Source organism: Schistocerca piceifrons, chromosome 2 (assembly GCF_021461385.2).
Source record: "Schistocerca piceifrons isolate TAMUIC-IGC-003096 chromosome 2, iqSchPice1.1, whole genome shotgun sequence".
Taxonomy (NCBI): domain Eukaryota; kingdom Metazoa; phylum Arthropoda; class Insecta; order Orthoptera; family Acrididae; genus Schistocerca; species Schistocerca piceifrons.
In genome coordinates, this window is record NC_060139.1 from 852,912,520 (window position 1) to 853,056,698 (window position 144,179).

The 144,179-nt window shown below is 43.1% G+C and overlaps 1 protein-coding gene and 1 non-coding gene across 2 annotated transcripts; both read left to right on the forward strand.

Annotated features, from left to right (window-relative positions):
- Nucleotides 1-20,915: 20,915 nt before the first annotated feature.
- LOC124775933 (proline-rich protein 12-like) lies at nucleotides 20,916-104,566 on the forward strand. Its single transcript, XM_047250778.1, has 6 exons — nucleotides 20,916-20,981; nucleotides 55,520-55,761; nucleotides 57,708-57,913; nucleotides 67,620-67,851; nucleotides 78,436-78,665; nucleotides 104,250-104,566. Exons 1-6 carry the CDS (start codon nucleotides 20,916-20,918, stop codon nucleotides 104,564-104,566), a joined length of 1,293 nt encoding a protein of 430 aa, XP_047106734.1.
- On the forward strand, nucleotides 46,384-46,458 carry Trnat-ugu. Its single transcript has one exon. It is a non-coding gene; the product is annotated as a tRNA-Thr (tRNA).
- Nucleotides 104,567-144,179: the final 39,613 nt, after the last annotated feature.

Genomic DNA, 144,179 nt, shown 5'->3' on the forward strand with positions numbered 1-144,179 from the left:
TGTATACTCCAATTTTCCTTTCTTGGCTTCAGTACTCCATTTCCAGTTTTCTTTTCATATTCATGACACACTAACTTGCACGCTATTGGCAGACAGCACATGAGGAGCACTCCCGTGAGAAGCTGGGGCTTGTGGTAGGGTGAGGGGGTTGCAGAATTCCAGGAATGCTAATGTTGATCTCAGCGAAATATCAAAAGCACAACTGCCTAGCCGGCCTTTGGTGGTCGAGCGGTTCTAGGCGCTTCAGTCTGGAACCGCGCGACCGCTACGGTCGCAGGTTCGAATCCTGCCTCGGGCACAGATGTGTGTAATGTCCTTAGGTTAGTTAGGTTTAAGTAGTTCTAAGTTCTAGGGGACTGATGACCTGAGATGTTAAGTCCCATAATGCTCAGAGCCATTTGAACCATTTGAACAACTGCCTAAGTACTGTATGTTGGAGTCGGCGATTCAGAGAATGCTAATGCTGATGCTCATGCTGATGTCATCAATTCCAGGAATGCTAATGCCATCGTAATATAACAAGCAAAGCAGCAGATGCTGGCGTCAGCGATTCTGAGAACGCTGATGTCATCGATTTGCCCCAGAACTGGCAGTGAGCCTCTACTGCCGGAAATATTGTCAAACACATGGATGCAATTCGCAAGGACATACACATTCTCAATGGTCTGCATAAATGCACTTTTATGCAGCCGTTTCAGTGTAAGGGCGGACTGGATCGAAATCACCAAAGAATCATTGCTCTGTTGCGTCGTATCTGCCCATTCTTTGTACGTGATAATGATGTTTCTGTGTTTAGTATGGTGTGTTGACTTTGAAAGGTGGCTACACTGTACCACTGCGCCAAAGAGTACTATTAAGCCGCCTCCACAGTGCGTGTAGAGAGTTCATGGCAGAGTGCTTGTGGAGAGATCGGAGAGGACAGTGCTTGTTTAGAGCTCGTCGTAGTCAGTGTGTGTTATGAGATCGGAGAGGACTGTGCGTGTTAAGAGCTCGTGGCAGTCAGTGGTTGTTGAGAGTTCATAGTAGTCAGTGCTTGTTGTGACATCGGAGAGGACAGTGTGTGTTGAGAACTCATAGAGTCAGTTTTGTCGAGAGCTCGTAGCAGTGTGTGCGTGGGCAGAGCTCGTGGTTGTCGTGAAGTTGGAGCAAGATGTTGTAGTAAAGAGTGTTGTTCCATGTCTTATGCAGTTATTTGATGGGAGAGATAGCAGATGTTATTGTAATGAGTGCATTTCGTCAATATATATGAAGGTAAAATTTATAATGTTCCTTTATTAGTTGTGTATCTGAAATAATGTGTCACTACAGGTTCAGTCAACAAAGCATCTGGCTCGTGTTCTTGTATTAGAGTGAATTTTGGTTTTCTTGCGTAATTATAGTTTTTCTAAATTTCTTTTGTCACGTCAGTATAATTGGTATCAAAATTCTTGTCTTGTTGGAAAAGAACCGTGCCAGATGTGGACGTTGAGTCACACTCCCACATACAGAACAGTGACTCTTGTGCTTATTGGTTTTGTTGGTTTTTTTTTTAGTTGCTGGGGACTTAATTAATTAACTGTGTTTACGAAAATTTTCTTACATTGTTTGTTGTAGTCAGATAGCGTAATAATAATAGTCAGGGCCAGCCGATTACGAGACTTACGTAATCGGACATACAGCTACAAAAATTAAAAAGTATTTTCAAAAATTATTTAATTAAGCCCCCATGCACGTGGCGACCGCTGCTTCGGATCGTCCCTTGGATTCTTCTGATTGTGAAAATTGTAGACCGTAGTATTGTTGTAGTAATTTGTAGTCAGTAATTGTAATCTATTTTGCATGTGTAGATTTGGTAATTGGCATTCTTCTAATGGTATTTTTCAAAATTTAATTTCTATTGCCTTGTATACGCGTTTGACAAATTAGTGCAATTATTTCAATTGTTCGATTGATCGTGTCTGAGGGAGACATTTCATGTGAATAGTATTGTTGGAGATAAGGAGGCATTGTGTGATTTTCGAACAGTGACGAATTTTTTTTATGTTTTGTAAATGATTACGCGGTCGATGAAACAGGCAAAATTGATGAATAGTCAGAATAACGAAATTGTTGACATGGCGAACTCGCCAACAGAGGAAAACAGCATGATGGATAATGAAGTGGAAAACAATGTAATAAGTCGGGAAGACAGTCCGGAACCATTTCAAAATTTTTCTCAATCAGAAAATTCACAGAATCTGAGATTAACGACAGAAGATTCTGAAATAGTATCGAACACAGATAGCCTTACAGCTGTGACGAAGGAAGTTAGTTTTGCGGGAGATGTTAGGGGCGAAAAGAATTCTGAACAATTTAATATGGAGCAGTTGATGAGTGCAATATTAAATCTGGGATCACAAATGGGAACAATGGGAACAAAGTTAGACTCACTGGGATCACAAATGGAAACAATTAAAACTGAGATGGGAACAATTAAACCAGGTTTAGAAAGAATTAACTCGAAGATGGAAACAATGGAAACTCAGTTAGGCTCACGAACAGGGACATTTTTCAAATACACGAATGACGAATCAAATAAAGAAATTAGAGAAGAAGTACAACCGATTTTGAAGGCTCACAATAATAGCTTAATTTCAACAGAAATCAGACAAGAGGAACAGGACAGAGAACGGGAAGGAAAAGATCGCGTGATAGTACAGAAATTTTCAGAGTTAAATTTACAACGTGCAAAAGATAAGGAAGAAATAATTGAAAGAATCGAGGAATCCGTACCGAATGACAGAATAAATAACTTAACGCAACAGTGTGAACAGTTAACTACCAAATGTGACAATACCGAAACCCGAGTCGCGACACTTACAGAAGACGTAAATAAACAGAAAGAACAATTAAGTGACTCATCGGAAAGAGTCGAGGAGATCTCAGATAAATTGACAAGTGTTAGTTTAGCAGAAGGGTTTGAAGAAGATAATTTGTTTCATTTACGGGATGCAACAAGAGAGCGCGAGGCGCGTGAATTTAACAATAGTCGTCATTGTGACTGGGACAGACGCGGTAGGTCTTTGTCGCCACGAGGCGAAAACTTTGACTATAAACACTTTTTGACTGTTCGGAAATTTAAGATCTTCCGCAACTCTAAGAATGACATACATCCATGTGCATGGTTAGATCAAATTATGTACGCACTTCCGCCAAAGTTGCCATTAAGTCACAAACTTGAAATTATGTGCAGTTATTAATGTCCTCAGGGGATTCACTACTCTAAGTGAATATGTGCCGTAGCGAGCATAGGGCCCCGAGCTGTAGTGGTGCTATTTCTCTTTTAGTTTTCTGTACCGCTACCTACTCTTTTACTATTCTTTGCATCTGTCAAACCAACTCTTCGACTATCAATCTATCTAGTGAGTAAGTAAACAATAACCGGATTTGACTACTTACCTAAATGAGATTTCGAAAATTACTGTTCTAACCTATTAATGTCCTCAGGGGATTCACTACTCTAAAGTGAATATGTGCCGTAGCGAGCATAGGGCCCCGAGCTGTAGTGGTGCTATTTCTCTTTTAGTTTTCTGCACCGCTACCTACTCTTTTACTATTCTTTGCATCTGTCAAACCAACTCTTCGACTATCAATCTATCTAGAGAGTAAGTAAATAATAACCTGATATGACTATTTACCTAAATGAGATTTCGAAAATTACTGTTTGAACTTATTAATGTCCTCAGGGGATTCACTACTCTAAGTGAATATGTGCCGTAGCGAGCATAGGGCCCCGAGCTGTAGTGGTGCTATTTCCCTTTTAGTTTTCTGTACCGCTGCCTACTCTTTTTACTATTCTTTGCATCTGTCAAACCAACTCTTCGACTATCAATCTATCTAGTGAGTAAGAACAATAACCGGATATGACTGTTGTACCCAAAAGTGACTTCTGAAATTTACCGTTTGGACTTACTATATTTTCTGCAGCATTCATTCGTCGTCTAAATGAAATTTTACCTGTTTATATTCGTGACAATATTATTTCTTATGTTGACGACATTCTTATTGCTAAACATTCTTGGAGTGAGCACAACAAAATTTTGGACTCATTATTACGTATCTTTGCAAGAGTTGGTATTACAGTGAGCTTAGAAAAATCTGAATTTGATCGTTCTCAGGTGAAATTTCTCGGTCACATTATTGCTAGAGAAGGTATTCTTCGTGATCCAGAGAAACTAGATGCTATTCAGTTCGCAATGACATTCTTTTTAAACGAAAATCGGTCGACAACTCCGTTTGGTTAGTTTGTATTCCTGATGAGTGGGTCAATAAATTGATTTGGTATACGCATTTCAGTTATGCACACTTTGGTCCCCGAAAATGCTTTCATAAATTACGAGAAAATTGCTACTTCAGTAATATGGAAAAACGTATTCGATCTGTTCTTGCTAAATGCAAATTATGTCAAATGGCTAAGCCTCTAACGATTTCTCACAGAGCACCGTTGTTTCCCATCATTCCAGCGAAATTAAAGGAGATGGCTGCAGTCGATTTGTTTGGTCCAGTGGTTCGTTCTACTAATGGTTTTGCGTACATTTTCGTAGCAGTGGAGTTGACGTCAAAATATGTGTGTTTTACACCTTTACGCAAAGCAACAGCTCGTTCAGTATCGAATGCTTTCATCAAACATTTTCTTAAAGAAGTTGGTCATGTTGACAAGGTTATATCAGATAATGGATCACAGTTTCGTTCTAAAGTTTGGCTTCGTACTCTACAGCGTCGTAAAATTAAACCAATTTTCATTTCACTTTTTCACCCTCAATCTAACGCTTCAGAGAGATGGATGAAGGAAATCAATAAATTGTGCCGTCTTTATTGTCATCAGAATCACAGAACTTGGGATCAGTACCTTCATATTTTTCAAAACATTCTGAATGAACTTCCTAATGACTCAACTTCTTTACCGCCTCTATTAATATTATAAAATAAGGTACCGACAAATCGCATTTCTGAAATCGTTCCTTTTCCGCCTTCACGGAAACTGCGGCATTCTGAAGTTGTTAACCTGGCTCTACAAAATATTGCATCTGCGGCTGCTAGAAGAGAGAAATCAGCTAGACGTCCTGGTCGTTCAAAATTCTTGTCAGTTGGTCAGAAGGTGTTAATTAAGTCCCACCGTTTGTCTCACAAAGGAAAAGGCTTGTGTCGCAAATTTATTCTGCTTTATAACGGTCCATATAGAATTCGTAAAATTATTCATGATAACACTGTCGAAGTAGAAACTCATAAATCACGACGCTCTAAAGGAATACATCATATATCAAACGTTAAAATTTTTGTGGAATAACATACTTTAGAGAAAGTAACAGCTACATGTAAACATGCGGAGAGTACAAGAGTACCGCGCTGTGTTTTGGCGGCGGCACATACTCAAAGCAACAGTGAAGTCTGCGCGCCGCACAAGGCAGTCGTTGACCGCGAACAATTGCTTCCTACGTCACGCGCCTGCAGCTGATCGAGCGCTCAGTGCGAATGCACTGACAGCCGTAAACAAATACACAGTCTAATTTCTCCGACTAAATTCAGTATAAAGCTATAGTGACTTGATGAATTTTGTTATTAACATTCAGTATTTTTCAGGATACGGTTGTATAAAATATTTAAGACCTTCAGGTAAATTCTGTGCGTGTCCGACGTTAAGACGACCTGCTATCGAGAAAATTTCAGGAAGAATGCAATTTCGAAGAAGAAACTAATAAACTAAAAAAGGTAACTGTTAATTGAGTTCATTTTTCAGGTAACATATTTCCACTTAGGTACGTACTTTAGACGTAATTTGCTGCTCGCGATTACGTGATTCATACTTTGTGCTAATTTCATGTTCTATGAATTTACGTGTGAAGCGACGCGCTTGCGTACGTTAACTGAATTTGACAATGATTATTAATGAACAGGGTTGTTATTTGTATATATTATGCATCGCTTGGCTGCACTGCTATTTCACTGATGTCATATTTTTCTATTATGTGCCTGCTGAGCTTATTTATTTAAATTATAATTGTAACCTGATTAATTGTGCTGACTGTGATTATGTATGTAAGTTATACTTTGTCATTTATCTGCTTGCGCCTTCATGTTTACTTATTAAGATGACATATGAACATTTATTTGCTTATGCTGATATGATGCTAATGACCTGTTTATTACGTAAGATATATGTTTACTGCTATGCGTATGGATTACATATTTACACATTTCTGTTTTGTTGCCATAACTGCTCTTTAATTTAGAATATAGAAATGCTGATATACTGTGTATAAACATAGAGTTTAGGTCACACTACTGTATTAATTATAGATTGTTCGCTTGGCAGAGCCTCGTTGTAGGAATTGTGCTGCATACACTTGTTGACATTCTGTTCTCTACTGGTATATTTACTCGCTATTGCTTGTTTTGCTTACGCTCAGTGCCTTACATTTTAAAATAAGAAAATGAACTGCTATAATTCGACGAACGACATTAGTACAAGAAAGTCATAGAAGTCACATGAGCTGAGGTTTTATGGAAGCAGTATAAATTTATGCTAATAGGAAGGAAGCTAACGACATGACATACCATTACGAGGTTTAGACCATTAACGATTATTAGACTGCATTTTTCGTAAGCAATTGAAATAGGAAGTGACACTTGACACAAGAAATACTCCACATGTTTGCTTCTGTTTGCCATAATTCTTGAAGTGGTGTACACACTGTGAAATATTATGATCATTCACACTCCGTAATCGTACTTAATTACTGAGAGTTATTCGAACTAAGTCTGTTAGAGGTCAGGTATGCATTTCTTTTATTTAATGATGGACAAGGAACCAAAATGTATCTTATAATTTATAATGAGTAGAAAATTTGGGTCAGATGGATTACACAGAGGTTGTGTGTGGACACTGTGTCTTCGGATTGTATGGGATGCTGAATTGAAGTTGCATTAGGATTTTATCTGTACTTGTTCGAGGAGACTGACTAGAGGAAAGAGTTGTGATGGAAGTGAAATGATATTGGTGCTAAGGTTCACATTTATCGACGTATTATTGAGGTATAGAGATTATATGAAGTTGATGATTATTGGAGTTTTTGTGGACAAGAGGTAAGGTAAATGATATTGATGATAAGACGTATTGCAGAGGTATTATTGAGGTATTATTGAGATTGTGTGAAGCTGATGATTTTTGGAGTTTTGGTGGATAAGAGGTAAAGTAAGTGAGGAGCATATTTTTGTTGTTGGTCTTATGGAACAAGGAGGATGAAGATAGCAGACTAGAACATTAAAATAGAAGGAAGATGGTCTATACACACACTTTGTTAAATAACTAAGCAGTATATACTTTTTTTGGAGAGAGGAAGTAATTGCATATCTTGGCTCACTGACAGTTGTTCAGCAACAGTACATTTTGATCTGGCTTGGCAAACATTGGTCTTGACATGATGACTATGACGTTGACTAACTATTATTGACTGTTATACATTGCTGCCAGTACTACTTGATACACATGATGAACATCAGATTTAGACAGAATTTCATTTACACAATTAACACTATTCAGTTACACAGTAGTACTTAATGTGGATGAAAGATGAGTGAGTGTGTTCTGTGTGTTTTCCTTTACTAATCCTACCCACCTATCTCCTAAATATTATTTTATTTGTTTGTAGTGGCTTGCACTGACACCCATAAATATTATAGGTTTACTGGTATTTGAGTATTGTAATAGTTAATAGGACAATTATCTGATATCATTTGTGTGTTTGTTATGATTTGTATGTTACTGTAAAAGCATTTGTATGTGTATTCAAACTATTGTTCATACCTGAACTGTCTGATTAGTGAAGATAAATATTCTGAACTGTTACCTGCACTTTTCAACATGATGTGTGACATTTGGTCGTGTTTAATTTCTGCTGATGAACTGTGTGATCAGTGCTAGTGAATTTTATGGACTGCTTCTACTGAAATAATGTCACTTGTTGGTGTCTGCACCTGCTCTCAACATTGCTGGGTGCAACTGATGAACTGTTTCTACTGAAATGGTGTCACTTGTTGCTGTCTGCACCTGCTCAATATTGCTGGGTGCAACTGATGGACTACTTCTAATGAAATGGTGTCACTTGTTGGTGTCTGCACCTGCTCTCAACTTTGCTGATGCCACTAATGGACTGCTTCTACTGAAATAGTGCCACTTGTTGGTGTCTGCACCTGCTCAACATTGCTGGGTGCAACTGATGGATTGCTTCTACTGAACTAATGTGACTTGTTGCTGTGTGTACCTCTTGAACTTTACTGGGTGCCACAGATGGAACTGCTTCTACTGAAATAATGTCACTTGTTGCTGTCTGCACCTGCTCTCAACATTGCTGGGTGCAACTGATGGACTACTCCTACTGAAATGGTGTCACTGCTTGCTGTCTGCACCTGATCAACATTGCTGATGCCACTAATGGACTGCTTCTACTGAAATGGTGTCACTTGTTGGTGTCTGCACCTGCTCTCAACATTGCTGGGTGCAACTGATGGACTGCTTCTACTGAAATGATGTCACTTGTTGGTGTCTGCACCTGCTCAACATTGCTGGGTGCAACTGATGAACTGCTTCTACTGAAATAATGTCACTTGTTGCTGTCTGCACCTACTCAACATTGCTGGGTGCCTCTGATGGACTGCTTCTACTGAACTAATGTGACTTGTTGCTGTGTGTACCTCTTGAACTTTACTGGGTGCCACAGATGGAACTGCTTCTACTGAAATGATGTCACTTGTTGGTGTCTGCACCTACTCAACATTGCTGGGTGCCTCTGATGGATTGCTTCTACTGAATTAATGTGACTTGTTGCCGGGTGTACCTGCTAAACTTTACTGGGTGCAACTGATGGACTGCTTCTACGGAAAACATGTAACCTGTTGGTGTCTTTTTTTTTTTTGTATAAACTAATCATTGAAAGCATTTTATGTGAACATTTGTATAAACTGATTTTTTTTGTATATTGTGTAAACTATTATGTAAAGCCACATGCATGAAAAGAAGTTGTATTGCTTACTGTATTTCATATGTTAGGTTAGTGAAAGGTCAGTGCAAAGCCAAAATTTTAACTAATTATGTGATATTTAGATATTAATATTATCTTTTATTTTTGTCTGTATTTTTTTTGGACGAATTTGGTGGTATTTTCACCACCAATGCTGGCAAAAATACCATCAAATTCTGGCCTGTGGAGGAGGGGCATATGAAAGGTGGCTACACTGTACCACTGCGCCAAAGAGTACTATTAAGCCGCCTCCACAGTGCGTGTAGAGAGTTCATGGCAGAGTGCTTGTGGAGAGATCGGAGAGGACAGTGCTTGTTTAGAGCTCGTCGTAGTCAGTGTGTGTTATGAGATCGGAGAGGACTGTGCGTGTTAAGAGCTCGTGGCAGTCAGTGGTTGTTGAGAGTTCATAGTAGTCAGTGCTTGTTGTGACATCGGAGAGGACAGTGTGTGTTGAGAACTCATAGAGTCAGTTTTGTCGAGAGCTCGTAGTTGTCGTGAAGTTGGAGCAAGATGTTGTAGTAAAGAGTGTTGTTCCATGTCTTATGCAGTTATTTGATGGGAGAGATAGCAGATGTTATTGTAATGAGTGCATTTCGTCAATATATATGAAGGTAAAATTTATAATGTTCCTTTATTAGTTGTGTATCTGAAATAATGTGTCACTACAGGTTCAGTCAACAAAGCATCTGGCTCGTGTTCTTGTATTAGAGTGAATTTTGGTTTTCTTGCGTAATTATAGTTTTTCTAAATTTCTTTTGTCACGTCAGTATAATTGGTATCAAAATTCTTGTCTTGTTGGAAAAGAACCGTGCCAGATGTGGACGTTGAGTCACACTCCCACATACAGAACAGTGACTCTTGTGCTTATTGGTTTTGTTGGTTCTTTTTTTAGTTGCTGGGGACTTAATTAATTAACTGTGTTTACGGAAATTTTCTTACATTGTTCTTTGCAGTCAGATAGCGTAATAGTACTGGTCAGGGCCAACCGATTACGAGACACAGCGTAATCGGACATACAGTTACTAAAATTAAAAGCAATACCAAATTTATTTAATTAAGCCCCCATGCAACTTTCGTTTACATTTTGTGACACAGTTATCCTGCTGGAATTCCGTCGCCATCGAGAAAAACATCAAACACCGAAGGGATGTAGGTGGTTTGCAATAATGTTCACGTAGGCCACAACCGTCATGGTACCTTCGGGCGTATCTCCAACCTCTGCGTTGTATGATAAGGCGTGACTGCCCAACAGCTTGTCACCTAGTCCTTGTTTCATCGGGCCACACCAATCAGTCCTTTGTCAGAGTCCCTTATGTCAGTGGATTTCCCATTTGCGACCCGTACCACCTCTAGAATGATTGCGAGACTCGTCTCTGCACGTCTTATATGCTTTCCTTGTCGCTTCACGTGGCCTGCGACGCCTCCAGGTTACATTCATTCTCGCGGCGGTCAATGGTCGTAACATCTGGCCTCATCACTGCATATGTAGATGTAAATGGCATTTAGTTTCATAGGACAGAAATTCTCAAATAAGTATTGTAGTTTTTTAACCTTTGATGATTCATCAACAACAACAAATACACAGCGCTGTAATTATCTCACCTACACTAACCCAGTTACGCTTAAGAACCGCCATACAAATTTCAGGAAGAGAATGGATGCGAATAAAAGAAAACCTGCAGGATATCGCAAACAATAATGCCACATTTGCAGGGAAAAGTTTCCACTTGCAAGAGAATTACAAGTGTTTTCCGACAGTTCAGCCTCAACTTCTTCCATTTTTTTTTTTTTTTTTAACTTTTGACATCTCTCTATCAGTGAACACGCTGGCAGTGCTGAAAGAGTTACGTGTTCAGTTAAGCGTCAGCCGTGGAGTGCAGCTTTTGTCTTTTCCATCCATGGAGTGCGTTGTGCTAGCAGCGTGCCTGTGACGCCTATGTGTGTGCAGCAGGCGACAATAGCCGTGCGCGTGGGCAGTGTTGGTAAACAGCTGCCCACTAAATATACCTCGCTGCTCTGAAAAATCGTCCGCTGGCTAACTAACGCACCAGCAGCAGCAGCACCAGCAGGTATCTACTATAACAGCTCAGTTAATGGAGCACAGGCTTTTTTAAGAACGAAGGCAACTCTAAACACGTAAAGGAGAATCAGGGGGTGCCTCACGTATTTTGCGCAGCCACAGAGCAGCTGTACAACTAAGACTGTAATTTTCGTACGTTCGACATTCCCTTGCTAAAAAGACGCTACTCGTAAGGTGATGATGATGTTTCGGATTGTGGGGCGCTCAACTGCGCGGTTATCAGCGCCCGTACAAATTCCCAACCCTTACTCTGTCCAGTCTCACCACTTTCATGAATGACGATGAAACGATGAGGACAACACAAACACCCAATCTCGTAAGAGGTTGGTATGTAGCTTATATGGATTTTATTTGTACCTAGTGAAATATTTTTGGTCTCTCGAGTCCACACATATAAATATCCGTTTTAAAACTTCCTGGAATATTAAAAGTTTGTTGGACCGGGGCTCGAACCCGGGACTTATATCTTTCATCGGCAAGTGCTCTATCGACTGAACTTTCCAAGGACGACTTACAACCTACTCTCACCTCAACTCCTACCTTCCAAACTTGAACGTGAAAGGCAAAGGACCCACAGTTTTAATGTGGCAGGAAGTTTCAAATCATTCTTTCTATTCATTCTGGAAACAATGTTCCAGGCTGTGGCTAAGCCATGTCTCCACCAAATCCTTTGTTCCACGAGTGCAGTGCGCCAAAAGCTATGCAAGAGAACTTCAGTGAAGTTTGGAAGGTAGGAGATGAGGTACTGGCGGAAGTAAAGCTGTGAGTCGTGTCTTGATTCGTGCTTGGATAGCTCAATCGAGCGCAACTCCACTGCAGAATGAAAAATCATTCTGGGAACCATCTGTTCCGTTAATCACATACCGCATGTTTACTTTGCGACTTTCGTAAATGTTCTGTTTTCCAATGTATCACGAGAGACTAACGATCCCTAACGACAAACAAGGGAAGTGCCTTCTTTCGGAAAGCTAAATCCGAATAAAGATGATTTTAAAATATGGATCTGTCTCTGTTATACCACCCGTCAAGGTCTTTCATCTGTAAATATCAAACCGTAACGTTGGAAAGCGATGTGACACGGGACGAGCACGAGGGAAGGCGAATGGGCCGGCCAGGGTGGCCGAGAAGTTCTAGGCGCTACAGTCTGGTACCGCGCGACCGCTACGGTCGCAGGTTCGAATCCTGCCTCGGGCATGGATGTGTGTGATGTCATTAGGTTAGTTAGGTTTAAGTAGCTCTAAGTTCTAGGGGACTGATGACCTCAGCTGTTAAGTTCCATAGTGCTCAGAGCCATTTGAACAATTTGAAGGCGAATGGGCGATTTCGGTTTATTGGGAGAATTTTAGGAAAGTGTTGTTCATCCGTAAAGGAGACAGCTTTTAGAACACTAGTGCTATCCATTCTTCAGTACTGATCGAGCGTTTGCGATCCCCACCACGGCGGATTAAACGCGACATCGGAGCAATTAGAGGGGGGCTGCTAAATTTCTTACCGATAGGTTCCATCAGCACGTGGGTATTACGGAGATGCTTCGCGAATTAAGTGAGAATCCCTGGGGAAGAAACGATGTTCTTTGCGCGAAACGCTATTGAGAATGTGACTGCAGAACGATTCTACTGGCGTCAACGTACATTGCGCGTAAGGACCGCGAAGACGGAGAGCTTAGGGGTCGTATGGGGGGATACAGACAGTCGGTTTTCCCTCGCTCTATTTGTGGGAGGATCAGGAAAGGAAATGACTAGTAGTGGGGCAAGGCACCCTCCGCCACGCACCATAGGTGGCTTGCGGAGGGTAGATGTAGCTGCAGATCACTGAAGGTTAACGAATGTGAAGACTACAGAAGCACAAGTCGTCGTGTAACAGACAACTTCGACCAGGTAATTGACAATAGTCGTAAATGAAGTATTATGTGGCAAAAAGCTAAACATTTGCCTGAAAGACAATATACACTCCTGGAAATGGAAAAAAGAACACATTGACACCGGTGTGTCAGACCCATCATACTTGCTCCGGACACTGCGAGAGGGCTGTACAAGCAATGATCACACGCACGGCACAGCGGACACACCAGGAACCGCGGTGTTGGCCGTCGAATGGCGCTAGCTGCGCAGCATTTGTGCACCGCCGCCGTCAGTGTCAGCCAGTTTGCCGTGGCATACGGAGCTCCATCGCAGTCTTTAACACTGGTAGCATGCCGCGACAGCGTGGACGTGAACCGTATGTGCAGTTGACGGACTTTGAGCGAGGGCGTATGGTGGGCGTGCGGGAGGCCGGGTGGACGTACCGCCGAATTGCTCAACACATGGGGCGTGAGGTCTCCACAGTACATCGATGTTGTCCGCAGTGGTCGGCGGAAGGTGCACGTGCCCGTCGACCTGGGACCGGACCGCAGCGACGCACGGATGCACGCCAAGACCGTAGGATCCTACGCAGTGCCGTAGGGGACCGCACCGCCACTTCCCAGCAAATTAGGGACACTGTTGCTCCTGGGGTATCGGCGAGGACCATTCGCAACCGTCTCCATGAAGCTGGGCTACGGTCCCGCACACCGTTAGGCCGTCTTCCGCTCACGCCCCAACATCGTGCAGCCCACCTCCAGTGGTGTCGCGACAGGCGTGAATGGAGGGACGAATGGAGACGTGTCGTCTTCAGCGATGAGAGTCGCTTCGGCCTTGGTGCCAATGATGGTCGTATGCGCGTTTGGCGCCGTGCAGGTGAGCGCCACAATCAGGACTGCATACGACCGAGGCACACAGGGCCAACACCCGGCATCATGGTGTGGGGAGCGATCTCCTACACTGGCCGTACACCACTGGTGATCGTCGAGGGGACACTGAATAGTGCACGGTACATCCAAACCGTCTTCGAACCCATCGTTCTACCATTCCTAGACCGGCAAGGGAACTTGCTGTTCCAACAGGACAATGCACGTCCGCATGTATCCCGTGCCACCCAACGTGCTCTAGAAGGTGTAAGTCAACTACCCTGGCCAGCAAGATCTCCGGATCTGTCCCTCATTGAGCATGTTTGGGACTGGATGAAGCGTCGTCTCACGCGGTCTGCACGTCCAGCACGAACGCTGGTCCAACTGAGGCGCCAGGTGGAAATGGCATGGCAAGCCGTTCCACAGGACTACATCCAGCATCTCTACGATCGTCTCCATGGGAGAATAGCAGCCTGCATTGCTGCGAAAGGTGGATATACACTGTACTGGTGCCGACATTGTGCATGCTCTGTTGCCTGTGTCTATGTGCCTGTGGTTCTGTCAGTGTGATCATGTGATGTATCTGACCCCAGGAATGTGTCAATAAAGTTTCCCCTTCCTGGGACAATGAATTCACGGTGTTCTTATTTCAATTTCCAGGAGTGTATTAACAAGTACAGTACTTACAAAGTCATATTTACCAGGAAGAAGTTGCACTGTTGTCGTATGTTCTTTCCTCACTGGCCAACCATGTGGAAAATGGAGTCGTAATGAAGTGATTAAAACGCAGCAGAATGGAAGAGTTTGCACACTTGACAAGACGAACATGTGCACATGCTGCATCAGCTCTTCATTAGACCACTATCAAAATCCACAGTTATCGTAGTATCCAGGTTTTAGTTACGGGGGTGTTAATTTCGACTGTATTATAATAAAAAAATACCTGATTTGCACTTCGGTAACGCTTAAGGGACATGCAGTAGTATAATACAACTGCATGTAACCTAACTCATGAAGTCATTAATTTCACGCGCGAATCCGAACTACGATGCCGTTTGTCATTTGTGACATCTGAGGGAGAATGTCAAACAATTCGCTTAGCTCTTAGGAGACATGTCCGACATACGCAGCGAACGTGGTGACACCAGTTAAATGACTTCGAGAGCTCGACATGGTAACTTATGGCGCAGTTATGACTCACCACAAGAATAATGTGGTGTTCTAAAGGCGAAATAAATTCTACAAAGCATAATTTTATATGTAGCACTCGTACGTTGAACTCGAAGATAGTGGATTTGTGAAAAAGGAGAATTTAAAGAGAACAAAATTAATGGCAACATGAGATTGTCACAAAGTCCTAAGCATAAATGCTGTTCCTTCGTCAGTTAAGACGTGACGGACGTTACGTAATATATAGCATACGGTTGAACGTGAAGTTCCGTTCATTCAAGAAACTCTGACAAGATTCAGTTAATTCACATTGCAAACTGATTAAAACAAAGAGATCAAAGGGAAGCCGAATGAAGAGCAAGTACTTGCAGGAATTCCCATCTACTGTTCTAGCGATAGGTCATGTTTTATGTATTCGCTTTTTCTTTTTGCGCACTTCTGTGATCCCATCTTTCTAAAACTTAATTTTTAACATTAGTGACCTTACGCCGCACTCCCAAATTATCGTAAGAGCTGCTATTATTAATGTTGCGTTATTTTTTATTATATCCGCTGTTTTTTACACGTATTTCATACAACGTATCTGACAACCTGTCATCTGCAGTACATGATAGTTTTCAAACGTTCCCGAAAAAAAATTCTAAAACTGTTTGTTTGGTAATTTTTTGTTCGAAAAAGTTTTTTTCGTCGATATGACTGATTAAATAGTTATTATTAGGTTTCCAGCCGATTTACTGATTAGATTTTCTCCACAATATGTTCATGACTGGCAGATACACATACATTACGTGAAATATGGAAATGATAAAAAGACGTGGCACTTAGAATTTGCTCTTATCGATATTTGACAGATTCTTGTCTGATCTGGGTTGACATGCGAAAGGAATACTGGCTCAAATGCTTTTCTACCTGCAGGGCATAAAGCGTTCCATTTTTACAGCCCAATAATGAAATACTGAGCAGACGGAACAAACAAAAGTTGATGGTGTTATCCAGAAAGTTTAAAGTTGTTAAGAAAGGCAGTACCACTTTCTGCATTTTCCCTACCGTGAGAGCACAGCAAGCATCCTTAAATGAGGCAATAGGTACAGGAATGCGCAAATCTCCTTTATCACTTTTATCTACGGCGTGGCCGGAAGCCCACTAGAATCTCCCAAACCAATTACTGATTTGATAGTGTACGTTCTAGAATAGGAGGGAAATAGAGCATAGTGATCCTGGTAATACATGGTAGGGATTACAACTGTGGCGTTTGGTTCATTCTGGAAATTTAGCGAGGTTCAGTTAATTGACAAGGCAGACCGCTTACGGCTGAGATCAGACGGCAAGCGACAGCTCAGTCTGTTGAGGACAGAAGTAGTAAACACCTCTTGCTTATTTAAGGAACCATCCCGGAACTTGCCTCAGTATTTGAGGTTAGCCTCGGGTAAACTAAACGTGGATGTGCGGATCGGCTCTTAACCCAGTCAGTAAAAAACCATTCTCATAAACACTGCGACCTTTTCTTGAGTAACCATTGTCTGTGTGTAATCTGATCCATGCAGGTGCAACGGTAAAGACGTTAAACACCAGACCAATAATCTACTAAGCTCCATACAAACTCGCATTTGCACATACTGAGGCCGGCCGGGGTGGCCGAGCGGTTCTAGGCGCTACAGTCTGGAACCGCTCGACCGCTACGGCCGCAGGTTCGAGTCCTGCCTCGGACATGGATGTGTGTGATGTCCTTAGGTTAGTTAGGTTTAACTAGTTCTAAGTTCTACGGAACTGATGACCTCAGATGTTAAGTGCTGAAAGGGCTATCTGAAGAGCGCAGCAAGCCATCACCATTAACATAAACGGAGGATTATGCACACGAAACGAGCCATACGAAAACAGAATCCTCACAATAAATATATGAATCGTACCTACAATACATCGTATTGTTTCCGTCGTTACGTCGCCTCGTCGTTTCGTTCCCTCGAATAACGGAGGAGAGAAAATGTTTCAAGGATTTGGTGATGTTTCCGTAAGTCTTAACAAGAGGATTGAAATTTAGAAAAATTACAGCAGGCACAGTGCTCGATAACGGAACATGTAGCCATTTGCGATGGAATCAAAACAAGAGCAGAGAGACTGTGAAACAAGTGTTTCGGAGACAGGAATGAAATATCTCGTAGCGACGCCAGCGATCTTTAGTCTGCAATGCCTCCAGAAAGAGAGAGAGAGAGAGAGAGAGAGAGAGAGACTACGCTGCTATGATAGATTCTCTCGAGCAGTGGAACGATGCGTTCTGCGGCCGGTCACTGTGACGTCAGAAGCGGCGATCGACCAGCTGGCTCATGGCAGCGCAGCCGTCACGGGCGGCGGTAAATGCCGCTTCAGCTGGAGCATCACCTGTCACTGGTAGTGGCATCCTTAATCAGACCGTCCCATTAACTTTTAGCGCTGAGGAACCAGGCCTTGCTACGGCGATACGTTTTGCGCGTGTCGTTTCTGTAGGCTTCCAAACACAAATGTTTGTAGAGGCTTGCTGTTAGACATACTGTGTTCCATCTGACTTGCATATGCTCACTATTTGTATTTCACAAACTGTGCGCGGCACTGGAACCAAATCCTCGATAAGTTTACTTGACGAAAGCGAAGTAACTAAGTAAGCTGCAGAGTGGAAGATAGGTAGAATTATTAATTACGCTATTTCAAATCCGTCAACGCAGCTACTGAAAATGTGTACTGATTCCATCACATCGTCAGTGGCCTTATAATCAAATATACCGGGTAATCAAAAAGTCAGTATAAATTTGAAGACTGAATAAATGACAGAATAATGTAGATAGAAAGGTACAAATTGACACACATGCTTGGAATGACACGGGGTTTTATTAGAACCAAATAAATACGAAAGTTCAAAAAATGTCCGACAGATGGCGCTTCATGTGATCAGAATAGCAATAATTAGCATAACAAAGTAAGAAAAAGCAAAGATGCTATTCTTTACAGGAAATTCTCAATATGTCCACCATCATTCCTCAACAATAGCTGTAGTCGAGGAATAATGTTGTGAACAGCACTGGAAAGCATGTCCGGAATTATGGTGAGGCATTGGCGTCGGATGTTGTCTTTCAGCATCCCTAGAGATGTCGGTCGATCACGATACACTTACGACTTCAGGTAACCCCAAAGCCAATAATCGCACAGACTGAGGTCTGGGGACCTGAGAGGCGAAGCATGACGAAAGTGGCGGCTGAGCACACGATCATCACCAGATGACGCGTGCAAGAGATCTATCACGCGTCTAGCAATATGGGGTGGAGCACTATCCTGCATAAACATCGTACGTTCCAGCAGGTGTTTACCAGCCAGGCTGGGGATGATGCGATTCTGTAACATATCGGCGTCCCTCTCACCCGTCACGGTAGCAGTCACTGACGTTTTGCTGTCCAGTGCCATCTGTCGGACATTTTGTGAACTTTTTTTTTGTTCTAATAAAACCCCATGTCATTCCAAGCATGTTGTCAATTTTTACCTCTCTATCTACATTATTCCGTGGTTTATTAAGTCTTCAAATTTATACTGACTTTTTGATCACCCGGTACTATATTTCCAGGTGTTACGCTTCTTTGTTTACGATTTTAAATATTTAAATACTGGATTTTGCAAAACAATGTGTCTCATTCAAAGGCGCGTCAAATGTTTCTCTAATCTATTTTGGTCCTCACTGTTACGCACACGATTTCAAAAAACATTTGACTGTTTTTATCTAATTTTTTAATTGAATTATAATATTTTTTGGTAACTGCATTGTTCCAGTGCTTCAGTGTGTGTAAGGGAGGGGGTCGTGGAGACTATCTTCGACATGCTGAAAAAAGTATATATTTTACAATCGGGTCCACAGCGATGCAATGTCGGGCTCGGAAAACTAGTTGACTGGACTCATTATTATAATTATTATTATTATTATTATTATTATTATTATTATCAAAGAGTTGTTTATTTTGAAAGTAATGGGGTTTTAGTCAGTTGATGCTGAGTGCTCGTCTGATATGTGGTACGTCGAAGTAACCGTTTTGGGTGGAGAAGTTAGTATCTGCCGCTAAACAGACAAGTATCTGACGCATCATATTAGATGTTGGCACAGTTGCCGTGGGTTGAAAGTCGTGTTGGCGTAACTGGGTTCAGAGTTTTAAAATGGTGTAATGATCTTCATTACCAGACGAACTACTAACGATGCACCTGCATGTTTGACGTACGGGAGTTCAATTTAAGCGGGACATGATTACTAGCTGGCGTAAGACAGTTCACAAGTTATAGCTAAGGGACCATAAGGTTGAACAGCACTTTCGTCGTCCTTAATTACTGCTTAATGGAATCATAAAGTAACTGTAGAATGTAAGTTGGGAAGCCGATTAGTGAGAAAGTTAAAGCATGGTGTTTTTTGTTAAGTATGTACGTCTCAAAGAATAAAAATTAAAAGTATACTTAATAGGTGTGAGTATCAGCTGCAGTGAGAGTTTCCTAACAATTATGTCATTTCTAATTGCTGAAGTGATATATAATACCCTGAAGTAATTCTCGCTAGTCTAGTTATTGAATAATATTATGAAGTATTGGGTTTTAACGTAACACAGTAACATAACGCACGAGGATACTGAATAGTAGTGAGCTTTGTAACTATTATCATTCATTAGTATAGGCAGTGGCGCTCAGGGAACTGCGAGGGAGGGGGGGGGGGGGAAGCTGTGGTGGCCCAAGACTGGGTTGGAAGACGTAATAATGATTGTAATGAAAAAGAAATGGATGTTGTCGGTATATACAGTCAGGCGACGGAGCATGTTTAAGTACCTTTCATGGTTCCAAGAGATGAGAAAGTGCCGAGTCTACGACTTAATGTTAGTTGGGTACACGACATTGGAAGCGACCTGTGTGGATTCGTATGTCTCCAGATTATATTACATGGGGAGGCTTGGAAGAGGCCTCTCTCGTGCCTAGCTGACGGTGTTGTGTCGTCCAGTCAACAGAGCACCTGCTTCGCGTAGTCTGTGTGTGGTGCAGCAGTTCAACTCGGTCGTTAGTGGTCTCTATAAGTTGCGGCGCGGTACCAATAAGATCGGTTTATTATTTTCGTACGAAAAATTCATACAAATTTTAATAGATTTGCTTTTGGAAAAGGCACTGCAATCAATCAACTATGCGTGCGATTCTGTCACATCCAAAAAGCCAGCTATTTGTTTCTTTTCATTTACATATTCTAATTACGATATACACGCTCCAGTCACATTAATGTGACCACCGCCTATGGTCGACGTCAACGTGCAATAATCATTCATAGACAGCAAGTGATAGCAAAAAAATGGTTCAAATGGCTCTGAGCGCTATGGGGCTTAACATCTGAGGTCATCAGTCCCCTAGAACTTAAAATGGTTCAAATGGCTCTGAGCACTATGGGATTCAACTGCTGAGGTCATTAGTCCCCTAGAACTTAGAACTACTTAAACCTAACTAACCTAAGGACATCACACACATCCATTCCAGTGGCAGGATTCGAACCTGCGACCGTAGCGGTCGCGTGGTTCCAAACTGTAGCGCCTAGAACCGCTCGGCCACTCCGGCCGGCCGCGTGTATAATAAAATCCACAGTTGGCATCTGGCCTTTTATCAAAGTCGGAAACGTTGTGTACCCATTTCTCCTCCTTACACGAGGCATCACAACAACGTTTCACCAGGCAACGCCGGTCAACTGCTGTTTGTGTATGAGAAATCGGTTGAAAACTTTCCTCGTGTCAGCACGTTGTAGATGTCGCCACCGGCGCCAACCTTGTGTGAATGCTCAAAAGCTAATCATTTGCATATCACAGCATCTTCTTCCTGCCGGTTAAATTTCGCGTCTGTAGCACGTCATCTTCGTGGTGTAGCATTTTTAATGGCCAGTGGTGTATGTTTGTGAGCAATGAGAGCAGGTGAACTAGAATCGCAACAGCAGCACGTGGAGCCGGCAGAGGGAGGCCTCTCTAAGGTTGTGTTGTGTGAGGCCGTTTGTTGGCTGAGTCGGGCCCTCCTGGTCGGCGGGCGAGCTTCGAGGAAGTGTCTCCGCCACATCCGGCAGGGGGCCTTCCCGGTATCAGCAGCGTGTTGTCGCAGCTGTAACACAACGCCTCGAGCCCTTGTCCTAGGCCTGCGGGCCGCTGGGTCGCGGCCGCTAACACAAGAATGTGTCGAGTTTGGTGGTGGAAGAGTCTGTGGTTCGAATCTCCTTTACTGACGCTGGCGACTGGCTACCAGGTTGCTCTGAGCTGCAACTCGTAGCCTGTAGTTTCCCGTTTGTTGTCCTGCACTTCCCTACCAACCGCACTGCAGAATGGCAACTGCCTTCCTCACTTCACTCACGGGTGCAGTGGAAAACAAAACTGCATCGTTTCACAAAGTCAGTTTTTAACAATTTGTAAAAAAGAAAAACTGTTCCATTACCAAATTTCTCTCTGGCTTTCTTTACTGCTGTTCAGTGTACAAACTGAGTGACGTCGAGGATAAACTTCAATCCTGAGTTACTTGCTTCTCAACTACTACTTCTATTTCATGCCCTTCGATTCTCATAATTGCGGTCGCGTCTGTACAAATCGTAGAAAGTTTCCGGTGTCTGTATTTTGCCCCTGTGACCTTCAGACGTTCAGTGCCGTTAAGTCAACATTGTCAAATACTTCCTCTAAATCAACAAATGCTATAAACGTGTATCTTCTAAGCTAAGTCGTAGGGTCAGTAGGGCATTGCACTTTTCTACGTTTCTCCAGAACCCAAAGTGATCTTCCCCGGCTTCCTGTCTTCTACGAGGGGGAGTTCGAAAATAAGTTTCCCCTGTCGACTGTGGGCAGAGTTGTGTGATTGAGCGAAAGACGACATAGCAGATGAACGCGCACGTGCAAGACAACGATACACCAATGGGTAGAGGTCGACCTCGATCAAGCAGAGGGCGCTGTCGCAGTGCCTGCACAAAGCGGAGGCCAGCCGCTCGGTGTCTTCCTGGAGCTATGGAGAGAAGGTGCGTTTTGGAGTCGCGGTCAAAGGCGGAACTAAGAGCTGTTATTCGCTATGAATGGGCACGTGGAGTATCAGGCACAGAAATTCATAACCGCCTTGTTGAGGTGTAGGGGTCAAGTGTGATGTCGAGGCGAATGGTGCGGAGATGGTGCTAGCAATTCAGTGATGGACGTCGGCAAGTGTAGGACATATAGAGACCAGGACGGACACGCACGGCCACTGCAGATGCAAATCTCAGGAAGGTGGACGACATGATTAAAGCGAACCGGCGTATCACCAACGATGGGGTAGCGGCAGAACTTGGAATCGGACATGAGCGAGCTCAGATCATCCGCGACATTCTTCGATACAGGAAGGTGTCAGCCAACTGACCCCGACACACATGGAACAACGCATGGCGTTCAACCTGGAACAGCTCGTGCGTTTCCATGAATCTGGCAATGATCTTCTGTTTCGGATTGTGACGGGGGATGAAACGTGGGTCCGCCATTACACGTCCGAATCTAAGGCCGCATCCATGGAGTGGAAACATCCGTCATCACCTGTGCGAAAGAAGTTCAAAAGCACTTCGTCTGCAGGTAAAGTGCTACTCACCGTTTTCTGGGACGCCAAAGGAGTTTTGTTGCTGGACTTTCTGGAGGATACAACCATCAATGCTGCGTGGTACTGTGCCACTCTGTCGAAATTGAAAAAAGTGATTCTGAAAAAGCGGCCTCGCCTTCTCAAACCTGGCGTTCTGCCGTTGGATGACAATACGAGACCACACACGGCGACGGCAACGCAAAACCATATTGCAAAATGGTTCAAATGGCTCTGAGCACTATGCGACTTAACTTCTGAGGTCATCAGTCGCCTAGAACTTAGAACTAATTAAACCTAATTAACCTAAGGACATCACACACATCCATACCCGAGGCAGGGTTCGAACCTGCGACCGCAGCGGTCGCTCGGCTCCAGACTGTAGCGCCCAGAACCGCACGGCAACTCCGGCCGGCACCATATTGCAACTCTTGGTTGGGAGCGCCTACACCATTCGGCTTACAGTCCGGATCTCGCACCAAGTGACTTCCATCTGTTTCCTGCTTTGAAGAAGATCCTCGGTGGAAGGCGCTTTGGCAGCAATGCTGACGTCGGACAAGCCGTTCAACATTTCTTCCGTATTCGAAGCCCCGATTTTTTCCTGGAAGGCTTTTTGAAGCTCACAAAGCGGTATGACAAATCTCAATGTACTTGGAAATTATGTAGAAAAATAAAGATATCTTTAATGCCTCATTCTCTTTTTTTTTACTTTCGCCCACAACTCGGACCACACGGTAAATAATTCGTGTCCGTATTTCGCAAGAATGACTTAGTAAACTGGTAGTTAAGTAATATTCACTAACATTCACACATGTGAGAACCTGTCTTCATTGGAACAGGAATTATTACATTCTTCATACACTGAGTATTTCGCCTGTCTTAATACGTACCAAAAAAATTCTTTAAAAAATCCGACGCACCACAAAGGAATTATCCAAACGGTACGGAAGTCGGTACATATGATGTAAGTGCACAAGCAAACAAATAATTACATTTTCAGAATGTTGTTCGACTTCGCATTGATTGATAGAGTTGTTTGATGTTCTCGTGAGCGATACTGTCCCAAATTCTGTCCAAATGGCGCATTACATCGTCAGAATCCAAAGCCGGTTGGAGGGCTCTGGCCATAACGCTCCAAACGTTCACAATTGCAGAGAGATCCGACGACGTTACTGGCCAAGGCAGGGTTTGTCAAGCACGACGACAAGCAGCAGAAACTCTCGCCCTGTGCGGACGAGCATTAACTTGCTGAAATGTAAGTCCTGGATGGCTCGTCATGATGGGCAACAAAACGGGGCGTAGAATACTGTCGAAGTACCGTTGTGCTGTAAGGGTGCCGCGGATGACAAACAAAGGGCTCCTGCAATGAAATGGAAGGCGCCCCAGACCATCACTCTTGGGAGTCGGGCCGTATGGTGGGCGAAAGTCAGGCTGGTACCTCACAGCTGTCCGGGGCGTCTGCAGACACGTTTTCGCTGGTCATCGGGATTCAGTAGAAGCGGTACTCATCACTGAAGACAATGAGATTCCAGGCAGAATGTGTCCGACATCGCAGCAAACGGGCTTGCTGGTGTATAAAGGTCAATGGTAGTCGGCGCAGGGGAGCGCTGTGAGCTCAGCCCTCTTTCTATAAGCAGTCAATTAATGGTCCTTGTGGTCACTGAAGCACCACTGCACGTCGAATCGATAACGATGATGAATCGATGGCTCTGAGCGCGTCTCTGAAGATTACTCGTTCTTCACGTTCCGTCGCCTCTCTAGGTCGACCGCTTCCTTCTTGACGCTGTGTTCGGCCGTGGTTCACCCACTCCTGCCGACATCATCGAATAATAGCATAGTTCCTATTCAAAATGTCGATCGACTCGCCGACGATTGCAACTGGCTTCTTTGCGCCCAACTACACATTCTCTTGCAAATGTTGGCATTTGCGTATACTGCTCACGCGCCTGTGTGCAAGGCATAATTACTGTCCAATATGTAACGAAATTCGCAAAGATTTTGTGTCTTGCAATCGACATGCCCCCTATTTACTACGCTTGCGAGCTGCGCGAGTAAACTGCTCCGCAGCGTCACTAATACGTCCACCGGCCACCAAAGTTTGCAGTTTTGCATCGTCCATCGATACCTGTGTGAATATGTTTGTGACCAATATGCGTAACTCCTTCGTGGTGCGTTTTTTTAATTTTGCAATATATCCTGCAAACAAAACGGAACAGTTAGATCTTATAAGATGGAAAAATAGACGCCAGCCAATATTACAGTGATATGTTGGTACAGTTTCACATAAAAAAGGAAGGAAACACTACTCATTCTGTGAAGAAGAAAACGCTGTTTCAGCACGATAATGTGTCAGCAGAGTGTTCCCGCTACAAAACTGTGTTATATGCGTTATAAAATGCTACCGCATCCCGAGCATTCGCCCGACGTTTGCAAACAGGAAGAAATGGATTGCAGTTAAAAAATTCTCCTTAAATGGGATCGTCGTCGAAAGAAAGACCTATTTTTTAGAGCTTTACAATTCTTGCTCTTTGGGGTAGTCAGAAAAATAGCCGGCACTTTGAGAAAAATTAATATCCTAAATGGGATAATAAGCAACGCAAATCTCCGCTTTCTGGCCAAGACGGGTCAATCGCTGCCGACTGACCGCCTTGTAATCATCAGATGTGGTATGGAGGGGTCTGGAGTCAGCGCACCGTTCTCCCGCCCGTTGGCGGCTTTCCAGATGTTACAATCTGAGCCGCTACTTCAAAATGGTTCAAATGGCTCTGAGCACTATGGAACTTAACATCTATGGTCATCAGTCCCCTAGAACTTAGAACTACTTAAACCTAACTAACCTAAAGAGATCACACACATCCATGCCCGAGGCAGGATTCGAACCTGCGACCGTAGCAGTCGCGCGGTTCCGGACTGCGCGACTAGTGAGCCGCTACTTCTCACTGAAGTAGCTCTTCAATTGCTGAATACAACAAGCACCAGTCCTCCCACCAAGGAAAAATCCCTGGAAGTATCGGGAATCTAACTTGGTTCCTCCAAGCAGCAGACACCTAAACACTGAGGTACGGAGGGGGATCAAATGGGACAGTGCTGACAAATAAATAATTTGTTTTTGGAAAATAGCGTCTTTTCCTCTAACAGGGTACTTACTCTACCATCCCCGGACAAGCTGGCCACACTTGGCTTCATCACTGCTATGTAAGGGTCGCCTGTGAGATTTTCCTAAGACAATTGAATAAAACCATTTTATAGCACAAATTGTTTTCTTGTTTCCGTAAATACTCGTTCTTAAGATTTATAAACTTTAGCATGCATTCCATCCAATTCAATGCTTTCCCATCCTGAAGCTGGAAGCCCAAATATTGATTTATAGGATTCACTAACTTCCTCAGATGCTGAAAATGTGTCCACGTATTTTTTGTTTGACACGAGGGAATAACATGAAGTCTTAGGCGATAAGTTACGTGAGTATGGATGATGAATGTTTATTCCATGTGTTTTTGTCTGGTCAAATAGATTGTTTAACGTGTGATGTGACAGCTAGCATTGTAATGAAGACTGACGCGACATCTTCTGTTGTTTTTCCTAAATATATATGTCACTTGCGGCAAATTAATAGTTGTACACCATTCAGCATTAACCGTCCTTCGATCCTCCAAAGCAATGGTCGCGACATGAACGACCATTTTTTTGAAGGTACTTCGCAAACGTTCCACTTCTGAATGTTTCGCTTCTTGTTGCAACAAGTAAAAAGTTGATATCTATGTAGTTTCCGGCTAGTACGAACATGTTGAAATTTCATCTCTTGTTATGATGTTGTGTAAGGACTTTGGATTTCCGCGATAGAATATGTTGAGCAATTCCTTACTCCAAGCGACATGCACCGGTTCTTGAGCTTGAATGAAATTGTGCAGGATACATCGGCAACATATTTTTTTCACAGCTAAATATTCATCCAAGATCAAATTTACTGCAGTCTTCGGTGTGACCAAAATACAAGACAGTCGGATCATGTTCCGCGGAGCATCGAAGTATTTTTTTAAAATTTTTTTTTCTAGAAGTTTTGGTCGATCTGTGGCGTAGCGCCGTATAACGATCCTGTCTTGGAGGCGGTTAAGTGGGAGATGTGTCTCAGAGCTGGATAGTGACAGATGGTGATGCGAGACTGAATGCGCACTTAGTTTATGTATCAGACGATAGAGGACAATATTGGATAGGGGGACTGTGATTTTAGTTTCGATCGTGCCCACCAGAGTGCACTAAAGTAATAGAATGTTTTTCATAAACTGTTCTAGTATTTTCATAAAGTGTTATTATGTCTTTTTGTGTATGTAAAATGTTATAAATGTGTTTTAGCAGTATGAATGATGCATGAGTGTGGTTTAAGGTTAATATGAAGATAATTGTTTAACGAGTTATGTAATAGGATTTAATGTGGGAACATTTCGAAGGAGTATGGATATGGACAAAGGGGATTTTTGTAGAATATATTTGTAAAGTAAGTTTATGGTAAAGGGAAAGTTAATTCAGGTATAAATAACAATAGTAAATAACTTTATGCATAAGCAAAACTTTAGCATATTAGATAATTACGTCGGTAAAAAGTGAAGTCGTTAAGTTTACTATTTTGTGATTGGTTATTGATGAAAAGTGCAGATTGGCGCGGGAGAATGTTGTTTTGCTATTGGCTGTTGAGTAAACTGACCAATGGTGAAGCAATATTCTTCGCGCGCCTTTCTCTGCTGGTAGAGAAGACAGAGTGTTCTAGAGAAGTGTGGGAGCCTAGCCATGAAGCAGTTCGGACGTGTATAGTAGTAGTAGTTCCGATGGAAACGATAAGTTGCCGGATCTAGCAGTGTTTCATACATCAAAAGTGTGGTAAAGTGGCGGCATAATTATTCCGATGGGCGTGTAGAAATTTCGAAATTTTTAAGTGAATTTTGTGACGAGAAAAGACATACATTCCGCGTTGCGTATTGAGCAGGCCGGTGGCTAAAAACTGTGAGTGAATTTGGTACCGACAGACTTAATATTTGGCGAGCATTATCAATCAAAAACAATCAGTATTTTTGTAGCTATTACGTTTTCGGGAAATGCAACACAACAAACTTGCTAACGTGAGTGAAAGGGATTGTGAGTGACTGTTTTAAGACTAGCACGGGCTTGGCAGTGATATTTGTTCACCTAAGTTTCAGAATATATTAATTAAGGACAAAATTTCCAACCTTTCATTTCGTGTGAAAACTTTCTCCCGAAACGTAGATTAGTGACTTTAATTGCAGCCTGGTTCACGTCGAAGTACAGCAGGTTTCGCTCGGCTTCCCTACTGATGATATGCTGAGACAATGTTCACAGGTAGGTGCAGGTTCGTTGTAAAGGGACGGAAAGAACCGCGCCGCTGCAGACCTTTACGAAGTTCACCGCTGACGAAAGAACAATCATGACGACATTAGCAGATCAGTTGTAAAGAGTCTTCTCCGAAGTTGACTGGTTAGCAGAAGTTGAACGAAGCTATTCGACGCACTGTTGCTAAGTTAGACCTGTACGAAACTCTTAAAAATTCCTCCGACGCAAACTTTCACGTGAAATTTATGTCTTCTCACAAGTATGTTTCTTTAGACGCTCATCGTGAGCAAAATGATTGTTTGGTTTCTGAGTTTCCGTGGTTTTAACAACAAAATATAACAGTGACGTCACATCTCGATGGCGTCGTCTATCTGTATTGTAAGAAGGGTGGTAGACGTGACGTGGTGCTGCCACTGTACGCAGACTTTTCCCTGTGGAAGCAGTCGCCGCACACGAGTGTTGACAACTGAGTCGGCGCCCGTGTGTGTTGACGCGCGGCACCTGAAGAGCAGCCGGCGGGCTCCCGCGCGCGCTGCGGGCCAGACAACGACCCCGCCACCAGCGGGATCGATGCACCACGGCCGCTCTCGCCCCTGTCCGCCGACGCCGACGTCAAAATGCGACGCGACGCTACTACTCTCCCCTTCGCTGCGTGCAGGTCCGAGCACAAAGGCCGTGAAGCGAAACACAGGCCGCAACAGTAAAACCTGATTAGCAATAGACAAAAGCACCCGCGCAGAAGTTACTGGAGAAGGGGGCGTCTAATGTTGGGTGAATCAGACAGTCATCATCATAACCAAAGACTGCGTCTGGTGTCAAAGTAGTTCTGCTGTTCACAGAAATTTGTGGAAATGATGCCCTCAGTGGAAATGTAGCTCTGTATGGCTGTATAGGTCTACCCGGAGGCCAATAAAATCAGTGGCTGATGACGAAAAACTTCGTAATTTGAGCACGTATAGGACTTTATTTGTACTAATTCGAAATTTTCTGGCCATTCCGAGACTCGAAAACCTCGGGGAAGAAAATCTCCGATTAGAAAGGGTGTAAGACAGAGGTGTAGTTTTCCGCCCATACTGTTAACGCTACACATCGTAGAAGCAATGGCGGAGAAAAAGGAGGGTTCAGGAAAGGAATTAAAAATCACGGTGAAAACACATCTGTGATAGGATTCGCTGAAGACATTGCTATCCTCAGTGAAAATGTGGAAGAACTGTAGGACCTGTTGAATGGAATGAACAGCCTAATTAGTAAGAACTGAGAAAGAACGGAAGAAAGACGACGATGATGAGGAGTAGCAGAAATTAGATTAACGATAAACTCAACGTCAAAATTGGGACTACTAAGTAGACGAAGTGGAAGAATTCTGCTACCATGGAAGGAAAACTCGCACCACGACTAAGCAAGGACAACACAAAAAACCGACTACTACAGGTAAAGAGGGCCTTCCTGGTCAAAATAAGTCTACTAGTACCAGGGTAGACAATTTGAGGAATGTACCTTTTGGAGTACAGCCTTGTTTGGAAGTGAATCGCGAACTCTGCAAAAACCTGAAAACAAGAGAATCGAAGCGTTTGAGATATGGTGTTACAGAATAATGTTGGAAATTAGTTGGACATACGAAATGTGGAGGTTATCTGCTCACTCGGCGAAGGAAGGAACATACGGAAAACACTGACAAGAAGAACCTAAAGAAATTCTGATCGATGTAAAGGCTGTCGGTGGCACAAAATTTAGTGTACAGTCCCCAGCGAATGAGACAGGGACTGATACTGAGGGTAGGAGGGTAGCAAAACAAACACTGAAATGCTTAACTCAGTTTTAAAATGTTGCTTTACAACGGAAAACCCAGAAGAATTGCCCCAATTTAATCCTCGTACCACTGAAAAGATGAATGAAATAAGCATTACTGTCACTGGCTTTGAGAAACAGGTAAAGCCGTTATAACTGATCAAAGCTCCAGGCCTCCATGGAATCGAGAATGCAGATTCTATACTAAATTTGCGGCTGAGTTAGCCCCTCTTCCAACTATAATCTATCGTAGATTCCTCCAAGAAAAAACCGGTTCCTCCAACAAAAAAACCGGGCCCAGTTCTTGCAAAAAGGCACACGTCACACTCGACTACAATTAAGTGTAGTAAAAGTGATCCACAAAACTACGGTCCAATTCTTGACATCGATTTGTTGTAGAATCTTAGAACATATTCTGGGCTCAAACATAATGAGGTACCTCGAATCCAGCATGGATTTCGAAAACATCGATCATGTGAAACCCAACTTGCACTTTTGTCACATGACATACTGAAAGCTTTGAATAAGGCAACCACGTGGAAGCAGCAGTTCTTGATTTCCAAAAAGTGTTTGACTCAGTACCGCACCTACTCATATTGTCAAAAGTACAATCATAAACCGTACGAAGTGAAATTTGTGACTGGATTGAGGACTTTTTGGTAGGGAGACACAGCATGTTATCTTGGATGGAGAGATATCGTCAGATGTAGAAGTTACTTCGGGTGTGCCCCAGGGCAGTGTGTTGGGGCCCTGTTAACTATAACGAAGTACTATCGAAGCAAGCGGCATAAAGATTCAGTCAGATCTTGATGAGATTTCAACGTGGCGCAGAATTGGCAACTTGCTCTAAATGTTAAGAAACGTAAAATTTTGCATTTCACAGAGCAAAAAAAACCCTAGTTTACTCTGTCTATAATATCTGTGAGTCACTGATGGAATCGCTCAACTCATACAAATACCTGGGTGTACAACTTTGTAGGAATATGAAACGGAATGATCACTTAGATTCAGTGGTGGGTAAAGCAGGTGGCGGACATCGTTTTAATGGTAGAATATTGGTGATGTGCAATCAGTCTACAAAGGAGATTGCTTACAAATCACTCGTCTGACCCATCCTAGAATATTGCTCCAGGGTGTGGGGTCCGTACCAGATAGAACCAACAGGGTTTATTGAACGTATACAGAGAAGAGCAGCACAAATGCTCACAGGTTCGTTTAATCCGTGGGAGTGTGTCACAGAGATACTGAAGGAACTGAACTCGAAGACTCTCGAGGATAGACGTAAACTATGCAGAGAAAATCTATTAATAAAGTTTGAAGAACCACCTTTAAATGATTACTTCTGGAATTCGCTACAACTCCCTACGTGTCGCTCGCACAGATATCGTGACGATAAGATTAGAATAATTACTGCACGCACAGAGGCAATCAAACAATTATTCTTCCCGCGCTCCATACGTGAATGGAACAGGAAGAAACCCTAATAACTGGTACCATGCACCTCACGGTGGTTTGATGAGTACTGACGTAGTAGATGCAGAAGAAAGGACAGGATGACAGCACATGTACGTAGACGTCAGGGTGTCAGTGTGACGTTGATCTGCAATATGTGGTGACCCCACAAAACTTCACAAACGAAGATCGCTAAAAAAGCATTTTATTGGATGATCGGTCTCGACAGAGATATGCTGTTATCATCTGATCTTATGCTTTTAAATTTTTACGATATCTTTTCAATCAGTGTTACAAATCGATTAACACTGCATATGTACACCCCACACCTATCCACATGTTGACGAGTAGTGATCTTCATGGCAACGGGGTGTACATATGTAATGTGAAGCTACTTTCAACACATAGATAACACGTTGTAAAAATTCAAAAGCATAATATTCATTGATGACAGCATAGTTCTTTTGAAACAAATCCTTCAATTAAATGCTTTCTAAGCGATATGAGTTTGTGAAGTTTTCTTCAGTTACCATTCATCGGGGAATAACTTCCATGGTACTATAATAAAACAGCTTCGAACGCATTGATTTCTGACTACATCGTAACAGTTGAGCTTCAGACATCATTCGTGTAAATCAAATCATGATCGATATTTGATCGCGCTAGGAGAATCGATTGGTGCCCGACATGTCGGCTCGGCAGCGAGAAAATGTTTCCGAAATTTCGTTTCCGTCGTTTGAGGGTTGTGTTGCAAGTAAACGAAGTTAGTAAAGCTGTTCAGGAATGTCTAGCCATCGTTCATCCTTTGTTCACTTGCAACGTCGTTAAACTTCCTATTATGTGTCGCAAACTCTGATTACTCTAATAAGTGCCGCTTACTGAATCTTCCTCGCGTAAATTTGAAAAATTTTCTTAGATTCCTTTGAAAGTGTGTACTGTTGCTTACGACGAGCATCGCCACAGACGACTTGTTTAAATTACCGAGCCGAAACGTGTCTCTATCGTCATATCTCTTTAGAATGTACCAGTAGTCTCTATATGCCAGAAAGCAATTAGTAATGACGTAGTAAAACAAATCATCTCGTAAAAGACTTCGTTATCGGTGGTGTACAGCTCAGTTTACTGCCAGAGCTTAAAGAACAAGCTGTAATAAAAAAGCAGTTACGCACTTCTACTCCGAAGTGCCGTCGCGCAAGCTACTCAAACAAGCTGTCTAGAGGGGTGTGAAATACGTCTTCATTCTTGAAGACTCGTCGCTGTTTCCACAGCGCCTCGTTCGCGACAGATAGGGGCCAGATATAAGAGGCCTTGTTTTGATCGGCAGGACAGTAGGTATAAATCAGATAGAGTGGGTGGGCGCATAAGAGGGTGAGCCATTAATTAGGCTCTCGTTGAGGGAACGCGTGCTGACGGACGTGACTGCCCAATACTCGAGAGCCTGTTCTCGGAATAACCAACACCACTCTGCGACCGTCTACTCACGCCCGACCCGGTTCTGTTACGTCTCCAATTACTCATCGTTAGTCTTCTTCATTTATTTTGTTTCCGAGTGGCTTGGGGAGTTTTTATTGTTCCCTCTGACTGGAACAAGCTTCATGTTTCAGATATTTGTGAGTAGCACGGAAACGTCTATTACGAGTTTTCAGAGACTGCACTGTATCCCCCCCCCCCCCCCCACCCTCTGTATTCTCCTCTGAAATCTATATTGAGGTAACAAAAGTCACGGTGTCCCTTCTAATATCGTATCGGACCTCCTTTCTCCAGGCATAGTGCGGCAACTCTACTTGGCATGGACTCAACAAGTCGTTGGTAGTCCCTTGCAGAAATATTAAACAATGCTGCCTCTATAGGCGTCCATAATTTTGAAAGTGTTGCCGGTGTATAATTTTGTGCGTGAACTGACCTCTAGATTACGGCCCATATATGTTCGAGGGGATTTATGTCGGGAGATCTGGCTGACCAAATCATTTGCTTGAAGTGTCCAGAGTGTTCTTCAAACCAACTGCGAACAACTGTGGCCCGGTGAAATGGCGCATTATGATCCATAAAATTTCCATCTTTTTTGGGAACATGAAGTCCATGAATGGCTGCAAATGATCTCTAAGTAGCAGAACATAACCGTTCCAGTCAATGATCGGTTCAGTTGGAGCAGAGGACCCAGACCATTACATGTAAATACAGCCCACATCATTTGGAGCTACAACCAGCTTGCACAGTACCTTGTTGACACCTCGGCTCCATGGCTTCGTGGGGTCTGCGCCACACTCGAGCCGTACCATCAGCTCTTACCAACTGAAATCGTTTTCCCAGTGGTCTAGGGTCCAATCGCATTGGGCACGAGTCCAGGAGAGGCGCTGTGGGCGATGTCGTGCTCTTAGCAAAGGCACTCGTGTCGGACGTCTGCTGCTACAGCACATTAATACCACATTTCGCCGCACTGTCCTAATGGATGCGTTCGTTGTACGCCCCACACTGATTTCTGCGATTTCTTCACGCAGTGTTGTTGCCTGTTAGCACTGACAACGCTACGCAAACACCGCTGCTCTCGGACGTTAAGTGAAGCCCGTCGGTCACTGCGTTGTCCGTGATGAGAGGTAATGTCGGAAATTTTATATTTTCGGTACCTCCTTGACACTGTGGATCTCGGGATACTGAATTCCCTAACGATTTCCGAAAATGTCCCATACGTCTAGCTCCAACTACTCCTCCGCGTTCAAAGTCTGTTTCAATTTGTGGTAAGATCTTATGGTACGAAACTGCTTAGGTCATCGGTCCCTAAGCTTACACACTACTTAATCTAACTTACACTAACTTACGCTATGAACAACACAAATACCCATGCCCGAGGGAGGCACTCGAACCTCCGACTGGGGGAGCCGCACGTACCGTGACAAGACACCCTAGACCGCGCGGCTACCCCGCGCGGCCAAAGTCTGTTAATTCCCGTCGTACGGCCGTAATCAAGTCGGAAATCTTTGCACACGAATCCCCTGACAAATGACAGCTCCATCAACGGACTGCACTTTTAAACCTTGTGTGTGCGATACTACCGCCATCTATACATGTGTATATCGCTATCCGATGACTTGCTGCCACTTCAGTGTAGTGTTGTACCACATCGTTGACTGGAAATTTTTATGTGTTTTGCAACCAGCCACCAGCTCCAGATGATCCGGGTCCATCAGTACAAAGAAGCAGCTGTCACAAGGGAACTACTATGCGGCATCAACGTCTCGCTGGCCAACGGTGACCCAGAATATGAGGTCAGTAGTCATCTGACAACCGAAATACGCTATGTGATCAAAAGTATCCAGACACCGCCAAGAACATAAGTTTTTCATATTAGGTGAATTGTGCTGCCACCTACTGCCAGGTACTCCATATCAGCGACCTCAGTAGTCATTAGACATCGTGAGAGAGCAGAATAGGGCGCTCCGCGGAGCTCACGGACTTCGAACGTGGGCAGGTGATTAGGTGTCACTTGTGCCATACGTCTGTACGCGAGATTTCCACACTCCTAAACGTCCCTAGGTCCATTGTTTCCGATGTGATAGTGAAGTGGAAACGTGAAGAGACATGTACAGCACAAAAGCGTAAGGGCCGACCTCGTCTGTTGGCTGATAAGAGACCGCCAACACCTGAAGACGGTCGTAATTTGTAATAGGCAGACACCTATCCAGACCAACACAGAAGAATTCGAAACTGAATCACGATCTACTGCAAGTATTATGGTAGTTAGGTGGGAGGTGAAGGAGAAAAGAGACCCACTTGCAATGTCGGGAATATACCGCATACCATGCACATGCGGAAAAGTTTATGTCGGAATGACTGGACGATCCATTAACACCAGGATCAAAGAGCATAAGCGACATTGCAGGTTGGGGCAGGTGGAGAAATCGGCCGTGGTAGAGCACGCACTGAATGAGACCGACCACGTAATAAAATTCGCCGACACGGAAGTTCTGGCTGTAGAGAAGCACTATCACACGCGCTTGTTCAGAGAAGCTGTAGAAATACAAAAACACGCGAACAGTTTCAACAAGAAAGAGGAAAGCCTTAAGGTAAACGGATCCTGGCTTCCCGTACTGCAGCGAACTACCGTCGCAGGTAGGCAAGAGGAGAACCGCACCGGAAATGACCGCGGAGAAGCCCTCGGACGTTGGCGCGCCAGGTACATATAGTCTGCGGCCGCGAGCTCGGCTCCAGTTCACCACTGGCAATGGAGGGTGAAGCTTTGACAATGCCAGCCACTCGTGCTGGCGAAACGTCAGAAAAATCATTAGATGAACGTCGGCCGAAGAACCCGAGACAGAAGCCAATAGGCAGTTTGTCATGCGGATAAATGTCAGGTAATGTCCACAGCAAAGAACAATGACACACAAATGTACCCGATTACAATATGGTGCAAAAGTTCTAGAGGCTGTCAGATCGTTTTAATATCTAAGCGGGTAACATTACGAAGCGATAATAAATAGGACTTGCACAAAAAATGAGGTGCATAGAACGGCAATGAAATGATAGATTTGTCAGGAGTGAAAGTGGGTGTATAAGAGAAAATGCTTACAACTATTTCTAGCGTACTGGGTCACAATTTGGAGTCATCAAGCAGACATGACGACAGACATCGAACGACTTCGCACACTTGTTGCTAGGGCTGTAACAACTCCGTTCGTTCCGTAGGAAACTGTAGCAGAGATAAAAATGTGGAGCTGTCACAAGTCGCATACAACTTTCCCCCGCTGTATGAGACTTGTGGCTGCCCCGGAAATTTTATTTCGAACGGCCGGTGTTCTTCCCGCAGGCGAAGCCTACGGTCGCTACGTCGCTGTAACAGAGATGAACATTAAGGGGAAAGTCTGTAATAGGGTGACGTTGTTTGATAAATATAAAGAACAGGTAAACGGCAAATTGTTCTCCCTCCATCGCATCTCGAAGGATGGTGCGATTAAGATAAGAGAGACTGCGGCGCCTGTCGAGGCATAAATAAAGTCATTTCTCCCTTGCTTCATACGTGAATGGGATAAGTCAGAACGTCGCTGATACTGGTAAGAAGTAGCCTCGGCCTTGCACTGTACAGTAGCTTTTGTGTTACGTGTGTTGTGTGGAATACGTTACGGAGAGGACGATACCTGCGAATTTTCCACTTAATGCAATCACTTTTTGTGCAGAGAAAGAAACTTCGCGTGACAAAAGATGAATTACATATTTCCTGCGTGATTTCTTGTATGACGATTATCTCTTGAACGTCACTGATTCATCTTACACGCATTTTCTTTCTTGAGCCTCGGTTCTCTAGATGTATGGTAGTTTGAGGTCAACGAATCTTTCAGATTAACAGAATTAACTTTCATCATGGCACAGAAATCGGGGGAAAGCACACTAATTTAACATTATGACGGAATCTGATAGTCAGCTTTATTACGAAAATAATCAATAGTGAGCCTGAATAAACAGGGAAGATATAATTTTCTCACAAAATATGCAAGGAGACAATACTTTCAAGTATTGTTGTACATATTACTCACGTACATGGTCTTGTGACAGACCGTATGTAATTTACTCTCAACAGTTTACTACCCGCATTCCACTGTCAGAAACATTTTACAACCGCTACACGTTGTATGTTAACAGCCAACAAACACAGACTACAAGTAGCTAAGAATTTTTCTCTTTACAAAAACTTGTGTCGGGAGAGTGAAGTGGTCATCATATTTACATTACAGTATGTACATCATATTCCACAGATCCAACTGACAAGCGGAGGCCGCCAATTGTGAAATTCAGATTCGATTCATACTGCGCATAATAAAAGCTCATGGCCAGAGGTGTAATGTGGCAAAGCACCAAGATGCACTTTTCAGCCGTTGTCGAGTAAATCGACAGTTAAAAGAAACCGTTGCGGTGAAATACTCTCTACGATTAATAATTTTAACAATTAATAACATTTGTGAAATACAACTTTGTTTGCGGAAAACATAATAATGTTCGAAGTCGCCAGTTTTTCCACGACAACCGACTTTCAACAACTTATTACATGCATAATTGTTGCAACTGATTGCCGGGAATTAATTAATTATATATATATATATATATATATATATATATATATATATATTTGAATTAAAAAGCAAATACTAAACAAAAAGGTTGCATGGCGCGAGATTCGATCCGGCGACCTTCGGATTACGAACCCAAGCGCTTACCGCTGCGCCACGACGCTGTAGAAAATTATTAATCGTAGAGAGTATTTCACCGCAACGGTTTCTTTTAACTGTCGATTTTCTCGACAACGGCTGAAAAGTGCATCTTGGTGCTTTGCCACATTACTCCTCTGGCCATGAGCTTTTATTATGCGCAGTATGAATCGAATCTGAATTTCACAATTGGCGGCCTCCCCTCGTGAGATGAATTTCTAGGGATCGGAGAAAAAATGTATTGGTTCCCCCAGTGTTTACAAAGTGTGCTTGTATATATGTGACGTGTCACACCAGAGAATAGAGCTTATCACTACGGAGACAGTCCCACAGGCTACCCCAAAGTCGTAACACAATACACACAAGCCATTTGACGATGGAGGTTAAAGCTTTTGCAATGCGATGTGAAAATAAATAAACAGCGGTTTTAACAGTAAACCTGTTGTTTCATTCGACATTAAAAGGACTCTACCTTATTAAAGATTATAGCACAAACGCTCTAGAACGTAGTTCGTTATTATCAAAGATATTAGTTTTAAGATGTAGTAAAAGGAGCTGCTGGACAGAATCTTTTTTATAAACACTATCCAAAGCACAATTTTCTCTGACAAAGCTTTTCTAATCAGCAAGTTAACTCCTTTGTGCATTATGTCTAATGCTAAACCCTTGAAGTGGAGGAGGAGAGTAGTGTTTAACGTCCCATCGACAACGAGGTCATTAGAGACGGAGCGCAAGCTCGGGTGAGGGAAGGATGGGGAAGGAAATCAGCCGTGCCCTTTCAAAGGAACCATCCCGGCATTTGCCTGAAGCGATTTAGGGAAATCACGAAAAACCTAAATCAGGATGGCCGGAGACGGGATTGAACCGTCGTCCTCCCGAATGCGAGTCCAGTGAAACCCTTGAAGTCTTTTAATACAGCGTTTTTAATCCTGCCATTATAATCGTACTTCGTAGTATGTTGTAAGAAAAGATACATACCGATAATGACAAAGGACTACAAAAGGTATCCATATCATGAAAAAGATGCTACGACACCTAGCTTTTTCGAGTTCTCTGTATGATGCTTTTCTTCCTTATGGTTCTATATTCTGAAGAAAAAAAATAATGTTGTCTTTGTGTTCTCTCCACTCAAGAAAATGAATACGTAAGTCATTAGTAGTTAAAATTTTGCAGGACAAATTAGTTTCTTCATTTTTATATAACTTGGAAAAATAGCTGAACTAAAGCAATTCGTTAAACGTACTAGGTGGTTTTCCAACCGAAGTTGTGATCTATTTTTACTGTCTAAAAACTGACCAGGAATTTAATTCTCTAAGTAGAAAATACTCATTCTGTACTTAATGTGGTAAGCACCAAACTTACTTTTTCGAGTCTTGTCTAAATTTAGTGACAAACCGTTTGCCTCGAATCATTGATTGATATTTTTGAATATTACATTGGCTACCCTTTGAGAAACAGGGTTTGGTTTGTAAAATTAGGAGACTGAAGAATATATGCAAACACTTTTCATTGTGTGAAAAAGAGAAGGTACACATCGTTTCTTATTTTGTTTTCATACAAACTACACTTAAATGTGCACGCACACTTTACACTTTCTTCATTTTTCTGGAAATCGAAGCAACTGACGATGAGTAAAATTTGCAAAACACAGTTTCGTAAATTAATAAGTCCTTGACTTGCATCACAGCGACGCTTCTTATCCCATACTGTTTTCTGCTGACGTGACAGCGGCTGACGGACCATAACAGTCAGTTGCAAAGCCTGTAAAACGCAACCATTCGGTGTCTCCATGTTCTTCTCTCCCTCCTACCATAATTTTTCCATTCCCTCTGTTCACATTTGTTCGCTCAGGGCTGGGTTACACTGCGCACTCTCGCCCGGTGTTCCACATTCCGCAGGGTATCCTCACTGATGCAAAGTCATCCCAAGCAACGAAAAATTCCGACCCCGTTCCTCTTCGCTTTATCAGTATTTCGCCGGCCATAATGATGTGATCATCGACGGACCGTGAAGGCAGATAACCCGGCCTGCACCCGCTTGCTAGCTCATGGCCGTGGCCTCGTCGCCTCCATACTAACGTTTTGAAACGCGCGGTTTGGCTGGAGGGAGGATTTCAAAGGGGTTGTGGGACGAAGGAATGATTTCTCACACAGGATTCCCATGTAGCACAGAATTTCCGTGCCGCATACAAGAGACCAGGAGAATGTTTGTTGCTCTGTTTCTTCGCACGCAACCAATTGCTGAAAGCCACAATCATATTTCTCACCAACTCCACTTACGAGTCTCATCTAGTCGAATAAGATAAAGACAGTGGTAACTGGTATACACTATTAGAAATTCTGGGATAGCAGGGATGAAATAAAGATTAGCTGCAACTTGTCCAGGAACCAGAATTCAATTATAAGAAGAAACAGCAGTGCCTGTTTTGCTAAGAATTACGAAGCAATGTACCGTACTTCTTAATAACATAGGGACTGCTATTTCTTATTTTTTCGCCAATACCAGGCCCTCGACTCTCAAGAAATAGCTCCTTCCGGGAATATTCATAATTTAAGAGTGCAGATTGTGACACAAGGGCGACGAGGTATGGAAGATTGGGTATGGCCGCAATTCGTGCACGTATACCTGAAGCAATTAAGGCGACCGCTCGCGTAAAGCGGGAAACCCGGGTTCGAGTTCCGGTCCTGTACAAATTTTCATTGTCGTCATTATAATACAAAGCCGAAGGTGGTTCATATTCGCGACTGCGAATGCATTTGCTGTAGTCGTAAGAGTCGAAGGATATGAAGAGGATGCAGTACATATTGAAGTACTGAGATAGTGTCCATCTTCAGCGCGATGTTTCGATTGTATTCAAACGAAGAGCACTCATCAACTGTTTCGTTTGAATACAAAATTGTTTTACCAGGTTGTTGGAGGAGAGTATTTTCTCTTCCCCTTCTCCAATAAGAATTCAGACTCGTCCTGTGTGTTACAGGATAGTCTGCATTTAAAACTTGGAATACGAACCAAGGTAGACGCATGATGTTTTTTCATCTAAAAAAGGCATTGCCAGTGATGCTAGTCACTTAAGCCTTGTATGCCATTTCCCTCACAGATACTGTAGAGTTTCCCAGAACTCTTCCAACAAATCAAGGTCTTCCATTCGCATCCATAATACTGTTTATACGTTGTCGTCCTACCTCATATCGTCTGTTAGTGTCAACCACCTATAGTTCAAAGATGTGCAATGCTCCAGACGCTTCCACAGACCGTTACACGTGTGAGCGAGGCCAAAGCGCCGCCGGAAGTCTACTATCTATTGTACAAATTATAGGGTGTTTCAAAAAGATTACTCAGATTTCGTAAGACTACCCTTCTACATGAATGAAGATGAAAACGTGGAGTGCGTTTTAACCCACGCGTAGAATGTGACAGCTGAAAATGGGTGTTTCATGGATTTGTGGGTAGTCTCACTGACAATTAATAAAATGTTCCGGGCTATTACGCCGTGGTCAACTGGATTTCACATTAAAACCCAACGTTTCGTCCCCATCTGCGGAGGATATCTTCAACGGAGATCGTAGCTTCTCTGATCGTCCGATTCACAGCCAGGCTCGCAACTACGTCTCCTCAGCCAGCACTGGGTGAGCTACGACGCCAGCAATGAATGCAGTAACTCCAGATATGCGCACGTAAGTATGGGAAGAGTTCTTCTATCGTCCAGAGGTTTGTCGTGCGTCAGGTGGAGGGCACACTAAATATTTGTGATCTGTTCCTAAACGTAATTGTAAAAAGTATCCCAAGATTGTATGCGCAGGCATGTAAAAGATATACACTATCTGATCAAAAGTATCCGCACGCCCCCAAGTAATGCAGAAATAACCACAAGATGTCACGAGGGACCAGCATAATGGGAGGTAGGGAGTACTGTGCTGTCAGCAGAGAAGCAGTTAACAATAGACTGGGTCGTTGGGGAAAGCTCATTGACTTGGAAGGTATATTTGCCACTGGTTGTCACCTGAGTAACAAATGCATCGGGGACGTTGCAGTCCTTCTAAAACTCCCCAAGTTGACCATTCGTGGTATGATTATAAATTAGAAAGGAGAAGGAACAACCTTAGCTAAACCAAGTCCAGGCAGATGTCGTGTACACGGTCCGTCGAGTATTAGGTGGTTAGTTGAAAAAAAACGCATGCTGTCAATGGATGGAATCACTCTTGAGTTCCACAGTGCTACTAGCAGTCCAGCAAACACAACGACGGCGGGTAAGAAGTTAAGAAGAACGGAGTACAGTGGCCCAGAAGCTCCTCATAGGCCACAGTCGAAACTAAGCGACGCTTGAGGAGGTGTAAAGAGCGACGGCACAGGACAATGGATGACTGGAAACGAGTGACTTCAAGAGCTGAATCACGCTATACTCTGTGGCAATCCGGTGGACGGGTTTCGGTTTCGCAGATGTTTGGGAAACGTTACCTGTCATCGTGTGTAATGGTAACAGTCAAGTACCAAGGAGGTGGTGTTATGTGATCGGGGTGTTTTTCGTTGTTAGAGTGTAGTCACTTTATTGCGCTTAAGAGAACGCTAAATACGGAAAGATATCAACGTCTTTTAGAACATTACATACGGCATACAGTAGAGGAAAAGTTGGGAGGCGATTACTGTTTGTATCAGCATGACATGTATCAGCATGACAATGCAGTTATCATCAAGTAGTATCTGTGGGGCAATGGTTTGTGGACAACAAAATTCCTGAAATAGACTGGCTTGCCCGGAGTCCTGACCTGAACCCAACGGAACACCTTTGAGGTGAGACAGAACGCTCCAGATCCCAGCGTGCAGCATCACTACATTCTCTGGTTTCGTCTTTTGAGGAAGACTGGGCTGCCATTCTTCCACAGATATTCAGACACCTCACTGAAAGTGTCGCAAGCAGACTTCAGGCCGTTATAAAAGCGCAGGGTCGACACTCCCCACATTAACGTCTACTAATAAATATCGGCATACTTTTGATCAGATAGTGTACCTCTGTAAAATCGGATAGTCTTTTTGAAAATCACAACGTAGTAGTCCTATAGATAATTTAAAACCCACTCAAGGTTTTTAGGCCTCATTCACGAAGAAGACGTAGTCTTGAGAAATCGCGTGAATCTTATTGAAGCATTTACTAACTGATAGTGGAGATGGCACAACAACCAGTAATATAGGTCTACGATGGAGAAGCAAACAGTTTTAATTGCAGGGTTGAAATTAATATTTATTTACCAATGACCCGTTTCGCCAGATTCGGGACTTTTCGTATTGGCTGATATTAGATGGTGTTTGGCACACGGGATTACAAGCACACAAAATGTCCCAGCAAATAACTGCCCTCGTCAAATATTTGGAAACATCGTGCGGTGCCCTTGGTGAAGCATGCAACGTACTCCAATGAATACAAAACAGGATGAGGCCTACATATATCTGTCACTATACAAACAAGCTGGAGGTGTAGCTGCTCATATTCTGGATACGCAAATAGTATTATTTACGTATAGTAGGCCTAAAACAGGTGAAACGCGTTACTGGTAAAGAAATAATAACTACAACCCTGCAACTAAGACTGTATGTTACTCCATCTTTTTGAGGTACCCTGCATTTCTTTTAGGCGAGGAAGAGGAGGTGGAGGAGGAAGAGGAGGAGGAGGAAGAGATATAGTGTTTAAGGTCCCGTCGACTAGAGGTCATTAGAGACGGTTCACTTAGGTATTCCCACAGGGACAAGGGATTGAAGCTGGGTGAATGTAATCGCTGCTCCCCTACTTATCCGTCGGTCATTACAGTCAAGAATACACTCTGTCTAACATGGCAACTAATTCAATTGCTCACAGCTGCACATCCCTCAATATTAACGACTAGTTTCAGGCCGGTGTATATGCTTGTTATCTGCAGGTAGCAATCACAGCGAATCCTTTGACAGCAGTGCTTGACGAGGCTAGTGATTGAATCGAGCGTCAACCGCGAAATTTCTTGCCGCGCCAAATGTCAGAGTTGGTGCAGCGTAGGCTGTTGGCCGGGCCGGGGAACTGCTTTCTGACGAGCGGCCGCTGGTGCAGTTACGCGGCAGCCAATTACGAGAGTGAAGGGCTGACATTTAGAGACGTCGTGTTCCGTGACATAACATCCTCGTCCGTTGCGAGACATCTCGGTGTCTGGATCCGGGCGAGCGGCCGTTTGTCTGTCAAATATTGCCTGCAGCGAGCAGAATGGACAAATCGTGATCTACACCAAGTACACGAAAGGTTAAACAAGCTTTCTTTAGCCCACACTAGCGCAGTAGATGCAGACACACAGGCACCTAAACGAAATGAAAAAAAAAACTTTCCACGGCGCAAGCGTATAAATAACTGAGAGCCACCGATTAGTCACTATCTAGCAATGAAGTAATATGTCTGACATGTAAAAGGAAAGGAGCTGAAAATAGGGTTAGCTGCGCAGGGCGTTCAATACCTAATGTAACACTTTATTTTCTGAAAGTAGGTTGGTCTTATTCAGAATTCCAAAATACCATATTATTCCACAGTCTTATAGGTGCAAAACCTTGGACGCGCGGGATTAGGCGAGCGGTCTGCGGTGCTGCAGTCATGGACTGAGCGGCTGATCCCGGCGGAGGTTCGAGTCCTCCCTCGGGCATGGGTGTGGGTGTTTGTCCTTAGAATAATTTAGGTTAAGTAGTGTGTAAGCTTAGGGCCTGATGATCTTAGCAGTTAAGTTCCTTAACATTTCAAACACATTTGACCAAAACCTTGTTTTTCAATATAATCTCCGTTCAGTGCGATGGCCTTACGTCTCCTAACTGGCAGGGCCGGTATGCCCGCATGATACCTCTCTACTCGTCGACGCTGGAGTAAAGGTCTTGCTCCATGAATAACCTCGCCACAGTCCGAGTACTCCTTTCCACGGAGTGCCCCCTTCACTGGGGCAAACAGATGGAAGTCGGAGGGTGCGAGATCTGGGCTGAAGAGAGGATGAGGAAGATCAGTTCGATGTAATTTTGTAAGCTCCTCTCGGATTCGCAGACTTTGTGTGAGGCCTTGCGTTGTCATGGAGAAGGAGACGTCGTTTCTTCAACTTCCTAAAGGTAGCACAATACACTTCACAGCTGATCGTTGCACCATGAGGGAGGAAATCAAACAGAATAACCCCTTCAGAGTCCCAAATGACGTCATCATGACTTTATCAGCTGAGGGCGCAACTTTGAACTTTTCCTTCGGAGGAGAGATGGTGTGGCGCCACTCTATGGGTTGCCATTTTGTTTCCTGCCGGCCGGAGTGGCCGAGCGGTTCTAGGCGCTACAGTATGGAACCGCGCGACCGCTACGGTCGCAGGTTCGAATCCTGCCTCGGACATGGCTGTGTGTGATGTCCTTAGGTTAGTTAGGTTTAAGTAGTTCTAGGGGACTAATGACCTCAGCAGTTAAGTCCCATAGTGCTCAGAGCCATTTTATTTTTATTTTTTTGTTTCCTGTTCGAAGATGAACTTCGAAGTAATGAACCTATGTTTCATCGCCTGTGACGATGTTCAACAAACAAATTTTACGATCAGCCTCGTAACGCGCAAACAATTCCGCACAGATTGTTCTTAGCTGGTCTTATGATCTCGTTTTTGCCGGCGATGAACACAGCGGACACATCTTTCAGTACCCCCACTGGTGGATGTGTGTATCAGCACTCCTAACAGACACATCCAGCTGAGCAGCGACGTGTTTGATTGCGGTCCTTTGATCACTTGGAATGAGAGTGTCCGCACGTTCCAACACTGCAGAAGCCACAGCAGCGTGCGGCCGGTCGCCACGCGGGATATCGGGCACGTTTGGATGACCTTCTTGCGATGATGACAGATACTTCGCCCAACGACTCAACGTGCTTTTGTTCATTGCGAGGTCTCCGTAGACATTCAGTAAGCGCTTATGAACACCTGCGATGTTCTGCTTTTTCGCCAAAAGAAACTCAATGAAAGTTCTCCGCTTGGAAAGCATCTCCGTTAAACACGCCATTTTGAAGGCTGCGTTACAGCGGCGCCATCTATCAGAACTTCATGAAATTACAGGGGCTGAAGCGGGAATATTCCACAGTAACCCACAATAAATTCCACATATTTTCAACCGAAATCGGCCGAGAAAAGAAGTGTTGCATTACTTATTGAACACTACTTGTAATAAGGCACATCTGCAATGCCTGACAGGTAATTAAAACAACTTTGAAGTTTTGCAAGTATCGCAGCAAGGGTGATTGGCGGTGAATGGCACCATCTGTCTTGTCATAAACGGTTTGTTGCTTTTTAAAAGTTCCAGAAACATTACAGGCTGTTTCTAGAGGAACAATAAATACTCCCGAAAGTGAACGTTTAGACTAATACTAATCAAACATTCCATAAAACATGTCTACATTTTTTACTGGTTACGGAGATACAGTTCCTTATGGGGATACGTTTTTATTTCACGTGTTGGTATTCCAGTTGCTCCAGGTTTATTTATCGATTTTTGTTTTGAAGTTCGAGTAGTGAAGCTGTGACTGAGTTTACATAACTGAATTTTACAACTGTGATGAAGATTGTGATTTCTTGGCCAATTTCATCGTATCGTTGAAGCATGCCTCACATGTTTACAAAAGCTAAGTATGTGGGTGTGATATCAGTGTACGCTTGTTGTAATGGAAACACTGCTGGTGCATGTAGAGAGTATGGCGGATGATTTTCTAACCGCAGAGTACAAGATTCAAGGATCTTTTTATATGGATATGGTGTCTGTTCTTTCGGACATGTCCGAAAGAACAGACACCATATCCATATAAGTATATAGTTCTGGCAACACCGGCCATGACCTTCTTCTTCTGTGCGGATGCTCACATATTCCCCGAACTCTTACGGGACTTGGTAAGAATGTCTTCCACGAGTAATGAGTGTGTTGGGGTGGGACACTATGAATGTAGTGTGTGGACATACAAGGTGAGAATGTGGGTCTCGCGGGAGGCGTGCGCGAGATAGTCCCTGCAGTCGCGCTATCCTCCGTGCCCTCGGTGGCTCAGATGGATAGAGCGTCTGCCATGTAAGCAGGAGATCCCGGCTTCGAGTCCCGGTCGGGGCACACATTTTCACCTGTCCCCATTGATGTATATCAACGCCCGTCAGCAGCTGGAGGTATTAATATAATTCTAATTTCAAGGATCTTTAGTCGTGTTTTCACTGTATCCGTCTGTGCAGTGCCTAGTAGTCGTATCTCAATTGCACGTGCAAATGGACGGAGTATGGACGAAGCTGGCCTCATTATTCAGCTGGTAGAACGTACTCTTTCAACAAGGACATGCAGAATTTCTACACGTATCGTTGTTCCACATACAATAATATGGTAGACATTACTTGTGCACGGCCTCTGTCTTTACGATTTACGTCTCCGAGAAGGAGATGAAAGTAGGTGAGTGGAATTTTGTCTTTGTTTAAAGGAAAATCGCCGAGCAATCCAATGAACAGTATTTAATAATGAAATCGCTTTCACTCGTGACGGTATCAATAATAATCGTAACCCACACTGGAGATCCGAAGAAAACCAACTTGTCTTTGTGCAGACAAATTTTTTAGAACGCTTCTGTATAAATTCATGGAGTGATACAATAGAGAATCAGTTGATTTGCTCTGTTGCGTTGCCGTATAGACTTAGAAGCCTCAGTTATCTAGTCTTGTTTGAAAATGAGCTTCCAGCATTACTGGAAGAGGTTCCTTGATTACAAGGACGATTATGTTCTTCTCATATGACGCAGCCCCTGCACATGACAGTTATGTAAACATAACATTGCCCGGGCGATAATGCGACCTCTAAGGTTCCCGGAACTTGCATCTCTAGACAGCTTGGACTGTGAGTAGCACTGATCGCCAATATGACCTCAAAAGCGCTGCAGGTGGCGTTGCCAAGATAATTCAAAAGTACATAGACGTCGAAGGTGGAATTTACAAAACCTAACTTTGAAATTAATCATTTGGCTTTGCTTGACACCTTCTGCGAGTATCTGCTTGGGTCACATTTTAACAGCTGTATCTCTGTAACCAACAAGTCCTGGTTAAATTCCAAACCACGCCGCACTATCCCATGCGGTGAGGGTATGATGGTGATCCGTCCGTCGGATGGTACAGTGAAGCCACTAGTGCTATTTGCGAAGAGCAGGCTTTGTGCCGGCACGGGTGTTTCATACCCACAGTTCTCTTCATCCATTACGACACAAACCCAACAATACACCGTACAAGCACCGAGAAATCACTTCAACTTGCACTTTGTGAACAGTGCCAAAGCAGGAATCGTGCATTTGCCCCGAAGCTCTCATTTGCTTTGTATGGTATCACTTTGACTTCTGTATTGCAACTATTCAGAGGAACGCCTTCCAGTGTGAATGCATGCATTACAAGGGTGCGTAAAATTTCGCGGCACTCTCTTAAATGTTCCTATTTACTGACATGCAATGAAATAAGTACCTAAGTACGTACCAAAAAGATACTGTATATTTTACGCAGACACATGTTGGGTAGACTGTTGTCTTGACTGTTTTAAAACATAAACAACAAACCCACAACATAGTATAGTCACTACACTTTAAGCTTTTTTTTTTTAATTATTATCCATGCCTTTCGGGGGCAAACCAATGATGTCGAAATATCAGCAGTATTTCGTTTCTTCTTGGAAGGTACTGCGTGTGTGTTTCACACATTCATTGTTTACAATGTTTTCCAGGGATGTCAAAAGTAGTAACTCTTAGCTGAGCACCTGCTGATGGAGCATCGTAGATAAAAGTACATTAATGTTTCTACTGAATTTTCAAAGTCCAACGACCTCATGTCACCTATAGGAAATCATCAACAAATACTGCAACCATCTGGTCGTTGATTTCCCAGTGTTTTGACACGCTACCATTCACCAGAAGCCACAATCGATTAAATCTGGCATTCAGTTGAAGACGTAACCACATCTATCATCCAAACTCAATCCGATTCGACGCGGGTAAAGAACCTATTGAATATTTTTACTTGAAAGTTTCTTTATAACTTCTCAAACGCATACTTTTTTGAAGTTATGAGAGTCATATGACAAAACATAAAAATAAAAAATTCGAATACAGTAAAAATTGAAAAAATGTTACTTGTTTTTTAAAAAATTACCCGTGTTAAAATGGACCGTTTACCAATTGCGAAAAGGTCGATATCGTGTTGATGTATGGCTACTGTGATCAAAATGCCCAACGGGCGTATGCTGCTCGGTATCCTGGACATCATCCACGTGTCCGGACCCTTCGCCGGATAGTTACGTTAAATACGGAAACAGGAAGTGTTTACCCACATGTGAAACGTCAACCACGACCGGCAACAAATGATGACGCCCAAATAAGTGTTTTAGCTGCTGTCGCGGCTAATCCGCACATCAGTAGCAGGCAAATTGCGCGAGATTCGGGAATCTCAAAAACGTCTGTGTTGAGAATGCTACATCAACATCGATTGCACCTGTACCATTTTTCTATGCACCAGGAATCGCATGGCGACGACTTTGAACGTCGTGTACAGTTCTGCCACTGGACACAAGAGGAATTACGGGACAATGACAGATTTTTTGCACGCGTTGTATTTACCGACGAAGCGTCATTCACCAACAGCGGTAACGTAAACCGGCATAATATGCATTATTGGGCAACGGAAAATCCACGATGGCTGCGACAAGTGGAACATCAGCGACCTTGGCGGGTTAGTGTATGGTGCGGCATTATGGGAGGAAGGATAATTGGCCCCCATTTTATCGATGGCAATCTAAATGGTGCAATGTATGCTGATTTCCTACGTAATGTTCTACCGATGTTACTACAAGAAGTTTCACTGCATGACAGAGTGGCGATGTTCTTCCAGCATGATGGATGTCCGGCACATAATTCGCGTGCGGTTGAAGCGGTATTGAATAGCATATTTCATGAGAGGTGGATTGGTCGTCGAACCACACCATACCATGGCCCGCTCGTTCACCGGATCCGACGTCCCCGGATTTCTTTCTGTGGGGAAAGTTCAAGGATATTTGCTATCGTGATCCACCGACAACGCCTGACAATATGCGTCAGCGCATTGTCAATGCGTTTCCGAACATTACAGAAGGCGAACTACTCGCTGTTGAGAGGAATGTCGTTACACGTATTGCCAAATGGTGGTGGTTCTGAGCACTATGGGACTTAACAGCCATGGTCATCAGTCCCCTAGAACTTAGAACTACTTAAACCTAACTAACCTAAGGACAGCACACAACACCCAGTCATCACGAGGCAGGGAAAATCCCTGACCCCACCGGGAATCGAACCCGGGAACCCGGGCGTGGGAAGCGAGAACGCTACCGCACGACCACGAGCTGCGGACTATTGCCAAATGCATTGAGGTTGACGGACATCATTTTGAGCATTTATTGCATTAATGTGGTATTTACAGGTAATCACGCTGTAACAGCATGCGTTCTCTGAAATGATAAGTCCACAAAGGTACATGTATCACATTGGAACAACCGATATAAAATGTTCAAACGTACCTACGTTCTGCATTTTAATTTAAAAAACCTACCTGTTACCAACTGTTCGTCTAATATTGTGAGCCATATGTTTGTGACAATTAGAGTGCCATCTATCACAAAGCGAAAAAAGTGGCCCAACTAAAACATTCATATTTCTTTACGTACTACACGAATATGTAATAAAAAATGGGGGTTCCTATTTTAAAAAACGCAGATGATATCCGTTTGACCTATGGCAGCGCCATCTAGCGGGCCAATCATAGCGTCATCTGGTTTCCTCCTTCACGCTAGACAAGTTTCGTTCTTTGTGGTTTTTTCGTTTGATGCTTAGTTCGTGAGCTACTTGGCCCGGTCACGATCAAGGGACCATCGTGTGTGTGTTTTTTATTCCCCACTTAACACTGTCGATATGTAACGAACATAAATAAAATGGCAAGACAGCGAGAGAAATAAAGACAATTTCTGGTTATTGCTTATAGCATTGGCTGGGAGTTTCACATAAAACTTCTGACTCTGCTGGAAATACCCGCTGACAGCGTTCTGGTCAGCCCGGCTGCGAGACGCTGCAGCGGCGTCCGGAGTCGGACCTGAGACGGGAGTAATTTAAAGAGGAGGCGGGCGCGGCGGCGGCGGCCTTTGTTCTCAGCGTGGCGGGCCTCGCCGATAAATCCGACGGCCGCGCCACACCGCCTGCTTGCTGGCCGGCTCGTAAAGCACCCTCCGCCAGCTAACGGGTCTTCTGATGAGGCAGTCTCCCAGCCAGTCGTAGCGTGAGGGCCGACAGTGTCGTGGAACCAGGACAGAGGATGGCAAACTTACAGACACTATAACACTCTGAGGTGACAAAAATCACAGGACACCTCCTAATATCGCGTAGGGCCTCCTTTTGCCTGGCGTAGTGCAGCAGCTAGATGTGGCATGGAGTCAACAAGTCGGTGGAAGCCCCCTGCAGAAATATTCAGCCATGTTGCCTCTACAGCCATCCGTAATTGTGCACGTGTTATCGGTGCAGGATTTCGTGCACTAACTGACCTCTTGATTATGTCACGTGGGTGTTCGGTGGGATTCATATCGGGCGATCTGGGTGGCCAAATCATTCGCTCGAATTGTCCAGAATGTTCTTCAAACCAATCACGAACAACTGTGGGCCGGTGACATGGCGCATTGTCATAAAAAAAAAAAAAATCCATCGTTCTTTGGGAACATGAAATCTACGAATAGCTGCAAATGGTCTCCAAGTAGCCGAAAATCGGTTCAGCTGGACCAGAACCCAGCCCATTCCATATAAACACAGCCCACACCATTATGGGGCAACGGCCTTGCCGCAGTGGATACACCGGTTCCCGTCAGATCACCGAAGTTAAGCGCTGTCGGCTGTGGCCGGCACTTGGATGGGTGAGCATCCAGCCGCCATGCGCTGTTGCCCTTTTTCGGGGTGCACTCAGCGTCGTGATGCCAACTGAGTAGGTACTCGACCGAATAGTAGCGGCTCCGGTCACAGAAAATCATCATAACGACCGGGAGAGCGGTGTGCTGACCACACGCCCCTCCTATCCGCATCCTCAGCTGAGAATGACACGGCGGTCGGATGGCCCCGATGGGCCACTAGTGGCCTGAAGGAGAGCTAAACACCATTATGGAGCCGCCACCAACTTGCACAGTGCCTTGATGACAACTTGGCTCCATGGCTTCGTGTAGTCTGCGCCACATTCGAATCCTACCATCAGCTCTCATCAAGTGAAATCGGGACTCCTCTGACCAGACCAGGTTTTTCCAGTCGTCTAGGGTCCAATAGAAATAGTCACGAGCCCAGCAGAGGCGCCGCACGGGATGTTACGCTGTTAGCAAAGGCACTTACGACGGTTGTCTGCTCCATAGCCCATTAACGCCACTATCCTAACGGATACATCCTTCGTACGTCCCACACTGATTTCTGCAGCTATTTCACGCAGTGTTGTTTGTCTGTTAGCACTGACAACTCTACGACTCGACGCAAACGCCGCTGCTCTCGGTCGTTAAGTGAAGGCCGTCGGCCACTGCGTTGCCCATGCTGAGAGGTGAGGCCTGAACTGTGGTATTCTAGGCGCACTCTTGACACTATGAATATCAGAATATTGAATCACGCACGATTTCTGAAATGAATTGTCCCATGCGTCTAGCTCCAACCACCATTCCGCGTTCAAAGTCTGTTAATGCCGCTCGTGCGTCCATAATCACATCGGAATCCTTTTCACATGAATGACCTGTGTACAAAAGACAGCTCTGGCAATGCACTGCCCTTTTACATCTCGTGTACATGGTACTACCGCCATCTGTATACGTGCATATCGCTATCCGATGACTTCCGGTCACCTCAGTGTAGGCTGTTGCAACTGAGCTACAGCTGTTGAAACGGAAATCGGAAAACGCCTTTTGTTGCTGTGGTATCGCCATCTTGAATCGATGCGCACTGGATACTGAAAGAGGGAACGAGCTTGGGGCACCAGGGGAAACCCTGACGGCTACTACGTCAACTGGCAACTTAACGACTACCGCCAAGGTAAACTTACAAGATATAATTTAATGAAATCGGATGAACTGTTTTCAAGTGTGCTGTCTACCAGAGTAAGCTTCTTACAACACTTTTGGGAAATTCCGTGTAAATGCATGGAAACTTTGTACGGATTTGAGCATCCATGACCGCTCTTTCTCAGCTGTGCGTTCCAGACGCAATACATTCGTCTCGTAAACATGTGGGCAATAGAAAAAAAACATGGTATTGGAAGCAGAATATGAAATAGTAATTCTACTAATCTCAATATCAAATGTGCCTGTTCTTCAGCTCCATTCACTGGTTTCAAGCGGAGAAAACGTACGTCATTTGTTTACAGCGATGTATACCTCAGCTGTCGCTGTTAATCTGTCTCGTCACGGTCTTGCGCTCTTTGCCCGAAAGACATAAGCAACAGCTCATTCATCTTGCATTCCTTAAATTGTTCCTCCAGCCATCTCCACTAAACTCCTACATAACGGTAAATGGGCTCTACAGAATCGGGATGCGGGGCTTTTTATAGTTACTGGACTGCCGAATGCTAATGCAAATAAGAGCTCTAATATTTTCTTTTATAATAAATTATTTAGGGTCGCCACGCAACGAAGTTGGAAATAAACTAATTACAATTAATTAAAGAATTATTAACTTCTTGCACAGTAATCATTAAGATGTCAGTACTCTCATCAAATGAACACTGATATTAATTTACTCAAAAGCGTAATCATACTGAATGAAAGCAGTTAGTTAAATTAAAACATAATTCCTTAGAATCTAATTAATATTCAGAATTTGGGCCTGCAAGAATACTGTGCTTTGGTAACGACAGGCTGGATGTACTAAGATCGATTTCGGAAGGGGTGGCTGCGTTGATGGATACTATTTAACTATAAACACAATTTATTTAAGCAAAAACACAAGTAAAACACTATAAAATAAATAGAATGTAATAACGCTTGCCGTTGCCTTAGTTAACTTTAACACTGTTTCAAATGGTGGAATGGTGACGGACCACATGAAGGGGAAGGTATGAGAAAACACAAACATCAAAGTGGCAACACATGCTTTAGGAATGCTTGCAGAATGAATGCCACACTTCACCCATGCCTCTTATCAAGTCAGTGTAGAGCGTTACACACACTGATCTTAACCATGCGTATATTCTTTTGACCTTTTCCGCCTTACGAGATTAAGGAAATCATTTTGAATTGTCATTTATTTCATCTTATAAACATCACAGTCATGCTTTCTTGAAGAAACGTGAGTTCGAATTTTAAAAAAGATCCTTTTCTGCATGTTTGTTTCTTACCCGAGAACGACGATAATATTGTGAACAGATAAATTTATTGTTTCAAGTATTGGCGGGGAAGTCTCCAAGGTCGATGGGAAGAAATGAAAGGCAATGGAAATGGAGTTTTGGAGACTAAGTTGGGTAATGACAAGGGGACACAAAATAAGAAATGAAGAGCTACGAGAACAGATGGGAGACACAAAAGATATTGTAGACACAACTAAAAACAAACGGTTAACTTGATATGGACATCTTAGAAGAATGCCAGAGGAACCATGGCCCTCTAAAATATGGCACTAGAGACATGCATCAGTCAGAAAAACAGGAAGACCTCGATTACAATGGAACGATGGAGGAAGGCATGCGATGCAGGACGGGGCCATGCAAGAAGAGGACTGGCACACTGGAAGGAGATGGAAACTTGGGTGCGGGAGACGGTGCATAGCGTAGAAAACTCGAAGGAAGAAGAAGAAGCAGTAGTGTTGTTTCAACGTGTTTCCTGAGGTTGTATGTATATATTAAACCGGGGACCTAGAAACGACGGAGAGGCTTCGTCCCACCGTAGCCCTCAGTGGTTCATAACCCCACAACAGGCCACAGCAGTCCACCAACCCCACCGTCGCTCCACACCGAACCCAGGGTTATTGTGCGGTTCGGCCCCCAGTGGACCCCCCCCCCCCCCCTGGGAATGTCTCATGCCAGACGAGTGTGACCCCAGATGTTTGGCCGGCTCATATGGCAGAGCGGTTGTAGGTGCTTCAGTTTGGAACCGCGCGACCGCTACGGTCACAGGTTCTAGGGGACTGATGACCTCAGATGTTAGGTCCTATAGCGCTCAGAGCCATTTCAACCATTTGAACCCAAATGTTTGCGTGGTAGAGTAATTATGGTGCGAGCATATGTGGAAACGGTGTTTGTGGAGCAATCGGCGACGACACAGTGTAACTGAGGCAGAATAAAGGGAACCAGCCCGCATTCGCGCGAGGAAGATGGAAAAAACGCCTTAAACACCATCCACAGGCTGGCCGCACACCGGACCTCGACGACACTAATCCGCCGGGTGGAATGGTGCCTGGGACCGGCACGCCTTCCCGCTCGGAAAGCAGCGCGTTAAACTCGTAGTCGTTTCCGAACACAATGCTGTACCACAAATATCATTCTCTTCAGTTTTATTACATTCGTCTCTCAGACAAAAATATCATCACAAATAGATTTCTGTCTTTTATTCACTGCCCCCATCCACATGAAACTAGGCGCAATACTGAAGGTAAAACTAGCGTCCTTCACTTTCCTATAGTATACCACACATGTATAGCGCGCCGGTACAGGACTGCAGACAAGAACGTACCCCACCTCTTAGGGATACAAACGTGGCACGACCTCTGCGCTGGAAAAATAACATAAAGCGAAAAAAAATGAATGAGTCACTTGTTCTCCAAGACAATGTCATTTTCGTACGTGCTGACGCTTCACAGCAACGCTGTGGAATGGTTACCATGGAACGATAAGAAGGAACGAATACGTTGTTGGGACGCATAATTACACTCTAACCTCACGGAGCCATATGAACGTAGTATGTTCCGAGACAGACCTCTGAGGTTGCGTGTTACAAAGACAAGGCACGCATCGTACCGACTTGTTATAATTATTGGTATTTTAATAACAAGAAAATTAGCAACGTGATAAAAACTTCTGCCTATTATTTAAAAAAGTAATAACTGTCGAAATTTCCTTTTTTTGTTGGTGAAACTTAAACACTCGGTAACTGTCGTTTTAACAGCTGCGTTGAATCCGTGTGGTAACAGTCAAACAGTGCACTGTCGTACGGCGCAGAGCGGCTGGCAGCGCGTGCGCAGACCGGAGCAGCGCGCGTGCGCCACCCCCCTCCCGGTGGTGACTTGGCTGCTTCCGGCAGCGGTAGCGGCACGCGGTTCAGCCGAGCAGCAGAGATGCTGGCGCCACTAGCAACGGTCGATAGCGGAGCCGCCGCTGCACCGCCGCCCAGCCGTGTGGGCGTCGTGCTTCACCGCCACACACTGAGCACTAGGTGCAGCGGACAGGGGGCAATACAGGAAGACGCTCAACCAGCTGCGTCTTTACTCCGCAAGCAACCTCGTGTTGTGTGGCGGGAACTGCTTTGTGCAAACGGCTCGAAGCACTACGAGACTCAACATCTGAGGTCATCAGTCCCCTAGACTTAGAACTACTTAAACATAACTAACCTAAGGACATCACACACATCCATGCCCGAGATAGGATTCGAATCTGCGACCGCAGCAGTGTGGTTCCGAACTGAGGCGCCTAGAACCGCTCGACCACAGCGGCCGGCTGCTCTGTGCAGCAATGGCAATTCCCCCTTTGCTGTCCCAGTCGCGACTGGTCTGCGGGAAGAACCATTGTTCGTAAGGTTCGTAAGGTTCGTAAGCCTCCGCGTGAGCTCTAATCTCTCTAGTCTTGCCTTCATGGTATTTTCATGACATTCACAGAGAGGTGATAAAAGTCAAGATGTTCAAATGTATGTGAATTCCTAAGGGACCAAACTGCTGAGGTTATAGGTCCTTCTAGGCGCTCAGTCCGGAACCGTGGGACTGCTACGGTCGCAGGTTCGAATCCTGCCTCGGGCATGGATGCGTGTGATGTCCTTAGGTTAGTTAGGTTTAAGTAGTTCTAAGTTCTAGGGGACTGATGACCACAGATGTTAAGTCCCATAGTGCTCAGAGCCATTTGAACCATTATAGGTCCATAGACTTACACACTACTTAAACTAACTCAACCCTAAGGACAACATTCACACTTATGCCCGAGTGAGGACTCGAACCTCCGGCAGGAGGGGCCGCACGATTAGTGACATGGCACCTCTAACCGCGCGGCCACTCCGCGCGGCTGACAAAAGTCATGACATAGCGATATACACATATACATATGGCAGTAGTATCAGCGCTCGAGATAGACGAGGGTTGAAAACTGGTTCAAATGGCTCTGGGCACTATGGGACTCAACTGCTGAGGTCATTAGTCCCCTAGAACTTAGAACTAGTTAAACCTAACTAACCTAAGGACATCACAAACATCCATGTCCGAAGCAGGATTCGAACCTGCGACCGTAGCGGTCTTGCGATTCCAGACTGCAGCGCCTTTAACCGCACGGCCACCTCGGCCGGCACGAGGGTTGAAATTTTAATAGTTGCAGCTATCTCTTTTCAGCTCGTACACAATAGATAAGTGTTTCAAAGTTTTACTAACCTTCAAACAAGTCACCAGCATTGTGAATAACCCGTTGCCAGCGATGTGGAAGTCGTAGGACACTCTTAGCAGTGCCGGTTGTGTTGACAGTTAGAGCAGCGCGGTCTATTGCCTGATGAATTTTTAGCAATTCTGAAGCGAATGCCGTGAAGTGTTTCCTTCAGTTTAGAAATCGAGTTGAACTCACGAGGGGAGTGCAAGTACGTGGTGTAGCTCTTAGCAGCCCCATCAGTCAAACAAATCAGTAACAGCTTGCACTGTACGTGCTTGAGCATTGTCCTGCAAAATGATGCTCAGGTGCCGCAGAAAGTGTCATCACTTCTGTCTACGCTGGCCGTAGGTTGTGTTCCAAAAATGAACAGCACAGACACTGAAGTGATGGTGGCAAAGGGATTCGTGTCTGGGATGTTCTCTGCAACTAGTCAGTCCGCAAACAAATCCACTTGGGCTAAGCCTGAGGCAAGCAAATTGAATGTATCCTGTGTTTAACGGAGACTGTAGTTTTTTTTAAGAATTTTTTCAGCTTTCGACATCCTAATTTTTACCTCACTATGCTCTTAGCGAAGTCGGCTGAGAAATTTGTAAATTACTGTATTTAGATACCTAAATTACTGTATGTAGAAATCTAAATCCTTTTAATATAATGACTCTCCCCACCACCACCCCCATCCCCTGGCATCGCTGATGCTCCGTCAAAACTTCCAGCAGGGCTGAGCGTGTTCTACACACGGAGCTGGTGTGTCGCCCTCAGCTGCGGCGGTGACGCTCCCGCTGCCGCTGAGCGAGCCCAAGGCCGGCTGTCGGCCGCCGGCCGGCGGGACGCCCTTGGCATTTCCGAGGCTCTCATTCACGTCGCCGTAGACGCGGACGCTCCCAGCCCGGGGCCTTCCCCACACTCCGTCTCTGCCGCGCCGACAACAAAGCACGACCACGGCCTCAACTGGATGGCTACTCGCCGTGACCACTCTCTCTTCTGCAATTTCCCCTCCTCCAGGTGCCGTCACAGCAATCCGTGTAAAGAGTACAGATCAGTGTGCCAAATTAATGTTTTACGCCACGCCCCCCCATGAACCATGGACCTTGCCGCTGTTGGGGAGGCTTGCGTGCCTCAGCGATACAGATAGCCTTTTCAGTAGCTGCAGGTGCAGCAGTCGATTGACTGATCTGGTCTTGTAACATTAACCAAAACGGCCTTGCTGTGCTGGTACTGCGAACGGCTGAAAGCAAGGAGAAACTACAGCCGTTATTTTTCCCGAGTGCATGCAGCTTTACTGTATCGTTAAATGATGATGGCGTCCTCTTGCGTAAAATATTCCGCAAGTAAAATAGTCCCCCATTCGGATCTCCGGGCGGGGACTACTAAGGAGGACGTCGTTATCAGGAGAAAGAAAACTGGCTTTCTACGGATCGGAGCGTCGAATGTCAGATCTCTTAATCGGGCAGGTAGGTTATAAAATTTAAAAAGGGAAATAGATAGGTTAAAGTTAGATATAGTGGGAATTAGTGAAGTTCGGTGGCAGGAGGAACAAGACTTTTGGTCAGGTGAATATAGGGTTATAAATACAAAATCAAATACGGATAATGCAGCAGTAGGTTTAATAATGAGTAAAAAAAATAGGAATGCGGGTAAGCTACTACAAACAGCATAGTGAACGCATTATTGTGGCCAAGATAGATACGAAGTCCACGCCTACCACAGTAGTACACATTTATATGCCAACTAGTTCCGCAGATGACGAAGAGATTGATGAAATATATGATGAGATAAAAGAAATTATTCAGATAGTGAAGGGAGGTGAAAGTTTTAATAGTCATGGGTGACTGGAATTCGATAGTAGGAAAGGGAAGACAAGGAAAGGTAAGAGGTGAATATGGAATAGGGATAAGCGATGGAAGAGGAAGCCACCTGGTAGAATTTTGCAAGGAGAATAACTTAATCATAGCTAACACTTGGTTTAAGAATAATGAAAGAAGGTTGTGTACGTGGAAGAGGCCTGGAGACACTGGAAGGTTTTAGACATTGTACAATCGTAGCACAGAGATTTAGAAACCAGGTTTTAAATTGTAAGGCATTTCCAGGGGCAGACCTGGACTCTGACCACAATCTATTGGTTATTGAACTGTAGATTAAAACTGTAGAAACTGCGAAAAGGTGGGAATTTAAGGGCATGGGATCTTGATAAACTGAAAGAACCAGAGGTTTTACAGACTTTAAGAGAGATCATTATGAAACGATTGTCAAGAACGGGGGAAAGAAATAAAGTAGAAGAAGAATGGGTAGTTTTGAAAGATGAAATTGTAAACGCAGTAGAGGATCAATTAGGTAAAAAGACGAGGGCTAGTAGAAATACTTGGGTAACAGAAGAGATATTGAACATAACATAGTTGATGTAAGGAGAAAATATAAAAAAATGCAGTAAATTAAGTAGGCAAAAAGGAATACAAACGACCCAAAAATGAGATCGACAGGAAGTGCAAAATGGCTAAGCAGCAATGGCTAGAGGACAAGTGTAAGGATGTAGAAGCACATATCACTAGGGGTAAGATGGATAGTGCCTACAGGAAAATCAAACAGGACTCTGGAGAAAAGAGAACCATTTGCATGAATATCTTCAGAAGAGACTTCCCGACACTTAAAATCTATACTCGATGTTAACAAATTTCTCTTCTTCAAAAACCATTTTCCCCCCATTGCCAGTGTACATTTTACCTCTACTTCGGCCATCATCCGTTATTTTGCTGCCCAAATAGCAAAACTCATCTACTATTATAAGTGTATCCTTTCCTAATGTGATTCCCCCAGCATCACCTGCTTCAATTTGATTACATTCCATTATCCTCGTAAAAGTATAGTATAGCCTTGCACGGAAGTGAAACATGGATGATAAACAGTTTAGACAAAAAGAGAATAGAAGCTTCCGAAATGTAGTGCTACAGAAGGATGTTGAGGATAAGATGGGTAGCTCACGTAACTAAGGAGAAGATACTGGATAGAATTGGGGAGGCAAGATACTTGTGGCACAACTTAACGGATAGAAGGAATCGGTTGACAGGGCACGTTATGAGATATCAAGGAATCGCCAGTTTTGTATGGAGGGAAGTGTGGGGGTTAAAAATCGTGGAGGGAAACGAAGAGATGAATAAAGTAAGCAGATTCAGAAGGATGTAGATTACAGCAGTTATTCGGAGATGAAGAGGCTCGCACGGGATAGAGTAGCATGGAGAGCTGCATCAAACCAGTCTTCGGACTGAACTTTGCTCAACTTGAGGCGCGTGTGCATTAACGTTTCGAATGACGCTGTATAATACGTCCTATATGCACAAAGATGGAATCACGTTCTGTTTTCCAAATAAATAAATAAAGGCGATTTAACCTCTGAAGCGCATTAGCTCTATCGCTATAAACAGGGGGCTTTTAGAACCGAACGAGGCTCTTCTTATTTCTGGTTACAAGGCTAAATGTGTACAGTCGAAAACCCTACAGGTTCGGCGTCGAATCCTGAATCTGTCAGCTGTTGATTGTGTTAGTTCTGGCAGTAATTTGTTAACCGAAAAATGCCGCCGTTTTCGATTCTACAATAAACTCTAGGTGCTCCTATAACTGGCTGGGGGAAAGGCGACTCAAAGGACTCAAGAAGGCAAAGAGAACTAAGCTTGATAAAAGCTCTGTGGTGTTCAAGGCAACCTTAGCGTTGATGATGATGAAATAATTACTTGGACGTACGACACCGAGGTCTTTGGCGTCCATACTAAAGTCTGGGGGGCGAATGTGGTTAGAGAGAGTGAAAGTGATAAAGAATCTGTCCAATAAAAAAATAAAATTTTCTTATTACTTCTGTTCTGAAACACAAGAACAAACACAAAGAAACATGTTGTCACGTATCAGTTTTTAAAAGGAGGGTGACAAGAAAGGGAAGGTTCAAGGAAAAAGGTATTAAAAGACTATAATAAGCACGTGTGGCTGGCTGGTTGATTGGTAAACAAAAAAGGATGCAGCAGCCACTCTGCAAGACATTAAAATCGTCAACCTGCACTTTAAGCTGGAGACTGGATATTTTACAAAATTTTAAAATGCCTACCACACTCATCCCGTGATCGGCTAAAACAGAGGGCAGGTCGCGACTTAAATAAACTGCTGGTCTCTCGTCAGAATAGAAAACAAAGCTGTCCACTCCGTTCAACTGCTCTTCCGCGTCCTTTGCTGTCTCTGACAGAATTACAATGTCATCGGCAAACTTCAAAGTTTTTATTTCTTCTCCCTTAACCGTAATTCCTACTCCAAATTTTTCTTTGGTTTCCTTTACTGCTTGTTCAATGTACATACTGAATAATGTCAGGGATATGCTACAACCTTGTCTCTCTCGCTTCTCAACCACTGCTTCCCTTTCATGCCCCACGACTCTTATAATAGCCTTCTGGTTTCTGTACAATCATCCTTCGCTCTCTGTATTTTACCCTGCTACCTTCAGAACTTCAAAGAGTGTATTCCAATCAACATCGTCAAAGGCTTTCTCTAAGTCTACTAATGCTATAAACGTAGGTTTGCCTTTCCTTAACCTGTCTTCTAAGATAAGTCGTAGAGTCAGTATTGCCTCGCGTGTTCCAAAATTTTTACTGACAGTCCCCCAGATCGACTTCTACAAATTGTTCCATTCTTCTGTAAGGAAAGCGTGTTAGTCTTTTGCAACCATGACTTATTAAACTGATAGTTCCGTAATTTTCACGCCTGTCAGCAACTGCTTTCTTTGGAATTGGAATTATTGCATTCTTCTTGAATGTTTGACGATAAGAGTTTTGTCATGACTGGCTCTCCCAAGGCTATCATTAGGTCTCTGTAAAATTCTCCTCGCACTGCCGTATCTCCCATCTCATCTTCATCTACGTTAACCTCTCTTTCCATAGCATTGCCCTCTCCGTTGTATAGACTACTCCTTCCACCTTTCCCTTCTTGGATGAGGACTGGTTTTCTATCTGAGCTCTTGATATTCTCACAGCTGCTTCTCTATTCCGCAAAGGCCTTTTTAATATTTCAGTCGGTAGTAACCATAATTCCCCTAGTAACATAAGCTTCTAAATCCTTACATTAGTCTTCAAGCCATTCCTGCTTAGCTATTTGGCACTTTTTATCAATCTGATTTTTAAACGTTTGTATTACCCTCTGCCTACTTCATTTGCCGCTTTTTTTTATTTTCTCCTTTCGTTTACGTGACAATTTTATACAATTACAGAAGATACTCAAAATGGCAACCGCCAGTTTCAATACAGGCATAAGGTTTTCGCAGGCAATTCTGGAGCACTCTACCAAACACAGAGGTATCATCATATGTTGCAGGTATCTTGGCCAGAAGTGTTCCGTTGTCGGGCACTGGTATTTCGTATACCACCCTGTAAATGGATGGCCGGCCGTTGTGGCCGAGCGATTCTAGGCGCTTCAGTCCGGAACCGCGCTGCTGCTACGGTCGCAGGTTCGAGTCCTGCCTAAGTTCTAGGGGACTGATGACCTCAGAAGTTGAGTCCCATAATGCTCAGAGCCATTTGAACCATTTTGCAGTAAGTGAACGTGGACATAAAAGAAAAAAAAAACCAAAAAGAGCACAGCTTCATGAAAAAGTGCAGTTTCTTCCTATTACAAAATGTGTCGTTGATTATTTTTTGGGATTCGAGAGGATTAGCGAGAGGATAGCGGTTCAAATCCCCGTCTGTTACGCAATTTAAGTATTCCGTTATTTTCGTAAATCGCTTAAGGCAAATAGTAGAATGTTTCCTCTGTAAGGGACTGATCCGCCGTTCGCGCGCTTCCTCACTCGCCGCCCGCCTGCTATAAGGAGCGACAAATAGTTGCTGCCTTAGGGCGTTGCTACAGCATAACCCATGCGACTGCAATGCGAGGTTATAAGCACCGACATATCAGCAAGGGGTTAGTGTGCCCTCAGAACGGAAACTTTTTGATCGCCGTTTACAGTTGAAGGGCTATTCCCGACACTCTCCGTACAGAGTGAGTGTATACAAAAATAAATAGAACAGAAACGTCGTTCAAGAAACTTCTACTTTCATCTTAGGGCACTGTGGCTGAATGCCACATATACGAGTGTGAACGCTGCCACTGAGGCAGAAATCCACGTACTGCATCTTGTTGTAAGCGGCTCGTCGTGTATGAAGCACGCGAATGGAGAAAGCGAGAATTCCGCGAGAGGCATTTAAGTGCGGTATGGGGCAGAGGCTGAATACACTCCATTAGCTCGGCACTTCGACACTCGGAAGGCTTTCAGCGGGCCGGCAAGTACCACGAAACAGTGCACACTGAGCTGAATACGCTCTGTGCCGAAGAAATTACACCAACGGCGAAACTAGCATCCTGCGAAAGGGAAATCATGGGTTCGGTACGGAGTTAACACAATAAATAATAACACTGAAGCAGGTAAAGAAACCATCTTGCTGCAATACATGTTGCCACTATTCTTATTAACACAACCAGTTTCAAGCTTTGTGAGATATACCGTAAATAAGACGTGAGAAACCAAAACACCTGTTAGCGAAATATGCCACAAGACGGAAGTAAAGAACATACAGTCAGGCAATTACGGCAACATAAAACAAAATACCACGTCAAGTCGTCTACAAAGGAAACGGCTTACGCAACACTCGCGCGGCGCATTCTAAAACGTTGCTCGTTGCTCAACTACACATTTAGTTACAACTCGCGGTCATACTCGGTGTTTCTCTAGGGTAAAGTAACCAGTGACGGCTACATTGCTGATGCTGCTAACCCCGTGCTGCTACCATTTTCTGGACAGGATGGCGATGTGCTTTTTCAGCAAGACAATGCACGTCTGCGACTCAACGTTCTCTTCGTGGTGTACAACAACTGCCTTTGCCAACAAGATCGCCAGAACTCTTGCCAATTAAACATGTATGGGACATGATGCAGCGGGAACTTGTTCGTTCTCCAGGGCCTTCAATAACCGTGGACGAATTACAACAAAAGGTACAAGATGCTTGCAACAATCTATCGCGATTGCATTTGGCATATTTATGATCGGTTGCTTTCCAGGATACACGCCTGAGTTGCCGTCAGAGTGGGAAGGTGGGGTATATTATGTGATGATGCGATTGTTTGCGCTCCCTTGACTGAGACATGTGTGTTTCATTTGGTCTTAATTTGTCAGGATATACTCTTGCAATAAAATGACCTGGTGTTGAGGGCGTTGCATTTTTCCGGTGGTTTATTTGTATTTATTTGTACTATTCACTAGGCAGATTGCAAAGTTAGTTTTTTTCGTTCTCGGTTCTCTTCGAAAACTATTATCAGATCTTGTGGTTCGTGTTCGCTTGCAGTTTAACGCGGGTCACACGATCAGACGACTGTTTTTAAGAGGAACGGAAACTGAAAAAATGGTTCAAATGGCTCTGAGCACTATGGGACTTAACATCTATGGTCATCAGTCCCCTAGAACTTAGAACTACTTAAACCTAACTAACCTAAGGACAGCACACAACACCCTGTCATCACGAGGCAGAGAAAATCCCTGACCCCGCCGGGAATCGAACCCGGGAACCCGCGCGCGGGAAGCGAGAACGCTACCGCACGACCACGAGCTGCGGACGAACGGAAAGTGACCATGCTAAATAATAAGTACCTTTGTGATCCAGAAGGTGAAAAAACTGTTGTAAACTATAAGGGCTGCGGATCCCAGTACGGTATGTCACAGTTTAAGAATGACGATCGGGCTGTTACAGAGTTATATTTTTGGAGAATATCTCGGAAAGAATCAGCGTTAACAGTGTTAGGAGGTGATGCAGTTATCATCACAGCAAACAGAGTCTGAACCACTGTCCGGCCACACATTAACGACATATTTGTAGACCCCACCACCGCCCGTAGCGACCTGCTCTCTACGAACCGTTAACGTGCTACTGTAGCTGCTTCTAACTCCCTAGCCTTCCGATCGGTTACATCAGATTGGTCATATGACAGTACACCTCACCGTTCGCAAATAAGGCAACTGGTTGCAAAACAGAGCCGAAAAGATATGGGGAAAATACAACTACCGCCAAAGAAAAACGACGCGCCGGCGATGACCATCTTCGGGAATCCATGTACGTCACCTACTTCTAACACCGTTGCAATACCGTTGTATGCTCTTGTAAGTCTCAGTGTATACAGTATTTGCATACTGTATACACCGTATTTGCACATAACTAAATCTGAAATGCAGGGCTGCTCCCGAAATTCCGTCTCAGAGAATACCATACACAAGCAGTTGCTATACGATAACACGAAGTTAAATAAATACAATGTGCAAACTCATGAAAAAGCGATCCTGTACCAGAGGGGATAAACGCTGTGGGAAACTTGAATATATATGGAAAACTGTATGAACGGAACGGGAACAAGCTCGAATAACTGGCACAACGCGAAGTATTCTCTCTACTGCAGTGCACGGGGTTCGGAGAGTATGGATTTAGATGTAGAAGTTCATAGCCAGGTTCATAACACTCGTATACAGCATTTACTGTGAGACTGGTGGGTGCGGTGCTTCGTTTCAAGCTGCGTGACAAGTGTGCCAAGGCGACAGAGACGGCAGCGTTAAGATCCTTCTCCCCGGGCGAGGCTCTTCCCACGGATGAAAGGAAGCGCCAGATACAACGCCGAGAGGCATTAAACGCGCACTCGTCCCTCCGCTGGGAAAGCCAGAACTGGAGAGGGGAGTGGGAGCCGCCATCCGCCGGCTTGCCGGGCGCTATTAAAAGTTGTCGCTCGCGTACGGAAACTTTATAATTTGCTGTTGACATTTCTGGAATGGAGTTGCAGAGTCGCCGTCATTAGCTGTAGCTGGGCGTTCATTAAACGGCGCCATTGTTTGCTCGCTCCGAGGGGTAGGGAGAGGGGCAGGCGCTAAGCAGCCGCCTGTGCCTCGCAGTGGGGTTGCGTGGCTTGCAACTGTGCCTCATTGATTAACAGGTAGCAGCGGGCCTCCTGTCAAGTCCGCACTGACTACCGTCGTGTCCGCTGTAAGCTGTGCACTGAACAGGTTTCGAACCGGGATCTCTGGCTGCCATATTTGGCCACTGAAATTGAAGCGCCATGAAGACGACAAGCAAAAAATTGGTATGAGCTGTGCTACACGATTGCATATGATAATATTGGCACTTCAGACCAAACGAACAAAGCAGGTGAGCCTCGGGTGATTCAGCTGCGCCTACCTATGGGTTTTATGCAACCCGCAACGCCTTAAAAAACCACACGCGAGATTTTCATATTCTCTCGCTCGCTACGCGCAAACTATTAGTTCTATAGGGGATCTTATTGTAGGAAATTATATCTTGCACTGGGATACGTTTTCGTCGGAGGCCACGGTTTTCTAGTTTTTCCAGGAAAAATCGTCTGAAGATCACATTTGTACCTTTTTTTTTAAATACTTCGGAAATTATAGCCTCTAGCGAAACACATTCTAGTACAAAATTTTCTGCAAAAAGATCTTCATTTTCTCTGTAGGCTAACGTTTTACTCGCAGAGCGAGAGAATATGAAAATACTGCACTGCGGATGACATTTGAAGAAGTGCGCCAGAATTTTCTGCGAAAATCTTATGCCTGTATTGAAACTGGTGGTCGCCATTTTGAATATCTTCTGTAATAAATGGCTCTGAGTACTATGGGACTTAACAGCTGAGGTCATCAGTCGCCTAGAACTTAGAACTACTTAAGCCTAACTAACGTAAGGACATCACACACATCCATGCCCGAGGCAGGATTCGAACCTGCTACCGTAGCGGTCACTCGGTTGCAGACTGAAGCGCCTAGAACCGCACGGCCACAACGGCTGGCTCTTCCGGTGTTCCCACAGTCCATGTTTCACTACCATACAATGCTGTGCTCCAAACGTTTCTTGTCAGAAAACTTCTTTTCCAGGCATATTGTTTGCTCTGCCGTGAAGAACCGTACAGCGTCGCTATCTACTTGGAGTCAGCAAACGGGCTAACCAGCAACGACACAGTTGTACACATGGACAGTGCGACTCCATCTGCAGCACTGCATGCTGTCAACAGGAGAAACATTGTTGGGGCTACCTTGACGCGATAACAGTGAGCGGCGCTTCGACAGTGACGCGCCCAACTACAACAACTGACGCAGCAGTGGCTTCATACGGTCTTCCCAGGTAAGTAATGGTTGCGTCATCGCGATGGAAGTGTCCGTGTGTGAAGACTCTGAAGAGAATGAACATTGCCAGATTCGCCATCGTCATATGGGTGCAACGCCTGCCCTGACGATATGGGTGCGCCACTGCGTACACACAAGATCACGTCTGATTCACGTAGTCGCTAATTTGGACGGCAGCTGTTACATTTCTGAAGTGTCATCGGCGCCCTCGTTCTCGTGAACGACCTGAGCGAGCTATCCGACTTTCAGAAGATATCTGTTTTCGGAATCCATGTTAACTTTTTGTTGAGTAAATTTGCGCTCTCCAGGCGTATAGCCACGAGAACGACATCTCAGGCTCGAGCAGAAACGGGTATACGACTGAGCAGAAGTGCAGTTCACTACCCGACCAGCGCTGTCGCAGTAATTGCCGTGCACGTCGCTGCTCGGCCACTCGGGCCTGGATATTCGGTGAGAGCGCCCGGGGAGAGCGCTGCGGCCGCTGCCCCGTGCGGAAATTAAAGCGGCGGCGGCGAGGAACAAAGGCAGCGCGGCAGGGTGGGGCCGTGTTTGTAAACACGGGCCGCGCGCCCGCGGGGAGCGACCACGGCCCGGCTGCGGCTCGCGAGGCAGGCCGGCAGGGCCGCGATCAATAGCCTCCCGGTGCGCACGTGCCGCCGGCGACCTGCCGCCGCCACCGCCACTGGTGCCCGCCTCTCCAGCACGGCGCTTGAAGGCCGCCACACGCTGCCCACAGTGCGCGGCGTGTTGAAGCAAGCGCTGTGTCCGTTGCTAGGCGGCTGCAAGTACCGGGGAGGCAGGCTCCAATCGCCCTGTGCACTGTATTCCGTTTCCCGAGCTCTGCCTGGTAGTTTTAGTCTAACTAGACGAGACAGGAAGGGTCAAAATGGATCAAATGGCTCTGAGCACTATGCGACTTAACTTCTGAGGTCATCAGTCGCCTAGAACTTAGAACTAATTAAACCTAACTAACCTAAGGACATCACACACATCCATGCCCGAGACAGGATTCGAACCTGCGACCGTAGCGGTCACGAGGTTCCAGACTGAAGCGCCTTTAACCGCACGGCCACACCGGCCGGCAGACAGGAAGGGGCTTCGAAAGAAGGCACATATTACGCTCACAGAGCTGCGCTCAAATTCGTAGGATAACTAATTACTGCTGGAACTTCGTTTATGCACTGCTGAATTAGAATTTCTGATAAGCAATACATACTGTCACGGAAAAAAGCACACTGAAGAGCCAAGGAAACTCCCATTATCGTATATGGCCCGCGCAAGCACGCAGAAGTGCTGCAACACGACGTGCTGAAGCGAATTTACACGATGAATCCTGCAGTGTTCTCAGTAAATCCGTATGAGTACGACAGGGTGGAGGTCTCTTACGAACAGCGCGTTGTAAGGCATCCCACATATGCTCAATAATGTGCATGACTGGTGAGTCTGATGGCCAGCGGAAGTGTTTAAACTCAGAAGAGTGTTCCTGGAACCACGCTGTAGCAATTCTGGACGTGTGGGGTGTTGCATTGTCCTCCTGGAATTGCCCAAGTCCGTCGGAATGCACAACGGACTTGAATGAATGCGGTTGGTCAGACAGAATACTTATGTCAGCGTCGTATATAGACGTATCAGGGCTCCCATATCACTCCAACTGCACAAGCCCACGCCATTACAGAGTCTCCACCGGCTCGAACAGTCCCCTGCTGACATGCAGGGTCCGTGGATTCGTAAGGTTGTCTCCATACCCGTACACGTCCATCCGCTCGACAGAATTTGAAACAAGAATCGTCCGATCAGGCAACATGTTCCCAGTCATCAACAGTCCAGTGTCGATGCTGATGGGCCATGACGGGGCGTAAAACTTTGTGTCGTGCAGTCATCAAGGGTAGACGAGTGAAGCCCATATCGATGATGTTTCGTTGAATGGTTCACACGCTGACACTTGTTGATGGATCAGCATTGAAATCTGCAGAAATTTGCGGAAGGTTTACACTTCGGTCACTTCGAACGATTCTCTTCAGTCGTCGTTGGTTCCGTTCTTGAAGCGACTTTTTCCGGCGCAACGACGTCGTAGATATGTTTTACAGGATTCCTGATATTCACGGTACACACGTCAAATGCTCGTACGGGAAAATCTCCATTTCATCGGTACCTCGGAGATGCTCTGTTCCATCGCTCGTGCGCTGACTGTAGCACCATGTTCAAACGCACTAAAATCTACCTGCCTTTGTAGCAGCAGTAACCGGTCTAACAACTGCGCCCGACACTTGTTGTCTTACATAGTTGTTGCCGACCGCAGCGCCGTATTCTGCCTGTTTATAGATCTCTTGAATACGTCTGTATTTGAATACGCATGCCTATACCAATACCTCTGGTGCATCAGTTTATTGATAAATAGTTGTTCACGTAGAATAACGTTACTTATTAGAACTTAAGATAATAGCCAGAGACATTATTAGGTAAACCAACATTATGGTGCTTCTTTTCTAATCTGTGGATAAAAAGGGTTAACTAAACTAGTCTTCAGCAAGGAGTACATAAAAATTCTGTACCAGCTGGCATCATACAATGGGAAAAAAGGTATTCATACAAACAAAGAAAATTAAAATATACGTAAATGTAATGGCAGTTTTAATACTTTGTAGGCATTCATCTTCTCTCTCTCGCTTCTGTTAACCGTTTGCCATGCAATAAACCAGTTTTATGGTCGTCTCTGACGTTATATTTTGCCATTCTCGTTGCAGATAATGTTTCAGAGAAATCTTACTTCATATTTCATGGTGTCCAACCATTCTGTCAAGCCTACTCCAAACATGTTCAGCTGGACTAAGGTCTGCACAAATTGCTGGAAACTTAAGAACTTGAGTATGTACAACAAACACAGACGACCAATTTCCGCTGTATGCTTAGGGTCATTGTTTTTTTGAAAGTAGTCACCTGTGCCTATCTTTAGGATATTTAAATATTGAAATCTACCCATATTACCTTCAACAGAAACAGGTTGCTCGACACCAACTGTAGCCTCACATCCCCGTATCATAATTCCTCCACCATCGTGCTTCACTGTGCGTTGAATGTGCTTGGAATGAGCTAAGTATTTGCTCGTCTCCATTCCAAAATTATGCCATAATTTACAAATATGTTAAATTTACTTTCCTCCGTGAACTGTGCCTTGTCCCAGAAACTTGTGTTCTTGCTTATACGCTCTCGCGCAAATTCCAGTCTCAATTTCTTGTTCTTCTTGGTGATGTATGATTTTTTCTGAGCTCAGCTTCATTACCTGCACTACTTAAAATATAGCATACAGCCCTTGGTGTGATTTTCTTCCCTAACTGATCATTAACACGCGCGGACAATGCAGAAGCTGTCAACTTAGGATCTTTTTTTTTACCATTCTTTGCATTAGCTTCTGTCGTCGACTTCTTTTCTTTTGTATTAATAGGAGTATTTCTATACTATGAACTGCACAGTTGGCCGGTTTCTTCTAATAATATCACCTATTTCTGAAAATGATTGTCTGATTTCATTCTGGAAGATAACTATTCGCCTTTCCTCTACAGTTGTTTCCTCCCCTTGGCGGTCCATTTTGTTGTTACACGGCTGTTTCAGAACCAACATCCACGAGATGCAGTTTGCCACTGTAGGATGGCGTTCCTTGCTGCAAGTGATTTCTTAGTCGTTTCTATGTTTGCATTTCTAGCAGTGTACCAATACTTTTCTCCCTATTGCGTGAAGTCAGCTGGAACAGAAATTTTATTTACATTTTGCAGAAGGTAAATTTAGCTACTCCTTTAATACGTTCAGACAGGGAAAGAAACCCCGCACTGTTAGTTTAAGAAATAACGTCTCTGGTTGTGATCTTTACATCTAATAATTAATGTCATTCTACATGAACAACGCTGAATAGGTCGTAGTGAGTCCATGGTGTATCCTGATACGCAAATAATTCACCAAGTGTGAACAATGATTGAAATGAAGTGTACATGTACCCCTTCCGCCGTCCTTCCCCCGCCATTATACCAAGCACCTCCGCACTCACTTCTCAGAAGTAGCTGATCAGCAACGAGTAAAGCGAACTTCGTAGCTGGCAAGTGCATCGATGTCACCGAACACATATGGTTCACAATTTGCACATGTACCTGAAACTTTTTATACAGCGGAGCTATTGATCATAAGGGGGGAGGGGCATCTGTTATGTTATTCAGACATGTAAGCTCATATTGATACCCTCGGACTCACAATGCGTTACGCAGAAGTTATAAAATTAAAATTTCGGTAAGCAGACTACCAGATACATTTTGGGTATAATGGATATCATCGCAGAAGCAAGGAAAATGACATACAGTGCTACGGATAAAAGGACATCTCGGGAATTTTACATAACGAAATAGTCGAGCAGCTAATAAAGCGAAGCATTACTGAAGGGCAATACGTCACACTGATTTCAAACCTACGATCACGACAGCTGCTTACAATGACTGGAACCATGAACCCCGTGTATCTCAGCAACATAAGTGCAGACATCTCGCGGCCATACAAACATACATCTCTCCTCAATCATGGTCCGACTACTTGAAGCCAAGTAAACGTCACGTGACGTCCATCATTCGCAAGAGGTGGGCACACGGATACTCCTCAGGACATTTACATCGAATGAAACGTGTAGCTTCTGGACTTCGTGATGAGGATGAAACTGACGTGGGAGAGCTAAATCATGTAATATTGGCATTCACTAAGCACAAGTACGCACAAACAGTACTTTACGGGAAAGAGCTTTTCCCCTACCCACAAGCGTTACTTTCTCACGGTACAGATTCGACGCAAACAAGTATGTACACTTTAATAGCGGAATATTACAAAGAGGCTTACAAACAGATTTAAATTTGGTACTGTAAGTTCACGTGGCTGAAGGACTCTTATGGAGGATTAGAATAATGTGTTGTAACTTATTGTATGTGTATATACTTAACTAAGGACTTCTGTTTGTATATGAAGACTCAAATTATTGTTAGTTCCTCTAATTTTTAAATTACGATATGGTATGAATGTATGTATGTAGACTCAAATTATCTCCAGTAACATATTCCACTTAGAACTATTACCGTATAAGAATAGAGTGGCACGTAATGTAATCTTTTTAGTATATTGTACTATCCACAAAGCTAAGCCAACTCTGTGTTTTGCTTTACCCGAAGCGTTATTGACCTCTGCACAGTTATAACTATTGTTAGCTGTATGGTCAATGTAGCAAAAAAATATATATAAATAAAATAATTCAATCCTTACATGTAAAGTCCCACGATGCTAAGCCTGCAAGACAGTAGAGTGAAAGTTGTAAAAATCCTTAATGGCAATTAATGTCGAACTCTGATACGCAAGTACTCATTTTCTCACAATTACCTGACTTTGATCTTCTTCTTGAGATCTCGAGAAAGACAATAAAATGGATACAGCATCACAAACGCAAAAATAAATAAATAAATAAATAAAACAAAAAATAAAATCGAACAGCTGCACGGAGATGTGAATCCCACTTCTCACAAACGAGTCCATTGTGTTAACCGGTCACTACAACGCTTTTTAACAGAATTAGATAATTTTTCTGGGTAGAAATACGTATCTGGGTTTCGTTTAAAATTCATTATTTTGTACTGAATGTAAAATTTTTCTGCAAACATCTTAGTGAACTACGCCCCACTAAGGTACTACTTGTGTCACATCTGAAGTGAATCCGAAAATGAAAAAGACTCAATTGAAGACGGAGAGGAGGGAGGGGGTGGGGGGGGGGGGCTAGAGAGAAAGATGTCCGAAAACGTTGGCCTTCCCTGTATTTTGGTGTGAAATTTATAATAGTAAAATAATTGGAATTGCAAAAGGTATTTCTTCAACCGGGTGACCGATTAGAGAAACACGAGACAACGTGTTAGCAGAGGAACTTCAGCACCGAGCTAAAAATACGAGCGCTGCACCGCTCCGTGTAAAACGAACGATACGTAGGCGGAAAATAATTAATTCTGGAAAAAGGGAGGAGCGCCGTCTGTTTCAATTACTGTAAAACTATTGTGAGGCTGTGGTGCTGCATTTCGGAATTGCTTTTCGTAAAACAAGTGCGCAGATAAAAGTTATTAAATTTCACTATCTGCTTGCCCAAAAGAGACTCAAATAAATGAATCTTTCTATTCTACAAAGAAAAATCTACCGTTTCGTGTCAATCCGTGATTCACAAAATGTTTTCAGTTGTCAGAGCTGCGAAATTTGTGTCTGGCGAAAGTTTGTGCACACCACGTCCCCGCCGAACAACAAGTGGTATTTTTAATCTACTGAAATTACAGTGCCGAATGATATTGTTGGACAACGCGTCGTCGGCCATGGGAAATGTTTAAGTAGCAATAAGGCGCTCACAAGAGAAGGTGAGGCTGCTGGCCTTGTCGTCTTCTGAAACAAAACTGCCGTACCCACCGAATAACGATAAACTAACAGAGAAGTGGAAGTCTGAACTGATCTGTCATTAATCATCCAAAGACATTAACGTAAATCACGAGGGAAGTGGCCCGCTATTCTCCAAATGCGGTACAGTGACAGGATAGCAATCGTAAGCATGGCGAAAGGTTAATTATCTGCATTTTTCCCAGTTGGACATTGTGAAACGTGCCTTTCGTCCGTCCTTCGGAGCTTCCGTGCCGTCGCGCGAAATCGCATTCGCAGGTCGCGGTCAGAATCCATTTCCAACGTGTGCGAGACAGATCACGCGACATACTGCTCTACGGGTTTAACCACGAACGTTTACTGGCGGGCCCATATTTATTCTTTCCACTGCTACATATGTGAAATAATTCTAAATAAGGGTCGCCAGCCTCGCTTTGACCAGCGAGACAGGTCAAGTTTCACAATTCGAAACTCAATAATTAGAAGCCCTGCAGCTACCTACTTTCAACAAGGATCCCGAAATAAGACCACTGGTCTGGGAAGGTTCATCGCTAAAATTAACCTCTTCAACTTACTCTTAATACTTAGCATCTCGGGAATATGTTCTGTGTCAAAAGACTTGTTCGACCCTGAACACAGAACGTTTAAGAAAAGAACGTAGAACATTAAATTATTGTAATTCAAACTTCACAACGTTGTAATGTGAAGCAAGAAGGTGAGTGACGGTAAGTCAAGTGCTACATCACTGGCATAATAATAGTAATGATGATGATGATGATGATGATAATAACAATAGGTCTCCGGTATGTTCTGCCAGTCGTAAAAGACGACGAAAAGAACAGAACTAAAGAAGCCTCGGACAAGCGCCGTCATGGTCGGGGACGACGCTTGAACCCTATGCCCGTCCACAATGGTAACGACATTGATGGCCACACGGAAAATGATTTAAATCCAAATAGAGGTGTTTTGCAGGACACGCTTCCTGCACCCACCCTAGAAGGAAAACAAAGAAAGAGGATGAGATGGTCTGATGAAGTTAATCGACAACTCATGTTCTGTTATTACCAAGCAACAAACCTAGGAACCAACACAACTGGATACAGATCACAAGTATACACAACATTTATTACCAGATACCCAGAATTAAAATTTTTAACAGAACAACGACTAGCTGATCAGATCCGTGTAATAATCAAAAATAACAGGATACCCCAGTCAGAATTAGAAAACATCAAACAACAAGTACAACATATACTGGAACAAAATAATGTGCAATCAGAAGAAGAAGAAAATACAGTAATGGACTCAAACATCCCAGAGCAAACAAACAAAGAACAACACACATCAATTAAACAATCAGAGGAAAACGAAATCTTAAGACAGCCACCAGAACAAGCACAAATGGGACACGAAGTGACACACATGTTATATATAGAAGAAAAATTTCAGCTGACATATATAGAATACAAAGACACAAATACAGATATTAGACCATTCTTGCATAGACCGCCAAATAACCCACAAGTCGAAACAACAATAAAAACTATCAACACAATCATACACAACAAAATAAATCAAAACACAACTATGGAAGAGTTACAACTACTGGTTTATATAGGAGCACTCACTGCACTAAATATACACACTAGGCAGAGATCAGAACCAACCAACACACAGAAGAAACCCACAAAACCAGCATGGCAACACAGGCTACAGATCAGAATAGAAAAACTGAGAAAAGACATCGGACAGCTAACACAATTTATAAGAAATGAAATGTCAGAAAAAAAACGAAAAAGGTTAGGTAAAATCTCACAACAAGAAGTGATAGAGCAATTAGATGAAAAGAAGCAGAAATTACAAGCATTGGCCAAACGACTTAGAAGATACAAAAAAAGTGAAAATAGAAGGAAACAAAACCAAACATTCAACACAAACCTAAAGAAATTTTACCAGACAATAGATAACACACACATTAAAATAGACAATCCACCAAACATAACAGACATGGAACACTTCTGGAGCAACATATGGTCAAACCCAGTACAACATAACAGGCATGCACGGTGGATACAAGCAGAAACAGATACATACAAGATGATACCACAAATGCCTGAAGTGATAATTTTGCAACATGAAGTCACCCAAGCAATTAATTCTACTCACAATTGGAAAGCCCCTGGAAAAGATAAAATAGCAAATTTCTGGCTAAAGAAATTCACCTCAACACATTCACATCTAACTAAATTATTTAACAGTTACATTGCAGACCCATACACATTCCCTGATACACTTACACATGGAATAACTTACCTGAAACCTAAAGATCAAGCAGACACAGCAAACCCAGCTAAATATCGCCCCATAACATGCCTACCAACAATATACAAAATATTAACTTCAGTCATTACACAGAAATTAATGACACATACAACACAGAACAAAATTATAAATGAAGAACAAAAAGGCTGTTGCAAAGGAGCACGAGGATGTAAAGAGCAACTGATAATAGATGCAGAGGTGACATATCAAGCTAAAACTAAACAAAGGTCGCTACACTACGCATACATTGATTACCAAAAAGCTTTTGATAGTGTACCCCACTCATGGTTACTACAAATATTGGAAATATACAAAGTAGATCCTAAATTGATACAGTTCCTAAACATAGTAATGAAAAATTGGAAAACCACACTTAATATCCAAACAAATTCAAATAATATCACATCACAGCCGATACAGATTAAGCATGGAATATACCAAGGAGACTCATTAAGTCCTTTCTGGTTCTGCCTTGCTCTGAACCCACTATCCAACATGCTAAATAATACAAATTATGGATATAATATTACTGGAACATACTCACACAAAATCACACATCTGCTATACATGGATGATCTAAAACTACTGGCAGCAACAAATCAACAATTCAACCAATTACTAAAGATAACAGAAGTATTCAGCAATGATATAAATATGGCTTTTGGAACAGACAAATGTAAGAAAAATAGCATAGTCAAGGGAAAACACACTAAACAAGAAGATTACATATTGGATAACCACAGCGACTGCATAGAAGCGATGGAAAAAACAGATGCCTATAAATATCTAGGATACAGACAAAAAATAGGAATAGATAATACAAATATTAAAGAAGAACTAAAAGAAAAATATAGACAAAGACTAACAAAAATACTGAAAACAGAATTGACAGCAAGAAACAAGACAAAAGCTATAAATACCTATGCTATACCAATATTGACCTACTCATTTGGAGTAGTGAAATGGAGCAACACAGACCTAGAAGCACTCAATACACTTACACGATCACAATGCCACAAATATAGAATACATCACATACATTCAGCAACTGAAAGATTCACATTAAGCAGAAAGGAAGGAGGAAGGGGATTTATCGACATAAAAAACCTACATTATGGACAGGTAGACAATTTAAGAAAATTCTTTCTAGAACGAGCAGAAACTAGCAAAATACACAAAGCAATCACTCATGTAAATACATCGGCTACACCACTGCAATTTCATAACCACTTCTACAACCCTTTAGATCACATAACATCAACAGATACGAAGCGATCAAGACGCATCCAACACATGGCTAAGAAAAGGCAATATATACAGTGAGACGGAAGGATTCATGATTGCAATACAGGATCAAACAATAAACACCAGATATTACAGCAAGCATATTATTAAAGATCCCAATACCACAACAGATAAATGCAGACTTTGCAAACAACAAATAGAAACAGTAGATCACATCACAAGCGGATGTACAATACTAGCAAATACAGAATACCCCAGAAGACATGACAATGTAGCAAAAATAATACATCAACAGCTTGCCTTACAACATAAACTTATAAAACAACACATTCCCACATACAAGTATGCACCACAAAATGTACTGGAGAACGATGAATACAAATTATACTGGAACAGAACCATTATAACAGATAAAACAACACCACATAACAAACCTGACATCATACTCACCAATAAAAAGAAGAAATTAACACAACTAATCGAAATATCCATACCCAATACAACAAATATACAAAAGAAAACAGGAGAAAAAATTGAAAAATACATCCAACTGGCTGAGGAAGTCAAGGACATGTGGCATCAGGATAAAATTGACATTATACCAACTATACTATCAACTACAGGAGTCATACCACACAATATCCACCAGTACATGAATGCAATACAGCTACATCCAAACGTATATATACAACTACAGAAATCTGTAATTATTGATACGTGTTCAATTACCCGAAAGTTCCTAAATGCAATATAATATATACCGTACAGTTAAAAGGAAGTCACGCTTGATCAAGGTCCGCGTCACTTTCCATTTTTGACCAGACATAACGTCTGAGAAAAGAAAGAAATAATAATAAAACAAAAACAGTTTAAAACGAACAGGGAAGAAGCCACTCAAAAACATGACGCTAGGATTTGCACGGCAACAGAAGAAATTTATTGGCATAAATTAACCCTAGACAAGTCCGTCATGCTCCAGTTAGTTCACGGCGCCATGCAGTGCTCTGACACCTCTTTGCCCGAGCAAGTGCACGCTTACTAATCCACAAAACTTGCTGAGAAAAAGAAGAAATAAACTAAGCAGAATTCGACGCCGGCGCACGGGAAGGTACTTTCGAGCGCTTTGTAAGCTGTCCGTACCGGAAAGGTAATCTCGTAGATCACGGAGAATCACCAGCCGCAGAATTCGGAAATGACCACCACTTTATAACACAGACGCCGCCCCTGGGGGACAGGACCTGCCTCTTGGAACTCAACGAGGGTTGACGGTCGACTCTTCCGTTTCGAGAATTCCTAACCGCTCCACGATATTATTTTAACATCTAGGCGCGCTGACGTGACGTCACGGCTCGTCTGCGTGGGCGGGCGTCGCGCCGTGACGTGGCAACAGCGCGGCTGGCTGGCTGGCCGGCCGGCGTTTGAGGCCGCGGCCTCGTTCGTGACCAGCGCCGGGAATGCACCTCCACCTCCACCTCCGCCGCCACCGCCACCGCCAGCTACAGTGCGTCCGCCCGCCCACTGGCCTTCTGGAGATCGCGCTGGCCAAGGCGAGCAAAGTACGGTAGATCTGCGCCCTTTCCACTCAGAACTGGTCATAAGCAGGAAGATCAGCACATGTAGTGACCCGTCGACGAGAAGTTGATTAGAAACGAAGCACACGCTCGAGTTGGAGTACGGATGAGGAAGGCAGTTGACTGTGTCGTTTCCACAGGTACCACCCGGCATCCACCGTAATAGATTTACATGTTATTGTTGTTGTTGTCTTCAGTCCTGAGACTGGTTTGATGCAGCTCCCCATGCTACTCTATCCTCTGCAAGCTTCTTCATCTCCCAGTACTTACTGCAACCTACATCCTTCTGAATCTGCTTAGTGTATTCATCTCTTGGTCTCCCTATACGATTTTTACCCTCCACGCTGCCCTCCAATACTAAATTGGTGATCCCCTGATGCCTCAGAACTTGCCCTACCAACCGATCCCTTCTTCTTGTCAAGTTGTGCCACAAACTCCTCCCCAATACTATTCAATACCTCATCATTAGTTATGTGATCTACCCATCTAATCTTCAGCATTCTTCTGTAGCACCACATTTCGAAAGCTTCTATTCTCTTCTTGTCCAAACTATTTATCATCAATGTTTCACTTCCATACATGGCTACACTCCATACACACCCAACTTAATTCGACTACATTCCATTATCCTCGTTTTGCTTTTGTTGATGTTCATCTTATACCCTCCTTTCAAGACACTGTCCATTCCGTTCAACAGCTCTTCCAAGTCCTTTGCTGTCTCTGACAGAATTACAATGTCATCGCCGAACCTCAACGGTTTTATTTCTTCTCCATGGACTTTAATACCTACTCCGAATTTTTCTTTTGTTTCCTTTACTGCTTGCTCAATATACAGATTGAATAACATCGGGGAGAGGCTACAACCCTGTCTCACTCCCTTCCCAACCGCTGCTTCCCTTTCATGCCCCTCGACTCTTATAACTAACTGCCATCTGGTTCCTGTACAAATTGTAAATAGCCTCTCGCTCCCCGTATTTTACCCCTGCCACCTTTAGAATTTGAAAGAGAGTATTCCACTCAATATTGTCAAAAGCTTTCTCTATGTCTACAAATGCTAGAAAAGTAGGTTTGCCTTTCCTTAATCTATTTTCTAAGACAAGTCGTAGGGTCGTGTTGCCTCACGTGTTCCAACATTTCTGCGGAATCCAAACTGATCTTCGCCGAGGTCGGCTTCTACCAGTGTTTCCATTCGCCTGTAAAGGATTCGCGTTAGTATTTTACAGCTGTGACTTATTAAACTGATAGTTCGGTAATTTTCACATCTGTCAACACCTGCTTTCTTTGGGATTCGAATTATTATATTCTTCTTGAAGTCTGAGGGTATTTCGCCTGTCTCATACATCTTGCTCACCAGATGGTAGAGTTTTCTCAGGACTGGCTCTACCAAGGCCGTCAGTAGTTCTAACTGAATGCTGTCTACTCCCGGGGCCTTGTTTCGACTCAGGTCTTTCAGTGCTCTGTCAAACTCTTCACGCAGTATCATATCTCCCAGTTCATCTTCATCTACTTCCTCTTCCATTTCCATAATTTTGTCCTCAAGTACAACGCCCTAGTATAGACCCTCTATATACTCCTTCCACCTTTCCGCTTTCTCTTCTTTGCTTAGAACTGGGTTTCCATCTGAGCTCTTGATACATACATACGCCATCAATTTTTTTTTCTTTTTTGCTTACAACGCGTTTTGGAGGTCTCGCCTCATCATCTGGTGCCAGTTCCGGTGCACTGCTCTGGGAAAACGAACTATGCCAAAATATCTAGGATGTTTTAATTTTATCAGAAGAAATATTTCGAAATTGATGTGGCATACCTTCGTATCTTCGCGTGTACTTTTCTCTAAAGCTTTACATACACTACTGAACATTAAAATTGCTACACCATGACGATGACGTGCTACAGACGCGAAATTTAACCGACAGGAAGAAGATGCTGTGATATGCAAATGATTAGCTTTTCAGAGCATTCACACAAGGTTGGCGCCGGTGGCGACACCTACAACGTGCTGACATGGGGAAAGTTTCCAACTGATTTCTCATACACAAATAGCAGTTGACCGACGTTGCCTGGTGAAACGTTGTTGTAATACCTTGTGTAAGGAGGAGAAATGCGTACCATCACGTTTTCGACTTTGATAAAGGTCGGATTGTAGCCTATCGCGATTGCGGTTTATCGTATCGCGACACTGCTGCTCACGTTGGTCGAGATCCAATGACTGTCAGCAGAATATGGAATCGGTGGGTTCAGGAGGGTAATACGGAACGCCGCGCTGGATCACAACGGCCTCGTATCACTAGCAGTCGAGATGACAGGCATCTTATCCGCATGGCTGTAACGGATCGTGCAGCCAGAATATGGAATATGGAATCGGAGGGTTCAGGGGGGTAATACGGAACGTCGTGCTGGATCGCAACGGCCTCGTATCACTAGCAGTCGAGATGACAGGCATCTTATCCGCATGGCTGTAACGGATGGTGCAGCCATGTCTCGATACCTGAGTCAACAGATGGGGACGTTTGCAAGACGACAACCATCTGCACGAACAGTTCGACGACGTTTGCAGCCGCATGGACTATCAGCTCGGAGACCATGGCTGCGGTTACCCTTGACGCTGCAACACTGACAGAAGCGCCTGCGATGGTGTACTCAACGATGAACCTGTGTGCACAAATGGCAAAACGTCATTTTTTCGGATGAATCCAGGTTCTGTTTACAGCATCGTGATGGTCGCATCCGTGTTTGGCGACATCGCGGTGAACGCACATTGGAAGCGTGTATTCGTCATCGCCATACTGGTGTATCACCCGGCGTGATGGTATGGAGTACCATTGATTATACGTCTCGGGCACCTCTTGTTCTCATTGGCGGCACTTTGAACAGTGGACGTTACATTTCCAGATGTTTACGATCCGTGGCTCTACTCTTCATTCGATCCCTGCGAAACCCTACATTTCAGCAAGATAATGCACGACCGCATGTTGCAGGTTGAAACACGTATGTAACGCAGCAGCGATGGCGAGGCATTGTAGCATCTGTGACCAGAGAGTATGCGCTTGACCGCGCGAGTGTTGCGAGCGGTTCTTAGTCTGTCAGTCAGTCGTTGCGAGTCGGTCAGTAGTCGTTGCGAGTCTGTAGCTTTGGCCAGTTGAGAGCAGTACTCTGTCTGTAGTCGTGGCAGTCTGTAGCTCGATTTAGTTACGAGCGGTCGGTCAGTAGTAGTCGTGCAGTGCAGTACGCTAATAGTCGTCATGCAGAGCGGTCGGTCAGTGATAGCAGTCCAGTGCGGGTGATGTAGGCGGTCGGCAACACTGGTCAAGATGCTGAATAAGGTATACTGTTAATTAATATAATCATTAGATAATATAAAAATTTATTTATTGTAATTATTCTCTAACAAGTGCCCCAATAATAATTTTTATTTCAAAAGCATTTTTTTTCAAAAATTTAATTTTTATTGAACTAAAGATTTCGTTGCACTTCCCATTCCTCCAAGCCGTGCAGAAAGATAAGAGCAGAAATGTGACATCCATTTATTCTGAGGTAAGACTTTAACTCTGATTGTTTTACACAGGGCCAAAGACCGATGTTTCGGTTTAATTGAATTTCCTTATCACTGAATGGACTTTAATTTTTTTTGAAGGATTTACATTCGAGTCAGATTGCGTATTTCACAGTTTTATTGTCATTAGATTTATTTTGTGGGGAGGTTACACTCGGCTCCCATTTCTATTAAGTATTGTCATATTTTATTTCTTATTCAAATTACGGCAGGGAGGTTACACTAGGCGACACCCAGTCCAGGATCGTATTTCGTTGAGAATCTTTTGAAAAACAGTCAGATATCTGCTCTTGTTTGCTTAGATATAATTAGGATTTGGCGCAACGCTTTTACTAATTTTGTGACTTTCTTTCTACAGGTCAACGGCAATTCGTTGCTCTGTTGTATTTGTGTGTTGTTTTTGCATTGTGCTTATTTATTTTGTGAATAATTTTGACTATTGTTAAAATGCCGCGAAAGACTGTGAATAGTGTATCGCGAGGTATTATGAATGAAATTACCGACCCAAACAACTTTGCCGATAGGACATGCGACACGCAGTGTAATGATGACAATCCTGCGTTCACTAACAATCAGTGCATTCCAACCACTAATGATGACTTTCACCTTAATGATGAAAAAACGAACTCAATTGTCTCGTCTGTTAATTTGACGACAATTGATGACGCAGAACGCTCTATTGTAATGAGCGCTGCCCAGCTTAACACACCCGATTCGGGAAACTCAAGTAATGTACAGACAAATTTGTCTAATGAAAATGAACAGGATACTCAAAGTACGATGGATCTATTTAATTCCGAAATAATGTCTGACAGTGTACATCCGACTGACAAACCTTTTTGTAAATCTCAGAATAACCAAATGGTTACAGTAAGCGAGAGTTCCAGATCCACCACTAAACAGTACAGAGAGTATAAACGCTAACTTTGGCTTTGAACAAATTTTGGTAAGATTGCTACAACAACAGAGTGAAAATTTCAAACAACTTAGGGAAGATAACAAACACTTAAATGAAAAACTTGACAATAATGCCGAAGATCTCAAACAACTTAGGGAAGATAACAAACACTTAAATGAGAAACTTGACAATAGTGACGAAAATCTCAAACAACTTAGTGAACAGGTCAGACAACAGAATGAAAAATTAGACGACAATTCCAGACAGCTTAGTGAACAAATTAGAGCCGTTGCCGCGCAGTGCCATGACACTAAGGAACAGTTGCGCGTGGAAATTGAAGCTTGTTCAAAAAAAAATAGCGAAGAAATTAAGTCTGTTGCGCAGGAATTAAGAGAAATGCAAACAGCCGCAACAGACACACTCAGAGACGAAATTAGCGGAGTCGCTAAACAATGCTCTGAAAAAACTACACAATTACGGGATGAGTTTAAAGCAATGACGGTAGAACTTTCGCGCACAATGGACGCAAAGATAGACGCGAAATTTGAACAACAGAACACTCAGATGAACGAGCGCTTTAATCAGCACATACAAAACAGTGATACGCGTTTCCGCAGATTTATTCAAGATCAAAACAAAGTAAAACGACAAGTCATGGAAACAATCACTGCACAAAGACAAGAGGACAAACGTAAAATGTTCGCGAAAGCAAAAACGTATGTAGACAATAATATTACTACAGTGTCCGACAAAATTAATACCATAGAACAATTGAACGCGGAATTACGGGATGAAATTTCTGATCTTAAATCAAAAACAGATACACACACAGTAAATATTCAAACAGTGACAGACAGATTCGAACAATTAGATCTAACACAGGATTGCGATGTCATCAAAGCTGATGTTAAAAAACTGAGCGAAACTACGCGTGAGTTGCAAAAACAGATTAATGCGTCCGATTCTAAAACCGATGATCAGGCAAAAATACTGACTGAAAAATATGATGAATTGGCCAGTCGTATTGATGTTATCGAAAATACTAATGACAATAAATCAGACGATACTGCACCGGTTTCATTTATCCAAACACCTGAATTTCAAAATTTACAGCAGACAATTAATGAGATCGATTCATCTAATAACACGTTACGTAGGAAGTTGTCAAGTTTACAACAAGAAGTAACAGAGATGAAAAACATTTCAGTTAATAACATACCACAACAGACGCCACTTTATGAACATGTGTCAGACTCACGCAGCGCGTATAATTTGGGTAATCTGCAGAGAGTACGGGACTTAGATTCCGAACAACCACAGTTCAATAGGTACTCTTACGATCCTGAACCTGTTGCATCACACAGAGATGATAATTTCGATTACAAACATTTTCTGTCAGTAAGAAAGTTCAAAATATTTAAAAACGATAGAACGCAGATTCACCCACTGGATTGGATTCAACAGTTTAGCTTTGCTCTTCCACCGACTTGGCCTGTAACACATAAACTTGAATTTATTTGCAGTTTTTTGGAAGGCGAACCGGCAACTCGTATGAGACCGATCGCGAGACAGTGTTACTCGGTAGAGGAATTTCAGAATGCTTTTCTGTCAGCGTACTGGTCGAAGACGACACAGCGCGGAATTAAAGATCAACTAATTAGTTTGCCAAACTATGAAAACTCAAATTTTCCCAATGTAACGCAATTTTTTGAGCACATGGTACAACAAAACCAGTACCTAAGTGAACCGTACAGTGAATCCGCACTGATACAATTATGCATTTCCAAATTACCACGGTCATTACGAGTGTCACTCCTAACAGGTCAGCAAAAAGAAAATATTTCAGCGTTCAGAGATCTTTTACAGCTCTTGGAAGTACAGCAATCTGATTATTCTTTTGTAAACAAAAACTTTTCTTATAATAACCAAGGTCAACAAAAGTACAGCAATTATGATCAGACACGTAATTTTAATAGGAAAGATAACAGACGCTTTAGGAACGACAACTACCAAAATTCTAATAACAGCCAAAATTCTAATTATCAATATCGTCAAACTTTTCAGCTACAGGAACCGCACTTTAGTAACAATAGAGGTATTTCACAACAACAACATCAAAACCAGCCGGTTAGCATACCTAACCAACAATGGAATGCACAAGGTCAACCAGGCTTTAATGTTTCGCCGCGTGGACGTATAGTCCCTGGTCCAACAAATAGTAATGGACGGCAGCAAGGAAACAACTACGTACAAAGAAGACAGTATTTCAATTCCCATCGCAATGCACCGTATAGGAATGACTATTACGACAGACGTAAAAACGATGAGCACAATTACCAGCGTACATATAATAACAGTCGGTCTCACCAACAACAAAATCATACGCAAGAACATATTCGCATGAATGAACCCGACAGTAGGTACCATCCAGAGCGTAACACGTCTGGAAGAAGTAATAGGACAGTTCAAATAGTCGAAATGCCACAGAATCCGCCTAATAATAATAACACGTCAGATAGAATCTGACTAGATAATGTACAGGACGCATCTTCCAATAATACAAGCACTACTTTAGACACGCAAAATGTTGTTCACGAAAATGTAATTACTTTTGACGACATCAGAGACACTCTTTTACAGGAAAGACCAGTTATTCAGAAATCTATTTCACATCCTGTTATCGAAATCAAAATTGGTTCATCGAATTTCTCAGCAGTAATTGATTCCGGCTCACCGATATCAGTAATAAATGAAGAGACTTTTAATGAGTGCAACAAAGAGAATACCTATCCGACACTACATTTAGGCAAAACAAAAGTGAAAGGAGCAGTATCGAGTAAAGGTGTAGACGTTAAATTACAGACGCATTTATCATTTTGTATTGGAGGTCATACTTTCCACTCTAATTTTTGGATTGTTCCTTTATTGACAACAGACGTTATTTTAGGTACGAATTTTCTGGTACAACACGACGCAGTTATTGATTTTCAGAATTCTTATTTAATGTTAAAGGATGAAAATGTACAACTTACTTTAGAATTTCAGCACTCACTATCTGCGGAAGAGCAAACAATTAACCGCACAGAGGTCATTTCCGCAACACGTGACATAGACTGTAATCCCACATTGTTCACGGATACGTACGTGCACAACTATAATACTCCAGACGAAGTGGACTACGACGTAATACAAATGATTTCCGATAAAGTTAGACAAAGCAGTGCAACTACAGACGACGAACGAACGCAATTACATAAAATTCTTTTACAGCAAGCTCCAGTTTTTGACAACATTCCTGGTACTATGTCCGGCTTTATGTATGAATTTCAAGTCAAACCGCACGACACATTTAAAGCAAAGCATTATCCCATTCCGTATATTCACAGAGAACAAGTTAAAAAAGAATTGCAGGATATGCTCGATCAAGGAATTATTGAACCAGCAGTTAGTCCGTACATAAACCCACTACATATTGTTAAGAAAAAAGATGGCTCACTTCGCCTTGTACTTGATTCACGTCACATTAATGACATTATTATTAATGAAACAGATCGACCACAGACACTAGAGGAACTTTTACAGAAATTTCATGGTACTGCTATTTATTCTACATTAGATTTGAAATCGGGATTTTGGCAAATTCAACTTCATCCAAATTGCAGAAAATATACAGCTTTTCTCTGTTTCGGCGACTGTTATCAATTTTGCAAATTACCATTCGGCTTAACTATTTCTTCTGCAGCTTTTATTCGCGGTTTGAACACAATACTTCCGACAGAACTTAAGGACAGAATTACGACGTATGTAGACGACATTCTTATCGCAGAAGCTAACTGGTCTGAACACAATGTGATTTTAGAACGTCTGTTACAAACTTTGCATGCACAAGGACTTACAGTTAATCTTAGTAAGTCGCATTTTGGCAAAACTTCTATAAAATTTCTTGGACACGTGATTTCAGCAGAAGGCATTGCACCTGATCCGGAAAAACTTCAAGCTCTACGTGACATTACCGTTCCTACGACAAAGAAACAATTACGCAGTTTTTTGGGCTTAATTAACTTTTTTCGTAAATTTATTCATCACTCTGCTTTAGACACACCCAGATTATGCCAATTAACAGGTAAAAACACTATTTGGTCATGGGATAAGCAAGCACACTCTGAATTCATGAACCTGAAACATGCTTTGTTGAATGCTCCACTTTTATCGCACCCAGATCTTACCAGAAATTTTTCCATTGCCACCGACAGTTCCAACACCGCTCTAGGCGTACACATTTTTCAGGAAATAGAAGAAGATGGTTCAACAGTAATTAAAAACATCGCATTTGCGAGTCGCATTCTGTCACCTGCTGAGCGAAATTATTCCGTTACAGAACTGGAAACATTATGTGTTGTATGGGCTTTCACGAGATTTAGGCACTTTCTTTATGGCAGACATACCACCGTTTACACAGACCACAGAGCGATACAATTTTTACTTTCGGCTAAATTCACACACGACAGGTTAAGTAGATGGAAACTATATTTACAAGAATTTAATTTTACGATTGTTCACATTCCCGGCACACAAAATGTTATAGCAGACGCACTATCGCGTTCTCTCAGCAACAATCAGCAAGACGTAGCAACCAACTTCTGCAAAACAAATTTCAGTGTCATGTACATTCAACAAGTAGCATTTGAAAATTTTATTTCGTCGTCATTACAGGACATAGCAAAAGAGCAAAATAAAGACAACGTGTGGAAAGAAATTAAACACCTTTGGCAAGATAGGAATAATGTTACGATTAGAAACCATTACACTGTACGCAATGACATTCTGTTTCGCCGCTCTCATCCTGACAGCAACAGCTGGTTATTATGCATTCCTGACGAACTGGTTAACAAATTAATCTGGTACACTCATTTAAGTTACGCACATTACGGAGCAAGAAAATGTTTTCTTATACTGAGACAGAACTGTTATTTTACCAACATGGAGAAACGTATACGACGAGTTTTAGCGTCTTGTAAAATTTGCCAGAAAGCTAAATCAGACACCACTTCACATATTCCTCCATTATATCCCATTATACCTGTTAAGTTAAGACACATGGCCGCTGTAGATATTTTTGGTCCGATTCCGAGAACTAACAGAGGTTTTTGCTACATCTTTGTCGCTGTTGAGCTCACTTCAAAATTTGTTACTTTCACTCCATTACGCAAAGCTACTGCTAAAACTGTTTCGAAAGCATTTGTAAAACATTTTCTATCTCATGTAGGGCATGTGATGAAAGTAATTTCTGACAATGGATCTCAATTTCGTAGTACCATATGGACACGCATGTTACGAGCCAGAAACATTTCTCCGATCTATATATCCAAGTACCATGCTTCTTCGAACCCCTGTGAACGATTAATGAAAGAAATTGGTAAGCTGTGCCGAATATACTGCCACAAAAGACATATTGATTGGGATACACACATACTCTCATTCCAAGATGTAATTAATTCCATTCCAAATGAATCCACTATGCTATCTCCGTCTGTTATACTGAAAAATGCTGAACCACCTAACAAAATTAAAGAATTAATAACATTTCCTACATCTCGTCGATTACGACACCACGAAATAATTGACATTGCGCTGAACAACATCAAACGTGCCGCAGAGCGCCGGAGAAGACAGCAAAAACAGGTTTGTACACGCCGTGACTTTCACGTTGGACAGAAGATACTAGTACGTACACACTATTTATCCAGCAAATTAAAAGGTAAGTGCAGTAAATTTGAACTTCTATACGCAGGTCCATATCGGATTCGCAGCATCCCTCACCCCAATGTTGTACACGTCGAAACTTTGAGAACTAGAAAATCGAAAGGCAATCACCACATCTTAAACATTAAACCGTTTATTGAGTGAAACCACTGTATGATTCAACAGACTATGATGCCATTTACTAATGCAATTATATTCACCTGACTAATTACTGATGATTATCGTATTTTTTTCTTGGCAAGTGCCCGGCAAGGTAAGGTTAGCAGGTCGCTCTTCTTGTCGTTACACATCAGACCGTGCATATTTTTTCAGACACACTTACGTATTTTATGACTAATTATGCAATGTTAGCTAATGACATGTTAATTTCATTACATTTTTTTACTAAAGTCTTTAATTCTCGCCTTGATTAATTACACTACATACAAGCTGAACACAACGAACGTCACATTTTTGTCTTTTTATGTACGATTGTTTACATGTTTTGTTTATATGCACTGTGAAATAGCTAAGATATAACACACACCAGTTAACTTTGACATTTTTTGCTTTATGACATCTCAAGATCGTGACTGTTTTACATTTTTTGCTGCTGCATTGTATTATTCTGTGTACATTTTTGCATCTGAACACTGTCAATGTCTTTGACATATTACGTTTTCTGTCATGATATGCTGTATGCTTAAGTATGTTACCATAAACCAGTCATTATTTAGTGGGTATATGATTTAAATGCAAGACATTAATCTTTGTTCATGAATTTCAGAAAGGAATGATGATTCTAAGAAATAAATTTACCATAAATGGGAATTTCACCTAGGGAATAAACAAAAGAAGATGCAATAACTTTATGAGGAAGAGTAAATGGATCAGGATTGGCAGGCATTAACAAGAATATACAATACTCATCACAGAATAGCAGTCTTAACTAATTTTTTCTTTCAGAATACAAGGTAATTGATGCAGGCTGTCAGACTGAACTACACATCTTAGTTTTAGTGATGAAATATGCTAGAGATAAGGAATAGTTGTATAATGAGGAATGAAGTGATTTTTTTTTTTGCAGATGATAATGAATGCTGATGAATAATGATGAAGAATATGCTACTATGAATAATGAAGTTTTTCTTTACAGGTGATGATGATAATGGTGTTATGATGAGATGTATAATGAAGTTTTTTTCTTTACAGATGAGGATAATGTTGAAGTTATGTATTTATGCTATGTAGTTATTTAAGTATTTGTTGCAGTTTGTTTTGACAGCAGGTGTTATATTGCATAGTAGGATGACGGAAAGTTTTGGAAAGGACAGCTATGGAACACATTTTTATACACATTTCACTACCTGTTAATTCGAAGTTCACTACTTTTCAGCATAGTGTGCGTTTCTTCTTTCAGGTTAATAATCCATTTTGTATTTTTTGCAGGAGAAGCTTTTCATGATACTTACTAAACCTGTTAGTTATTATACCTGTTCTAGTACTTGCATTTTCATTTTTTACCCATTTGTGTTTATGATTTATAAATGTGATCACATATACTGCCTTGTTACACAATCTTGCTACAGCTGACTCATGACGAATGACGTTACCTATCCTCATTTGCAGCAATAAGTCAAAAGCAAATAGTGTTATGCCTCAGCAATTAATTATCGATCTCAACGCAATGCATTGCTAACAAAAAAAATGTATTACCAGTCCCAAATAGTGATACCAGTTTGAGAAAATTCTGAATAATACTGATTAGCTCTGAATAGTATGTCACTTGAGTAATGACTTCTTAATGAGACAAAAAAAAGTATATATTTAAGATAATGCTTTGTCACTAGCTAATAACTGCCACTGTTTATTGTAATGAGACTACTTATAATGCCTGTGATTATTAATGCTTTGACTAATTAACTGATTTTAATAATGACTTTGTAATGATCTGAATACTACTGAAGGAGAAACACTGTTTATTGTAATGAGACTACTTATAATGCCTGTGATTATTAATGCTATGACTGTAATTAACTGATTTTTAATAATGACTTCGTAATAATCTGAATAATACTGAATGATGATTCTATTCAATACTTGCTGGCCACTGAGTGCCAATAATTAATGTCACTTGAAGAATTGTTATTAATTATGCCATTAATTAGCCCTTTTTTTCCCATGTTGAGTTTTCATGTTTTGGTTAATGGCCAATGAGTGCCAATAATTTGTATCACTCAATGTATTATGTTAATGCTAGGCCAATAATTGACTCTCCTTTTCAACTAAGACTTATGATGAACATTATTCTGTCATACTAAATATACTTTGTAACTGGCCAAGGACCGCCACTGTTTATTGTAATACGATTACCCATGATGCCAGCTAGTGATTCTTAATAGATTGGAATGACACATAATTAATTAACTATGGTACTGTTTAATAATGCTTTGTAATTAGGAGAAGACTAATAATTCTTACTATTGGAATGACAAATGATTAATTAACGACAAATGATTAATTAACTGTAATTAGACAAATGATTAATTAACGACAAATGATTAATTAACTGTAATTAGGAAAAGGCTAATGATTATTATTGGAATGACAAATGATTAATTAACTGTAATTAGGAGAAGGTTAATGATTCTTAATTACACTCTGTAACTGAAAAGAATGCGATTATTTCATAATGCTTTGTAACTAGGAAAAGAAGGCTACTGATTCCATGTAAAACAATTAATGAACATTTTTCTGTAATACTACATACTTGGTACAGAAATGTTCAATAACTGGGCTATGAATGCCACAAACTAATTAAGTCTCTAATTGTTAATATTATGTGACTTGATGTCCTTCACCTCATAAGCTGACTACCCTGAATTATTGCAATGTCCATTTGTCCTGTTTATCCTAGTGATCATGGAGCACTATCTTTGGTTTTGCACTAATTCTACGTTGGTGTGCCTTGTAAGAGCGTGGTGTTGACACGACATGCTGTCCACCACCGTGAGCAATGAAGACGTTATTATGGTCCCACTGTTTGGTGTACCTAATGTACTGCCAAAATGAAAACATGGAACATTACTACGACAGTTCAGTGTCTTGGCTACACTGATAAATTCTGATGGGAAAAGAACTTCAAGTTGTGTCACTTGGTGTTGTACTTCTGTGGAAAGATATGGACTTTCAGAGCAGCTGTGTGCAATCTAAAGTGCTACAACCATGATGCAATCCTTCCCTTTCCTATCCTGATTCTTCGATTTGTTGAACTCCAGTGCGAGTACACTTATGGCACTGGTCGACATGATGTTTTGCCATTATGTTTATTTGTTGTGAAAATGCTAAAGACATTTTTTCAGTGCGTGTGCACTTTGTACATGATTTTTTGCCATTATGTTTATTTATTGCGAAAATGCTAAAGACATTTATTTTTTCGATTTGTTCTGAAGTACAGTATATGTACACTCTTGTCTTTTATATTGTATATACATTTTTATTGTAATGATATGTTCTGAACTACAGTGCATGTGCACTTATGTTAGGTGTTAATATGTTTTCTACTGAACTTCAGTGCCTGTACACTTTTCTCATTTTTCAATATGATTTGTACTCATTCTGTATATTCAATACTTCAATGCGTATGCACTTATGTAATTTGTTACTAATTGTATATACATTTCATCATTTACTGATATGTTCTGAACTCCAGTGCGAGTACACTCATGTCACTTGTCAACATAATATTTTTTGCCAGTCTGTTTATTTGTTCTGAATATGCTAATGAATTTTTTCAGTGCCTCTGCACTTTGTTATCTGTCAAATAATTTGTATATACATTTTTCTGATTTGTTACTATGTTTCGTACTCACATTTTGTCTTTGTCTGATATATCTTGTACTTAGTGCGTGTGCACAACATTTAAATATTCTGTAAGTTGTAGAATTTTATTAATTAATTAAAAAAATTTTGCCGCGATTGGCAAGTCCAAATGACTCACCATCGCTGCCAAATTTTTGCCCCCCCCAGTGGAGGGTTATGAAACACGTATGTAACGCAGCAGCGATGGCGAGGCATTGTAGCATCTGTGACCAGAGAGTATGCGCTTGACCGCGCGAGTGTTGCGAGCGGTTCTTAGTCTGTCAGTCAGTCGTTGCGAGTCGGTCAGTAGTCGTTGCGAGTCGGTCAGTAGTCGTTGCGAGTCTGTAGCTTTGGCTAGTTGAGAGCAGTACTCTGTCTGTACTCGTGGCAGTCTGTAGCTCGATTTAGTTACGAGCGGTCGGTCAGTAGTAGTCGTGCAGTGCAGTACGCTAATAGTCGTCATGCAGAGCGGTCGGTCAGTGATAGCAGTCCAGTGCGGGTGATGTAGGCGGTCGGCAACACTGGTCAAGATGCTGAATAAGGTATACTGTTAATTAATATAATCATTAGATAATGTAAAAATTTATTTATTGTAATTATTCTCTAACAAGTGCCCCAATAATAATTTTTATTTCAAAAGCATTTTTTTTCAAAAATTTAATTTTTATTGAACTAAAGATTTCGTTGCACTTCCCATTTCACTCCACTTCTTTTAAAGAAAATTTTCAGTAAAATCACACAAAAAAGGAATATTATCATTTGCAATGCAGTTCCTCCAAGCCGTGCAGAAAGATAAGAGCAGAAATGTGACATCCATTTATTCTGAGGTAAGACTTTAACTCTGATTGTTTTACACAGGGCCAAAGACCGATGTTTCGGTTTAATTGAATTTCCTTATCACTGAATGGACTTTAATTTTTTTTGAAGGATTTACATTCGAGTCAGATTGCGTATTTCACAGTTTTATTGTCATTAGATTTATTTTGTGGGGAGGTTACACTCGGCTCCCATTTCTATTAAGTATTGTCATATTTTATTTCTTTTTCAAATTACGGCAGGGAGGTTACAAGGTCTTGTACGGACCTTTCTGGATACAGAAAATGTTCGACTGCTGCCCTGGTCAGCACGTTCTCCAGATGTCTCACCAATTGAAAACGTCTGGTCAATGGTGGCCGAGCAACTGGCTCGTCACAATACGCCAGTCACTACTCTTGATGAACTGTGGTATCGTGTTGAAGCTGCATGGGCAGCTGTATCTGTACACGCCATCCAAGCTCCGTTTGACTCAATGCCCAGGCGTATCAAGGCCGTTATTACGGCGAGAGGAGGTTGTTCTGGGCACTGTTTTCTCAGGATCTATGCACCCAAACTGCGTGAAAATGTAATCACATGTCAGTTATAGTATAATATATTTGTCCAATGAATACCCTTTTATCATCTGCATTTCTTTTTGGTGTAGCAGTTTTAATGGCCAGCAGTGTATTTGAGCTTCACACACAAATTGAGCTTATCCATTACGGCCGCTACAGAGGCCACGACTGCGAATTCATTACAAATACAGAATAATGCAGTCAGTCATTGTCTTTTTAAATATTCGATTATTTCATCAAGTAGTTTTCGACATCTTCCAGGGTCATTTTCAGACGGCGCACATCTAAGTTAAATGTTTAATCCCATAGCGTGATGCTAGCTTCTGGCTCTGTGGGAAGAAGACATAAAAATACTTTAATGTATCGCCATGTCTAACGTTTATAGGGCTAGTTGTATCGAAAACTGAGTTCTGTCACTCATTGCGACAATACGCGACGTAATGTGGCCCCTGGAACCGGCGTTGTCGTTATGCACATCCGCCTCTCACAGCCATCGCGTTAAGTCGAATCGCGACAACGGTCGAGGTGCTGACTATACGTGGTGCTCCAGACACCGTCGTATTGTGCGTCTGGATACTTGTGTTGCTGCAAACGAAGCTAGTTCCTCACGCAAGGTACTGGGGCCGATGCGATCCTGCATGGCACTGAGTACGGTTTTCCTGAACCCCTCGAATAAATACGCGCTTCCCGACCAACGCGAGCAGCAATATCACGGAGCGATAAACTGCGGCCTTGTTAGGGCGCCATCCTGCCATTATCGAATTCCAACAAGCGCTGCTAAACGTCTTACACGAGGCATAGACAATTCAAATAACTGACATTGAAGTATGATTTCTGAATGAGAAACCCGCCGAGTATTAAGCAGAAGGCTGATGACTCTACTACTATGACCCAATTTGTGCGGTTGCGTTGAAATACTAATTATTTGAATTTCCAAGCATTTTGTATACTTCATGGTAATTTGACGTTTGTCTCATTCCTTCGTTATGGTGCTTCATATTTAATGGCCAGGTGTGCAAAAGGATTACTTGCTGTATTTCCATAGTTATGAAGCGAACCACTGTTTCCGAATTGGTCGCATACACAGGGTGTTCGGAACTTCCCGTTACACACTTCTAGGACTTGAAGAGGGGACTGAGTCGACATTATTTTGAATTGGAAACCATGTCCAGAAACGTACTGTACAGCCGTTTGCTAGGTAGGTTTGCAACAGGGTAGTCATAGTGACAGGTGCTTACTTCGTATCAGCCGATGTCATTTGACGTCTGTCCTACTTCTTTCACCTGGTTCGAGCCTCATTCACGTGTCCGCAGGTGTTAGAGCAACTTGGGTGAGTACACGTTTTCAGAATACATCGACATGAACCTTCTGTTTGGCGTAGCTCACGGCAATGAAAGAGCTGCTCGTCCCCTTCAGCAGGATCGTTCTCCACAACGTCGGACATCATCGCATACCGTTTTCGCCACTATTACGCAATGTCAGCACGCGTGACTGTGCTGCTCCAAGGAGACGCTAAGCTCCCGAAGTGGCAGACGCTGTACTGCATCACGTTGAACAAATGATGATGATGATGATGATTAGTTTGGGGGGCGCTCAACTGCGCGGCCGTCAGCGCCCGTACACAGTCCCAATTTTCACACAGTCCAATTTTTAAGTCAATTCAATATAGCAACTGTCACAAACGATGAGGACAACACAAACACCCAGTCCCCGGGCAGAGAAAATCTCCAACCCGGCCGGGAATCGAACCCAGGACCCCGTGATCCAGAGGCAGCAACGCTAGCCACTAGACCACGAGTTGCGGACCACGTCGACCAGAACCCGCCAACGACGACACGAGTGATTTCTTTGGTTATTACTGGACATAGGTTGCTATTCAAAATGATTGTGTACTAACTCCCCTTTACAAGTCCTAGAAGTTTGTAATGAGAATTTCCGAATACCCTGTAGACCCATTTCCCTAATGTACTGACGCTTACTTCACAGCAATCAGTGCTTTCGTTTCGCAGTGATGTTGGTAACCCCGCATACACATACAGCATGTCAGTCAGTGACAGGCTTCCCTGTGGAGTCCCCCAGAACTCGAAGGGGAAAAGACAAGAAGAAGAATTAAATGGAGGGTGGTGTCCCGTACCTCAGCCATTACGCCCTCAGGCGCGCTCCTTGCTGAATGTTCTTCCATGCTGAGGCGAGTGAGAGCGCCATGAGGCACAAAGCAGCCGCCACCACAATAGCGCCGTCAACTAACGACACAGAACTCACCACTGCTATAGTCCGTCTGGCACACATGTAACTGAATGCCGTAGGTACGCTACTATAACAGTATCTGCGAACGCAGCTGATTTCTCCATACATGCTAAAGGGAAAGGTGTCCTCATTAAACGGCGCAGACTAATTCTCTTTCACACTTGCACTATCTAACACGGGTAAAACCGACGCATCAGCGTCGCGGAATTGGCTTAGACTGAGCTGGCACATTCTACTTTGATTCTCTCACTTTATGTGTAGCGTGGTTGTGGCATTCTGTGTATGGCTTGGTCGGCCTACGAAGAAAAACACAGGTTGGTATATCAATCCATCCTTACTATACATCTTATGCCTCATTATACCAATTCCTCGCGTTTAGGTGATTAGCAACGAACGGGTCACAATTGTGCATTCTCACTTCAGTGCTAAAAATTCTGAAAAAAGCTGAACAGGTTGGACAGCATATTTCCGGCCTGCAGCGCTAATAAGCTATGGGGGCCTTACTCAGCAACATTCTTTAACCGCATTATGTTAGTTCTGTATAACATTTGAACGGAACGTCACATAAAACTTCATTTCACTGACATACACACTATTCTGAGTCATCAGTCTTCTCACTGGTTTGCTGCAGGCCACCACGAATTCCTCTCCTGTGCTAACCCTTTCATCTCATACATTCCAATCTATGTCTTCGTCTACAGCTCGCTCTAGTACCATGACAGATATTTCCTGATGTTTTAACAGATGTCCTATCATCCTGCCTCTTCTTTCCTGTGAGTGTTTTCCATACATTCCTTTCCTCGCGGATTCTGTGGAGAACCACCTCATTCCTACACTAGAAGATGCAGTGTAACTTGATTTTTGAACCTTTACCTGAACAACGTAATCAAGTTACTCAGGACACCAAAATTACCCGTCACAGATGATTCTCTAGTTCTTCCATTCACATGGTATAAAGCAAAAATTAACGTTTAAGAAATGATAAGTCTGCTGATCATAGAAACAGAGCGAGGTGGCGCAGTGGCTAGGAAATTGGACTCGCATCCGGGAGGGCGACGGTTCAAACCAGCGTCCGGCCGTCCTGATTTAGGTATTCCGTGATTTCCCTAAACCGCTTCAGACAAATGCCGGGATAGTTCCTTTGGAAGGACATGTACAAGTTCCTTCCCCATCCTTCCCTAATACGAGCTTGTGTTCCGTCTCTTAACACTTCGTTGCGGACGAGATGTTAAACATAATCTCCTCCTCCCATCATAGAACTGAAATAAACATTTCTGAACCACGACACATTTAGAGCGTGTTTTCACCGAAACTGACGAACCGACGACGGAGCTTTTACATATGTTTTTACTAAGTTGAAGGCTGACGTAACCACTGTTCCATGTTTTCACAATCTCCCAATTTACCGACAAGAAGAACAGAGAGTTGCACGCCATTGTAGGGGTTGACTGGGATACGCTGGTATCAAACTGATTGTAAAATAATGTAGTGAAAAAGCAAAATGCATCTTCCTGTAAGTTTGTATCTCGGGACAGAGCAGAATTTTACGGCACACCCCATGCTTTTGTGCCACACAGTAAAACTTCGTAACCCCCCAGTTCGGAAAACCTGATCTACTTTGGCATAGTGATTTCCCTAAATCGCTCCAGGCAAATGCCGGGATGGTTCCTTTCAAACGGCACGGCCGACTTCCTTCCCCGTCCTTCCCTAATCCGATGAGACCGATGACCTCGCTGTCTGGTCTCCTTCCCCAAAACAACCAATCAACCAACTTTGGCATAGTGGTGTAACTTCGAAACCTAACACTACAACATTAAGGCCCCTGTAACGATCAAACTTGTTTCTGAAATTCGCTGTTTCCCGTCTACGAGAGCAAGCGAGAAGACGTGCCAACATAGATTATCAAATTTAATTTCAATTTTGAAGCAACTGTCACGCCGCGCATGTCGTATAGTAGAGTATTTTGATACTACAGTCGGCAATGTACGCAGTGAAATGCAGGATACACACTTTATGTCTTCGAAATCTGCTCCAGTTGTCAGATGTCTAAATGAATTGATCGTATTGCATTGAGGGCCGGAGTCTCCACCTGGCGAAGTTCGGCCGCCGAGTTGCAAGTCTTTTCAGTTGACGCCACTCTGCGCGACTTCCGTGTCGACGATGATGACGTGATGATCAGGAAAACACAACACCCAATTCTCGAGCGGAGAAAATCTCCGACCCGGGCGGGAATCGAAACCGGGCCGCTGCATGGCAGACGAGCCGACCATTTAGCTGCGAGGACGGACACAGTTATAGGTAACAGCCCAGCAAGCAGCTGCCTACTGTTTGACAAAAACACGAATAACCTTGTTTATCAACTCGGTTGTCAATCGAAATTCCTTTCAAAGATGTCAAACACGAACTACATTTGAGAAACACGATATATAAAGCAACACACCGTCAAACAATTTGACACATGGTGAAGTCTGACAAATTGTCGGAGCTTTTACACAGGGGAGAGAGAGAATACTGAATGCGCTCAACATTAAAACATGCATAAAACCTTCATAGAAATGATTTGAAATTTGGGAGAGAAATATCCTGTAAACCGATGATTAGTTAACGGAACAGAAAAAACACGATTGTAAAATCACGATTGTAAAATCACGATCATCACTAAGGTTAATTCAAACGAACAGGTGTCAGACGTTCGGAGTTTCACGGTTGTCCGACAGTTTCGCTGAGCGGAATGGTGCCAGTATATATCAGTAAATGATTTTTAGGCGAGCTAGGTTATAAAGTAAAGTACACATCCTCTGTCAATAATTTTGTGACACTTAGTAATAATGCACAGCAGGACATACTGGAAAAGAAAATAAAGGGACAAGTTTTGTGCCAATTTGTAAAACGTGGTTTAATAAATGGGAATTATGTCGAATCTCTTATGTATTCTTCAAACATACAACAAGATACACAATTTTATGTTTCGTTTTGTTTTATTCCAGTGCACAGTTATTTTCAATTCAAGACTGCTGGCAGTTAATTTTCCCCCAGAAAAAAGGCTTGCGTTGTGGGGCCCCTGATAGTGTGGGGCCCGTAGCATGTGACACATGTGCTATTTCGGTAAATCGCCAGTGAGTAAACAGAGGCAATGCGCGGAAACTGCGTGAGTCACGAGATGCCCGTACTAGCGCGCGTGGCGCCGCCTATCGGGGAGTCCTTGAACTTGGCAGCGCGCCGCGCCGCGCCGTGTCGCTTTCTATTATCATCTCTGGTGCGCCGCAGATCACGCTACGCCACGCCGCTGGCCTGGAATAAAACGGCGCGCAGTTGCAGCGCAGGCCTGCCATCGATCGCGGCAACGCGTACCCTCCAGCGCGCCGTCAGCTGATGGCCGGTGCATCCCTGTCCGCGCCGTTGACAGCTGAGGGCCAGTCTGCCGCGGGGCACAATCCCAACACGTACGAACTTGCCGCGCTTCGAAGAAACTGTATATACAATGATTGCGATGTGTGTTGCTTCGCAGTACCATCTTTTGCCCGACAAGGCAAACTGTACTCCCGCAGGCAGAGGCAGTGCCGTCCTATTTACATACTATAGGGCAGGAGTATCTCTGGAGAGAGAGCATTCAGATGCGGAGAACAGAATTTTTGTTGCCAACATAGACCGCCTCCAAAGTGACGCGAGAGTTACCTTACGACGCTATTATTAGACTTGGTCTCCAGTGACCTTTACCAGAAACACACGATGACACTACAGTAATCAAGTACAATGACGACTACGTCAAGCGCATCGCACTGTGAATTTTAAAGACAACTGTACATATACTATCAAGTGGTTCAGCACGTCCTCATGAAATATCACGATAAAAAAGAAAAAAAAAACACTATAAGACGACCGAAGCACCATCACTCATAGGTGCAACAATATGGAGATTGGCTAATATCGTGCAGCGTTATTTGTGGCCGTAAGGTCAAGGGATATAAGATATAAGAAAGGCGCTGAGTGAGTAACGCAACCCATTTTTTTCTCGGCCAGATTTACTTGAGAAAACGCGGAATTTGTTGTGGGGCATGGTGAAGTAATCCCGTTTCAGCCCCTATAGTTTCATGAAGTTCCGATAGGTGGCGGCGCTATACGTACCATTCAAAATGGCATCTGTACAAGAGGTGCGTTCCAAGCAGAGAGCTGACACTGAGTCTCTTTTGGCGGTGAATCAGAGCATCGCAGATATTGTCAGGCGCTTGCAGAATGCCTACGGAGAATTGGCTGTGAACAAAAGCACGGTGAGTCGTTGGGCGAAGTCTCTGTCATCATCGCAACAAAGTCGCGCAAACGTGTCCGATCTCCCGCGTGCCGGCCGGTCGCACACAGCTGTGAGTCCTGCAGAGTTGGAACGTGCGGACACTCTCATTCCGGGTGATCGACGGATCCCAATCAAACATCTCGCTGCTCTATTGGATGTCTCTGTTGGTAGTGCAGACACACTCGACCACCAGTTAGGGTACTAAGAGGTGTGTGACCGTTGGGTTCCTCGCCGCATAACAGAAAACTTCCATATGTTTGGCCCAATGAAGGACGCACTCTGCAGGAAGCAGTATATGGACGATGCAGTTAGACAATGGCGCCGACTTCGAAGAGTATAGTGGTACAATGCGGGCATTCAGCCTGACCAGTAAGGTGCCCTAAGGTCGTCGCATTAAACGAAGATTGTGTTGAACAACAGGGTTTTGTAACCAAAAGCGTGAGGAATCATATGATGTATTGGAGGCCTGAAAAAGACCAACTTGCTTCGAGAAGAAAAATTGTTGCATTACTTATTGAACACGCATTGTGTATACAGCATCCATCCAAAAAATTCCGAGACTGATTTTAGTACGAGCGACATCAGCGCAGTAACTACGATGGCAGCTTGAAGTAACACATGTAAACAACAGATCAGCATTCTACCAGTTGTGAGAAGGCACTGTTATGTAGCGTACGTGCGGCCGTAGTGTGTTAAACGCTGTTGTGCCACAAATCGCAATGGAACAACACCTCTAAAAACGCAGGTCATGAAGATTTTACTAAATATTTATGGTTTCCAGTACTGCTTCATTAGAGTACTAGATCAACTTTTATATATAAGATCTTTATAACAACTGTTCAAAAATGGCTCTACAATAATAGAAAAAATATTTACAAGTATTTTAAGAAAATTATATACAATTATATTTACACCAATGATGAACGTTAATTAAATGTAACTGAAAACAAAGGCATATACAGCTCAGTTACCAAATTTCTGTAAGATAATTATAGTTTTCCTCGGGTAAGTACGTTAAAAACATCGACCTTATATAAATGAGATTTGCAACAACTGCTCAAAAATAATGTGCTCCTTAAATAGCAAAAATCTGTTTCTAATTTATGCTGTGACAGTTACATGGAGTCATAGGAGGAATGACGTACATGGCATAATATACAATTAAAGAAACGTCCATAAAGTTAAGTTATAATACTCCTAGTATATTTTGGGATGTGATGCGTACCTAAGTGAAATTCATAAATAATACTAACGCAGCCAATGTATAAGATCCCGTTTCAGATACTTGAAAATGGACTAATGCCGAAATTGTAAAATCTTACACCAAATAAAGAGAATGGCAGCTGAAGGACATCACGAAATCGTTCTAAATCATGTGTTCAAGACATTCTCCAAGCTGTTTTGAAGAAGCGAAAAAGTGTGCAAAGTTTGTCCCGCACACCTTGACTCCCGAACAAAAACAACGACGCGTGGACGCCTGCCGCGACTTCACAGGAATGCGAAACGGCGATGGTTCTTTTCTGAATAAAATCATCTTGTGTGATGAGACTTGGTTTTATCAATACGACCCACCTCAAACGACGACGTGCAGAAGTTCACATACAGGGTCAACGCTTTGACGATATAACCGCCATTTAAGTCAATGTAACGGGCGAGTTGAACAACGGCCCGAAGAACTTTTCCGAGTGTTTCACCTGGTTGTATCAACGTTATGTGTGCTGTTCCAGGGAAGGGACACAACACATGAAGCATTAAAATCCCTCATCTTAAGCTTTTTCCATTTTTTGGATGGATAGAAACTGTTATCTGTAAGTAGGCTGTTTAGGTTTTTATATTGGTAACGCCACGTAGCGCTCTGTATGAAAATCACTGGCTGTGCTGTGCGCAGTCTGAGGCTGGTCGGCATTGTTGCAATATTTGCCATTGTAGTGTTGGGCAATTGGCTGTTAACAGCGCGTAGCGTTGCGCAGTTGGAGGTGATCCGCCAGAAGTGGTTGATGTGGGAAGTGAGATGGCGGAGTTTTGAGAGCGGATGATCTGGACGTGTGTCCATCAGAGAGAGTAAATTTGTAAGACTGGATGTCATGAACTGATATATGTATATAAAATGACTTTTGAACACTATTAAGGTAAATACATTATTTGTTCTCTATCAAAACCTTTCATTTGCTAACTAGGCCTATCAGTAGTTAGTGCCTTCAGTAGTTTGAATCTTTATTTAGCTGCCAGTAGTGGCGCTCGCTGTATTGAAGTAGTTCGACTAACGAAGATTTTTGTGAGGTAAGTGATTTGTGAAAGGTATAGGTTAATGTTAGTCAGGGCCATTCTTTTGTAGGGATTATTGAAAGTCAGATTCCGTTGCGCTAAAAATATTGTGTGTCCGTTTAAAGACAGTCATGTATAATTTTTTTAAGGAGACATTTCATATCTTTTTGATAAGCACAGGTCGCCTGACAGGTACGAGGGTTACCCAGAAAGTAATGTACCGCTTTTTTTCTTCAACAATTCTTTATTGAGCATAATGAGAATTACACACACGAAAGAATGGTGTTTCATCTATACAGCCTATTTTTTCACGCAGTCTCCATCTCGTGCTATGGCCTTCCTCCGTGGATGCCCTGTTGGTGGCAATCCTTGTCCCGGTGGCGGAGCCAGTGCTTCACTGTGTGAATCACCTCCTCATCGTCCTCAAAATGTCTTCCCCGAATGGCATCCTTTAATGGCGAACGACAACATCAGCTCGCTGCAACATGTTAGGTGTGGCAGCCGTGGATGGTCTCCCCGAGCGCTACAAATCGCGGAGCTATGCCGAACCGCCTTCTGATCACCTCACCCACCGTGCCCAGCGGTTAACTGTACTTCTGTCGACAGCAGACGCTCCATAGACTTTGCACGAGCGTTTTTCAATATTCCCCACAGTTTCTTTCTCTGTAGTGAGAAATCCAATGACGGCACGTTGCTTGTAATGTACATCACCTACAGATGCCATTTTGAAACTGTCCTGCAGCTACGCTATCTGTCGGAAGTGACTGAAACTTGGCGCGCTCACTCAGGGGACTTCAAATAATACGGACGTAACGTTTCGCATTCGTACGATTGCTTTCGACTAAGGAAACGAAAAAATACGGTGCATTACTTTTTGGGCATCCATCGTATGCTGACTGTCTGTATAAAGCAAATACAGTACTTAACACTCATAGTTGGTACAAGCAAATTAGTTAAACATCTAAAAAAATCTAATATATACTGCGATGAAATTATTAAAGAAATTGCTTGATTTGCTTTTGGAATGGTCACTGAGTAAATTTTGGCCTGAATGAAATTTTCACTCTACAGCCTAGTACGCGGTGATATGAAACTTGATGGCAGATTAAAACTGTATGCCGGACCGAGATTCGAACTCGAAACCTTTGCCTTTTGCTGTCAAGTGCGTTTTGGAGGTAGGAGACGAGGCACTAACGGAGGTAAAGCTGTGAGGATGGTTCGTAAGTCGTGCTCGGGTAGCTCAGAGCACTTGCCAAACGTCTCGAGTTCGAGTCTCGGTCCGTCACACAGTTTCAATCTGCCAGGAAGTTGCAAGTTTTGGCCTGTTCTCTTTGTGTGTTCATAGACCTAAATCACAAGTTACTTCCACAACGTTTTGGGAACTCGGAGAGGGCGCAGCCCGCCAGAGGCGCGCTCCCGCCTGTCCGGCGCGGCGGGCGTCGTGTTCCACGAGGGCTGCATCGATCTGCAGCCGCGCCGTGGCCTGGCCTAGCGCTTAATGGCTGCTCACCCGTGTCCGTGCCCTTCAGCTCGAGTTATACTGCCGCCGCCGCCGTCACAAGAGCTGCTTGCAAACAGACGCGGAGGGGGAAACAGCGCAACAGTAATGCCAACCTCTACTCTCCTTCACTCACTCACAAACTCAACGGAACAGCAGTTTGAGTCCGGGAGACTTGTAGGAATACGACAGCCAATAGCCGCCCTACTACGTATGTTAAGCGTCCACACAAGGGTTGTGTTCCCCATCGCGAAGGCACGCCAGGCGTGCTCTCTGCTGTGGTTGCTGCGCACTCTGAAACGGGTCTGCTACATCTCTCGGAACGTGCTCCTCAGCAATTTTGCGATCGCAGCACTCCCCAGCGGCAGTTGCGGCTGCGCCTAGCGCGTAAACCATAACAGTTTCTTTGTGATAATGGACGAGCGTAAAATAGCTGCGCTAACTCTGTTAGCGATTGTCGAAGAAGAGCGGAGAAAATCGCGAAAAATTCTGGACTCGGTGGTGTCTGATGCTGATAGAGGAACACTACATAATGATCTGAGATACATACTAATAGAAATTATTCGTTAACTGAACTGAATCTCCGTCACATTTTCGGTTTTAAATTGAAGCATAGTGTTTAATGTAAGTCTGCGCATATATAATAACCATTCTCGTTGTAGCATAGACAAACGGTCACTCTGAAGTAGCAATTTTATTCGACTGGAGAAGTAGAGTTTTTCGAAGCTCCTCACTACCAATGAAACAGATGTTTACTGGCAAGATACAAGTATGAGGCAGTCCGTAAAACCAGGAGATGGGTATATACAAGGTGATTCCGCTGCACCTACGGATGTTGTATTATGGAACACACACTACATCTGTATCAGGAACGGTATCCAGACAGGCGACAGCCACATAATCGACGCAGTAGATCTCAGAGATTGGGCACCTGTTAGCAAATAGACTCATACTGTAAAAAATATAAGTGAGAATTGGCCATCAGTTACACGGTACTTCTGGACCAAGGTATACCTTAGTTCTGATATACTTACCCAAGTGTCTCGAGATTTTCTTTGTGTAACTAGCGGTGTAGTCTTTGTAAGTTTCAAAAAATCGTTCAAATGGCTCTGAGCACTATGGGACTTAACATCTGTGGTCATCAGTCCCCTAGAACTTAGAACTACTTAAACCTAACTAACCTAAGGACATCACACACATCCATGACCGAGGCAGGATTCGAACCTGCGACCGTAGCGGTCACGCGGTTCCAGACTGAAGCCCCTAGAACCACACGGCCACACCGGCCGGCCTTTGTAAGTTTATTCCGTTTATAGTACTTGACCTTTCATACGTGGTTCAGGAACGTTGCCTTATACAGTGTGATCGACCATCGGAAGCAACGGTATCAGGAAGAGAGATGAAACTGGGAACCATGTAAGTAACAACTTTCCTGTACATAACTCACTGAAAAGATTACTATATGACTCGTCGTGTTACTATACTACAGCAGTTCCATAAACAAGATTTGTATAATAGGTCTAAGATGTCTTCGTATATTTCACCCGTTACTGTGCGACATTTTGACAGTGTGCTTTACATGTCCAAAGCAAACTGACCAACATTGATCTATCATGTAGGGTTGCATAAAACAACATCGGTAGGGTCAACTGAATCATACCATATACCGTGTTTTACACTAAGTTTCATTATAACAAAAACTTTCAATGTGCAACTTCTGTTTATTTTCTCACATAGACTGGCAGACATTTTAAGATTTCTATCCACTGGGGAAACATTCCAGTGGTTGTCCTATGCGACAAGAATTACAGAAAATACATTACATAAATAAAAAATGTCGGCTATTGAAGATAATACTTCTATTAAATCAAGAAAAAAACTCAGAATCTATTAGAAAAAAGGTGAAAAAATGGACAAAACTGGACGCGAACTAGCTATCCCTCTCTTTACACCTCTCAATGCTACTAACTACGCTATGGATTGAATACGCTCCTCCTTATATGGTATACACTGTGTAAAGACTGTCTACCAATGTCGTTATCTGATATTTAACTATGACAAATTTCCTCAAAACGACGCATTTTTGACAGATCATCATTGCATCAAACCGACGCGCTTTTGATAGATTATCACTGTGCTTTAGTATTGAAACGGTATACTTTCTTACCACACCAGTTATAAGCCTAAAAGCATTACATACAGGAAGCCTTTAACGACCAATGTATAGTTTCTTGTCATTCTATTATTACAAATCATACCTAAACGACGCGTTTTAGAGATATCCTCAATTTGTTTTTGCTTTAAAACGGCTTATAATCACACAACGTACTATATAATAATTAAAGAGCACAAATACGGAGTTTATCTTCATAGAATATAGCGGCTCCTAAGTTCTGCTTCTGACGTAAAAGCGATGTCAGATCTCATTGCGCACGTTCCTTTCCATAAGACAAAAATCTGTCACGCCAGATTCTTTATTCGCAGTGTAGTGGAACGTGGAATTCCACGCCTTGACATCACCAGGCCCTTGTCCACCTACATTTTCACCTCTCAAGAGAGAACGGCTTAAATGTGAAGAAGGGCAACACGACGTTTTATGGCATTCGTAGATATAGAGAAAACTTTTGACAATGTCAACTGGAATTAACTATTTGACATTCCGAAGGACCGGGGATAAAATACAGGGAAGGAAAGGTTACTGCCAACTGTTACAGGACCCAGCTGCAGTTACGAGCGTAGACTGACAGAAGGGTAAGTACTTTTGTGAAAGGAGTGTTACAGGGCTGTAGCTTATCCCTGACGTTAAGCAGGCAGTAAAGAAATACAAAGACAAATCAGAAAATGGAATTAAACTTCTGGCAGTTTGCCGATGGCTCCTCCCTGCTGTATCAGGTTCCAGCAATCTCTGCGTAATGCAATCTGCTGTTGGACGGTATTTCAACCTTCTTGGAAGATCAAATCAGCGGAATAGATTCACTCCCAAAATGGCGCAATAGGAGGAACATCAACGAAAGGGTGGTGGTGTGTATTCGAATGAAATCATGGGGTGCCGGGGTGGGAAGGGAGGGGAAATGTAGTAGGTAATGAGACACTAGAGTAAGTAGATGAGTTATGCTATTTGGGCAGCAAAGTAACTGACCATGCCCGAGGTAGAGGGGGCATGTTTGAAATGCGGGCTGGCAACAACAAGAAAAGTGCTTCTGGAAAAAAGAAATTTATTAACATCGCATATGACTTTACGTGTTAGGAAGCACTTTCTGAAAGTATTTATGTGTATGTAGCTTTGTACGGGAATGACGCGAGGATGATAAGCAGTACAAAAAAGAAAAAATAGAAGTTTTTGATATGTGGTGCTACTGCTTAAAGAAGAGCAGATCGTTTTGTATTGTCGCGAAACTGGGGAGAGAGTGTTACGGATCTGATACGCGAGTTGGGGTGCCAATCATTTAAAGAAGGCATTTTTAATTGCGTTGAAATCTTTTTATGAAGTTTCAATCACCAACTTTCTGCTCTAAATGCGAAAATATTTTGTTGACGCCCACCTACAGAGGGAGAAATGATCAACGCAATAAAATAACAGAAATCAGAGCTCGCACGGAAGGTTTTAAGTGTTCGGCTTTCGCGCGCGCTGTTCTGAGTGGGAGGTAAAGAATTAGGCCGAAAGTGTTTCGATGAATCCCTGGCAGACACTTAAGTGCGAACTACATAGTAGTCAGGTAGATGAAAAGGAACAGAAGAATGCCGGAGACTGTTTAGGTAGATCGGATGAATAATGAAGAGGTACTGAATCGATTCGGGGAGGAAAGAAAGTAACGGAACAAGTGGACAAACAGAAGAAATAAGTTGTCAGGACGCATCCTCAGGCATCAAGGTGTGCCTGTCCTGTCCGCCATCGACAGGCGAAGATCTGCGATCGCGCTCGGGTCTATGCTGCACTGGCGCCTCGCTAGATGGCGCGTGAATCAGGATAAAGGAGTCGCGGGGACAGGCTGAGAGGAAGAGTCGTGCAGAGTGTCCTGTTCGCCCTTGTCTTGCGTACGAGGGGCTTACCTAGCAGTGAGCGAGTGGTCGTTGACTGGGTTCGGGGCAAGAGCTACCACCTCCGTGAGGCTAAGCGGTATGGCTCTAGCTGATGTGCGGCTCTGCAGTATGTCTCTAGCTGTGGGACACGTAGTTGTCTTTTGTTGGTCGAGACGTTGCACCTAGGAGTGGATCGGTCTTAGTAGCAGAGGTGTACGGTTGGCGAATACGGTCCGTTAATGAAGGTGTAACTGGTACGTTAATAGAAGTGTAATTTGGTTGCCGATCGGTGCAACAGACGGAGCTACAGGCCATGTTTCCAGATACTTAACAGATTGATTTTAATGGTGAAAAATTACCGACACTTCAGCGCATGAAATGGTGAGCGTTATGTCTCCATATAAAGACAGGTGTTGGTTAAAAATCCAGCGTCAAGATCGCAAATTATCTTTACTGTTTACAGGCTGCGGCTCATTACCGAACCATCCTCAGATCAATCTAAAATTTTGTTCAGTATATGACACTCATTACACATCGTCGTATTTTTTACAGCTAAGTCGCCCCAGTTAAATAAAAGCCTAAAATGGGCACTGTAACATTTGATTAGAGATTAACATCGTCAATTTACATAACCAACAAAAATTTTCAATTTAGGAATCTTAATTTCACCAGGGCGGTTTAGCTCTAAAAATACGACTATGTGTAATGAGTGTCACACACTGAACATGTTAGACTGATTAGACTGACCTGTAGATGGTTCGGTAATGAGCCGAACCCTGTAATCTGTAAGGAATATTTGCGACCTTGACGTAGGATTTTTAGCCACACATTTTAAATCAGCAGATCGGATGTCCTCCCCCCGCCCCCCCCCCCCCCAACCCCCAACCAACTGACAATGTCAAAGAATAACATACATATGAAGAGTTTTGACTTGCTTTGGGACACGTGCCTCACTTATGTGACTGAAACTGTGGTGAATGACTTTGCCGTCAAGTTTTCTAGATTTCGAGGGCTCAAGGCAATCCGTGTGTTTAGCAATTTGTCTATGTACTGGTTTGGTTCGGCCAGTGTAATATTTTAAATTGTACATGTGTTGGTTCACTTATTCGTGCTAACATTAATTTTTTCCTATAAACGCCGCTAAAGGGCGATAAGAGTTAAACTATTTCGATTGATTTGCATCGAGTGACTGTGGTGAACCGGGAATGAGAGCCATTACGTTTTGAATTTGCTTAACCTTAGTTTTTTTAGGGTTGTTTGAAGGAAGCTTCGTTAGAATTTTCCTAGTTAAAGAATTCCAGTTTTTTTTAAACGTTCCCAACTCTTCTGACCGCAGTTCTTTTAGCAACATTAGTGGTTCTTTCAATCATCCCTGAGTTTTATTAACTTTAATTGTTCTTAATTATGACAACATTGGACTGATCTTAAAAAACAGTTTTCTGGTATTAAATTGGGGCGCTATTTACCGCTTCGTTTCTTGGTGCTATATTAGTAATTGTTTATATGTATGTTTTAGATTTTCCCTGTACATTGTATTTGTCGGTGTAGTTGTGAAAGGCAATAGCCAGGTAGGCTTAACGGCCATTTGGTTGGGAAGGCTACGCCTTTCGTTGTATCTGCAATACAGTGTAATCTGAATTTGTATGTAATTGTGCAAACCAGCACATGGTGCAAGTTGTTGCAACTTACAGATTTATTGCAATTTATAGTAGAATAAACATGTGCAATCTATTGTGTGCCTCTAGGTTTGTGTTCACGACCCTTCCACCTCAAAACTGAGCATAGGTTGCAAGTTTTAATTCAGTGTTTTAAAAGTAGATCAACTCACAAGGAATCGTCAATTGATAATCAAGGGAGATGTGGGAGGCAAAAAATCGTAGAGATACCTCAACGAGTGACCACAGTAAGCTAATTAGGTGGATGTAAGGTCTACCAGTTATGCAGACAAGATACCTTGCACAGGGCAGACCAGTGTTGAGAGTTACACCAAACCAGTCTTCGGAGTGAAGGCCCGCCACAAGACCTACATTGCAGAATTAGCCCCTTCTCTTGGTAATATTAACCAGAAATTAATTGCGTTGTGAATAGTTACGCTTGAACGAAAAAGAGCGCACGACTGGGCTGTTCACAAAGAAATTGAAGGGATGCGTACAATTAAAGACCAAAATCGATAACGTCCGTTTAATGCAGCATCTTGGAGCTTATTTGATGATCGTTCTCGAAGACGGTACTGGAGGATCGAGAAGCTTCTCTCATATGACGAGCACGAGAAGAGGGGGAAAAAAATCATTAGCGTGTAACACAACTTTCTTTATTCACACCCGATCTCTCAAAGGAGCACATGCAGTAACTTGTTGTGCGACTTGGTCTACTGATCAACTAAAGGGGAAAGGTACTGAGCAATTTCACGAATCACTCATTGACTTACAGTAGGCTGTGATCAAAAGTATCCGGATATTAATAAGGGGTCTGTCCATTCTTCGCCTTTATGATGGGTTGAACTCTGCTTGCGACGCATTCAATGAGGCGTCTGAATGCCTGTGGAGGAATGTGAACCCATTATTCGTCAAGAGCCGAAACAACAATAGGTAATGATGTGGATATGGAGTGAAGTCACCTAAATGGCGTTCCATTGGATTCAGGTCGGGATTCTGGACAGGCCAGTCCACTTCAGGAATGTTATTGTCCAAAAACCATTGCCTCAGAGACGCTCTTTATGACGAAATTCACCGGCATGCTGGTACAGACCCATCGTCCCCGAATAGTTTTTCTACTGTACGCAGTACACAATGTTGTAAAAGGTTTGATATCCTTCCGCTTTCTTAAGCGGAATAAGAGACCACACCTTAACCACGAAAAAACACCGCCATTCCTTAAAACACTTCCCCCGCTCTTCACTGTTGACAGTACACATTATAGCAGGTACGTTCTACAGACATTTACCAAATAAAAACCGTTCCATCGGATTGCCACAAGGCGTATCATGATTCACCATTCCAGATTACTCATTTTCAGTTGCCCACTGTCTGCTGGCGTCGTTCTTCATACCGTCTCAAGCGGTGCTTAGCGTAGACTGCAGAAATATGTGGCTATGAGGAGCTGCTCCATCACTGGACCCCATTCTTTTCAACTTCCTACACACAGTCACTGTGCTAACTGGTTTGCTGGTGGAAATTTTGAACTCATGAGTGATTTCTTCCGCTGATTTCATGTGACTGTTTCATAACCACCCTCCGTAGTGCTCAAATGTCCCTGTTCGTCAGTACAGAAGGTCTGTATGCTCTTGGTTTAGCTACGGTTGTTCATTCGCGTTTTCACTTCACAATCACATCACAAACAGTCGACTTGGATAGTTTTAGAAGGGTTGAAATGTCTCGGATGGATTCTTTACTCAAGTGAAATCCAAAGAAAATTATACGTTCGAAATGATTGAGCTCTCCTCGCTTACCCATTCAGCTGTTACTGCGTCTCTACTAACAGACGGGCTGCTTCTCGTTACATCTAGTGGTCAACGCCACATCGCATAGGGCTGTCCGATGCTTTTGATCAAATACTCTACTTTCACTAAAGTAATCCAGTACGTTGCAGTGGATTGCAAAAATTTACAATACCGATATTCGAGAAGGAATGTGCAACACTTTTGCTGCCTACGGGGTATTTATCTTAACTCACATAAGAATGAATAGGAAGCATTCATTTTCCGTCGCTTCATAAAGGAGACAATATGACATTGTTAATACTGTTTCACTCCACCATGATATGTGCAGGGACTTAAGGAACTTACATGTAGGAGTAATATCAGTCACAAATAGCACAGTGAAGTGTCACATACTGATGTTGAAAGAGGAGAAGGAGAGTGTTGATATAACGTCTAATATTTAACTGTAGTGTTGTCAAACAAATTCAGTACATAACTGACTAAGCGATAACCCAAACATCCCGTAATTCTGACTGATATACTCATCCCTTACAAAATTATCATCGATGGAGGTCGCGCCCAAGGCATGTGAAGCAGAAGCAGGAAAACGCCCTCTACAGAACTCAAACATTTCAGTTGGTACGTATTGCTTGCTCGGGTTATGAAATAAAGAAAAATTTCCGAAAATGCGAAAATTTGAGGAAACTGAAGAAAAAGTTAAGACTCGAATCCAAAAATTCCTGGGGGCAAAGATCAGTGTCAGTGCGGGAGAAGGAGTTAACAGAAGTTGGCTTATTTTGAAATTTTCACCGAGGGAGTGTCAAGTACGCCGTGAAGTCACTAGTGAAAATAGACAACGCCCATAAGCAGGCAAAATTAATTACGTACTTATACTTTGTTTGGTGTAAGTTAGTTTTCTTACGACGCCATGTGCTCCATTATTATGCACTGTGCGATTATGGTTTGATTTGCTTCTTGCATGTGCTTCTTTTATGTACAGTTGTGATGTGTATATATGAAATGTGTCATTAGGAACTGACTAATGAAATAATCTGCTATCTACACAATTTACCGGAGACCCATGTCGCTGCTGCTCGACCAGCTTCTGGCTTCGAATTCTCATGTTGACGTTTAGGGAATTGTAATATTTTAACAGTTTGTCGATTCGAAAGCTTTACTGAAATGCTCGAGACAGTTGACTGGGAATTGCTGGAAGATCAACAAGGATCTTCTCGCAAATGCCATCGCGAAAAAGAGTACCAATATGGTTGACAGACAGTGAAACAGTTACTTTGTCTGAACCACCTGTTTCTCGTCACTTTTTCTCACGCACGATATGACAGTGAAACAGGCTCTGAATGGTAGTTTGCGGAATATGAATGCGGACGTGGGTGCGTTGCGAGAAACTGACTACCTATCTGCAGCTTCTATCTATACCTGCGTTGTAGAATCCCGTTTGCTCCCACTGCATTTTCCCCGGCAGCACACGGGCGTGACTCTGCATGCTTCATGAGCTCACGTGCGGTCCGGCGAGTGTACGCAGAGAGTACTAATGAGGCATAAAGCGTGTCCCCGGGTTTAATTCCTTCCGCTCCAGTTTCACAACCAATCGTGGATAGCTAGTTATTTACGAGATTTCCCCTTATTAGATCATTAACTGCTTTCGGGAATTTAGTTTCTGTCGACAGTCACGGATACGAAATACTGCGCAAGTGGCAATTTAGGGGCGCACTAATGTTTTGTGCGTCAAGAACAAACCCACGGAAGAGCTTACTTTTTGTAGTCTCGGCGCCACCAGATATGTTTCAAGTTCAACTCGCAGCTAGTGCTTGATATTGCCGTTCTTTTTTCTCTGTGTACGACCTGTGATTAATGTAACGCTACATTATTTGTTTACACAGGGTGAGGTACACCAACCAAAACATCAGAGCTGATTTTCTGGTGTACGCATGTAATTTTTAACGTTTATTGCTGCTGAATTATTTCGCAGAGTTTTATAAAAAAACAAGCAACATGCTTCTTCTGTGGCATTGGAAAGAACCTTCGAATGAATTTCAACGACCTGATACGTTTGGAATTTGATCAGTCACTAAAGAGAGAACAGCGCTGCAAACGATTATCATGCCGCAGGAGGCAAGTTTCACAAACGTCGCAGCGCACGCCTATGTTATGCTTCATGTCTTTGAGAGACGATTTTTTTAGTTTTCCCCACAAATAAAAAATCCAGAGGTGTTAAGTCTGATGGGCGCGCAGGCTGTTTTATGTTTTCCCGCACTACCGACATGTTAAGATAGTCTGTAATATCTAGTAAAATTGGCGGGACACCGGACATGTACGTATCACAGGGATGACGATATTTACAGTGAACATTGTGAAACTGTGCATAGTACGTATAAAACGTTCTCGAACTTCTAGTCATGTCAGTTAAGGGTACAACCTCGAGCTTTCGAAGAATTCCTCCATCGTCTTCGTCAAGAGCAATTCACTGTCAAAATTGGTGGCCTTATGTAGCCCAAAGACGGCTTTCGAGTGGTCGAAAAGTATGTCATGCTGTCGCAGATGATGTCAACGTCTGCGCTGGTGGCGTCACCACTCCTGCCGTAGCATAAACATTGCCAGGAATATCTCTGGCTCTTCTCTGCATCGGAAGCTCGCTTCCACGCACCGCTAAGATTATATCCGCCATCGCAGTAGGAGATTTTCTAACACATTATTATTTCTAAGGCTTCTTTAATTATAGTCCCAGTATGTGGAAGCCTGGGACAAAACATTTGTTTCGTCAAACAGTATTTTAGTCTGTGAAGTTGTGCTCAGCAACTGTAGATTTCTCTAGTTCCCGATTTTTAACCCTTTGTGCGTCACATTTAGAAAAAAAATTAGGGAAATTTTTTTTGTGATGAATATTTACTGTATAGGTTGCACATATGCCATATCCATTGCAAACGTTCTTTTGAAGCTATTTGTTAATAAATAAAATAATTATTTCAAATGGCATCATTAGAAATTACATGTCCGCCCCCGGTTACTGAGTGGTCAGCGCGACAGACTGTCAATCCTTAGGGCCCGGGTTCGATTCCCGGCTGAGTCGGAGATTTTCTCCGCTCAGGGACTGGGTATTGTGTTGTCCTAATCATCATTATTTCATCCCCATCGACGCGCAAGTCGCCGAAGTGGCGTCAAATCGAAAGACTTGCAACCGGCGAACGGTCTACCCGACGGGAGGCCCTAGCCACACGACATTTATTTATTAGAAATTACATAATAATTAGTCAAAAAAACGCATACATAACTGTATTGTAAACTTACCGTATTTCTTTCCCTTGCCCTTGAGGGACTACGTAAAGTTGGTTTCATAACCAAGAATTTGAGTACACACAGAATAAAACTAAACACAACAGTTATTGTTCTCTCACAAATGCAGTAGCACAACTCACGACACTTCTCTGCTCTGCATGACATCGGCGAGTCATAAAAGCAAACGCCACTGTGATCTGTTGGCCAAACTTGGAATTACGTGAAGCGATGCCAAACGGTATCATTGAAGCATTGGGAAGCTCAAAAAAGCCAGGAATACTTAATGATGCCATTTGGAATCGCAGACGCAGAAAGGGTTACTAAGCCGTTGAAATCTGCACAGTAGTCGGTAACGGTACGGATGTACTGACCGAGGTAACTGCTTCCGCTCTCACTTAGGATGTTGTAAGTCCCAATAATACTGAGGCTCAGGCTGTCCTTACCAGTGCGAGGCGTCTCCTTTATCTGCGTAGGAGGTCGGAAAACAGATCTGATATCTCTATGTGCATAGTATCGCGAACAAGTTGTCTGTTCGGTAGAAGAGATGAGCACAGGTAATCACATGAAACGTACCTGAGTTTCATGTTTTCTTACATTTTACGCAGTAGGGCAGACTTCCGTGACACTTTTTTTCAAGGCTGAGCTGTGGTCTGTGCCGCTATTACTGTTTTACTACTCGATCAAGTACCATTCATGTTGTGTCGTTGACGTCCTCTTCAAAACAATAATTTGGGTATCATAATTCGTTAAACATACGGTGCAGCAAAAAATTTGCCGTTTTGTGCGCTATAAGTTCTCCTCCGCATATTTACTCGTTATGTATGTACTTGGCACCCTGTACAGTTCAGACTGTTAACTGTTCAGCCTAAGCCACCATCAAATAAGTACTAGAGACAGGCTACGAGCACTCTACATGCATACGAGCTATCGCCGCTAGAGAGATCCACAATCCGCTGATGAGATACAACTATAGAATAATAAAAGTACCTTAATTTATAATAATTACACAACGACATTCATTCTCATTCTTTCAAATCGTTTTAACGTAGACTGAAATGTGTGTCGAACAACAATATTAGATCAAGCACAATATATCAATAAAATGCCTATCTAAAAACAGAATAAAGATGACTGAAATTCCTGTAACAGTTACAGTAATCCATTTACTCGTGACAGATACAAAAGTTGTCAACAGTGCCTATTCCATTAAGAATCTCGATAGCTGAGAGCCTATTTCGTGAGTAGTCCAGGTGGCACCGCAATAACAAAATAAAGTTAAAAATTATTACGGACTCTTAACATGGGCTTTACCTCTTCAACTACTAAGCCGATATGTAAGTGACAGTACCTTTTTTGTGCAAGTCACGAACTATTTCTACTGTATTATGAACAAATAAAGTAGTTCAACACAAACACAAAGTTTATGAGGTACTGCGCAATTAATCTGGGTGTCCGGAATTGCTGGCACAGTATTAGTTTACGACTACAACGTAACCCGCTACTGTTCACGAGGAGGCGTGCACTGAATGGCGGCAGAAGGAGCGTGGTCGCCATTGTTCCCGGAAACAATAGGGAATTACTTGCCGTCACCAAGTGCATCTCGCCAGCGCCGTCAGGAGCCGCCTGCCTACAGAGTGACTAATGGCTCCCTAATGAGCGCAGCACGCCGTCTTAGCAGGAAAGAAGTGAGGAACAGCAGGGCTTAACGCACAGGCCAGGCCAGGCCAGCCACGCTGGGGAGAAGCGCTACACGCGTGGTTCATCTGCGACCCTTCCCTTAATTCCTCTTCCGTCTCACTGAATCACAGTTGTTTTCTTTCTGTCCAACAGGGAACCAGCTCTGTCTCAATGTTCACTGTGTTTTTCTAATCCCTTCCTATATGTCTTTTATTCCTTCCATCTCATCTGCTAATCCTAACCTATCATTTCTCGTTGTTACTCTTATTCTCACCAGTAAACTTCTTGTCGCACTTTGACAAGAAGTAATGGCAGCATTGCTTAATACGATGTTAAGACTGATAATTCTTAAATTCCATTTATTCATTACTATGTATACCGTTATTATTATTATTGTACATTGCTCCTGTACTACACAGATTGCAATGCTGACTCAACAAGAATGTCTGGTTAGAAGTAAGGGAGAGCCTAAAAGCTATAATCTCGCCAAGTGAAAAAATTACACAAATAAATATCTTTTATGTCTCTTTATCCATGGGTGTACCTGGAAATCCAGGCAGGTGCAGAAAAGTACTCGGAGCGACCAAGAATTCAATGCCGAACTTCCTGATTTGTGGTCAGACAACTGGCCATTTACGAGGATGAGCTGAAAAGTTCTCGTCCTGATTGTGAAATTGAGAACTAAAGTTTTGAGAAAAAATTTAAACATAACATCCATTAACATTAATACAATTGATCCAGCGGTGTTCCAGTAACATTGTGTCCCGGGAGTGTTCCTGTGGAAGTGCTGCGAATACTCGTCTACAGCTGGAACCGCTTCTTAGTTGCACGAAAAACGCTGACCAGTAAGAAACATTAACAGTTCGAGCTTTGGGAATAGCGAGAATAACCTCAATTTTGTCATTGCCAAGTTAGTGTAGGGGGCAGGTGCACTGTCTTCATGAAAGACGGCTTTTTCTTTTGCAAATGTCTCTTTTCTTGTACTTTCGCAAACATATACGTTAGAATGTTAGAATAACATTCCCCAGTTATTTCGTTCTTTTGAATATCTTTCACACCCCGAAACACCAGTGCCACAACCTTTCCCATTGATGACATCGTCCTCGCCTTCTTCAGAGCCGAAGAAAAGGCTTTTGGCAACTGTTTTCGTCAGTATTCTGATTCTGGTAGGTAGTGGTGAATCCATGTTTCATCCACTGCCATATACCGACTTGAAAATCACATTCGTGTCCTCAGAATTTTTCGCCGCGACATTGTGAGGGGTCCACTAGAACGTGGAACCCGATTTTGTAATATAATTCATGAAAAATGACCTAAAACGATTGTCATATGTGAAAGAGATTGCATTTTTGATACCACTGAACCAAAGTTGTTGCCTGTGTGGCAGACTCGATTATAAGTAGGGCCGCGCAGAGCGCAGTAGCCGTTGCCGTTGCCCATTGTCATAGGTAGGATGTAAGACTTAAAGGTAGCGGATAGCTGGGAGAATTTAATTGTTAGTCTATGGGCGAATGATATTGTTTATACTCGCACAGAGTCAGTAAATGTTAGGTCGTAGTTATTTCTATAAAAGTGTAAAGTGTGCTGCCTCGGGCATGGATGTGCGTGATGTCCTTAGGTTAGTTAGGTTTAAGTAGTTCTAAGTTCTAGGGGACTGATGACCACAGATGTTAAGTCCCATAGTGCTCAGTGCCATTTGAACCATTTTGTAAAGTGTGTTATTAATTTGTGAGGCTGTAAGATTATCAGGAATTGAAGTGATACTGAGTATTGCCCATGGCAATTATAGAAGAGTAATGAATTTATGCTGTAACTCAAACGTAAAGCAACTGGAACCAATTTGTAAGGTAATGAAATTTTGTATATTTAGTTTTAAGTATGCAGCAACGCAATGTGGCTTTCGCTAATTTTTGCAGTGCTGAATGTAGGAACAAAGTGTTTTCCATCAGATTTAATGTATAGGTTGATTAGGTATAAACGATTTGTAATATTTTGCGTGTTTTGTAATCCTTATGCCGAGAAGTTAAATTTTGGAATCTATTTTGTCAAACGACGTCAGACTTATTGTCATGTAACAATACAAGTGTTTTTACTTAACGACAGTAAGTGAGAAATGTAGAACAGTTGAGAAGTTCTCAGATTTTGAAGTTAATGTAAAATGTTTAATATCAGATTTTATGAAGGAGAAACTCTATTTGGAATAAAATTTTCAAACTGAAGCATTTGGTATTAGGATATCCATTTACCAGTACCTCATCCTCTTCCATGTGTTTATTGGAACCCAATGAATATTTTTTTAAAAGAAATAATTTTTCAATCAGAGTCAGAAAAATATTAATATGCCAGAATAAGAAAAGTGTTAATGTTTGTAACACCTTCAATGCGGACAGCATTGCAAAGCGCTGAGCCAATATCCAGTACTTTCACTGAACATTTGCAAGCTTATTCATTTATCAACCAATCTACTGATATTATTTGTATGAAGCTATTTTAGGGCCGGCATTGCACTTCGCTGTGCCAAGACTGAATATTTTCTATGCCTACTGTGGAGAGAACAGAATACCAAGATTGCATCCGTTGCGACTCTAGAGCCAAGGAAAATTTTTTTCATTGTTTATTTGCAAAGGGAATTTTAAGAGTTTATTGCACAGGGCCATAGAAGTCGGTGCTCACGAGACTGGGTAAATTTCAGCGGGATTGATTTCATTATGAAAATTGCGTATTCGTTTTGCGGATTAAGTCATTTACTCAACAACACGTAACACAGTAAATTTGCAAGACACAAACATTACGCATTTCATATTCATTGGCAAACAAAAACACACAATTATTTTTATAAAGAACGTTACAACATGTCTGAATGAAATCTTCTCGATTGTCAAGCCGCGTCAATTCGAATAAAATTCTCGAGCTTTCGACGGCTATCTCGTCGGCAGGATTAAAATCACTGACATCCGGGGCTGGCACGGTTCTCCGCTTATATAGCCACGATTGCGGCTTGTACGGGAAACCGACGCTCACTGATCGATAGTTGAACGCCGATAGTTTTCACCACCTTGTACACAAAAAAGCGGCCCTGAACACAAAAATAATATAGAGAGCAAAAATTATTTCTGACGACGATCACTTACAGTCTGAATTGCAGCACTTGAGACACCTGTTCAGAGACATTGATTACAGCAAGAGAGACACTGCAAACGCTTTCAGGTACCACCGAAGAAGGGCGCAGAAGAGGCCAAATTGGCTGCTTTCCTGTCATACTGTGGGGCAACGAGCAGTAAGTCAAAACGTGTGCTATAGAGGCATGGACTGAGACCAGTGTTCTGGCTTAAAGATACGAGATATGCTGCGCTCTGTTAAAGACGACGTAGCTCTTCGAATGTTCGGTGTGTATGGCGTCCCTTCCGGATGCGGCAGCATCTGTATAGGTCAGACAATTCGCAGACCGCACAGCGTTGTACCGAGCACGAGCGACATGCTAAATAAAGGGAGCTTGACAAGTTTGCCATAGCTGAGCATTGCCTGGAAAACGGACACAAAATACAATTGGAAAACACGACTGTCCTGGGTCATGTGTCAACGTATGGGATTCCGTTATAAAATAGGCTGCTGGGATTGGTATGAACAGCAACAATTTTAACAGAGACCAGGGGTACACACTTAGTAGCGCGTGGGGGTGGGCTTTGGATGGCGAAAGGAAGCAACGGCGAGTGCCTGACGCTTGTAGGGAGGCGGGAGCGGCCACCTGACGTCACTCGATCCCGCAGCGGGCCGGAGCTGCTACGAGCTGACCAACTCGCCTTCCGCGCACGCGTCCTTTCGGCCCCCTCTGAATTGTGCCAAAGGCCGTAATCCTGGTTATACAGGGTGTTACAAAAAGGTACGGCCAAACTTTCAGCAAACATTCCTCACACACAAAGAAAGAAAATGTTATGTGGACATGTGTCCGGAAACGCTTACTATCCATGCTAGAGCTCATTTTATTACTTCTCTTCAAATCACATTAATCATGGAATGGAACACACAGCAACAGAACGTACCAGCGTGACTTCACTTTGTTACAGGAAATGTTCAAAATGTCCTCCGTTAGTGAGGATACATGCATCCACCCTCCGTAGCATGGGATCCCTGATGCGCTGATGCAGCCCTGGAGAAAGGCGTATTGTATCACAGCCGTCCACAATGCGAGCACGAAGAGTCTCTACATTTGATACCGGGGTTGCTTTCAAATGCCCCTATAAATGAAAGTCAAGAGAGTTGAGGTCAGGAGAGCGTGGAGGCCATGGAATTGGTCCGTCTCTACCAATCCATCGGTCACCGAATCTGTTGTTGAGAAGCGTACGAACACTTCGACTGAAATGTGCAGGAGCTCCATCGTCCATGAACCACATGTTGTGTCGTACTTGTAAAGGCACATGTTCTAACAGCACAGGTAGAGTATCCCGTATGAAATCATGATAACGTGCTCCATTGAGCGTAGGTGGAAGAACATGGGGCCCAATCAAGACATCACCAACAATGCCTGCCCAAACGTTCACAGAAAATCTGTCTTGATGACGTGATTGCACAATTGCGTGCGGATTCTCGTCAGCCCAAACATGTTGATTGTGAAAATTTACAATTTGATCACGTTGGAATGAAGCCTCATCCGTAAAGAGAACATCTGCACTCAAATGAGGATTGACACATTGTTGGATGAACCAGTCGCAGAAGTGTACCCGTGGAGGCCAATCAGCTGCTGATAGTGCCTGCACACGCTGTACATATTACGGAAACAACTGGTTCTCCCGTAGCACTCTCCATACAGTGACGTGGCCAACGTTACCTTGTACAGCAGCAACTTCTCTGACGCTGACATTAGGGTTATCGTCAACTGCACGAAGAATTGCCTCGTCCATTGCAGGTGTCCTCGTCGTTCTAGGTCTTCCCCAGTTGCGAGTCATAGGCTGGAATATTCCTTGCTCCCTAAGACGCCGATCAATTGCTTCGAACGTCTTCCTGTCGGGACACCTTCGTTCTGGAAATCTGTCTCGATACAAACGTACCACGCCACGGCTATTGCCCCGTGCTAATCCATACATCAAATGGGCATCTGCTAACTCCGCATTTGTAAACATTGCACTGACTGCAAAACCACGTTCGTGGTGAACAAAAATGGTTCAAATGGCTCTGAGCACTATGGGACTCAACTGCTGAGGTCATTAGTCCCCTAGAACTTAGAACTAGTTAAACCTAACTAACCTAAGGACATCACAAACATCCATGCCCGAGGCAGGATTCGAACCTGCGACCGTAGCCGTGGTGAACACTAACCTGGTGATGCTACGTACTGATGTGCTTGATGCTAGTACTGAAGAGCAATGAGTCGCATGTCAACACAAGCACCGAAGTCAACATTACCTTCCTTCAATTGGGCCAACTGGCGGTGAATCGAGGAAGTACAGTACATACTGATGAAACTAAAATGAGCTCTAACATGGAAATTAAGCGTTTCCGGACACATGTCCACACAACATCTTTTCTTTATTTGTGTGTGAGGAATGTTTCCTGAAAGTTTGGAGGCACCTTTTCGTAACACCCTGTATAAGCGGAAAACCGTTCCAGCCCCGGCAGTCAGTCGTTTTACTCCTGACGACAATGGCGGAAATAGCCATCGAAAGCTCGAGAATTTTATTTGAATTGACGCAGCTTGATAACTGAGAAGATTTTATTCAAAGTCAGATTCGTTTATACGAAAATGTGCCAAGCACTGTTCTCAAATTGTTGTGTGAATTCGACACATTCTTTTTTAACATCCCAGATACGTAAAATCTTGGCAATTTCTTGTACGTTCGTACCCCGACCTTCCTAGATCATGTAGTACACTCGATTTTATTTTATTTCTTTGCGATTTCTAATGTGGCTGCAATTTTCGGACACATGGATCATCTTGAACACACTCACAGCTTCGTTTAAATTCGGCAGCCTATTTCTTCACGGTGTAAACTGAAGCAGAAGAGTCACCATACACATTTATGAACCTCGAATAAATTTAATCTGGCGTCAAACCTTCCATAAAAAAACACCTTTATCACAATACGTGATTTTCTCCGTTTCTGAGTATACACGCACCGCGTCTTCTTCAGATAATTACCTACAGCCATCTAATAGACGGCATGATTTGCAATTTCAGCCGGTGGTTGTGGCCGAGCAGTTCTAGGCGCTTCAGTCCGGAACCGCGCTGCTGCTACGGTCGCAGGTTCGAATCCTGCCTCGGGCATGGATGTGTGTGATGTCCTTAGGTTAGTTAGGTTTAAGTAGTTCTAAGTTCTGGGGGACTGGTGACCTCAGATGATAAGTCCCATAGTGCTTAGAGCCATTTAAACCATTTTTGCAATTTCACACGGATCCTGTTGAAAGTTATTAACCTCTGCGAAAAAAAATCTTGAAGATGGCTTTCCAAACATCCCCCTATTTCACTCCCTCAACCCCCTCCCCGTCAACGTATGTAATCCTCTGAGCTATATCCATTAATGAAACAAACTAAGTGTCCGAAAGAAAATGACAAAGTTGTTAACAGATTGTTGTTACAGCCTACACATACGTGATTGCTCAAGAATACACAATTACGTGTCCGGCAGGGGGTTCACCGAACCACATACAAGCTACTTTTCTACAGTATCACTCTCAACAAGCGCGCGGGAAAAACCTACACTTTCATCTTTCCGTGAAAGCTCGGATTTCTCTTATTTTATTGTGATGGTCATTCCTCAATATTTAGGTGGGCGCCAACAAAATGCTTTCACACTCTGAGGAGAATGTTCGTGATTGAAATATCATGAAAAGATCCTGCTGCAACGAAAAACGCCTTTGCTTTAATGATTGCCCCCCCCCCCCCCTCCTACGCATATCATATCCGTGGCACTCTCTCCCCTATTTCGCGATAGTACAGAACGAGCTGCCCTTCTTTGAACTTTCTCTGTGCTCTCCTTCGATCCTGTCTGATGCTGAACCCACAGTTCACAGCAATACTCCAGAAGAGGGCGGACAGGCGTAGAGTAAGCACTCTCTTTAGTAGCCCTGACGCATTTTCTGTAAGTTCTGCCAAAAAATCGCAATCTTTGGTTTGCTTTATACACAAAATTATCTACGTTCGTATTTAGTTGAGTTCACAGCTTTTGGATTTGGGTGATTTATCGTGTAATTGAAATTCAGAGGATTCCTTTTAGTTCTCATGGGGATGACTTTACACTTTTCATTATGTAGGGTCAACTGCCCTTTTCGCGCCATACTGGTGTCTCGTCTAAATAGTTTTACAATTTGTTTTGGTCATCTGATGACTTCTGAAGACGCTGAACACAGCACCATCTGCAAACATTCTAAGAGGGCTACTTAGATTATCTTCCAAATCGTTCATGCAGATCAGGATCAGCAGACGACCTATAATACATCCCTGAGGAATGCCAGATATTACATCTGTATTACTCGCTGATTTTCCATGAATTACTAAGAACTCTGTCCTCTTTGACAGGAAATAAGGAATTCAGTCGTACAACTGAGGCGATACACCATAGGCACGCAACTTGTGAGGAAGATGAGGTTAAATCATTATATCAACAACCAGTCAGAGAACGATGTAACTTTCTGTTATGAATACCGTTAGCATACCGCTGTGCTCCCTTGAGCGCCGGTTGCCATAATTAATCGGTTGCGGAACACAATATTGTGGGAACTAATGTAGCCTGTGTGGTTCGTTTTCACGAAGTGTTTTGTTTCTCTTCGCTGACTTTTTTAAACGTCAGGGACTATCAGCAGCCGTGAGCAGAAAAAAATTAAGACTATTTCAATCGTACGAGGAGTACTTACTAGAGCACGTTAATGGGGAACATGCGCACTGATTCAGCACTGAATCACACAGTTGATATTGTTGCAGCACACGGGAGTTGCCACTAACATTTTTACAAAAAAGAAAGATAAAATAAAACTTTTTAGGTAAGATTGTTTTATTGTTTCTCAAAACAAATCTGCTTTAAAATCAGCACACTTTTGCATGCATTCAAACCAGCTCTGAAATCATTTTTTTCAGTCTTGTTTTGGTACATCAAAAAACATGTTTTTCGAAGACTATTCGTATGTACAAACAGCACAATAACAATAAACAATAAAAGTGGAGTCATTTGTGTACGGAGTCAGTTCTTCAAAGTACATAGAGTTTCAAGAGCTGAACAATAAAACACACTAACTCGACTGAAACTACAGTAAAACACAACTAGAACCACGTAACTAACTGCAGACCACCTTGTCCTCAGATTATTGTGTATCTAAAGTGCTGTGAGAAAGAAAAACTCAAAACACTTGCTTGAAGTTCCAATGCAACGACTGTACTGTCATCGGCAACCAAACGGCTTTCAGCTTATCAAATGGTTCAAATGGCTCTGAGCACTATGGGACTCAACTGCTGAGGTCATTAGTCCCCTAGAACTTAGAACTAGTTAAACCTAACTAACCTAAGGACATCACACACATCCATGCCCGAGGCAGGATTCGAACCTGCGACCGTAGCGGTCTCGCGGTTCCAGACTGCAGCGCCTATAACCGCACGGCCACTTCGGCCGGCTTTCAGCTTATCCCGTGAACAAGTGTTCGGATCTCACAAGTATTTGTTTCCATGTTTATAAGACTTGTTTTTCTTATTTCGATGAGTGCTACCACCTCTCAAAATATTTCTAATTTTTTTTTTCAATGGTTCAAATGGCTCTGAGTACTATGCGATTTAACATCTGAGGTCATGAGTCCCCTAGAACTTAGAGCTACTTAAACCTAACTAACCTAAGGACATCACACACATCCATGCTCGAGGCAGGATTCGAACCTGCGACCGTAGCGGTCGCGCGGTTCCAGACTGAAACGCCTAGAACCGCTCGGCCACACCGGCCGGCTGTCATTTTTTAACGTGCGTGTGTATGTGTGTGTGTAATGAGTATAATAAAAGGCGTCCGCTGTACATGTCCCATCAGTAAAATGCCACGTACACTTCAAGAAAAGAAAATATCTGTTTTATCACATATTTACGGCTCATAACGTTGGTAATGTGGGCCATCGCTTTGCGTTGTAATACTTCCGTTTCACAGTTTCACTATTATAACACATTAATTACAATGTCAATTTTTTGCTAATTGTTCCTAGCAACAATAACTCCACTTGTACTGGTAGAAATGACGTAATACATAAGGAGAGCTTCAGACTAAATTTGAAACCGCTTGTGTGGTGACTCCAGCGTACTGTTTTCGTTGCCTGCGGATAGTAATTGAGTTCTTGAGGCTGTTGTTTTTCTCCGCGAGCTACTTCCTCCTGCGCGGTTGTTACGTTTCTTTATGACTTGTTAAGTTTATTGCTGTATTCTTACCCATGATTCACTTAGTCCTTGGTTCTAGATTCAACGCGAACTTTATGGTACTGTTAGACCTGACTGTAATAGACCGCATACTGAATATGACAAAGTCGCTGACTATCATATGAAGCCAAAATTTGATTCGTTATTCGCCTAGTTACCTACTGACGCCAAAAGAGACATCTCCTTAAAAACTGTAAACGATCGAACGTTTTGTGCTTGACTACAGTTGTTTTTTGCACAAAATTTCACAGCCTTTAAATGCATTAGAAGTCAAATCAAGCAATGCAACTTCCACGTTGTCTTCTAGTGTTATTAGAATTAATTTGTGGAACAAGTTGGATTAGCCGTCAAAATTGTTTCAGGCCCTGTGAACCACGGATGACGGACAACAGGCGAATTTCATATTCCTAGATTTCCGTATAGCATTTGAGACGGTGCCACACTGCCGACTGTTAACGAAGGTACACGCATAGAAAAGGGTCTCAGGTTTGTGAGTGTCTCGAAGATTTCTTAAGTAACGGAACGCAGTATGTTGTCCTCGACGACGAGTGTTCAACAGGCACAAGGGTATCGCCAGCTGTGCCCCAGGGAAGTGTGATAGAAGCGCTACTATTTTCTATATACATTAATGAGGCGGACAGGGTAAGGAGCAGTCTGAGACTGTTTGGTGATGATGCTGTGGTGTACGGTGGGGTGTCGTCTTTGAATGACTGTAGGAACATACAAGATGACTTAGACAAAATTTCCAGTTGGTTTGATGAATGGCAGCTAGCTTTACACGCAGAGAAATGGAGGGTAATGCCGGTGAGTAGGAAAACCAAACCCATAATGTCGTGTACAGCATTAGTAGCGTGGTGCTTGACACAATCGAGTACATTAAATATCGAGGCGTAACGTTGCAAAGCATTGTGAAACGGAATGAGCATGTAAGGATTGTACTAGGGAAGGAGAATGGTCGACTTAGGCTTATTGGAGAATTTTAGGGAAGTGTGCTTCATCTGCCTACGTCTACGTCTACGTGATTACTCTGCTATTCATAATAAAGTCTCTCTCTACCGTTCCACTCTCGAACGGCGAGCGGGAAAAACGAGAACTTAAATTTTTCTATGCGAGACCTGATTTCTCTTATTTTATCGTAATGATCATTGTTCTCTTTGTAGGTGGGACCCAACAAAATGTTTTCGCAATCGTAGGAGAAAACTGGTGATTGAAATTTCATGAGAACATCCCGTCACAACGGAAAACGCCTTTGTTTTAATGATTGTTACTCCAATTCACGTATCATGTCTGTGGCACCATCTACCCTATTTCGCGATAGTACAAAATGAGTCACCCTTCTTTGAACTTTTTTGATGTCATCCGTCAGTCCCACCTGATGCATATCCCACACTGCAAAACAATACTCCAGAATAGGGCGGACAAGCGTGGTGTAAGCAGTCTCTAGACCTGTTGCACCTTCTAAGTGTTCCGCCATGAATTGCAGTCTTTGGTTTGCTCTACCCACAATATTATCTATATGATCGTTCCAATTTAGGTTATTTGTAATTGTAATTCCTAAGTGTTTAGTTGAATTTACAGCCTTCAGATTTGTGTGCCTTATCGCGTAATGAAAATTTAGCGGATTTCTTTTAGTACTCATGTGAATAACTTCACACTTTTCTTTATTCAGGGTTAATTGCCACTTTTCGCACCACACAGATAGCTTATCTAAATAATTTTGCAATTCGTTTTGGTCATCTGTACAGAACACCGCATATAGGACACTGGTGCGACCCAGTGGTGAGTACTGGACGAGTGTTTGGGGTCCGCATCAGATCCGATTCAAAAATGGTTCAAATGGCTCTGAACACTATGCGACTTAACTTCTGAGGTCATCAGTCGCCTAGAACTTAGAACTAATTAAACCAAACTAACCTAAGGACATCACACACATCCATGCCCGAAGCAGGATTCGAACCTGCGACCGTAGCGGTCGCTCGGTTCGAGACTGAAGCGCCTAGAACCGCACGGCCACTCCGGCCGGCTCAGATCCGATTAAAGAAATACATCAACACAATTCAGAGGCGGCCTCTTACAAGGGGACCCTTCATACTGTAAATCACGGATTTTGATGTGCTTCAAATATGTTGTAGAGGCACTTACCCTGAGTACCTGGCTATCCGGTTTTTTAGCGACGGGCCTTGGTTTTTGAGAAAATCGATTTTGAAGTTCATTGCGCGCTTTGTAAATCCGTAACATTTCGTATATTTCGAGCAAGTCAGCGTAGTGCAGCGGTTAAGGTTCACGGCTACCGAGCAGGAGGTACCGTATTCGAATCCTGTTCATGTACCTTTTTTTTTTTAAATCGACCGAGTTTTTCAGTTTTATTTCAAAGAATATCAACAGACAGTGTGTGTGAGAATTATAAAGATATATTCAGTTATTAATTTTGTTAAATATTCATTCCGTTACGGTTCGCGTCAATACTCCCAATTCATCTTCTTCGTTGAAATCTATCAATTCATCATCAATAATTATCTGTCTTTCGACCAAGAGATCCTGTATTGCGATACATATCCCATCGCCAATTGTAACGGAATTGGCAGCAAATACGCTAGTCGGTGTATTCATTACGAAATCAAATCGCGGAGTAGACTTTCGGCGTGTTTAATGCCATTTGTGGTTTCGCCTTTCGATTCTTCGTTCAACTCCTCTACTTGTGGATCTTCTTCTGTCTGCACTACTGCAGAAACACTTGGTTTTTTCATTTCACAGAATTTTTCTAACACACGGCACTAGAAACGCTTCGCGTGCAACTTACGCTGTAGTTAGATTCGAACGTAAAGGAATGCAACTCGCATCCTCATTCGCCTAGGAGCTGGGGTTCCCGTTACGGTTAACGGTATTCAAGGGAGAGGGGACGATAATGGGCCGAGATCGATTTCAGGTAATACGAGAAGCGACCGTTGTACGAACTTTTGGAACTCCAACTGCGAACCACGAACGGAATGAATATTTGAAAAAATTAATAACTGATTACATCTTTATAATTTTGCAAACCTTACACTTTTTTTCAACATTCTTTCAAATAAAGTTGGAAAATTCGATCGATTTTGGAAAAAAAATGTATACGGACAGGATTCGAACACGTTACCTTCAGGGCGGAAGCCATGAACTTTTACCGCTGCGCTATGCTGACTTCCCCGAAGAGTAAGTAATGTTACGGATATACAAATCGCGTAATGAACTTCAAAAATCGATTTTCTCAAAAACCAAGGCCCGTCGCTAAAAAAACCGGATAGCTAGGTACTCAGGGTAAGTGCCTCTACAACATGTTTGAAGCGCATCAAAATCCGTGATTTACCTTATGGAGGGTCTCCTTTTTAGATTCGTCAATGGTACGTTCGAACAACACGCATGTGTTACGGAGATGCTTCGGGAACTCAAATGGGGTTCCCTGGAGGGAAGGTGACGTTATTTTCGAAAAACACTACTGAGAAAATTTAGGGGACCGGAATTTGAGGCTGACTGCAGAACGATTCGATTTCCGCCAACATGCATTGCGCGTAAGAACCACTAGGTAAGATTTAGGGCTCGTACGGAGGGATATACAGATATACACTCCTGGAAATTGAAATAAGAACACCGTGAATTCATTGTCCCAGGAAGGGGAAACTTTATTGACACATTCCTGGGGTCAGATACATCACATGATCACACTGACAGAACCGCAGGCACATAGACACAGGCAACAGAGCATGCACAATGTCGGCACTAGTACAGTGTATATCCACCTTTCGCAGCAATGCAGGCTGCTATTCTCCCATGGAGACGATCGTAGAGATGCTGGATGTAGTCCTGTGGAACGACTTGCCATGCCATTTCCACCTGGCGCCTCAGTTGGACCAGCGTTCGTGCTGGACGTGCAGACCGCGTGAGACGACGCTTCATCCAGCCCCAAACATGCTCAATGGGGGACAGATCCGGAGATCTTGCTGGCCAGGGTAGTTGACTTACACTTTCTAGAGCACGTTGGGTGGCACGGGATACATGCGGACGTGCATTGTCCTGTTGGAACAGCAAGTTCCCTTGCCGGTCTAGGAATGGTAGAACGATGGGTTCGATGACGGTTTGGATGTACCGTGCACTATTCAGTGTCCCCTCGACGATCACCAGTGGTGTACGGCCAGTGTAGGAGATCGCTCCCCACACCATGATGCCGGGTGTTGGCCCTGTTTGCCTCGGTCGTATGCAGTCCTGATTGTGGCGCTCACCTGCACGGCGCCAAACACGCATACGACCATCATTGGCACCAAGGCAGAAGCGACTCTCATCTCTGAAGACGACACGTCTCCATTCGTCCCTCCATCCACGCCTGTCGCGACACCACTGGAGGCGGGCTGCACGATGTTGGGGCGTGAGCGGAAGACGGCCTAACGGTGTGCGGGACCGTAGCCCAGCTTCATGGAGACGGTTGCGAATGGTCCTCGCCGATACCCCAGGAGCAACAGTGTCCCTAATTTGCTGGGAAGTGGCGGTGCGGTCCCCTACGGCACTGCGTAGGATCCTACGGTCTTGGCGTGCATCCGTGCGTCGCTGCGGTCCGGTCCCAGGTCGACGGGCACGTGCACCTTCCGCCGACCACTGGCGACAACATCGATGTACTGTGGAGACCTCACGCCCCACGTGTTGAGCAATTCGGCGGTACGTCCACCCGGCCTCCCGCATGCCCACTATACGCCCTCGCTCAAAGTCCGTCAACTGCACATACGGTTCACGTCCACGCTGTCGCGGCATGCTACCAGTGTTAAAGACTGCGATGGAGCTCCGTATGCCACGGCAAACTGGCTGACACTGACGGCGGCGGTGCACAAATGCTGCGCAGCTAGCGCCTTTCGACGGCCAACACCGCGGTTCCTGGTGTGTCCGCTGTGCCGTGCGTGTGATCATTGCATGTACAGCCCTCTCGCAGTGTCCGGAGCAAGTATGGTGGGTCTGACACACCGGTGTCAATGTGTTCTTTTTTCCATTACCAGGAGTATAGATAGTCGTTATTCCCTCGTTTGCGAGTGGGACAGGAAATGACTAGTAGTGGTACAGGTACCCTCCGGCACGTACTATAAGCTGGTTTGGGGAGTATGTGTGTTGACGTAGAGGTAGGTCGCTATATAACAAGAACCTAATTGTTAGAAATACTTTTTAACGCGTTTTGGGCATAGCTCATCACAAAAAATCACATAAAAACTTGACAGAAAGTAAAGGGTTATTCGTAAGTACCTCCGCGGTTCCAGAAGAACACTAATCGAAAATTACGTACATCAGTGAACAAACTATCTCTCCAAGTTTCTATTCGTAATACGCTCCGCGGCATAGTTGCACTCCGACGCAGACATGTTAGAACGTGTAAACAAATCATCCGCTCCGTGTAGCAGCATCGAATTAGCCCGCGCCTGCAGATAGGTAACACAATGAATGGATTTGCAAAGCGGGCTGCTGTCGCGCTTTACGATTCGTGTCAGTGAATTTGCACACATGTTTCACAATACTTGTTCAAAGTGGCGAGCCACAGTTTGTTTGCAGTCATGCCGCTGTGTTCTTCGTACAATGTCGGGAGAATACTGTGTCGCTTTCGTGAAGTATGTGGGTTACATTTCGTCTAAAATAACCAATAATTCCAAGCTCAACTTGTTTTTCGACTTCCAGTATGACTGGGATTTGCTTATAAATTACGTTTTCAGTGTGGTATGGTTTATATAGGACAGACCGCCTGACGTCTGACGATGTTCCCTTGTTATAGTCAAGTTGTGACAAAAATTTCTATTGACCTATTGCCTGTCGGATTCTTCGGCCGACGTTTGTTTGACGATTTTTCTGACGTTTCACCAGCACGAGTGGCTGGCATTGTCAAAGCTTCATCTTTCATTGCTTGTGGCTTTTCTGCTCAGTTCCGTTCAGCATCTCCTCGTTAGTTATACGATATAGACGTGTAATCTTCAGCATTCTTCTGCAGCACAACATCTCAATAGCTATTCTCTTCTTGGCGAACTGATTATCATTCACGTTTCAATTCCGCACAAGGTTACATGCCAGACGAACTCCTTCAGAAAAGTCTTAACACTTAAATTTTGACATCGGATTCCATTGGGAGCCACGTAATCAAAGACCTCAATATTAGTATTCTAAATTAGAAAATTGGCAGCCTCGGTCGTAAGAGGTTTCAAATCATTTATCACAACAAATCGATTTCAGTCATTCTGTGACTGTCTTCAGTGCAAATATTTAAGTCTTGAAGACTCATGTAATAAATGCACATATTACAACTTCAGCATGGCGTCAGTACAGAAGAAAATAGTAGCTAACGAACAAATTTTGAACTCTAAAAATTTGTTCGTCAGTTGCTGTCCTCCTGTATTGACGTCATGCTGAAGTTGTAATAAGCGCTTTTATTACATGAATCTTTAGAGTCTACAGATGGCCATACAGTGACCGAAATAGATTTGCTGTAATAAATGGTTTCAGGCCTCTTACAGCTGATGCTACCAGTTTTGTTATTTATAATACTTAAACGCTTTGTAGATGTAAACAAATTTCCCTGTTTCAGGAACGGTTTTCAGGCTATTGCCCGTCTGCATCTATATCCTCTCTACTTCTGTTACGAGTTATTTTGCTGCCCCAATAGCAACACTCATTTACAAGTTTTAGTGTCTCATTTCCTAATCTAATTCTATCGCCATTACCTGATTTACTTCCAGTACATTCCCTCACCGATGTTTTACTTCTGTTAATATTAACCTTTAACATATCTTTAAGACACTATCCATTTCCTTCAACTGCTCTTCCATGTACTTCGCAGATCGTGACAGAATTACGTTGTCAGACAACATCAAAGTATTATTTCTTCTGTCAAAAGTTGAATTTGCTGTGTAATACTGTTCTTGGTTTTCTGCACTGCTTGCTCGGTGTGTATACAATAAATGGGGATAGCCTCAAACCGCGATTCACTACTTTCTGAGCTACGCCTTTCCTTTCATATCCTCCTGCTTGTAACTGTACGAGTTGTGAATAACCTCTCGCTCCCTCTATTTTGTCCCTCCTACCCTCAAATTTTCAACGAGTGCCACCGTTGTAAAAAGTTTCCCCCAGGATCTCCAAATACTGTAAATGCAGGGTTGCCTTTCTTCAGCGCACACGGAAACCCGTCATTTTCATTACCTCCTCTTAGCGCACAGTAACCCACAAGAGAGCTGAGTTTCGCACTTGAAATTTCGATGGCTCTGCTTGTGAACTACGTATGAATACAGCGCGATACTACGTAAAGGAACACAGGAAGCTTGTATCAGTCTTCGCAGTCTAACTCGACGATTACTGGGAGGTGCCCGTTCCAAGTGACGTGCCATGGAGGAAACGACGATCTACTGCAATCCCGATACCTCATGGATTAATGATAATGGTTCCGTATTTAACACAGAGAGCAAGTACTGAAATGAAATGACTGGATCGATGGGAATGAGAATAAATAATAGCAGCGGCTGGTTATTGTTTTGATCTCACGACAAGCATGCTAGCAACCAGTGTAGCGGCACATTTCCGATACACACATAATTTCGCACTTTTTACGAGGAACTTGCACAGGAGGCGGACGTGTAAGACTGTTGAAGCATCATATTGGAGCCCACATTTTTTTCATTTCTCTCGGATCCGACAGAGTCCTGGTGACAGTATGCGCAGCCCCTCCCCGCACGAGCGTCGAAACAGATGCAAAGCAGCCCCTCCTCCAACGAGTATTTAAATGGTGTTCGCTTTATCACAGTCGTTCAACCCTCGCGCAATGTCAAAGCTGCTCATTTTTGCTTCCGTTGTGTAAACGTACACGCGGTTTATTTACAGGCGGTCGCTCAATTACCCATGTCCAATGGTATTTGTGCTACGCACCGGCGACCGTTTTCATCGCGGGCCAAGTGCACATAACTCCACAAATTGCAGCGACGTATTACCTCTTTTTTTTTGAAAACTTTCAGCGTCAATCAATTTTCGTTTCTCTCGATGAAAAAATTTAAAAAAAAGCATCATTGAGGTCGTGCATTTGTAGTTAACACGAGATTATGATGACAAATGTTCAACCACGGCGTCTCAGTACTTGAGGAATTTAACATTCGGTACTTCATTAGCAGCGCTGCTTTTTGCAGATACGACGAAGGGGCGCAGTGTTGTAATACGGCAGATGACAGTTGCTATTACATAGTGCGTACCAAAAAGATCCATCTGATTTGTCAAGGCCATCATCTTCTACACGACTCAAGTCAAAAGCAGACGACATTTCCGGATGTGGCCGTTACCTCAATAAAGCGAAACGCGTCTGGTGGAAAAAAACACGCATTTTCTTGTAGTTGTAACGACAGAACGAAAATACCCTCGGCAATTGTAAAGCAACTACGGACAATATGACCGCAAAAATCTAACCATAAATTTAATGAAATCAAAAGCGAGAAGTACATCTTTCTTTACGCACAGGGTCACAAGCCAACATCGCTTTTCCTCAACACATACTACTCGTACAAGGATGAATGAGGTTTCGTTGGAAAAGTTTTTTAACCAGCTTCTGCCATTTTGCATATCAATTTTGCGCTAAAACTTACTATTTGTGGAAAATTTTAACATAAAAGAGATTTTTTAACTGTTATAAGAAAAGGGCATTATGGACACGGAGCTTTATGCCTTTATTTTAAGAAGCTAAGTCATTAACCACGAATAAGAGACTCCCCTTTTCATATTATCTTATTACAAATACCATTTTGTTTTAAAGTACTTATTAATAGGATAATCTGTATACAGAATTGACTTATATAATAACCGTGATCACTGCAGTAGTTCCGGGTTCGATTCCCGGCAGGGTCAGGGATTTTCTTTGCCTCGTGATGACTGGGTGTTGTGTGCTGTCCTTAGGTTAGTTAGGTTTAAGTAGTTCTAAGTTCTAGGGGACTGATGACTAAAGATGGTAAGTCCCATTCTGCTCAGAGCCATTTGAACCATTTGAACTGCAGTAGTTCATTATCTCTGTCCGTCGTACAATTTGACTTTTCTAAACGAATATATAAGTACTTTCCGAAACGACTAACACATTTGTCATTGTCGCCTTGAATTTTCATTTACCTACTGCTACGACGACCTAACGTGCTTACTGTAACTGAAAATGCTTGTCATTTTAAAGTTGTAGGTTATGCGGCGCTACTCATAGCTCCTGATGTCTGCGCATCGTATAAGTAGGGGCAAACAATGCGAATGCAAAACACATTTTTGGACACATGGAAACGTATATACAAGGATATATCATAAATTCATGATCATTAGTTCACGCCGTTTTCTCTTCGTTCCAACAAATACCCTTATCCCAGTGACTTACTCTCGTTATTTAAAACTATAAACACGCGTAAGTTTCGCACAGGTCCCCTGGTTCATTATAAAAAAAAAAAAAAAAAACCTACAGATTTTGCGGGAACACTTCTTACAGTTAGATTCAGAATCAAAAAATTTTCCTTTACTTTTCGCAATGTTCAGTGTGCTCCCCATCAGATCCACGACAAACAACCGGACGATAGCCAAACTCGCCCCATACTTCTGCAACAGGTCTGGAGGTACCGCATTCATTGCCGCGTGACAGCCCAGCCAGTCTTGCTGGATGGGGAGACTCTTAAAAAGATCACATGCCGTTATATAAGGCTGTCTTGGACGTCACTGGAGCAAAGCAAGATCCGTACGCCCCTCACGCTGTTCAGTTTCGTACTTTAGGCCCCACTCACGCCGCACGGTAGTGAGAAAACAGAGACCGTGAAACGCCTTTTGTTGCTGTATTATCGCTGTTTCGACTCGACTCACACTGGATAATGAACGAGCGAGCGACCTAGTTGCACCAGGAACGTCCTCATCGGCGAACACACGAACTCCCAGTTTCCACGCGTAAGTTAAAATTCCCATCATGTTTGTTTCCCAATCATGCAGACGATATAGTCCTGTGAAAGCAGATTAATCGTTCTCAAACACAGTGTATTTTCCAGCTGCAAATGTTACCGGACTAAAAAAACAAATGCCATGTGGTGTCCAGCGTGCCACAAGCCTTTCGGCTTGTTAGGTTTTTGGAAACTAGGCAAATAAGTGTATTGAAATTGTTTCATGACACTATTTTCAAATGTAGTAAATTAATATATTTGCTAGGAAAATATCAGGAATTGTTCTGAAACTGGTAACATTCGGACGTTCCACGATCAGCTGGCCCCACGGAAAAGACAACGAAGTTCCTTGTCAGTGTCACGCTATTCCATGGCAAAATATTTTATTTAAAAATTCTGATTACTAAGCTTATTCAGTAATTTATTATTACTACATGCGAACTAACCACTTAGAATCACTCAACAACTCATTTCTTTCTTTTCTTTTGTCTTTAGTTTCACCCGTCTTCAGTAATCTTTCATGCTTCACGTGTTCTTCTGTGCAAGTTCGTCCCCTTACCGTACGTCTTCCTTCATCTTCAAATCCTTCCAAGTTTTGCACCTTCCTCGTACACGTACCACTTTCTAACAACGGGACCCCGTGACGTTGAATTTTTCTATAACTTTCTTAACTTTCAGAAATAGTTGATTATCTCTTTTTAATCTAATGTCGTTCATTCAGAGCACATGTCGAAAGGAGTATCAACCCATCTCCCACACAGTCTCCGAAATTAATTATAGGTTCTGGTACGTTTCTTGGAAGTTTCCTTCAGTCTTCAGAGCGAACCGCGCCCTTGATTCTCCTTATAATGATCAAGAACTTTAGGTTCTCCAGGCTAGATCGCATAACATTAGTGACGTAAATAATTTTTCATTTAACAGTCAGACGTTTCGTATACCTATACCAACCATTAATTATTTTCGCACGATTGTAAATAAAATTAATATATGTTATTTTTATTTAAAAACTAGAATTTTTTCCCGCGGCTTCGCCCACGTAGACACGTAATATATATTCCATACATACGTATTTCACATACATTTAACATATTTCACATATATTTAAACACATTTCATCCGTATTGCTAGTGAATTTCACCCTACAGTTTCATCTGAGTTCTGTGGAAACTTAATTCTAGCAATAACTGATTGTCGTTTGGAGGAAAAGTACTGTCTCTGGCAATTGTCTTATTCTCCGCTATTTTACATCCTGCGTCGCTATAGAGGACGTTAAATCTATCTGTGGTACTGACCCGTGTGGCGTGATCTCTTGTCCTGAAACAAGCTGGTAAAATTTTTGCTAGCTGCAGTGTCCATTTTCAAGATGTGGTTGATGCACTCAAGAACGCAAATGAAAGACTGCGTTTCATACTTTCTCAGTATTCAAAGTCAGCTAATTACAGAAAAAAAGCTGAAGAGCCAAAGAAAAGGTTACATCTGCCTAATACCGTGTACGGTTCCCGTGAGCACGCAGAAGTGCAACAACACGACGTGGCATTGCCTCGACTAATATCTGAAGTAGTGCTGGAGGGAACTGACACCACGAATACTACAGGGCTGTCCATAAATCAGTAAGATAACGTGGGGGTAGAGATCACTTCTGAACAGCACGTTGCAAGGCATCCCAGATATGCTCAATAACGTTCGTGTCTGCGAAGTCTGGTGGTCAGAGGAAGTGTTTAAACTCAGAAGAGTGTTCCTGGAGCCACTGTGTAGCAATTCGGGATGTTTGGGGTGTCGTATTGTCCTGCTGGAATTGCCCAAGTCCGTCGGAATGCACAATCGACATGAATGGATGAAGGTGAGCAGACAGGGTGTTTACGTACGTGTCATCTGTCGGAGTCGTATCTAGACGTATCATGGGTCCCATATCACTCCAACTACACACGCCCCACACCATTACAGGGCCTCCACCAGCTTGAACAGTCCCCTGCTGACATGCAGGGTCCATGGATTCTAGAGGTTATCTCCATAAGCAAACAAATCCATCCGCTCAATACAATTTGAAACGAGACTCGTCCGACCAGACGACATGTTTCCAGTCATCAACAGTCCAATGCCGGTGTTGACGGGCCAAGGCGAGGCACAAAGCTTCATATCGTGCAGTCATCAAGGGTACATGAGTGGGCCTTCGGCTCCGAAAGCCCATATCGATGATTTTCGTTGAATGGCTCGCACGCTGAGACTTCTTGATGGCCCAGCACTGCTATCTGCAGCAATTTGCGTAAGGGTTGCATTTCTGTCACGTTGAACGACTGTCTTCATTCGTCGTTGGTACCGTTCTTGAAGGATCTTTTCCCGGCCGCAGTGATGCCGGAGGTTTGATGTTTTTACCGGATTCCTGATATCCACGGTTTACTCGTGAAATAGTCGTAGGGGAAAATCCCCACTTCATCGGTACCTCGGAGAGGCTGTGACCCGTCGCTCGTGCGCCGACTGTAACTCCACGTTCAACTCAAATCTTGGTAACTTGCCATCGTAGCAGCAATAACCGCTCTAACAACTACGCCAGATCTTTGTTGTCTTATACAGGCGTAGCCGTCCGCAGCTCCGTGTTCTGCCTGTTTACATATATCTGTATTTGAATACGCATGCCTACACCAGCTTCTTTGGCGCTTCAGTATAAACGCCAAGAGATCGTTTTCAGACATTTCTCGATGCCACCCTTCCTCACTTTCACATGCACCGCTAGTGGCAGCAGTGTACCTTACTCTCACCGTGATTTCACACATTATTGAGTCATTTATATACCAAATTTTGTTGAAACTGCTCCAAGCTTTCCTTAGTTATGCATTTATGTCACTCCCTCTCAATCCAAACATTCAGTAATAGGGCTGCTAGGGGTACCTTCAAAGTTACAGTGATTTTTTTCCAGATAGCAAGTCATACGTGTGCCAACTTTGATGAAAATTCCTCCAGGTGTTATAGCGATATGCTGATACGTCACTCTCTTTGCAACCCCTACGGCTACCCTTGTCCCAAAGTTTAGGGGTGAAACGTCATCGGGAATGTCACCAGGATGCCTAGTGATCCCGAAAACCATGGATTCAATGCTTCTATCAGTCGACAGCGAATATTTTTACGTCACGTCGCCTCACACTCATCCCCATCCCTACGGGAGGTTGGGGTATATTACCCCTGCAATAATGAGTCATATATATGCAAAATTTGACTCAAATTGTTGCAGATGTCCTGAGTTAAGCTTCCTGTAACCCACTTTTCACCGCCCCCCCCCTCTCCCCCTTCCCACCCATATGGGTGGTAAGTGATTTTTACCCCCACAGAAACATTCGCGGGCATGCAAACAACACACCGAAGATTCATAGCAATCGCACGAATTGTATAGGGCCAACGGCTTTGCCGCAGTGGTAACACCGGTTTCCGTCAGCTCACCGAAGTTAAGCGCTGTCGGACTGGGCTAGCACTTGGATGGGTCACCATCCGGTCTGCTGAGCGCTGTTGGCAAGCGGGGTGCACTCAGCCCTTGTGAGGCAAACTGAGGAGCTACTTGATTGAGAAGTAGCGGCTCCGGTCTCGGAAACTGTCATACGGCCAGGAGAGCGGTGTTATGACCACATGCCCCTCCGTATCCGCATCCAGTGATGCCTGTGTGCTGAGGAAGACATGGCGACCAGTCGGTACCTTTGGGCCTTCGTGGCCTGTGCGGGAGGAGTTTTTTAAAAATTATATAGGAGGACATAAAGGCGGACAAAAAAATATTCAGTTTTATAAAGCAGAATATGATTCAACATTTACTTGTGTTTGCTAGCTAACATTTCAATTTGCTAAAAATATGGAATTTAAATAAAGTTGCTACGAGGGCATGCCGAAAGCTAATGACTCCGAAAGTTTCATGTGAAAATTATTACAATTTTTTAAAAAAATAGCTGGCCAGTGTGGCCGAGCGGTTCTAGGCGCTTCAGTCTGGAAACGCGCGACCGCTACGGTCGCAGGTTCGTATCCTGCCTTGGGCATAGATGTGTGTGATGTCCTTAGGTTAGTCAGGTTTAAGTAGTTCTAAGTTCTAGGAGACTGATGACCTCAGATGTTAAGTCCCATAGTGCTCAGAGCCATTTGAACCATTTTTTTAAATAAAAAAACGTAATTAACATTCCACGTCTTTATTCTTCATGTCTACATGTCTGCAGCCGTCTGCCGCTAGAGGGCTCCGAATTGTACCGTGTAACATGGCTGTGCGTAAAGTAACTATTTCGGTGCGTGAAAAACATCGTGCTAAAATCGAGTTTCGAATTCGAAGAGTTCGTTCAGACATGGAGCACTCTTGCCTTCAGCATTATAACGCCAGACCACACACGAGTGCAACGATATCTGCAGCAATCCGACGCCTTCGGTTCACTGTCATCGATCACCCTCCAGACAGTTTCGACTTGATCCCATCCGATTTTCAACTGTTTCCAAAATTTAAAGGGCTCTTTCGAGGACTTCTCTCTGATAGTGATAAAGCGGTGCAAGCAGAGGTGAGGTTGTGGCTCCGTCAAAAAAGTCAAACATTCTACAATGACAGTATCAACAAACTGGCCTCTCGTTGGGAGAAATGAGTTCGTCACCACGGCGACTACCTTGTGAAATAAATATGTAGAGATGAAGAATAGAGTTGTAGAATGTTAATAACGTTTGTTTTACTTAAAAAGCTTTTTAAACTTTTCACATAAAAAATTCGGACGCATTACTTTTCAGTACGCCCTCGTAATAGCGAGAATCGAACCAGCGACTTCACCACTACTAGCCTAACACCCTTCCGGCGAAATCCTTGAGTTATGTCAAATTTTTCTTGCATAATAATGATTGGAAATCAAATCGTTAAACGATATTTTTTCGAGTTTTTGAGAACTGAGTCGTACTGCTTTAGGAAATCGATTTCCGAGCCCTGAACCCCAAATACCTTAAATATGAAGAAAATTGAAGGAGGCCTGTGTGTAAGGTCCCGTTGTCTGACATCCTAAGACCAATATTCTGCTAAGCACTACGTTGCCTTTGTGGTGCCGCAGCTATGAGCAGTTGAGTGCCAACGTTATTCGATTCGTGATTCCACAGCCATTCGCTTCTCTCTCCCGCTACGTCTGTGTGTGTGCGCCCGCTTCGCTGAGTGAACAATAGCGCACCGAGTCTCTTTGTGTGGCTCTCGCCGCTTTTATTTCCGTGTAGTATTAAGTGCCGTTATGCTCCTCTTTCAAGTGGCGTCCTGCACGAACCAATGCAATAAATTCTCTTTTATGAACGGTATTTGCCGAGTTTGACATTAAATTGCTGTTCCTGTACCAATATTGTAAACGAAATGTCGAGATCAGGATTCTGCCAGTTCTAATCACTTACAATGAAAAATTGTGTTCAAAACTTCTGTTACGAAGTTTACATGCCCAGTAAAACTTTTGTGCTAGGACTTATCGCTCCACTGAACTTCAAAAATAACTCCTGCATATTGCAGTCTCTGGAAATTGTGTTTGTTCTTTTTTATTCTTCAAATTTCTGCCTGCACGCGCTCATAGATGAGATTGGTTTTGAATGCTAGACTTGATTCAAAGTTTCCCGCGGTCTCACAATGAAAGAGTGCGTGCAACACTTTTTTTCCTGTTTGCCTTACCTGAACCAGCCGCACGCACTCTGGTACGGACGATAAAAATAAATTTCCTTCTAAGTTGTTTTGGAAACAGTTGACAGCAGGACGTACGACAGAAACATTGTATCACAATGGCGTATTTAAATAATCTGTTTGAGAAGTGAAGGATAATTTAGGATTCGAGCTGCAAAATGTTTCAGCCACTAATGCGTAGGATCATTTGTGCACATTCATAGAGTTTTCAGCCTCGTGCCTATTCATAGAGATTTTAGCCTCAGGCCTGCGCGCTCTAGAGACCATATATACCAGAAGTACCCTCCATCATGTGCCGTTAGGTAGCCTGAAGAGCGCGGTGTAAATGTAGAGGTAGTCAACACAAACTAGAAACATTTATTGATTTATTCAGTTGTTCACAAACGACAAATTAAGGCCTTCACATCCCCTCTAGCACAGTACACGTCACTTTTCGTTTTACGATATGAAAGTAACTACTCACAGCTAGGGTTGAATACCAATGTGATTTACTAGGCATGGTCTTACTGGGTCTTTTGAACCGACGTCCTACCAGTTTCACGACTCCGAACCAAGGAGCAAACTGACATTTACCACATATACGTGTCATTGGCAGAGGTGAAAAGCGCTATATGCTACAGAAAAAATAAAATCCTAGGCCTATGAAGGGTTCACAGGCTTATGTGAGTCGCTTTATGTTTGGTGTTTTACTCATCCTCAGCAACTGTTGTTCTATATATCGAGCCGCGCGGTTTAAGGCGCCTTGTCACGGTCCGCCCCCCCCCCCCCCCCCCAATCGCCGTCGGAGGTTAGAGTAAGTTCGGTTAAGTTAGATTAAGTATGTGTAAGCTTAGGAACCGATGACCTTAGCAGTTTGATCCCATAGGATCTTACCACAAATTTCCAAATCAGCAACCAGTGGCATAAAAGAAATTTAATTTCTTTACCGGTTTGGACGCTTAGTGCCCTACTTCAGAAGGTTATACCTATCGCATTAATTGCGGGTGTTAACAATAAGAGGCATACCGAAAAATGCCGTAGTCATGTGGTTCATAGCGCCTGTACAGTATGATGCCTGTAATAGGAAACATCGAAACGAGCAACCAACAGGAAGGAGAAGAAGAGAAAACAAAGGAAGAGAGAGCGTCAAAATGAAACAAGGGAGTTGAAACGTGTATTTGATTGAAGAATAAGTGTCAGGTAAAGACACTGGTGTACTGCCACACTAAAAAGTAAGTATATGGCTAAACTTTCTGCTGTTGAGATCAAACATTTCGTTGCGGAAAACGCGCCGCCACTTGAGGCACAGGTGGGGAAAAGAAAACGTCTTTGCACTGGTGAACAAACTCCTCAGGTTTTTGGCTGGAGACACTTTAGGATTTCATTAGAAATGGGAATAACAACTGCTGCATCGGGATGCGAACTTGGCGCAAGTGAAAGCAGCGGAACTAACTGGCAGCAGCGACAGGTGGTCACTTGTGGGAGGGAGTGACGTCCAGCCGTGTCGTGTCGGCGGACAGGCCACAAACAGCGACTGTCGCTGGTGCTTCAGCTGTCACACTGCGAAAGCGATATTCAGTCTGTGGGCACCGTGCGAGAGAACCAGCACCAGCTAATTTGCTAACGTCACATGATACATACACATTTTGAATCGGGAAGAGTAGTTCGGACAAGAAACAACTCCCGTAGGAACGACGATGACAAGTAAATGATAGCTAATGCAGCTTTCATGATGAATCTTCTTCTGAATAAGGACAAATTGGTACTTACGTTACACAGGCTTTAATTCTGGGGCCGCTTCTGTATGATAACGCAGAAACAGTGCTCTTTGCTGATGACGCAATCAAGCGCAAAAGAGCTGCAATAACGGTAGGAGCGCTAACTGAAGTGCTGAAAAGTACTATTGACCGATAACAGGCTGAGTTATGTGGTTACAAGTTTTACAGCTTGATCGATTTCCAAACTTCATGCAATAAAATTTGTAACACCTTAACTGCAGCCAGAGGCTATTTTATTTATTCTTGTTGCGACATGCGGCTGCTGATGGTAATGAAGAAATTATTGATTGGTTTTCCGTAAATGAGCTACCACTTAGAAAAAAAAAAAAACACAGTTCATTCAATTATGTACGAGGTAGCAATCCATAATTGGGAAAAGAAAATATGAAAAACAGTTCAACATTGCGAGGTGTACAGAATTTGAATTGGACATCACATGTTAGAGATGATATCAAATGGCAACATTTCTTCTACGTGTTAATTGCTGATATTGGCGATGAAAACATTAGAAAATCAGCTGAAGTGTGCACACTTCCATTCGTTTATGTCACATGGAATAAAATTCTGGAGTAATTCCTCCCAAAGAAGGGTGTTGTAAGGTTAATATCTGGTGGCTATTCTCAAACTTTATGTTTAAAACTTACTGTATTTTACCAAATTTCGGC

Bases quoted from the DNA above. Each gene is read 5' to 3' on its own strand.
- LOC124775933 (XM_047250778.1), top strand. From the start codon at position 20,916: ATGAGAGCAGGTGAACTAGAATCGCAACAGCAGCACGTGGAGCCGGCA. The intron at 20,982-55,519 runs GTTGTGTTGTGT...GTGTGGTAACAG, and splicing joins CAGAGGGAGGCCTCTCTAAG to TCAAACAGTGCACTGTCGTA. The intron at 55,762-57,707 runs GTGCAGCGGACA...TGTCGCCCTCAG, and splicing joins CGCCACACACTGAGCACTAG to CTGCGGCGGTGACGCTCCCG.